Source organism: Chrysemys picta, chromosome 24 (assembly GCF_011386835.1).
Source record: "Chrysemys picta bellii isolate R12L10 chromosome 24, ASM1138683v2, whole genome shotgun sequence".
NCBI lineage: Eukaryota > Metazoa > Chordata > Testudines > Emydidae > Chrysemys > Chrysemys picta.
The window spans coordinates 15639549-15764614 of record NC_088814.1 but is presented as its reverse complement, the minus strand read 5'-3'; the positions used below and the strand labels follow the sequence as shown (position 1 = coordinate 15764614).

The window sequence follows — 125066 nt, the reverse complement described above, 5'->3', positions numbered from 1 at the left end:
TTAACCCTTCTCCTGCATGGCTTCCAGTGGGTCTCAGCCAGTCTTGCGTTCCTTTCCCTCCGGGCTCTGCCCTGCTCCGTCCACTTGTCTCCGCTCCTTGGTTAACTCCAGTCCTGCGCTGAGCTGTGTACAGGTAGAGCTGCGTGCCTGCACAGCCCTGGTGTCAGTGGGCCCGTGGGGGGGCAGGTGTCTATCTGTCTGGTGCGGAATCACAGTCTTAGCCTGACAGCAGTGATCGCTCTAAGTTCAGGGACTCAGTGAGCATCCCCAAGGGTGCTATCACATGATGGAGTCAGTTTCTCCATCTTTCCCACCCCAGCCACCACTCAGCTCTTTGCCCCATGCACAGAACTAATAGCCAGAGGCCTGAAGGGAGTTGCGGTCTCAGGAGCAATGCACAGGGCAGAAGCCAGGCTCTTGAAAGGAAGGATGGCTGCGTGGTTCGGCACTAGCCTGGGTCTCAAAAGACCTGGGTTCAGTTTTTGCTCTGCCACAGACTCCCTGCATGACCTTGGGCAGACAGCGTCTCTCTGCCTTACAATAGGGACAGTAGCACTGCACTAGCTCCCAAGTCTATGGCAGTGGGAGCAGGAGAAGTATCTTAGCTAGCTGCGTGTGGCAGCCCAGCGGCTGTGAGGATGCTGTGCCATCCTTGGTAGCTGCTGGCTGGTAGCCCACCTGCCCTCTCTCCCTACAGGCAGGGACGAGGAGGACAGGAAAAGGAGCCCACTCCTTGGCCCCAGAGCCCCCTGATTGCTGGGAGGGTGGTGGGGGCCTCTGCTGATCATCGTTTCCCTCCGTTCCCGATTTTCGTTCCGCTGGCCCAGTGACTAGCTCCAGCGCCGCCTGCCGCTGTTCCACTTCCCGGCTGAGCAAAGCCAGGTGCGACGCTCTGATGGTGTCTGTCTCGTGAATACTGTATCTGATCAGTTCCAAAGTGTCGGGAATGTTCTAGGCACCAGGGGGCAAAACCCTATTGATTTTGATGCATATCCAAAAATGGGGGGCCCGTGAAGCCCCCGGCGTCTGATTAGTAGACCAAGCAGCTTCACTGTAAATCAAAGACTGGTTGATGGCAGCCATTAACCCCTTCATCTCCGCTCTGCCGTGCCTCCCAGTAGAGTTAAAATATTGACACCCTGAATGACTCCGGGCTTATCTCCATATGGAGTTATTCAGGAACCGCTATTCCTGACCCTGCAGAGTGCCCCTGGAATGGGAGGGGAGAATGGCCTGGCACACAGACCCCCTGGCATTGGGAAAACGGGTGACGCACAGCCCCTGGCATGCGGGGAGAACAGAGGATCCTGCTATGGGGGGGAAGGAGGGATGGGAGGTACCCGGAGCCTCTGAAATGGGGGGAACACAGAGCCGCCGCTGTGGCGGTCGGGCGGAGGTGCAGGGAGTCCCTGGTGGCATGCAAGGGGCGTGTGGAGGGATGCCAGGAGCCCTGGTGAGGGCAGTGAGTTTGGCTACAGCAGCTGGGAAGTGTTTACATTCTAGTTTTTTATCCTGGCTGGTGAGCTTAGTTCTTCAGCTAGAAAGTGCCGGTACGTTTTCCAGGCCCTGATGTTATGTTGCTGGTTGTTCTTTGTTAATTCTGCATTCCCGTGATGGGCAGCGTAACCCTCAGATACACGTACGGTGTCCGACTCTGCGAGGTGCTGAGTGTCTGGGGCTCCTGCGGCAGACGGGGGAGCTGAGGGCAGCTCGTAGTTCACAGAACTAGGCCCTGAAGATGTGGCCCCTCAGGACCTCAGACAGGACTGTGACTTGTAACAAAATCTCTTTGTGCAGGTCTTGCCCAGTGCAGTAATAGCCAGTTTGTGAGTCTGACACCCGAAGAAATGCTCTGTGGTCTGGGGTCTGCAAACCAACTGGCCCATGAGCTCGGCAGGGGCCTCTCTGGTCTGGGTGCGGTTCTGGGGCTGGAGGGTGGAGGGCTGCTGACTGAGTGTGCGGCCAAGGTGCCTCTTCTCCCCATTTGCTGCAAAACATCCCCCTTCTGGCTTCCTCCAGGGTCTCCTGCTGCTCGCTCTGGACCTGTGCTTCTCGAATTCTGGCACCTGGCCCGCCTAGCAGTGCTATGTGATTGGTTATATTGTGTCTTAGCTTCCGAAGGCAGGTCAGTTGCCAGGGGCTGGGCTGGCTGGTTCCACAGGGACAGTAAAGCCTTTCAAGAGGAGCCATTGGACATGTCACCTGACTTGTGAGGAGCAAAAGACTGCTTGTTCTCCCCTCGCCTGATGTGAAGGGCCCTACCAAATTCACGGTCATTATGATCAACTTCACGGTCCTCGGATTTTGAAAATCATTAATTTCATGATTTCAGATATTTAAATCTGAATTTTGAGAGTGTTGTAACTGTAGGAGTCCTGACCCAAAAGGGGTTGGGGGGTTGGGGGTCACAAGGTTACTGTAAGAGGGTCATGGTATTGCCACCCTTATTTCTGTGCTGCGAGCGGCGGCTGCTGGCCGGGAGCCCAGCTCTGAAGGCAGAGCCGCCACCAGCAGCGCAGAAGTAAGGATGGCATGGGATGGTATTGCCACCCTTACTTCCGCGCTGCTGCCTTCACAGCTGTGCCCTCGGCCAGCAGCCACCACTCTCCAGCCTCCCAGCTCTGAAGGCAGCAGCGCAGAAGTAAGGGTGGTATGGGATGGTATTGCCACCCTTATTTCTGTGCTGCTGCTGGCAGGGCACTGCCTTCAGAACTGGGCACCCAGTTAGCAGCCGCCGCTCTCTGGCCACCCAGTTCTCAAGGCAGCACAGAAGTAAGGGTGGCAATACCCCCCCCCCCCCCCCCCACACACACACACACAATATCCTTGCGACCCTCCCCGTGACCTCCTTTTGGGTCAGGACCCCCACTTTGAGAAACGCTGGTCTGCCCTGTGAAATCTGTATAGTACAGGGTAAAAGCACGCAAAAGAACAGATTTCATGGTCCGTGACACATTTTTCATGGCCATGAATTTGGTAGGGCCCATCTCATGTGCCTCCTGTAGCCCTCATGTTCAAGGTCCCTTTGGTAGAACGTCCTCCCGTCCCAGGAGTGCTAACCTCCTGTCTGGCCTCCCTGACTGCCCTGCCCGCTGCTCAGCTCCCGGGGCGTCGGGATGTTTTGGGGAAGGGCTAGTTACTGCAGAAAGGTCTGACTCTCGAATTGGCTACTCCATTCACTGCCCCTTACCTCCGACCCTGCCTAGTCAGTGTTACACGTGCTCTGCACAGGGCGGGACATCTTTCCTTCTCGTCTACATTTTGCCCTTTGTGTTTTGTTCAGATCCTGCAGGTTAGTCCCTGTGGTTTTGAGGAGCAGCTGAGGGTTAATGTGGTTTTCAGGTGCAGTTGCTGAAGGTTGTGGGTTCGAGTCTCGCGCAATCTCGCTGAAAGGCCAGCTCCAGTTTACCCAGCTGTAAAATGGGCACCTGATCCTTCAGGTCAGGGCACTCAAAGGCCCTCGGACGTGATGCTGGCCACTCCCTTGGGTACTGTTGGCTATGAAACTGAGGTGCTTTAGCCACATCAGCCCGATGAGCCATTGGCTTGGCGAGCTCTGAGGTTTAAGGAGGGGTGTGGTGATTGGCTTTAGTTACCAGCATTTCCTGTGCCACTTGTCTCCCGGGCACCTACTGATTGCTCTGTGCCTGGGTGGGGATGTCTCTGAACCCTGCACAGACGCTGTGCCGCTGGTGTGGATGTACCAATACAGAGTTTGAGCCGGCTCCATTAACTTCCCCAAATTGGTAAGCTAAAGCAAGAAGAACAGAAAATTCCCTGTGTGATGGGGCAGTTCACAGATTGTCTCCGCTAAGTTAGCGTATGTTTCGGGCTCTGAACCCCAACCCCCGCCAGTACAGAGGTGCTCCTCGGGGGCCACGTCGATTGTACGGCCCAGGAGCGAGCATGGCAGAGCCGCGGGCAGAACATCCCCAGGAGAGGCAGCTCCCAGAGGAGTCTAGATGAATCCAGAGTCTGAGCAGACTCAGGAAACGCCGTCATACCGTCCTCTTTGCTGACGCTTTCCCCTCGTAACTGGAACAATGTTCCCAGCATCAGCCATTCCCAGCCCCGTACCCCACGGAGCACTTCCCTTTCCCAGAGAGGGAGGGGCGCCCCAGCCTCTTGGCCCCAGGGGCTCCCTCTCGCCAGTCTGGGTTAGGCAGAAGGTGCTCCGATCCTGCAGCACTGGGCAGCGGTACCAGTATTTTTAACCTTCCTTTATTGGAGGCTTTATCCGAGAGGTGCTGTCGCTAAGAAATGGGCTTGAAACTAGCCCATGAAATGCTCTCTTGGCTGCATTCCTTGTTTGCGGATTATTCAGGCTCCCGGAGCAGGTGTGATGCATCTTCGGGTCTGACTTAGAACAGGGAGCCCTTTATTCTCTCTCTAGAGCTGCACAGACTGCATAAATGTCCTCAGGAGAAGCTCCAATGATGTTTACTTTGTTCCCTAGTGGCTTAAGTCCAGTGGATGACAGTGGAGCCAAAAAGAAGAAAAAGAAACAGAAACGGAAGAAAGAGAAAGGAGAACAACTTGATCCGGCTCAGGATCAGCCCGTAAAGGTAAACTGTCCCCTGACCATCGGGCTGGTGGCTCGCTCCCCCAGATGAGAGCCTGCCCTTTGGAGAGAGAATATATCCCGCGTGTGTGCGTCTCGCCAGCGTGACTCATGGGTGGGGAAGGAGGCTACCGATGCCGAGACTTGCCCTTGGCATTCTGTTACTCAGAGCTCTAAGATGTAGGGCCCTCTCCGAGCCTGGATCCATGTGCCAGAACTCCCACTGATGCTAGCAGATGTTTGTGGACAGATCTAGGCCTGGACACGACCCTTTGCTAGGAAATCCAAGCTAGCGCCGGTGCTGTAGTAAGCATGCCCAGACTGGCGCTTGTGGCAAGTCAGCTGCCGCCTTGCTGTGAGGTGGCCGGGAGAAGCTCGCTGCTCTCTGCGCCAGCCAGACCCTTCCACTGCCTGCCAGTGTCCCTCCCTTGCCTGCACTGGAGACAGGGCCAGTATTTTCTGCTTTTTGGAGAACATCTGATCCTGATTTGCTCAATTCCGGGGGCTTCAAACTGTCTGCACCCCAAAGCAGTGAACTCCAGTCCCACAATCAAATTAAACTGCAGCAAGGGAGGTCTAGGTTGGACATTAGGAAAAAGTTCCTAACTGTCAGAGTGGTGAAGCACTGGAATAAATTGCCTAGGGAGGTGGTGGAATCTCCAGCATTGGAGATTTTTAAGAGCAGGTTGGACAAACACCTGTCAGGGAGGGTCTAGATAATCCTTAGTCCTGCCTTGAGTGCAGGGGACTGGCCTAGAGACCTCTCGAGGTCCCTTCCAGTTCTGTGATTCTATTATTCTAATCCTTTGGGCTCCCCCAGGGACTGTGGGTAACGCTGGGTGCGTGGCGTGTGGGGGGGGGTGCGGGTGACGAGGGTGCTGCTGGCTATGAGGCAGTAGGACTGGCTACTGCTGGCTGGGCTGCTCTCTCCCTCCTCTGTGCTCTGCTCCAGCTACTGGGGAAGCAGCAGGGACTGTGTGCTTAAGGCAGCTGACTCCTCGCCACCTTTAAGCAGCGCTTCTCAGCAGCAGCACTGGATGGGGGGGTAGGTGGCGCGGAAGGGGGAGAAACTGCCCTAAGAGACACTGTGGCCCAGTGTGTGGGGCACTGGACCGGGACTCTGTTCCCGGCTCTGTCACTGACTGTGGGCAAGTAACAGCCCCTCTGGGGTCCTTTGGGCTTTGGTCGGTAAATTCCTGTTCTGTGTGTGGCCAGCTCTGAGCGCAGTGGGCTCCTGATCTCAGTGGGAGCCTCTGGGCACTATCCTAATACAAATGCTGCATCACTAGAGAGGAGGGGGGGGGGGGCTGGGCAGGGCAAGATGCGGAGAGAGAGGACCATGCTGCTGCGCTCATTTCCCTTGGCTCTAATGGCCAGGGTGTTTTGCTGCTGTTTGCATCACCTAGCAGCTCGGCTGGCGGCTGCGATTCCCAGTTTGCAAAGCCCTGGCTTAATATGAGGTGAAAGATGGGGCCAAAGCGGCTCTCCCCATGACAGCCGAGTGTTGGTGTGTGTCTGCTGGCCCCTCTTCTAGCCCAAAGGGAGGCCTGGAGGATGGCTCACTTCCCTTGTCCTGCTGGCCCCTGGGCTCCCCTGCTTGCACTTTACAATTTCTTAATACAGACGTGCCTTGGACGCCGCTAACATCCTGGAGCTGGGGGTGCATGTTGATGTCATTCCACAGAGCAGGACTGGCAATGATCTCCTTTGTGCTCCCTGCACCTCCCCACCCGCAAGCTCCGCCCTCAGTCAAATGCCCGGAGCAAGTCCAGGCACAGGTGGCAGGACCTGCCTTGTCTGTTTTAGACTCAAGCTCCAGGAGCTGACGGAGTCTGGGAGCGTGGCTCACTGGTCTGTCGTCTTGTGTCCCTTTCTCTGCTACTCAGGTGAAACTGCCAGCCGAGAGGATCCAGGAGATTCAGAAAGCCATTGAATTGTTCTCTGTAGGTCAGGGACCTGCCAAGACCATGGAGGAGGCCAGCAAGCGCAGCTACCAGTTCTGGGACACACAGCCAGTACCCAAACTAGGTATGTACCTTATGGGCATCCTTCCTATGCTTGTGTGTCCTGGATCCCTTCACCCCGACTGTGGCTGTGTCACTGTGTCCTGGGTGGTGGTAAACCCCAAACTTCTGCATCCGGAGTCTGCCTAGCCCAGCCTTGCCTGAAGCAGGTTTTTGGTTGGTCAATATTTATCATTCTCTTTGTATCTTGATACTCGTCTGTCCCTCATCACTATAAATGGATTCTATCCTCCCAGCACCCAGGTGAGAGAGGGAAACCTTATCCGTGTCTTACAGATGGGAGAAACTGAGCCGCGGGGAGACTAAAGGACTGGCCCAAGGTCACACTGGGAGTCCATGGCAGAGTCAGGAATTGAACCCACGTGTTCTGAGTCCCATTCTAGTGCCTGATCCACTAGACTGTTTCCTTCCATTGTTTTTCCACTATTGTCATGGTGCAAATAGGTGACTAAGACTTGTGCCAGGGCCAGTCCATTATCATAACTGACTTGTAAGGCTCTCTGTCAAGATTCTCTTTCTGGACCCATCGCCTTAGTATTTGGGCTGGCCTAGATGGGTTTCCTTCATTTTGTTATTCTTCCATAATAATACCACCACCCAGCACATCCCAAGCACAGTAAGGCTGTCAGGGATATCCAATATTTGAAACATAAATTGCCAAGATCCCAAAGACCCCACTTAAGTTGGTATAAGTTTGCAGTTGAAAATAATATTTTTAAAGTCAGAGCCATAACATTTGCTCATATTTGTTTTGTCAGTGGAAACTGCTGGTTCCGAGTTCCTTTAGCAGTTAAACCAACCCTGACTTTGAGCAGTTTTGCCAAGTTCCAGGGAAGATTGCTGAGATCTCCACAGGTCATATTCAAGTCTCTCTTAATTTAACTTATTTCAAATCCCCTCTTCTCCTATTCAAGTACTTGAATAAGGAAGTATTATTTACCCCTTCATATCACAATGAACCAGGGGTCACCCAACAAAATTAATAGTCAGCAGGTTTAAAACAAACAAAAGGAAGAATCTTTTCCTATAACAGACAGTCAACCTGTGGAACTCATTGCCAGGGGATGTTCTAAAGGCCAAAAGTATAACTGGGTTCAAAAAAGAATTAGACAAGTTCCTGGAGGACAGGCCTATCACTGGCTGTTAGCCAAGATGGTCAGGGACACAACCCCCTGCTCTGGGTGTCCCTAGACCTCTGGCTGCCAGAGGCTGGGAGAGGACGACAGGGGATGGATCACTCAGTAAACTCCCCTGTTCTGTTCACTCCCGTGAAGCTTCTGGCACCAGCCACTGTCAGAAGACAGGACACTGGGCTAGAAGGACCATTACAACTGGGGGAATCAGTGATGGGAGCAGGACTCAGGGCGTGTCTGTCTGTCTGTAAATCCCTTGCCCGGAAAGGGGCTCTGCTGAGCCTGAGCCAGCTCACGCTGCTGAGCGACAGGTCTGCAGTGCTGCTCTTGGAGAGCCTGGGTAGGTCCAGGCCTGTGGCCCCTGTCGTTTAGAAGATGAGCTGTAGTGGGACTAGTCACCACATGCCAGTACTCTGGATGAGCGAGTGTCTGCACCTCCCGGAGTCGTGCTTCCTGGCCTCTGTGCTGATCGCTTGGACTAGCTGGGTGTCCAGCTGCAGTGTTTGCAGGCGCTGCAAGTTTTGCTGGCCGGGTTAAGGAGTCTTGCTAGAAAGTTACGAATAGAGCAGCACTTTGGGCCTATGAAAGTGCCGGGATCTCCAAGCGCTTTGTACGTACTCGTTAATCGGCTTCCCTGTTCGACAGCGGGGACACTGAGACCCAGACTTTGCACCAGCGTCACAGCAATGCTGGCAGAGCTGGTAATCAAATCCAGGATTCCTGACGCCCACTAGTCTGCTCTCAATCTCTCGACGTAAGGGAAAAGCGGTAAATCTCCTCAGCAGGGGCGGGATCGTGACAAGAAGTCTGATCTGCTCATAGTTCAGCTGGCCAAGCTGGCCTGGCCATTATCTCTGGAGTTGTTCTTTGGAAAAGCATCAGCTTCCCCTGGTAAGACTTGTGCTGCCCCTGTTCGGAGGGGGATTTCTGGGTCACTTGCGCACTAGCAACTGTCTGAGACTTGGGGAGTGTGCACTGAAGTGATGCTGTCCAGTAATAAGCCGTTCCTCTGTCCTGGCCAGAAAGCTCAGCTGATGAATGGTTTTGAAAGGAAGAGAAGCTCTTTGATGTAGAGAGCCGTGTCTCTGGAAGGACTTTGCGTCCTAGAGGAATCGGAGCAGATCTCTGCAGAAACTCCCCTGGTGTCTGTGTGATTGCATTGCTTCTTCTTTCTGCGTCTGGCAACTCCCACCCTAGTCCAAACGGAGCTGAGAAGAGCTTTAAATCACAATGGCCAAACTGTTCGTTTTCTTAAGTAACCCGGGGTTTGTTCCTCCTTGTGGTGACTGGGAAATTGGCTCTTTTCAGCAACTCCTTTGAAGAAGCCTCTGTCTGATCCCCCTTGCCGCCCATGTCCTGTCTGGCTAGCTCTGTATCCATTTGTCAGCACTGGCACCGTACCAGTGTATCTGGCTTCCTGGAAGGGCTGTTCTGTGGAAGGGCATGAGCTCCCAGGTAGTCTGGCACCAGACTCGGTCCTTGTTCTGTTGTCTGGATGGTTACTGTAACATACCAGTGTGCTGTAGGTGTCATGGGGGTGGGAATCAGAACCTGTAGCGTGTGAGGATCCCAAAGGGCTTTGTAACCGTCAGTTAAGCATCACAAACCCCTGTAGAGCAGAAGGTGTTGTCTCCATTTCACGGATGGGAAACAAGACACAGAATGATCAGGGGCCTTGTCCAGAGACCAGATCAGTGGTAGGGTTGGCACCAGAGCTCAGGACTGACTGAAACGCCCCCACCCCCGGCTCTCAATGCTACACCATGCTGTCTCCCCTGGTGTTTGGTGAAAGGACAGTATCCAGCACGCAGCACGACCTGTCCGATGCTGCTTCGAATCTGGTAAACAAAAGTAGTCTGGGTTTGAGGGGCCAGATTTTCTCGTGCTCCGCATCCATTGAGAGCGATGGGAGCTGCTCCAGGTGAGCACTCTGGCCCTGAGGTGCTGGGGTAATTAATGCTCTGTGTTCTTGTTTGGATCTTAAATTCACCTCTCCATTGCCTGGATTTGTTTTAATCTTTGTCTTCATGCCTCCCATAAAAAAAAAAAAAAAGTGTTGTACTTTCTTTTCAGTGGCACTTAATTAGCACTTCCTGGGCTTTGCTAACCTCCCAGTATGGCTGGTGCCCAAATCGAGATCTCTTGGCTTGATAAAGTGCTTTAGGAGTCACAATAGTTAAACAAAAGTAGCCTTGTTAATTTCAACTGCATTTAAAGCACAGTGGATGGGAAATGCTGACGTTTGCCAAATGGCAAAGGCTGGAGCTGGCAGGGAGAAACGCTCCTTTGGAAGCTTCCAGGAGGGTATTGCAGACAACGGGGGAGTTTCGGGAAAAGGCTGGCTGGTAGGCCAAGGACTATGATGGTGCAAATCCATGAAGAGAAAAATCTGCTGTTTGTGGCCTCCAGCTAATACCATCTCGGGCTGTGACTTTGAGATGTGACCCGCTAAGGAGGTTGGGTTTTGTCAGTAATGAAGTGGGAAACTGAGGAAGAACCAGCATCTGCAGGGAGCAGTTAATGATTCCATAGAGGCACCCTTCCCTCGAGTATGAAATAAACCAGTACCAGAGACCAGCAGGCGGCTGGTGTGGAAGTGTCACCTTCTAAGTGAGGCATAAAGCCAGTGCCTGTCCACTTCTTAGCCCTGGGCCCAGTCAGAGTCCAACTCTGCTCCCCTAAACCTGCCCTGCAGTTTCAATGGAATGAGCTATTCAGTTCCTCAGATCCATGGCGTAGTGTTGCTGTGTACTGTTAAACAGCTGTTGTGCTCCACCTGGGAGCTGGCTGCCTCAGTAATGGGGGAATGATCCCTGTATATACAGCTGTGAAACGTGTTGGGACCCCTTGGGGTGCAAGGTGCTCTCAGAATGTCAGAGCGTGTTATTAAAACGCAGGTGGCTCCCAGAGGCCGAGGGACCGTTTGATTGTTCCTGTCTCTTTCCCAGGAGAAGTGGTGAACACTCATGGGCCGGTGGAACCAGACAAAGACAATATCCGGCAGGAGCCTTACACCTTGCCCCCAGGCTTCACCTGGGATGCCCTGGACTTGGGGGACCGAGGCGTGGTAAGAAGGGCCAAGGCAGGACAAGCTGGTTGGGAGGGGTCTCTAATGTAGAGTCCCTGCTGTGGGCCCCGAGCACCGAGCTGCTGGAGTTATTCATGGAGCTGTAGAATTCATCCTCTGTCCTGTTTCCCCAGCTCCCCGGCTCGGGCTAGCAATTGGGCTGCTCTCTCCTTAAGGCGAGACGGGCCTCTGCCCTTTTTTAGCTTCAGTGTCATCAGTGCCCCTACCAGACCAAGCCTGCTGTGTTCCGAGCTCCTGGCGGGAGATGGAAATTCCCACACATCTCTGGAGCTCAGGGGTGGGCGACCCAACAGGCCACTTCCTAGGAATCTAACCCTGTCTCCTGGAGATGAAGTGAGCCTGACAGAGGAACATAGCAGGAGTGTCTGTTCCCCCCACTCCAGGGCCAAGGTTGCACCCACAGCTGAGCTGAGAGCTAAGAGGTTTCTGCTGTATCGAGAAGAGGGCACGTGGCAGCAATGGGCACAGGTGGCCAAGGACCGCTCCCGCAGCAGCGATAACTGGTCCAGTCACTGTTGCACTGAGTTACTCCTGGGGGAATTCTGCGCCAAAACATAAAAAATTTTGCACCAAAAAAATTAAAAATTCTGCACACAATACTTTAAAATTCCGCAAAATTCTGCATATTTTTTGTCAAAATAACACAATATAATCAGGCCAGTGTCAATTATTTTGGTAATTTATTTCAAAATAGCTGTCAGCAGGTATGTCTGTGATAACACAGACCAAAAAAAATGCTGGTAATTTTTTTTAATAAATAGATTTCTTACTAGGCATATGAATACAGAACTTTGAGTAATTCATTTAAATGACGACACAGAACTGTATTTCCTGCACCTGTCAGAAGCAGTGCGAAGGCTTGGGGGAGTCAGGGGTAACGGAGGAGCTGAGGGAGAGGGAAGAAGCCTAGAGTGAATCTGGAGGGTTGTTGGGGTCGGGTGGGAGAAGTATGGAACAGGTGTTTTTCTGGGGGGGGTTGTAAGGGAGTTGGGGAGCCTCCCCCATGCAGACCCTGGCTGGCCCCAAGCCTCTCCCATTCAGTCAGGCACATCCGCCCCTTCCCTGCAGCCCCCATCCCCAGGCTCAGTGCTGTCACCCTACTAGCTCCTGAGTCCCCCCCACTAGCCATTCTGAACCCCAGTCTGTGACCCCCAGCAGCCCTGTGTGCACCACTCTGTCCTAGCCTGGCTCCGCGGGCAGGTTATGAACTTCTGCTCTTGGCGCATCCGCAGGAATGGGGAATGGCTGCTTAGGGAGAGGAAAGGGGGAGTTTGAGGGACATGCTCCATGGTAGTCAGACAGCAGCTGGTCCGGCGGAGCACCAGCATTAGCTTGGCCTTTTTAAAGGTGTCCCTTCCCCACAGCAAATGGGATTTCTCCTTGTCGCTGCTGCTGTCCAGTCAGGGGGCCCGGCTGAGGGGGGCTGTTACTGACTAGCTGGCTTTGCCTCCTCAGCCGACTGATCTCTCTCTTAGCTAAAAGAGCTGTACACGCTCCTGAACGAGAACTACGTGGAAGACGATGACAACATGTTCCGGTTTGATTACTCACCTGAGTTCCTTCTGTGGTAAGTAGCAGGCTCTTCCCAACCTCGTGAGCATGGGGCTGGGGGCCCAGCAAACCTGGCTCTCCTGGGCTGGTGCTGCAGCTGTCTATCAATTCTCTTGCCTCCTTCCCCACTGCCATCCCCATCCCTCCACATGCACAGTGGTGGGGGAAGGTTGGTATCTCTGGTGTGCAACCCCAGGTATCCTGCAGGAGAGATTCGGACACATGACTCTTCCTGCCCTCAACTCCTCTGAGCCTTGGGAGGGCAGAGCACCCCAGCTCTGAGCTTGTCCCCGACCCTGACTGTGCTGTTCCCTTGGAAGGGGGCTGGAGCACCATTAGCTCAGTAGCTCCCCGACTGGGCCTGTCCCCCGCTGCCCTGGAACTGCAGTATGAAGACAGATGACCAGATTGTGCCAACAATATAAACTTGCTATTAATTGGCTGATAAGGCCAAGATGGCATTTCTGTAGATGGCATCTCCTGTCTTGGGCTTCAGAGGGCTTTTACAATGCCAGTGAATGTAGCCTCATCCCCGTGCCATGGGTAAATGTTAGCCATGGTCACAGAGGAGGGCAGGTTGTCGCATGCCTGGTCCCCTGCTGGATTCCCGTTCTGGGATGCCACCTGAAGTATTGGGATTTCACTCAGCCCGCCTGCTCCACTAGCCTGGGCTCCCGCTCCTGTTTTGCTGAGTCAGGCTGTCCGGCAGCACACCCACAGGTAGGGACGCACCAGCTGTAGAATCACGCCGAGGCTGCAAACAGCTCTCTGTGGGAAGGCTCAGCAAGGAAATTGCCCAGCGCTCAAGTGCAGCTTCCCTCTGGAAAGTACACCCAAGCTGCTAATGTCTTGCGCTGTAGAGAAAGATCTGCACAGTGCGAGCTCATAACAATTCGCCGTCTCCCTCAGTGTGAAGAGAGAGACACAACTTCTCTCCCCCCGTTATAAATTGCAGAAACTGGGTTGTGTTATTAACAAGAAAAAAGTTATTAACTATAAAAAGTAAATTTGAAGTGGTTATAAGAGTTAGCAAACAGAACAAAGCAGATTACTAAGCAAATAAAACAAAACACGCCAACTAAGTTTGATTCTCTAAAGAAACGGGTTACAAAATGTAATTTCTCCCCCTAAATGTTGACTTGGGCAGGATGCAGAGTTTCTGTAGCTTAGATTTCCAGTTATTTCTCTTTACAGACTAGACTCCTCTGTCTCAGACTGGCCTCAGCCCTTGCCTTTCCCTCAGCTTAGTTCTTCTGTCTTGTAAGGTACTTTTAGCAGTCTCACTTCTTGGGTGGGAAGGGAGAGTGCTGATGGCCTTGCCTCCCAGCCATAAATAGAATGTACATAAGGCCGGAAGCCTTTGTTTCCAGTGGGAAAGTACCATGTGGTATCTTGCACCAGGTGATGATATCACCTGACCTTGTAGTGTCAATGCAGCATTCCAGTAAACTTCTCGGGCAGGGGAGAGATTAGCATTTTCAAAGTTCTAGTGTTCTCCTTAATGGCTTATCCAGGCTGATTGCTTACTGTCCGCTGGGCGTTCCCCAAGTGTGTACACAGTTCTAATTGTTACATAGTCAGTATTTTTAACTTCAGATACAGAAATAATATCTGGATACAATGTAGATAATCACATTCTGTAAATTATAGCCTTTCCAATGATCTCTTACAAGACCCATCTGCATAAAATGTATCTTAGGCCATATTCCTATCATAACAATATTTCTATGAAGAATATGGAGTGTCATGCCACACCAGGATCCTCTTCTCAGGAGTTCCAACAAATCCTCAGGCTCTGTGAAATCTCTTCTGATAGGGAACGGTATGCACGGTCACGTTCTGGCCTGGCAAGATACCAGTGGTGCCTTCAGCGTTGTACGTCTTGGTCACCTGTGAATGATGGTTATTCTAACCCATTCCCTACCCGATAACGCTTGCATGCTGTGTGGCACAGCCAGGTGAAGGAAAGGCCTTGCTGTGAATTAACGAAGGGTGATTAGACAGAACTATATTGTCCACCCTGACCACAGCAGCTGAAATCACGGGCCCTTCCTGCTGGGCTGGGGCTGGCCATCTCTGTCGTTTGCTGTGGTTGTGTTTGCCATGTGATTATCTCCTTGTTCAGCACTGCAGGCACATTATCCACCTTGTCCGGGGCCCCAGTTCCTTCACCCTCTTCCAGTCACTTATTGCATCTACTTCAGACTGTTGATGTCCCCTTGCCGGTCCTGCAGACCGCTTGCACAGAGCCCTGTACCTCTGCTACTCTTTCTAGAATCTGTATCCCTTTTTCATGGGAATGCTTGGAATGGGCCCCCCTCCTCCTGCAGATGTCCCTGCCTTGGCCTCCTGCTTCTTGTAGGTGGCACACCTCCTTCACCTGAACAATTGCCTGGTGTCTGTGCTCCTCAGGCCAGGGACCAGCTCTTGCTAAGAGGCAGTTAAAGCACCTGGGACTGTGTCAGTGTGATATAAATAACCCATGGAAGCCACCCAGCATTCATAAGCTCTTGCTCACTGAGTAGCCCTGGAAGGAAGCCACTCGTTAGTGATTCTTAGATTTCAAGGCCATAAGGGACTGTCATGATCGTTCAGTCTAACCCCCTGTGTAGTACAGGCCAGAGAACCTCACCGGGGATTCCTGCAGCCAGCCCACAGCCTGCTTGTTACTGTAGGCTGGTGGCACGGTGGGGTCTCTTGGGCCATAGCTAATACGGCTTTAAACCGGAGTCTTTGTGCTAAGCTCTTGTTCCACTCCAGAAAACAGCAATAACACTAATGAACTCCACATCAGAGGGCTGCCAGGTTGTGAAGTAGTTGGAAATCCTGGGGTGAAAGGCGCTCTATATGTTCAATTGATTAATTAGTTAATTATTGCTAATTAACCTGTATACCATTCCCATGGTTGTGAAGAACCCCTAGTGTTTTACAAGTGGTGTATCACAGTAGCTGTGCACAGCGATAACCCATACAGCTGTGTACAGTACAGTGTGATTGATAACTCGTACAGCTGTAACCCTGCAGCTGCACACGGTATAGTGTGATAACCCTACAGCCATGCACAGCGATATCCCATACAGCTGTGCACAGTACAGTGTGATAACCTGTACAGATGTGCACAGTACAGTGTGATATCCCGTACAGCCGTGCACAGCGATATCCCGTACAGCCGTGCACAGTACAGTGTGATATCCCGTACAGCCGTGCACAGCGATAACCCTACAGCTGTGCACAGTACAGTGTGATATCCCGTACAGCCGTGCACAGCGATATCCCATACAGCTGTGTACAGTACAGTGTGATTGATAACTCGTACAACTGTAACCCTGCAGCTGCGCATGGTATAGTGTGATAACCCTACAGCCATGCACAGCGATATCCCGTACAGCCATGCACAGCGATATCCCATACAGCTGTGCACAGTACAGTGTGATAACCTGTACAGATGTGCACAGTACAGTGTGATAACCTGTACAGATGTGCACAGTACAGTGTGATATCCCGTACAGCCGTGCACAGCGATATCCCATACAGATGTGCACAGTACAGTGTGATAACCTGTACAGATGTGCACAGTACAGTGTGATATCCCGTACAGCCGTGCACAGCGATAACCCTACAGCTGTGCACAGTACAGTGTGATATCCCTGCAGCTGTGCACGGTATAGTGTGATAATCCTACAGCCGTGCACAGCGATAACCCGTACAGATGTGCACAGTACAGTGTGATATCCCGTACAGCCGTGCACAGCGATATCCCATACAGCCGTGCACAGTACAGTGTGATATCCTGTACAGCCGTGCACAGTACAGTGTGATATCCCGTACAGCCGTGCACGGCGATATCCCGTACAGCCGTGCACAGTACAGTGTGATATCCCGTACAGCCGTGCACAGCGATATCCCATACAGATGTGCACAGTACAGTGTGATAACCTGTACAGATGTGCACAGTACAGTGTGATATCCCGTACAGCCGTGCACAGCGATAACCCTACAGCTGTGCACAGTACAGTGTGATATCCCTGCAGCTGTGCACGGTATAGTGTGATAATCCTACAGCCGTGCACAGCGATAACCCGTACAGATGTGCACAGTACAGTGTGATATCCCGTACAGCCGTGCACAGCGATATCCCATACAGCCATGCACAGTACAGTGTGATATCCTGTACAGCCGTGCACAGTACAGTGTGATATCCCGTACAGCCGTGCACGGCGATATCCCGTACAGCCGTGCACAGTACAGTGTGATATCCCGTACAGCCGTGCACAGTACAGTGTGATATCCCGTACAGCCGTGCACGGCGATATCCCGTACAGCCGTGCACAGTACAGTGTGATATCCCGTACAGCCGTGCACAGTACAGTGTGATATCCCGTACAGCCGTGCACAGCGATATCCCGTACAGCCGTGCACAGTAATAGCTCTGCCTCCTGGCTGCTATGCCTGTGTCGTCTCCCTGCCCTGGATCGGGACACTGCTCTCCTCGAGTTCACGGCTAGTCAGCTGTGAGACGGCAGTTGGTTCCCCCCAGGGTGTCTGTCTCTCCCAGCCCGAGGGGCTCAGTGCCATGGCAGGGGCTCTGATGTGCTGCTGGGTGCTGTGGTGGGGGTGTCTGGGGGCGGGGGCTCACCCTTCGCACAAACAGCCGTAAAATATGAATTCTCTTCACAAGTGAGTCGGGCCGAGAACTCTGCGCTGGGGTCTCTGCTGGGCTCCTGTTCGGCCTCGCTGCTCTCCTTGAGAACAGGCCCTCAGTGAGCACGGTGCTAGGCCAGCACTGAGCACTGGCGAGACCCTGACTCTCAGCTCTCCTAGGGTGAGCGTGGGTTGCCCATGGCACGGAGGGAATCTCTGGTTCAAACGGAGCCCAGCTAGTCGTGCTCTCTGCTCTCCACCTCTCAGACTTCTCTTGGGTGGCCCATGTGAAGCAAACCCACATCTCCATGAGGGCCCTGGGCGAAACGTATCCCTGTCCCAGAAATGCACCTGGGCTTTGTCCCCGGGGCTGGATGGTTCTGTGGGAAGTCCCAGGATTGCCTGGCCCACGGAGGCTGAACTCGCTGGGCTCCCTCTGGGCCAAGGCTGAAGCACAGCCCTTGGGCCCATGCTGCCCAAGGACAGGGCTGCACACTCCACACTGGTCCCTGGTGCCCGCACTAGAGTCTGCCAGGGCCAGTTGAAGAGAAAAGCGGGTGCTTGGGGCCTCTGGTGCAGGAATGTGCCAGGACTAACCAAGGCTTGTCCATTCTCCAGGGCTTTGCGTCCCCCCGGCTGGCTGCCCCAGTGGCACTGCGGGGTCCGAGTCATCTCTAGCAAGAAGTTGGTTGGATTCATCAGTGCGATTCCAGCCACGATCCACATCTACGATTCGTAAGTGCCTTTCTGTTCGGCTCGATCTCAACTCTTCCCCACTGTGGGGTCGGATGCTCCTGGGCTGGGTCCGAGGCGTCTCGGCCGCATTGATCCTTGCGGGGGCCAGCCTGGTGTGCACCACTCTGGCTCTAGGAGTGCCCCGTGATTCGCAGGGAAAGGGGGTTAGTTAAGGTGGGCAGCTCTTGTAAGAGGAAGTCTCGCATACGAGAACCTCAGACACTAGCTTTGTTAGTGCTTAACGAGGCCAGCGTACAGCTCTGGCTGTAGGAAAGGGACATCGTGTGGAAATTCTCCAGAGCGCGTTGTTCCTTGGACAACTGTTGTGTTGTCCCTGTTGTGCTCAGAGTAAAGTTCTCAAAAGCGCCTAAGCAACTTGGGATCCTGCGCCCCCGTCCGTGGGCAGGCGCCATGGATAATGAGACCTTCTGACTTCCCTACGCCGGTGTGGATGGGCCACCCAACCGGTGTGACTTACCGAACACTGGTAGCGGAGGGCTCCCGTCCGAGAGGCCAGGCAGCAATGCTGTCGAATTGCTTCGCTGTGTAGATAGATGAGTGAGGCACGGAGTGGGTTGGGGGATTAACTGGTGACAGGCAGTGACCTGGAATGGGCAAGTGGGGAAAGCTCCCGCTCCCCTGGCCTGGCTTCTTATGCTAGGGATGTCCCATCTCCCTTCTGCAGAGCATCTGCCCCCTCCCTCCCCAGGTGAGGCCATGTTCTGAGCCTGGGGAATTGGAGTAACCCTGCCAAGACAACTCTGACTCTCCCCTGGGCTTGTTCTCTGTCCTCTCAAGAGAGAAGAAGATGGTGGAGATAAACTTCCTGTGCGTCCACAAGAAGCTGCGCTCTAAACGGGTGGCCCCAGTTCTGATCCGGGAGATCACCCGGCGGGTTCACCTGGAGGGGATTTTTCAGGCTGTTTACACTGCAGGGGTAGTGTTGCCGAAACCCGTCGGCACTTGTAGGTAAGTGACGCTCCAAGGAGTGCAGACTTGGCCCTTAACAGACCTCTCTTCCCATGGCTTGTTAGCAGAGCACTCGGATTTACCCACGATCCCACTGGGCCGAGCGGTTCCTCCTAGCAGTGTCCTTCAGGGAGTCGGCTGGACAGCTCGTTGTCTCCTCAGGGTGAGCTACTGGCTCTTGGAAGCCATGAAGCAACACCGTATCGAGGACTCCTCCAGCAGGTGCACCCCACGTTGCCCTGGCTTTTCTCCCTGGGAGCCGTTGGGTGTGAGTTTACCATAGCCCCAGGCATGGACCACGGCTCCAGGGTCTAGGCGCTGCACCGACGCACAACAACAGACAGTCCCTGCCCCCAAAGACTTTATAATCCAAGTTTAAAACAGGAAACAGCAGGTGGATAGAGACAGAGGGGAGCCCAAGGAAACAATGCGACAGGATTGGCCCACGTGATGGGCAGTGGTCTCCGCACCCTAGCTGTCGTCAGGTTTCTGTAGGCATCACAGCAAAGGAGGGCTTTGAAGGTGGGTGATGAGTTAGTTTGGGGATGTTTACAAGGAGCTCCTCCCAAGCATGACGGGCAGCATGGGAGAATTGCAAAGGGACTTGTTTGAAAATTTAGCAAGCGGGCAATGGAGGCTGGGGTGCTGGGCCAATCAGAGGCAAGTGTTGACAGCAGCAAATGGGACGATAGGTGGGGTGGGGCCGGGCCGCGGAGGGCTTGATTGATGTGATGGAGAGGTTTCTGCCTTGCTAATTAGCCTGATGTCTTGTGCCACCTTCTGGCACTTAAAAGACTCGCATGCTCTTTCCAGCCTTCTCCTCCATCGCGAGCGTCCTGCACGTGTGACCTAGACTTGTGTTTCTGCAGATACTGGCATCGGTCCCTGAATCCTCGGAAACTGATTGAAGTCAAGTTTTCCCACCTGAGCAGGAACATGACAATGCAACGCACCATGAAGCTCTACCGGCTGCCGGAGGTGTGTGCTTGTGTCTGTGGTAGCTGCTGCCTCTCTCGGTTACCTGCCGAGCGCAAACCGCTCGCTCCTGAGCTGGCCGTGGAGGGAGGTGAATTGCTGAGGCTCAGACATCCAAGCTGGTTCTGAGTTCCTCCCTGTTGTGGTCAGTGTAGCAGCCAGGTCCCGAGAGCCACCGCTAGCTGCCTAGCACGGAGCTCATGCTGCCTGCGTCCCTGCGCTTCTCTTTGCACGTGTGCAGCTGTGGGCCATGAGTTCTCGCAAACGCAGACCCTGCCTGTCGGGGAAGCTGAGCGCCCGGGCTTGGCAGCGATTGCAGAGGGATTTGGTTTAACAATAAGAGGCCGAGCCAACCTGTGTTGTAATCCCCTGAGGTGTGCTGGGGTGGCCGCTGCCCGAGTGCAGTGACAGCCGGGAACATGGCAGTGCCTGCCTGGCTTTGCTGCTCCCTCCGGCGAGTCTGAGTCGCTGCTTCCTACTCCAGAGCCAGCCCAGCTCGCGGGGGAGCCAGCAGCCGGCCGGCCGCACTCCTAAGCAGCTGCTGATTAAAGAATGTTCATCCTTCTTTAAGGAGTATTTAGGATGCCGGTCACCATAGCAACTAATCACTTATTTGCCACAGAAACTGAAAACCAGCCCTGGGTCTGGCTAGACACTGCTGCTCCATGGGGCAGGAATGGGCTCAGACTGGAAACAACCCAGGCCCCCTGCTCTGGGCTGGCCAGGCCAGGCGCAGCGAATTCCATTGTGCGCTGGAGGCCCAAGGGATGCAGGCTGAGCGTGTGGCCCCCACAGTTCAGAGAACCCCCCTTTTGGACGTATAAACGGAGCACGGTGCTCTGGAAGTCACTCAGGCCAGCGCAAGGAGCTGCTGCTTCCTTGGGGGATCCCAGAGCACTTGGTGAACTCATAAATGAGCTGTACCCTGGCATCTGCCTCCTTGATCCCTGGGCTCAATTGTGCCACTGTGACGAGCGGGGGCAGGGCCCTGATTTTGCCTCTTATCCAAAAGCTGGCACCTCTGGTACACTTTGGCACCATGGTAGGGTTTGGGCTCAGTACCAAGCCAGGGAAGCTGCCACTTACTGGGTCACCAGCCCCATTTCCTGCAGCACCTACGTATTTCTTAGCAGTCTCTTGCCCAGCCTGGTCCACTTAGCATGTGTACAGGAATGGGACCAGAGCAGGGGCACCATGGCTGTAAGCCTGGCATGAATCTGGAGCTCTGGCCACACCATGCGTTATTGTAGGTCATGGGTGGCTGGAAGCCTCTTTGCATGTGACAGACCCCAAAGCGTGGGATTCTGGGACCCCGGACAGGTGGTCTTGGCAGCTTTCTGCAGGGCGTCGGTTAAAGGAAGTCAGGTGGGCAGGGGTCTGAGGATGGGCCGAGGTGTGGGGGGCCTGAGCAGAAAAGAGCAGTGTGGGGATGCCCTGTAGCCAGCTGCTGTGGGCGGGTCCCTCTGTTAATAAGCATTAGCAATCCTGGCCCTTTGGGTACTGAAAAAATCTGCTCGAGCCAAGATGCTCTCGAGCCGGCCCGGACAATTTCTTTCCCTCTCTCCAGACTCCGAAGACGTCCAGCCTGCGGGCAATGGAGCACAAAGACATCGCTGTCGTGCACAAGCTTCTGACCGAGTACCTGAAGCAGTTCCACCTGACCCCAGTCATGAGTCGTGAGGAGGTGGAGCACTGGTTCTTCCCTCAGGAGAATATCATTGACACCTTCGTGGTGGAGGTGAGCCGGCAGGGCCGAGAGACTAATGTCACCTGGGCCCCAGTCCCTTTGGAAGGCACAGCTGGTTCTCCGCCTGCTGAGCGTCAGTCACCTCCTCCCTGGCTCAGACGGGGGTCGCTGACCCAGTGCCTGCGTTGGGCTTCACGGGACAGGCCTCAAGGGGCAGTAGAGGCTGGGTTATTGCAAGTGTCGCTGTGCCGCCTTGGCACCAGCCTCAGCGCTGCCCTGAGGCATTGGCCTTGCCCTGTGCCGAGCCTGCGGGCAAGGCAGCCAGCTTGTGGTGTGGCCCTGAACGGCCTCAGATGGTTCTTGCTTATGGCTCTGTCCTGTCTCGGCCTGGCTCAGGCCGTACCCACGCTGCTGCCATTTGCTTTCAGAGCCCCACCGGCGAGGTGACGGACTTCCTGAGCTTCTACACGCTGCCCTCCACCATCATGAACCACCCCACTCACAAGAGCCTGAAAGCCGCGTACTCCTTCTACAACGTTCATACCAAGACTCCCCTCCTCGACCTCATGAGCGACGCCCTCATCCTCGCAAAGTCGGTAAGCAGGCGTGGAGCCCCTTTGCCCCGGGAGCACCAGGGCTCGGCAGAGGCTTGAGACTGACTGTAGCCACCTCCTCACCAGCTGCATGGTGGCCCTTGAGATCTGGGGGGCCTCAGACGTGGGCCCCACCCACCTTTAAAAGAAAGCGTGAATGATGAACCCTTGTTGTTTTATGGCTGTGAGGAGCGTGTGCTTTGCCCATCCTGGTCTCCCAGAGCAGCCCTGGCCTGACAGCCACGGAGCCCGAACCCCTGTATTTATCCAGAGAACAGCTATAGCAGGGGGAGCAGGTTTCTCTCAATGGCCCCCATCCCCTAGAGGGGGGGAGTCAATCCAGGGCCTCTCCACTGGGGCGATCGGCTAAAGGCCACGTGGCAGGTTGTGGGAGGCTTTCGGGGGGGCGGTGCCTGGGGGCGGAGGAGGGCAGCACAGCTGGAGAGACTGGCCCTGATGACCTCTCCCCTGTCGCCCGTGCAGAAGGGGTTTGATGTGTTCAATGCACTGGATCTCATGGAAAACAAAACCTTCCTGGAGAAGCTGAAGTTTGGGATTGGGGACGGGAATCTGCAGTATTATCTTTACAATTGGAAATGCCCCAGCATGGGGGCAGAGAAGGTAAGTGCCTCACTCAGCACAGGGGTCGCCCTGGTGGGGGCTGGCCGGGGGGGCTATGCGGGTAGGTTATCTCGTTTGGCCGCTGAAATGGTTTCTTCAAAGATCTCTCGTGGGACACAGGTCAGTGCGGTACTGAGTCAGATCACCAGCCACTGAGCTCCTGGCAACAGCCAACGTGCGAAGCGTCAGCAGAACAGCGGTAATGCGCTTGTCACGGGGAATGCCGGGGACGCCTTCCTGAGCCCAGCCTGGTCGGCTCCTGCAGCCTTTGTACCGCTGGGAATTAGCGCCTGGACATACCACAGGCTTTGCTGTTTGCCTGTGTGGGGAGGGTTTCCTTGGGCTGAATCGCTGCCCTGCTCCATGGGCCAGGCAACTAGAAGCACTACCCCAAAAGCTCTTTAAAAGCCATCCGTCTGGCAGCCTCCACCAAGCCCTGGCAGCGGCCGGCTACAACACCTGTGTCTTAGCTAAGCCACCTTTCTATCCCCTTGGAGCACAGACTGAGGTAGGAGCCCCTGGGCCTTAACGGTTTGGCTACTGACTCCCCTGTCACCGTAGGGAAACCGAGGCAGGGCAGTGGTGCCCTGCCCATCTGTAAAATGGAGCTAGGACACAAGGTTGGGGAAAGTTGGTGTTGGAAAGCGCTTTGCAGATGCAGAGCGCTCCATGAGCATGAGGGCTGAGCCCCTGCCTAGCCATCGGGAGCCTTAGGAATGAGGCAGCGTCTGGCAGAAGGTTTGTCCTGTGCAGGGCTGTGTGCGGGAATGGGCGGGATCCACAGACACACTGGACCTGTGAGTGCCGCACGTCAGCCTTTTCTCGGGTCTTTAAAACAAGTCAAGTGGCGAAACAGACGAATGACTGATCTCGTGGTGTCTGCTGGACAGGGCCCGTGTAAGGAACACGCTTGTTTGAGAGAATCCAGCACGTGTCCTGGGCTTCCCCTCTCCCAGCTAGGAGTGTTCGAGCCCCCTACAGCTTGGGCAATGGGACCCGGGGGTCTTTGCCTCTGTACGAGCAGGTGTTTTGTCCTGGAGGCCTTGACCACAGCTTCCCTTCCCTTCGTGCTGGCTTGCCCATTTGTCCACCACTTCCGCACCCCAGAGGTGGCAGCATTTCAGTGCATGCACCTAGCTTGTAAATTGCCTTGGGATGGAAGTTGCACTAAAATGATAAAATATTCTTGTTACATAGCGCTGCATGTGTGCTCTGGGCTGGGCAGGAGATACGGGAGCCAGGCTGGCTGGTCCAAAGCACTGGAGTGTCTGCTGCCGGTCTTTGGCAGTGGCCAGTCTCTGTTGTGGGTTTGCATTGCTGCTTGTGGCAGGGGGGGGGAATGCCTATGGCAGTTGGGATTCTAACCTAATCCGGCCGTGGCATTCAGCTTGACGCCCTTTGCAGCCATGAATTCCACAGCAGTTACCTGGGTGCCGCGCCCTGGCACACAGAACCAGATCGGGCTTTTCTCGCTTGCTGAGAATTAGCCGTTCCAAAGCAGCCAGTCGGTCACTAATCGGTCACTGCGTGCTCCGCTTGGAGCGGGTGGCACTGGGGGAGCTGTGCTGCTGCTCTTACCCAGGAAGGCGCTGAGTACAAACCCCCGGGGCCTGAGCTCCTGGGCAGCGCTGGCCCTTCCCCAGCACCTCCCGTCAGCGAATCTGAGCACTTCCCAAACCAGAAATGACCCATCACACAACAGCTGGCACCAGGGAACCCCCGAGAGTGGCTGGCTCCTTCGAAAGGGGATCCCCATGCACAAAACTGGCTTCTAAACTAAAAGGCACTAACTTAGCCAGGGGAAAACCTGACCATAAATACAAATCACCCCCAAATGCCCGAATCCTGCACTGGCAGGGACCTCTCCAGTGCGCACTGGGGAAGTCCGTATCACCCCCGTCTTACAGCTGAGTCTCCCAAGGCACAGGGGTAAGTATCTGCCCCAAGACACGCAAGAACAAGTGGCAGAGCAGGGGCTAGGCCCACGGGTCTTGACTCCTATCCCTATACTCTTACCCCCGGACCACTGCTGTGAACAGAGGGGGCTCTTTCTCCAACACCTTCCGGCCTTTGCCACGGGTTCCCTTGGGGCTGTGACGCGTTGTTGGTCTGTTAGAGGCCGCGGCCGGACTCCGACATTGCTCAGATTGCCTTTGCGTTCCGGCAGCCCTGGGGAGCGCTGGAGAACGTGTGCCAGGTGTCCAGAGCTGGGGTCTGAAACAGAGAAGATCTGTCACGTTAACACTTCCTAACCTGTTTCCCATTGGCTCTCTCAGGTTGGACTGGTGTTGCAGTAACCAATCCCCAGAGAGGAGCGGCGCCGTCTCTGAGAAGTTGGGCCAGGAACCGAAAGTTGCTGTTGGGGTTTCCGTGGAAGCAAGACCCTCCTGCAGAGGAGCTGGGACTGAACCATCCCCTGATTTTAACGATTGTGTCACAGGATGCCAGCTGCTACACCCTGGGCAGTGGCATTGGTCTCCTTTGTTTCAATTAATTGCATCCTCGTACAGACGTGATCAAGGGAATGTAACTGCTGCAAACTAGCTCGTGATTGGCAAATACTGGAGTTAACGGGTGAATAATAAAAGTCTATATTATATACATTTTAAATAGCTTTCCTCTTGCAGCCTGACCCAGCTGACCACTTCCCCAGCTCGGCATGTTGCCTTTTCTCAGCAAGAAGCTGCTTGCTGCCCTGGCCTCTGCAGGGCTGGGTTCAAATCCCATCATGGGTCACAAGCGTGGATGAGTTTGGTGGCTTCACCACCACCCAGGAAACGGCTGATCAGCACATGCATGCTAGAGACTGGGCCAAGAACAGTGGGGCAGGGTGGGGGGCGCTGCTCTGGGATGTCTGGAGGGCCCAGGACTGAGGCTTGATGGAGGAGTTGCCTGGCTGTCTCCAGGGTTCTCCCCTCATTTTCCTGAGCTCCAGATTCATTAACAATGTGATGCGGCAGGATGGGCGTCCATCTGCGTCCTGGACCCTGCGGGTGGCGAAAGCCAAGGGCTGGAGAAGTCACTTCCTGCTGGAAGGCCCAACCATTGAGAGGAGCTGCCATGAGACTGCTTTACCGGCTAGCCCCAACGGTGCTTGCTTCTTCCCAGCCTAGCCCGTGCCTGGATTGCCCTGCCGGCCTGCCAGGAAGTTAATCGCTATTCACAGCTAAGGGCTATCTGTGTCTGATCAAGGCAGACCTGGGCTTCAGCCTCTCCCGCACCTTTGAGACATGGCCCCTCCCTGCTGGGTTCAATGAGCTGAACCGACCCTCGCTATGCTCTGGAGAAGCAGCTGTTCATGAAGTGCCCCAGGGAACCAGCTTTCGGACTCGCGTTGGTACAAATCCGTAACCATAGCACTAAGTAAACTGGATGCAGTCACCCAAACGCCTCTCTGTCCCCGGCAGCCCATGGCCACGTAGCTGCAGTAACCACGCCGGCCAGGCCAGAATCCGTTCTCCAACCCCATCGCTCTGGGAAGCAGGGGTCTAGTGCACCTTGGCTTGGCTATCTTGGCGGTTCTGGGGTTACCCATTGTTACACCTTTCGGGGGCTCTGAACCATGACAGTCCCTTCCATGCTCATTTTTCTCCATGCCTTTTGATTCATGTCTCTCTATAAATCCATGGTACACCCACATCTTGAATCCTGCGTGCAGATGTGCTCGCCCCATCTCAAAAAAAGATATATTGAAATTGGAATAGGTTCAGAAAAGGGCAACAAAAATGATTAGGGGTATGAAACGGCTTCTGTATGAGGAGAGATTAATAAGACTGGGACTTTTCAGCTTGGAAAAGAGATGACTAAGGGGGGATATGATAGAGGTCTATAAAATCATGATTGGTGTGGAGAAAGCAAATAAGGAAGTGTTATTTACTCCTCATAACACAAGAACCAGGGTCACCAAATGAAATTAACAGGCAGCAGATTTAAAATAAACAAAAAGAAGTATTTTTTCACACAACACACAGTCAAACTGTGGAACTCCTTGCTAGAGGATGTTGTTAAGGCCAAGACTATAACAGGGTTCAAAAAAGAACTAGATAAATTCATGGAGGATAGGTCCATCAATGGCTATTAGCCAGGATGGGCAGGGATGGTTCCCTAGCCTCTGTTTGCCAGAGTCTGGGAATGGGCGACAGGGGATGGATCACTTGATGATTCCCTGTTTTGTTCATTCCCTCTGGGGCACCTGGCATTGGCCACTGTCAGAAGACAGGATACTGAGCTAGATGGACTTTGGTCTGACCCAGTCTGGCCGTTCTTATGTTCTGGTTTCTAAAGTGGCCCGTGCAATGATTGGAACATCCCAAATGACTGTTTCCCCCATTGTCTGTGGAAGAGCATCCCCTCTTGTAGATTTTTATCCTGGGAAACCACCCCACAGCCCCTCCTTCACCAGGCTCGCATTGTCTTCGTTTAATGGCACTCTCACTGCCCCGGCAGGGGAATGGACCATGAGAACAATCTGTGAAGGGTGTGGGGAGGGGATTTGCCGTCACTGGACTTTTTGAAGCTTGAGAGTGGACGTTTTGCTCTAGTTCAGTCAGTTCAGGAAAGTCCTGTGGCCGGTGTATACAGGGGTCAGATTAGATGATCACAGTGGTCCCTTAGGGCCTTGTAATTATAATCCCAGACCAGGCCACCCCTTCTCTGCTGCTGTTGGCAAAAGCGGTTTCTAATTGTGTCACGAGCCTCGGTGGGGGAAGTGTTTCTGCGTGTACAATGAGAGAAGTGTGTAAGCTCCCACAAGGAAATCTACACAGACCTCGGAGGGCGCTTCCTACAGGGAACCAGCCCAAGGCTGCTTGGAAGTTTCTGGCCCAGCTTGGCACACAGTCCGGCAGTTGGTGGAGGAGACCCCATAGTGGGCAAGTCTTGAGGCTTAGTGACCCATTGGTTTTTCACATCCTTGTTGCAGTACAATGCCCAGCCAGTGCCATGGGACTACCACAGAAACAAACTGACAGGAGCAAAGGCCTCAGCAGGTTCCTGATGTACAGGCCAATGCGTGCATGAAAACCCTCAAGCCAAGGCACCCACTGGCCACTCTGCAAGGCAGGGAGAGAGCCCCGTACTGCTCACCAAGCCAGAGGAACCACCAGCAATGTGCTCTGATGGGAAGGTCCTGCTCCGGTCTCTGTAGTGGGCATATTCCTATTCATAAGGCCTGCACTGCTGAGTCGGTGCGACAGGATAGGGAAGGGCATGTCCCCATTTCAAGCAGGAAAACCCAGCGGCAGTGAGCCTTTTCCCTGCATCCTGCTCCAGGCAGGGCGGGGAGTATTTGCTTTGGTTGGCCTGGATGTCACCGGGCCGTGGGGCTGCAACATCAGCTCCACCCAACCAATGGCTGCGCCCAGAACTTTGTGGCCTGCGATCTTTCTGCATCTGATCCCGGGGAGTGAGTGCGGGAATTGTGCCAACCTGATCAGAGCAGAACGGCCGATCGTCCTGTGTCACATGCACGTATCTTAACCCCGCGTCGGCATAGCTAGGAGCCGGAGCACCCGATGCAGAAGGACCCTGAGTTTGAGCTATCCCACCGAGTCTGCTACTGGACAGACTGGATGGGGTTGAAGATCATGCGTAGCCCAGTGCAGACCATCCAGAAGGTTTCTGTGGAGACGGCTGGATTCCTGCTGTGCAGAGCCGAGGGCAGTGCGGTTCGTGCTCACTAGAACCCCATTGGGCTGGACTACGAGTATCCAGCCACACTCTGCCACTGGGGACAATGTTCTGCCTAAACAGCCTCCAACGCAGCGCTGCCCGATGAGACGCTGACGGGTGCTTCGCATCGAACGTCGGCTGGCAGGAAAACAGCCAGCGCGTGGCTGGTGGGCTGGAGCAGGAAATGATCCTCCACTGGAGGGCAGGAAGATCGGGTGGGGCTTGCTGGCTGGATTTCCGTGGGGAATTGCATTAGAGCATTACCAGCACGTGCCAAGGACTCTTTCAGTCTCAGCCACCGCTCGCTTTGTCTGTGCCTTCTACGTCCCATTGGAAACCTCACTTCCTAGAACGGCATCTCATGGCCGGCCCCGCAGCGTGCACCGCGCTGAGAGCGTCCTAGGGAAGAGCCAGGAGACACAGTGGTTGGATCTTCCCATCACTTGACAAGTCCCATCTAGCCAAAGAGAGAAACTGGTGTGTCTGGGAGGGGCCTGGCTTTGCGACCTGGGAGCAGGGAGGGAACCACTCACCATGTCTCTCACTGGGCCCTGGGTTTAATAATTCCTTAGACTCTTCTTTTATTGACCCCTCCAGGGCTTGACTTGTCATTCGCATTGAGGGTGGGGCCCCAGTGTGGCTGACAGTTGAAAAGCACAGGGTTTTATTTGTGCTCTTTAGATAGGGCCAGTGCAGGACGTCCTCAGCATTGGTTTGAAATCCAGCTGTGGCCAGCTCCTGTCAAGTGGTCTGGGGCCTGTGGATTCTGGTCACTCCTGCTGAGATGGTTTGCGGCTGCCTTGGCCAGAAGGAGATTTAAACTTCTCCCCCAAAAACGTTTCCAAAGCACCCTGTATGGCTGGCTCTCTGGCAGGGCGTTGTCAGGCTCTGCCCCGGCTCTGCTCCTGACATAATAGCTGCCTGGCACATCTTGATGGACAGAAGTGACACCCCCCATTGCATGGCGCCTCCCCACCCCCCAGCCCTGCTGTTTCCCGGGGAGGGGCTGTGGCTTCTGCAGTTTCCCTGCTGCTCCTGCAATGAGAACAGGGGTCTCAGGCGTGGGCCCAGAGTCTCTGCTACCAGAACCTGCTGGGGAGGCTGTAGGACAGCCGTCTCGGAATGCAATGCCAGCTGCTTGCAGTAGGGGGTGCAGCTGCCTCGTAACGTCTGAAAAGCACTGCTGCAGGAACGGGTCATGGGATTTCCTAACCAAAGCTGCGTCCACGGAACAACCCAGCTCTCCAGCAGAGGGCAGTCAAAGCCACAGGCAGTCAGCATACATGTGGTGTTCTTCGAGAGCTTGCTCATATCGATTCCAATGAGGTGTGCGTGCCGTGTGCACAGTCGCCGGAAGGTTTTTCCCTAGCAGTACCCGTCGGGTCGGCGGTGGAGCCCCCTGGAGTCGCGCTTTCAGGGCACCGCATCTAGGGCCTTGCCGACCTGCTGCCTCTCCAGTTCCTTCTTACCGCCAGTGACGGTCGTTGGAACGCTCCCTCTCTCGTTTGTCGAGTGATCCCCTAGTAGCTTTCGCTTAAAATTTCTTGTAAATAGTTTAGACGTTTGTTATAGTTGTAGTTTAGACAGAAAAGTTTTAGTGGTTATTGGGCTTCTCCCCATTTTTGCCTTTCCCTTCCCTGGGGCCGGGCCATGTGTGGGGGTCTGCCAAAAACCGATGCCCAAAGGCCACCCACACACAGCCTGTCTTAAGTGCCGGGTGAGTCCCACCAAACAGACAGGTGCAAGATTTGCAGGAGATTTTGTCCCTAAAAACGAAAGGGGCCATAGATGAAAGCTCCCGTTGATGGAGGCAGCCCTGCGTCCGCAATCAGAGTCAAGCCCCAGGGATCCGGCACCGGGCTCCTCCGTGGCAGTCTGCAGCTCAGCGGCTTCAATTAGGGAGGCACAGTAAGAAGCACAGAAAGACTGACAGGGGGCGCTCCCCCTCTCGAGCACCGGAGCGTGAGGCAGCTAAGGGAGTGCGACCCGTGCCGGGTCACTCCTCTCCAGCGGTGCGACAAGCAGCACCGTCTACTACGGGCCCACAAGCGGGCCTGTCAAGTCTGGCGCCGGTGGAAGAGGGACAGGAGGAGGACCTGGACCTTCCTTCTACCCCAGAGACTTTCGAGCCGGCCCAGGACCTTATAACCCTGACGGACCTGCATTCGCCAGTGCCCACTTCTTAAGGTTTGTAGTCGGGGGTACTCACTACCAATTTGCAGTCCTCCCGTTCGGCCTATCATCAGCACCTCGGGTGTTCAACAAATGTATGTCAGTCGTGGCCGCCTTCCTGCGGAAAAGACATGTCCTAACCCTAACCCTAACCCTTACCTCGATGACTGGCTAGTGAACGGCTGGTCCAGGACACAAGTGGGTCAACAGGTCACTGGATAAGATCCACCTTCGACTCTTTGGGCCTTCTCCTAAACACTCAAAAGTCAACAGCCCCCCCTAATCAGAGAATAGAGTTCACGGGGGCGGTGCTAGACACGAGACAGGCCAGAGCATTTCTACCTCAGTCCCGCTTTCAGTCCATACATGACCTCAGACAGATGGCAAGGAGTTGCTTGAAACTCCTCGGACGCATGGCGTTGTGCACATACGTGGTCCCAACACGCAAGGCTCAGAGTCAGATCTCTCCAGGCTTGGCTGGGATCTGTGTACCAGCCGAGCAAACACAGCCTAGACAAGGTAGTCACACTTCCACTGAGGGTTCTTGAGTCTCTTCAGTGGTGGCTTGACCCTCGCATGGTGTGTATAGGGGTCGCATTTTCCAAACCGCGCCCCTCGTTATGTTGGTCACCGACGCATTGAAATGGGGTGGGGGGGCTCACCGCGGAGAGCACAGAACTCAAGGCCTCTGGTCACCAGGGGACCTGTTGCTGCACATCGTCAGGGAGCTAAGGGCGGTTCGTCTGGCGTCAGACTTTTCAGCCTCATCTGGAGGGCAAATGCATATCGGTCCTAATTGGCAACACGACAGCGACGTTTTACATCAACAAACAAGGTGGAGCGCGCTCCTCTCCCCTATGTCAGGAAGCCCTCCAGCTCTGGGAGTTCTGTATAACGCACTCGATCCTTCTGGGTGCTTCCTACCTGCCCGGATATCCGAACAAGCTAGCAGACCATCTCAGCACATCTTTTTACAGCCACCAATAGTCCATTCGCCCGGACATAATAAACAACATCTTCCAATGGTGGGGATTTCCCCAAGTCGACTTGTTTACCATAAGGAGCAACCAGAAGTACCTTCAATTCTGCTCCTTCCTGAGCCACAGCCCGGGCTCTCTGGCAGATGTTTCTTCTTCCATGGAGGGACCAGCTCTTCTACTCATTCCCTCCCACCCCACTCATCTACAAGGTCCTCAAGATCTGGAGCAACAGGGCCTCAGTTATCCTGGTGGTGCCAGCTTGGCCCCGCCAACATTGGTACATCATGTTGCAGTGGAGACGCCAATCACCCTTCCGTTAGTTCCAGATCTCATCACTCAACATCACGGGCGGCTCCAGCACCCCAATCTCAAATCTCTCCACCTCATGGCTTGGAAGCTGTGTGACTAAATCCTCTAGAACTCACATGTTCAGACCCTGTTAGAGAACTCCTTCTTGGTAGTAAAAAGCCTTCAATCAGGGCTATTTATTTCGCCAAGTGGAAGCGATTCTCATTTTGGTGTTCGTAGAGCCATATCCCTCCGACTCAGTCTTCAATTCCCTTTATCTTGGAATACCTGCTTAAGCTGAAATAGCAGGGTCTCGCATTCGTCTGTAAAGGTTCACCTGGCTGTCATCTCGGCTTTTCATCCAGGAGAGGCTGACCACTCCATCTTCGCTAACCCAATGGTACGGCATTTTCTTAAAGGACTAGACAGATCCAACGGCCAACCCTGGCCTGAAACCTTAACCTGGTGCTCTCAAGGCTGATGGGACCTCTATTCGAGCCCTTAGCAACATGCTCCCTACTCTATCTATCATATAAAGTGGCTTTCCTGGTCACAATAACCTCAATCAGGAGGATGTCTGAGCTAAAGGCCCTCACATCTGACCCTCCTTGTACCACCTTTTACAAGGACAAGGTGCAGCTCTGACCACACCCAGCATTCCTCCCGAAGGTGGTCTCCAACTTCCACGCCAACCAAGACACGTTCCTTCCGGTCTTTTTCCCAAAGCTTCATGCCAACAGCTGCGAGCAGAGGCTCCACTCCCTGGACGTTCGCCTTGGCTTTTTATATTGAATGGACAAAACGGTTCCGCAAGTCGAACCAGCGGTTTGTGGGGGACAGGATGATGGGTGTCCTCCCAGAAGAATATCCTCCTGGATCACATCCTGTGTCCGGGTATGCTATGACCTTGCCAAGGTTCCTGCCCCTGCTCTGACAGCGCACTCTATGAGCTCTTCTGGTCCACGTCCCGATTCAGGAGAGCTGTGGAGTGGCAACGTGGTCGTCCGTGCACACGTTCACTTCCCATTACGCCATCACCCAGCACACCAAGGACGCTGCAGCATTCAGCAGAGCTGTGCTTCAATCAGCAAGTCCATGAACTCTGACTCTGCTTGCTAGGTCACCTAATTGGAATCGACATGAGCAAGCACTCGAAGAAGAAGAAACGGTCACTCGCCTTCTCAGAACTGTTCTTCAAGATGTGTTGCTCATGCCCCTTCCAAACCCAGCCGCCTTCCCCTCCATCAGAGTAATCCGGGAAGAAGGAACTGGAGAGGCGGCGGGTTGGCAGGGCCCTATATACAGCACCATGAAGGCACGACTCCAGGGGGCTCCACAGCCGACCCGATGGGTTCTGCTAGGGGAAAAACCTTCCAGCAACTGCACATGGCACACACCCCTAATTGGAATGGACGTGAGCAACACATCTCTGACAGTAACCATTGCTTTCTGCAGGCGCTGACACACCAGCTCATGCACACTCTCGTCTGTACTGAGCATGCTCTGGTCTGGATACCTCCCCTGCCCTGGTAATCCACCTGCTGCACCTCATCATTCACCTACAGCAGCTACAGCTCCAGGGCACAGATTGTCCATCTGTCTGTGCGACGCAGTGGGTAGGCCGCGAAGTGCTATTGTCACCCAACTGTCAGCACTTCCCAAGCATAAGAGGGAGGTCTAGATCCTAGCTACAGCCCAGGACGATTACTGACAGCAAACAGGGGAGGGGTCCCGGGGGCAAGGGTGAGTGTAAACCCGCACCCCCTGGCCAGGGCAGCCCTAAAGCTGGGGGGAGGATGGAGGATTTTTCCACAGAAAAATTTGACTTTTCAGCAAAAAATAAAAATCTGAACTATTTAGACTCAGAGCTGCCGCTGCAGCACCACCTGGGCCTGGTAGTTCGGTGCCTCAATCGTTCATTAACCAGGCTCCCTGGTCAGACTACATCCCCCAGGGTGCTCCAGTGTCCTAGAGCTGTGGTGCATTCTGGGAGATGTAGTGCAGCTGGTGAAGGAAGCCCATAGAGGAGACGGGAGGCAGCTGAACTACCCCATCCCCGAGGCACTGTAGAGACCTAACAATAGAACTGGGGGTTGAATGACTTTTTTTTTTTTAAACAGAAGCTGGAAGAGGCAGGTACTTTTCATGAAAAATTGAGTTTAGGCAAAACCCCACTTCTCGCCAGTTTCAGTGTCCGTCTGCCCTCGAGGGCCAGTCCCGGTCGTGCAGCTCGCAGATTTCCCCCCCCCCCGACAGCTGTTACCCCGTGGACAGAGGCATAACGAGCCCCACGAGGGGACGGGGCAGTGGCTCTGCTCAGGCCCTGGCAAGTGGACGGCAGCCTCTTGCTGCTACGCAATTGCTGCTGTGACCTTTGCTTGTATAATGAGTTTTAACCATTAAACGGAGCAGGCTCCACCGTTTTCTAAACCGCTATGAGCTCCCCCAGCCCCCGGCTCGGGCTCCAGCCCCCGGCTCGGGCTCCAACTCCCAGCCCCTGGTAGCTGTTGCTCAGGTACGGCTGTAGGTGGAGGAGGGGCTTTGCCGAGCACAGGCTCAGCAGCTGGCGGTGGGCAGGGCAGGGAGGCAGAGACAGCAGGCGCCGCAGGAGGGGTCTGGTAAAATAAACTTTATTAATCGCTTTACAATATATTCTACAGCTTGGAACAGGCCCTTGGCTCTGGGCCCCACCTTACAAACTCCCCCCGGGCGGCTGTGCTCACGCCTCAGGCCCCGCAGCCAGCCCCAAGCACCAGGCTCAGCTCACAGCATGGAGAGGCCACTGAAGGGTTAACTGGAAAGTGTCTGTCCCCTGACCCCCACCCCCCTATCAGTGTCGGTAGGCGTGTGTGCCGGGTGATGCATGGGGAAGCAGGCCCTGTGCAGCTCAACGCCAGCACTAGCTAGAACAGCTATGCCCCCCACCTACCCGCCTGCTTTACAACTGCCCCTGCCATGGGGCTGCGCTAACGTGGTCCCAGCCAGTACAAGTCCCTTCCTCTGGCCTGGTTCCGACAGCGCCCTGGGTACGGGGTGCAGCCCGCGGCCCCGGTGAGGAGGTGGGTGCAGAGGCTGGAGTCCTGGAGGGATTTAGCCCTACTCTAGGGGGATGGGAACCAAACCGGTCTCTGCAGCAGCACAGCTAGGCCCTGGGCACGACAGCTGAGGCCCCACCTCCTGCTGCAGCCCAGCCCCCAGGCGTAGGTCGGGCTGGGCTGGGCTGGGCCGGGCCTCCACACACCCAGCTGAGGAGGTTAACGTTGAACCGGTTCCTCGAGGGTTCTGCCACAGCCGCCCAGGTGCTGATCTCCCCGCTCGCTCGCTGATCCTCATCCTCTCACATCTTCTTGGATTTAATGTGCACGAAGAGAGTGGCTGGCGCCAGGGATGCCCCGTCCCTGGAGAGCAGGTGGATGTGACGATACCCTGGGAACAGGGAGGGAGCAGGTGAGGCCGGGAAGCAACCAGCCCCTGGCCCTTTGGACCCACAGCCATCAGTTGGAGCAAAGCTTTGTGCAGCATCTTTTCCCCAAACGCTCTTTGCAGTCCGCTAAGGAATCTGGTTATCTGCTGCTGAAATGCAGCCACCTCTGGGGTGAAGCAAGGCACAGCCACAGTGCCCGTTGAGAGTAGGAAGGAATGCTGGTGCCCAGGCTGGCACTGGAGGGCAGGGGTGTGGGCGGGCTCCCCTCCCAGCGATGCAAAGAAGAGCAGAGTGCCAGCCAGCACGGGCTGGGGAAAGGCAGGTCGGGTCCCCCTCCTCGGCCTGAAGGAGGGTGGCTAGCCCCACAGGAAGCCAGCCAGCACCCCCTGCTCTGGAGAGGGGACTGTGTGGGCCATAGCACCAGGCCTGCAGCAGGAGTTGCTCAGGCTCTGGGTCGGTGGGACTGATGCCAAAGGGAGAGTCCTGCTCAGCTGCGGGGTCCCCCCCATTTCTCTAGGCATCCCCTGAACCTGCTTTCATGGCCCCTTGCTGCAGCTCCCACACCCCAGTGCACGGGCCTCTTGCCAGTGCTGCCGCTGGGTTGGCAGAACGGGCACCACTGCGCTCTCTGCCCCGGGGGGGGGGGGGGGCAGGCAGCCCCTGCCAGGCACCCACCTTCCCTCAGGCTGGTGAAGGGCAGGGTGAACTGCCCCACGAAGTCATTGCAGGAGGTGGTGTCGTAATCTTCCACCACGAAGCGCACCAGGGCCAGCTCCGGCACCTGCAGCTGGAAGCTCAGAGTCTCCTCCCAGCGTGGATTGAAGCCTGCAGGGGTGGGGAAGGGATGGGGTCACAGACTGGGGCCAGCTGCCCCGTGGGGCAGGCAGGTGTCGCTCACATGCTGGCACAAGCTGTGCGCGGTCACATGCCCCGTGCTAACAGGCTGCTCCCTGGGCTCCAGCAGCAGCAGGGCCCCACTTCGCGCTCCGGGGGCCTCAAGTTCGGTCGCTGCAGGCGCCTTCCAGGGGAGCGGCCAGGCCAGGCTCCGGCTCCTGGAGTCTCCCTGCCCACCAGCTGCTTCCAAGAGAGCTGCAGGGACCCCCCCCATTGATAATTACAATAACCCTGGGGGGTGGGGGGAAGAGGGTGATTCACGCCCGAAGCAGGAGGATTTCCAGCCCTTCTGGCTGCTCTTCTCAGATAAAGGTCCAGGCCGCTCTGGAATCCTGCCTGTCTTGTGGCAGGGAGTCCCACAGGCTAACCTGGAATGATTGTCATTTCTCAGGGGCATGATCTGCAGCTCATTAACCTGCCTGTTACAGGGGGATCCCTTCAATGGGACAAGTTCCTACCTCGGGGGAGTGGGAGGTCGCAGGCCCCCTGGCCCAGGCTTTAAATGATTGCTGGGCTCCCAGGGACAGACCAAATTGTGCAATGGGATTGCTGCATTAACCCCGCATGTGCTGGGCTCAGGGTGATGTGGCTGGTGTTGGGTCCTGCCCTGTAGCTGTGGCCCCAAATAATTTCTGCTCCCATCCCCCTGCTCAATCATTGATTTAACAGCCTGAAATCCTTGCTGTCCTCAGGGCAGGTAGCGCTTCGCCCACCCACTGCCCCTGCCTTGACCTAGAGATGCCCCCCAGGCAGTAGGGGAAGGCCCCAGCACTAAGAAACAGCCACCTCTGGGGAGAAACACAGCAGCTGACTAGCAGGCCTCCTCCCCAGCAGGGCAGGGCAGGGCAGGAGGGGAGGGGTTTTCTCTTGCTCACCCTGCAGGGGGCGCTGTGGACTCCAGCACTATCAGGGGAGGGGAGCCCGGGGTCGTCAGCACGCTCTAGCGCTCACCCATTCTGCTTCAGGGAGTCGTTCTGCCAGCCGGGCTGACCCAGGAGAGGCCAAGGGCCCCGACTCCCCTCCTGCCCAGCTCCTTGGGGTACTGACGAGCAGAGAACAGCGCCCCCTGCTGAGCCACGGCACCGCTGCCTGCCACTCTCCGGCTGTCCCTGCAGGTCTCCCAGCCAGGGCGGACCAGGTCTCCTCTGCTAAGCTTGGCCGGACCCCACCAGGATCACATGGTCCCACGGGCTGGGGCCCACTCACCGTTGTTGAGCTTGTACTCGGTCTGTTTACTGCTGCAGTCGGCTCGCACGCCATGGATCTCCACGCGCACGAAGGGGTCCACGATGGAGCTCTTCTTGTTGTTCAGCTTGGGGAGCTGCTGGGCCGTGATCACCTGCGGGGGGAGGCGGGTTTAGAGCGGGGGGGGGATGGGCCCCTCACTTGATGCACCATCACCCTCCCTGGGGAAGCTGGAACAGGGGCCCCAGCAAAGCTGGCCTAGGCGTGGGGGATGGGAACAGGCTGAGCAGTGCCCGGGCCTCCGGCACTGGCAGCTCTGAGCCTGCTGGGACCACAGTCCCTCCCCCGGCACACGCTCCTCGCACACCCACCAGCCATGTGACACGGGCACTTACACACCCCTGCTGCACACGCACCCGGCACAGCCCCTGCAGACACCCGCCCACGCATGCCCCACCCCTGCACCTTGACCAGCAGCAGGGTGGCTCTGGGGCCGGGCCCTCGCCCACTCTCGGGGTCGAAGGAGGCCTGGCGGCTCCGCAGGAAGCTGGGCTTCAGCACGTAGCCGCAGCGCCCGTTCACCAGGAACCGCCCGTGGTTCAGATCCATCTCCCAGCCGGGGGTCTGGAAGTTGAGAGCCACTTGGAAAGGAAACACAGAGAGCAGGCGGGTTTATACAGGCAGGGTCCGGGGGAGCTGTGAACACGGGTGGGGGCTGGTGGTGCCAGGGCAGGGTCCAGGGGAGCCATGTACATGGGCGGGGGGCTGGCGGTGCCAGGGCAGGGTCCAGGGGAGCCATGTACATGGGCGGGGGGCTGGTGGTGCCAGGGGAGGGGGATCCAGCATATATGGGTGGGGGCTGGTGGTGCCAGGGGAGGGGGAGCCAGCATATATGGGTGTGGGCTGGTGGTGCCAGGGGAGGGTCCAGGGGAGCCATGTACACGGGTGGGGGCTGGAGGTGCTGGGGAGGGGGAGGGGAAGGGGGAGCCGACATACTGGCCTGGAGCCAGGAGGCCATTCTGGGCCCAGAGGTTTCCCTCGGGGCCCCCTGCCCGCCCGTCACTGCTCACAGGGGCTGTGTGACCCGCCCCGTGCGAGAGCTCCAGTCACCCCGCGTGGGATGAGCACAGCCTGTCGCCGCGTGGCCTTTGGGGGGCGGCTGCTGCGGCTCACGGCAGGGCCCATGTCGGTGCCCCAGGCCTAGCAGCTCTCCCGTGAGTCCCCTTGGGCTGGAGGGCTGGATCTGCGCCCACAGGACGGGAGGGTGACATGGAGCAGAGCCCTTGTCCTGGATTGCAGACAGTCACGGGGCCATGCCCTGGCTAGGCCCTCAGGGACACTGGCCAGGAAGGTTCCATGAGAACCAGCAGGTGGCACCCTTCCCTTAACACCCATCCCAACTCCTTCCCGTGAGGGGCTGTGCCTGGTGCCCCATTCAGCCCCCTCCCCAGTAACCCTCACTATGGCCTTTTCGGGTCCCTCCCCTCTCTGCACAGCACAAAGGAGGCCAGTATCATTATTCCCGTGCTACAGATGGGGAAACTGAGGCATGGGGGGGGCTTCTCACCTAGCTGGCAGCCGGCGTTCCACATCTCCTGGGGGTTGTAGTTTGAAGAGTTCATCTTCAGCCCCAAGGGGTAGATGCGGCTCAGGTGCCGGGCGTTGTACCGGACCAGGCCGTTCCCTGCAGCAGGGGAAAGCAGCTGCCTGTTAGCGGGGCTGAGAGTGCGGGTCAGCTCCTCCCTGGACTACCAGAGCCAGGCAGAGTGAGCCCGTATCGCCCAGCTGGGGCTGCTGGCCAGGTCAAGAGACCAGTGATCTTGGGAGCCCAACAGAAGACACCTGAGATTGTGCAGCTGCGAGCAGGAGCTCCTTGGGGCAGGGATCGTCTGGGCCCTGTGTCTGTACAGCACCTGACACAGATGCCCTTAACAATCAGGCGGCCAGTTTTCAGGAAATGCTGAGCCCGAGCCCTCCGGCCCTTTTGGAACATCTCGGCTGCTAGCTGCAGTGCTGGGCCAGGCCAGTGCCCCGGACGGGTCTCTGCAGGGTCCCCTCCCCTTCCCCAGCACAGCTCAGAGCAGAGGGATGAAAAGCATCCAGGGAAGAGGAGAGCTCCCCACTACTGCAGCAGGTCAGCTCCGTGCTCAGACCGCAGGAAGCCTGCTGGGTCCATGGGTCCCAGGCCTGCCTGACCCCAGCTCACTGCAACCAGATCCGGTCTAACCCAGCTCCCTCCGATCTAGTGTCTGAGCTCCTATTTCAGCTCAGTGCAATCCACCCCATCTAATGCACTGGATCCCAGTCTGACCCAGGCCAGCCTGCCCCACGGAGCCCAGTCTGACCCAGGGCAGAACACCACGAGGATCCAGGCCAGCCCAGTGCGACCCAGTGCGACCCAGTGCAGCCCAGCCTGCCTGCCCCTCCCCCAACCTTACCTGACTCCTTGATGAGCTTCCTGGCCTTCCTCTCGCTGAAGGAGGACATCTGCCCGGGCTGCTGGCTCCTGAGGGCCTGCTCCAGGCTCTGGAAGGGGACGGCCTGGCAGTACACCACCAGGTCGGAGAGCTCCTGGGAGAGCTGCGCGGCGTCCTTCGCCTGCCGGGAGCACACACAGCGATGGGGTCGCTGCTGCAGCCGCTCTCCCCAGGACGTCCCGCCAGCAGCCCTCAGCTGGGACCTTTCAGCACCTCGGGGGCTTAGCTGAGCCCCCGACTGTGTCCTGCTGGTGCTACGCCCCCCACCCAACATCCCGCTGCAGGTGCTGGGCACCCAACTCCCCTCAGCGTCCACGTGAGCGCAGGGAGCTGAGCACCTCCCAGGCCAGGGCCCTCCGAGAGAAACCCCAGTGAGCACCGAGAGTGGCCCTCGTGCCAGGCGACGGGGCCCAGGGACCCATGGCAGCAGCGGGCAGAGGACTGGGGCCCGCTAGGGGTGAGTCTCCTGGGGGAGGGGGAGGCAGGAGGGGCTCAGCTAGGAGTCGGCAGCCCTCAGTCCTGAGAGACGCCAGCTCAGGCCTGGCCATGGGGCCAGCCACCCGGCCAGGACAGCAACAGAGCACCGGCCCTAAGACGCGCCAACCCCACCCCAACCTGGGCCCAGGGGGCAGCCCCGTTCAGACATGCAGTGCGGTGCAAGAGGGGACGGGGTCAGTCCTACTGTCCCACCCAGAGACCTGCCGGGAGCACTCACCTGGGGCGGCCTGATCTCCTGCAGCGAATGGGACGACTGGAAGAGAACAGAAAGTGTCGTTTCAGGAGTGGGGGGAGTAGAAAGCAGCAGTCTCCGGCCCTGCCCGAGGCAGTGGGATGGGAATACTGCACGCTTTGCCGCTGCCCTCACAGCCACGGGTCGCCGGCCCTGGGATTCCCTCCACCAGCTCCTGGCCCGGCCGAGTCCACAGCCCCCGGCCAACAACTGCCCCGGCTCCATGAGCTCCCTTCTCCCCAGCCAGCCTGCACCGCAGCCCCCACCTTTACAGACCCTCCCCAGACAGCAGCCAGGCCACCCACCCCTGCGGTGCACCGCGCTCAGCAACCCGGCCCAGCAGTGGGACAGGGAGCAACAGACTCCAGATGAACCAGCAGGAGGGTGTGGCCTGGCCAGGCCATTAACCCCCCGAACCGGAAAACCCCATGGCACCTTTCATGGCCCTACGTGCTAGCACCTGGGGTTTCTGTCTGAGCCGAAGACAGCAGCACAGCGCCCCCTGGCACTCGCCCAAGGCATTGTGCCAGCGGGGGCTCTGCGGGAAAAGCCCCATCTACCACCACTTCCTGGGAACGTAGATTCAGCCCCAAGCCACAGGAACAAAGGTGAGTAACCGGCATTGCTCCCTGCAGACAGCAGATCCTACAATCAGTAGGGAAAGCAGCCGCCTCTCCCTGCAGGGAGCGGGAGCTTATTCCGTCGCGCCTACGAGGGCTTTCCAAAGCCCAGGAAGTTGGATCCTGCGCCAGCCCAGGTGATTGACGCCCTGCGACAGGTCGGGGAGTAAGACTGGGACAGGAGGCTATTCCAGAGCAGTTGTACATGCACAGAGCTGGCCGGAAGGGACTGATCTGGGACAGGGCAGCCGGGCAGCCCCCGAGGCTCAGAACAGTTCACAGCCACTCCGGCTCGTCTGTCCTGAGGAGAGCCAGTCGGGAAGTTTCCCCCAGAATGAATTTCCAACAGAAAATCCCCTTTCCACAAAATGGAAATTTTCCATAGGAAAAATGTCCATTTTGCCCACCCCTCAAATCCGCCCCCCTCAGCAAAATAGCAATGCGGCTCTGCACTGCCCGCCACATGGCGTCTCCATTTCACCTTCTCCCTGCAGAAAATGAAATTGACAAGAGCCATCCAGGCGAGCTGGCAGAGGCTGTGCGCCCAGTTCTCTGCCTGTCCAGCAGCCGGGGGGGGGGGGGGGGGGAAGGTGGGGAAGCCGAGGTCTGGTCTACACTACACTCCTCACTCCTGCTGGCACAGCTGTGTCGGCTAGAGGTGTGAGAAAACCACCCCACAACTGACACCGCTATGCCTGCAAAACCCGCAGTGGAGACGCAGCCCTGGTCTGCACAGCGAGCGTCATCCATGGAGGTGGTGTTACTGCCCGGGCAGAACTCCTCCCTCCCTCTGTCTGCACGAGGGGCCTAGGCCTGCCCAGTCTCTGTAGTGGAGATGTGGTCTGAGAACGGGGCAGCCCCTGGTCAGCGCCTGTCAATTTCACTTTCTGCCAGCAGGGCACCAGCGCAATTGACAAGAGCCAGCCAGGCAGCTGAAACCTTCCTGCGGTTCTCCTGAAAGGGAATTTTCTGGAAATCCGGCCATGGGGCAGGGGCAGCTACACACAGGGCAGCTTTCTTGGGAGTAGGTGGGTGAGGGAGAGGGAGAGAGATCCCCACCGAGAGGCAGCGAACGTGGTGTCTATCTCAACACTGAGGCCGGGGAGAAGGCAGCGAACTGGCTGCAAGCCCCCCTGTACCCTTTTCATGGTGGCTTTGAGATCTCAGGGGTGCTGCCAGCCCGTCCCAGGGGGCTGTCGCCCCCCAGGTTCCAGCTGAGCTGGGGTCACGCACCAAAGCTTTGGCTTCAGTGCCGCACCCGATCTCTCTGTGCCCTGCGGACGGATGGCGGGTGCCTGCCTGGTGCAGCAGCACAATCCGCAACACTTGGGGGCCAGCCCCGAGTTCTGGGACCCCGCAGTCCCACCAGGGGCTGGTCCACGTTACCCCCTTACCCTCCTGCGCTCTCTCCGCAGCACCCTCTCCTCTTCCTCCTCCTCCTCCTCCTCCTCGGGGTTGTCGGAGAGGAAGCTCATGTTTTCGGGGTCACACACCAGGTCTGGCAGCTTCTTCCCTTTCACCAGGATCTTCCCTTTCAGTTGCTGCAGGAGAAGACAGCCCATGTCAGAGCTCTGCCCCCTGCCCAATGCCTTCCCTTCCCAGGGCTGGCTGCCCCACCGTGCGGTCCAAGGAGCCCAGGGGGCAGGGGATGGAGGAAGGCAGCGCCCAGGGATGTCCATGTAATGAAAGAGTGTTACCTCTGGTGACGGGAGCTCCTTGGGGACCTGCCCATCCAGCGTCTGGGTCAGCAGCATGTCCCCCAAGATGGCCTTCATGTGCCGAACCATGGTCACCTGCTGCTCCGGCCCACAGTGATTCTCCAGGGACAGGATCACGGGGTACGAGGAGTGCTGGGGAGATGGAGTGGGGGTTAGGGACAGTGCCGCATGGGACTGGGCCCCGCCCCCTTCCAGGCAGGCCAGCCTAGGCAGGACACCGCAACAGGGTCCACAGACTGACACCAGCCCCCTGCTATGAGCTAAGCGTGGGATCCCACGGGCCGAGCTCTGGCCCTACTGATGTCAGGGGCAAAACTCCCACTCGTGTGGGTGGGAGCAGGGTTCAGCTCCACGGCTGGTGGTAACCAGGCAGCTGCGGACGGAGGGGCAAGAAGCACATTGGTGCAAACTCCAGTCCCCTCCTGCTGCGGCAGAGCTGGGCCCTGTGCCCTCCGCCAGCCCGCCACGGCGCTCACCTTGAAGGCGTAGTCCCGGATGATCTCGATGACGTCCCTGAAGAGGATCTTGGAGGTCAGGGTGTGGCCATGGTAGATGATGGGCTCCCCGTTGGAGCCCTCCCAGCAGTCCAGCTCCACGCAGCGGCAGCCCTCCATGAACGCCCTGACGGGGATGGCACAGTTCAGCCAGGGCTGGCACAGCAAACTGCCACCTCGTGTCCTTAGGACGAGTCCAGAGACTCCAGCGCAGCTGGGCCCTGAGCCTCCCCAGGCAGCCCTGGCCTGGCCCCTGCCCTGTGGTCATGATGCTCTCCCAGAGAATGGCTCCCCCCCGAGTTTGGCTGTTAACGCTGAGCTAGTGAGGGGCCTGATCCTCCATCGACATCCTGCTTTACCCTGCCGGGAGCCTGGTGTAGGACACAGCTCGGAGCAGTCTGAGTAGGGCCTGGATATGGCGAGGTGCTTTGCAAACAGGTCCTGTATGACAGGCTCCAAGTGGGCAGCGGAAAGGCAAAGCACTGGGAGGGTGGGCTTGGCTTGCTTAAGGCTAAGGGGAGATGGAACTGGGCAAGGAGTTTTAGAAGCCTATGGGAGGTTCAGAGCTATTCTGCTGACTCACCCTGCCTGCCAGATCAGGTGGGTCTCATTTAGCTCCAGTTCAGCACGGGACAGCTAGAGGAAGGGCCTGCCAGGAAAAAGAGCTAGCTCAGGAGGGAGCACAGCCCTGCTTCAGGGATTTGTCTTAGGGGTAAGAACAAAGGCAAACCCTGGCACGGGGAGGGTAGAACTTGTAGCACAGTGTGGGGCTTAGCCATTGCCAGAAAGTGAGAGTGGGGTCTCACTGGAGCATGTCAGGGGGGAGGGATAGCTCAGTGGTTTGAGCATTGGCCTGCTAAACCCAGGGTTGTGAGTTCAATCCTTGAGGGGGCCACTTAGGGAACTGGGGTAAAAATCTGTCTGGGGATTGGTCCTGCTTTGAGCAGGGGGTTGGACTAGATGACCTCCTGAGGTCCCTTCCAACCCTGATATTCTATGAGGTGCAGGTGGAGGGGGAGAGAGAAAGAGAGAGATACAGTTACCCTGTGGAACTCACTGCTGCAGGATGTTAGTGGAGTAAATCACTTTGTGCCAAACCCTCATCTCCAAATACCAGGGCTGGTGCAGGAGGGACACAGGGAGCCCTCCCCATTGTGCCCAAAATCAACCAGCAGCTGCTCCTGCAGCCTCAGGGTTACAGTTCCCTCTGCCCCTGTTGCACTGCTCCCCTCCACTGGGGGTTTGACAGGCGGATATCCACCCCGGAGTCACCTGCAGGGGGAGCCCCACAGAGCTGTGCTCTCTGACAAGCCTCCTATTATGCTGCATTCAGGACACAGGCCCCATAGACACCAACATCAATGGAAAAAAAGAATCTGCAGCAAGCAGCACTTGCTGGGATAAAAGTGACAAGACCTCTTAGCCCTCATGCTTCAGGGCACAGGCTGATCCCTGGCTGGGGTCAGGCAGGAATTCCTGCAGATGAATATTGTCAGACAGTCAGAGACGTATCCCTTCTGGGGAAGCGCCCAGCATGGCTGTTGGCCACCAGTGCTGCTCTGCTTCAGCAGGACCAGGCCTATGCTCTAGTCTAGGCCACCTCTCTGCCATGGCAAAGATGACCCCCATGCTGGCACACCTCCCTCCAGATGGGTCTCGATACCCCCCGACCCTGCCAGTTCCCCATGTTCTGCCCGGCCCCCTTACCTGATGTAGGCTTCTGTGCTGCTGGCCCCCCCGATCTGATTGTCGGTCAGGTAGGTGTTGTGGGAGGTGGAGATGAAGTAATGGCAGAGGGGCTGGCTCATGTCCTGGTAGACGTTGGCGTGCTCCTGGTTCAGGATGTCACCAGCCGCAGACAGCAGGTACATCATGAACCCATCCAGCATCATGCGGTCATGCTGCTTGGCTGCAGGGACCACATTTCCAGGGGCTCTTTAAAGGCTCCACCCCAGATTTTGGGTCTAGTGTCCGCACAGGGCAACGTGTCCATGCCGGGAATTTCAGGCTGTCGAAGCCTCTCACCCCAATTTGGAACCCTCAGGGGTTAGAGCCTGGGAGTCCTGATTCGACCCTGGCTGGGACAGGGATTCTGGGCGCTAAAGTAGGGGCTGGGGTGGCAGGAATCCCAGGCCCTGTGCCCAGCTCCATGAGGGGGTGTGTCTGTACCAGCCAGAGCTTGGCACTAGGACCTGGGTTCTCTCTGGCTCTGCTGCAGTCTCACTGTGCGGCCTTGGACATGTCCCCTCACCCACTCTGTGCCTCAGTTTGCCCAGCTGTATCGCATTCCCCGCTCGCGCACACTCTGGCGCCATGTCCCTCCCATGGGGCGTAGACTAGGAAGCAGTGAAAAGTGCTGGGGTTGAGATCAGGTACAGGCTGGGGGGTGATTTCTGTCAGCCGTGCATTCGCTGAGAGCTCTGTCATGGGGCCTCAATTTGTCCAGCTGTCTATGCGTTTCTAATGTCCGGATCAGCATCTACCCCAAGGAGGCACAGCCCCAGAGTCCTCTGCCCCAGCCATGGCTGGTGTCTGGATCTCGAGTTAGCAGCAATGGAGCCACTGGAGAGTTTTACAAATCTAGGCTGAGATTGCCTAACGCTGCTGCCGTGCCAGCTCCCCGAGGCAGCCCCCAGGCCCTTCACCACCCCCGCCTCAGGCCACTTGGTTTCCTTTTCCTTATTGCTCATCAGCCGTCCTAGACACAATTGTTTACCAATCGCCCTGGGCAGGGTCAGACGCAGCCTGAGTTAGCCCAGCTGGCGAGGGTGGAGTCCGGGGGCATTCAGGGGTCAGGACAGGAAGTGAGGCACCCTGTGCCAGCGGGGAGCACACTCGGTCTGAGAGGAACAGGAAAGATGCGAGAGACACAATCAGGGAATGCTGGAGTGGGGCTTCTGGGATTGCTTCAGCTACGATTAGCATAACGAAGCGCTGCCAAACCACATGCAAAACCTCAGCAGAGTTCCCTTACCCGCGGATGTGGCTCCGCTGACCACAGTGGAATTACCCCTGATTTGCCCCCCCCCCCCGGTAAACTACAGCACAGTTGGGCCACTGGAATCTCCCTCAGTTCTAGCCCTATTGCGTGACTGGCCCCAGCTGTGTCATGGGCTGCAGCAAAACCCTGGGTCTAAACTCCCCTGGGCTCAGAGGAGGTTCAGATGTGGGTCTACAGCCCCAGTGCAACCGTGCTCATAACATGGGAAATCCAGAGAAAATCCCAGCGCAGTCAGTCCCTGAGCGCCGCACCACGGCAAACCAACAGCGGAGAGGGCAAGGGCAGGCTAGGGCGCAGTGTGCATTGGTGCAGAGGGACTGGAATCTCAAGGCCTCAGATATGCTGGAGCTTGTCCCACAACAAAGATCTTTTCTCCGGCTCTCCGGTTCTATGAGCGCTTTTGCAGGGGCTGGGATGCAAAATATGGAGGTTCGGATCCGAACCTCCTCGGAGACCAGGGATGTGTATTGCTGCAGCCCTGTTTACACAGCCACAGAGTTCGGGCAAGTTAGCTAGTAGTCGGGTAAAGCTGGCTGCAAAACGTGCATGGCTGAGACCGCGCAGACAAGGCCGAGAAGGGGCAGTGTTACCCCAAGGGTTCCCAGCCTCTGCCTGGCAGCATAGAACGGCTCCCAGCCCGGAAAGTCCAGCTGCCTCCGGGCCCGATCTCAGCCCCCGCAGTCTGGATCGTCCATGGGCGCTCCTGCCCGCCCAGCCCACGACAGCTCCTCACAGTCACAGAGGCACAGAGGTAAAGCCAGAGGGGCCACCAGGGCAGGGGCCACCAAGCCCTCCCAGCCCCCACACACTGAAACGAGACCAACGTCAATGAACTAGTGTGTGCCACAGGCCGAGACCGGGAGCTGAGGGCACCAGGCAATGGTGCAATGGCAGGGGAATGATGAAGTGAGACACACCCGGATAATCCTGCCAGTGACCCCCCCATGCTGCAGGGGCAGGCGAACCCCCCCGCAGGACCCCACTTACACTTCCTCACTGTGATCGCACAGCACGGCCCTCCAGGCTCTCCGAGCCGCACTGGACCCAGACGGGCTCCCAGGAGGAGGCCTGGCGGAGTTCAGGGGTGTTCGCACAGGGCTGGCGCCTGGCCCTGTCTAGCTGAACCAGCCGTTCCAGACAGAGGGGCCAGGCGGAGCCGACCCAGCCCTGAGGTTCGGGGTGTCCTGGGCCAAGGCAGGGCTGCTTTGGGCCACTCAGTACCAGAGAGAGAAGAACTCACGCCCGAGGCTGCGAAGCAGGGACCAGGGGTGTTCTGATGCTGCGGGGTGATCCTGGCGCCGGTGCTGCAGCCTACGACCCGCTGCACCTGGGAGGGGGCTCCCCTGCGGCCCCACACCTGCTAGACCAGTTAGACCCCACAACCATCTCCGGCCAGTTCCAGCCAGTTCAGGGAGGGGCTGCCAGGCTGGGCTCTGGGGATGCCTTCTGGGGCAGGCCCTGCTCCCCACCATCGCACTGGCTTTCTGCCCATTGCACCGGCCTCTGCTCCTGACCCTGCTGCTCCATCCCTCACCGTTCCCCTTCAATCCAGGCCTGATTTCTGCCCCCACTTGCCCCAGCTCGGGTTAGCCCATCACACCCACGGGGCAGGCCAGCCAGGTTGTATAGCACCTTTGACGGGATTAACCCTCACCACCCCCCTGACAGGTGGGGAAACTGAGGCACAGAGCGAGGCCCTGACTCGTCCAAGGTCTTGCAGCGAGTCAGTGGCAGAGCCAGGGACAGAACCCAGAAGTCCGACTGCCCGTTCCCCTGTTGTAACCACCAGAGCTTCCCCCCAGGACACGGGAAAGAACCAGGTGTCCTGATGCCCAGCCCGCTGCTATAACCACTAGACCACGGCTCCGTCTGTCGGGGCTGCAGAACGGAGCTAAGCAGCTGCCCCCGGAGGCAGAAGAACCTGCAGACACTGACATTCGGGTGTGCACAGAAAACCGACGTTTGTTAATCAGGAGCGGCAATGGGGTTTGGACCCGCCCTGAGACCCGGGAGCGGCTCCACCGTGCGCCATCAGGAGTCCCCGTGTCGCACAGCTGGGAACCCCCATGGAAACCCGCCCTGCCAAGGCTCTTCCCTCTGTGAGCTGAGTTTGTCAATTCTCAGCCCAGCTTCTACTGGGCCATGCAGAACCAACCGCCACGGCGCAGGGTACCAGGCCCAAGGACTGAAAGGCCACAGAGACTGTATCCGCCTCTCCTTCCTGGATGGCTCTTTGCAGGGTCGGACGAGGCACAACGGCCCCCGAGGGAGCCCTGCAGCGGAACAGGGGCTAGAGCACCAAGCTCTGACCGCTGGGGCTCGCGGGGGGACCTACCTTTCTCGCTGAGCTCATAGGTCTGGATGATCCGGTGGGCGTGCGCCAGGTCGGCCGCCTCGCCCTGGTCCTGCAGGAAGGCCCCCAGCTCCTTGGCCGACAGCACAAAGTCCTGCCCCGAGTAGCGGTGGAACAGCTCCTCCAGCTCGGGCCGCTTCATCAGCAGGGTGCAGAACTCCTCGATCTCGTGCTCCTCCAGCCGGTCGTTGCTGGACTTGTCGCACTCCTGGGGGACGGGAAGCCCAGGCTCAGATGCAGCGAACAGCCCCTGCAGCCCTTGTGCCGTGACCTGGGCTCAGAGCGGGGCCGCTGGAGCCCCACGTGCCCTGCCCGAGGGAAAGGGGCTGGGGCCTGGACCGGACACAACCACACCGCTGGGTGCTGGGAGAGGAGCCTGGCGGGTCTAGGGCACTTGCAGCCTGATGTCCTTACAGCCACGCAGCCCTGGGAGGCAGGGCAGCGCCCCCCTTCCCCCCGGCTCAGAGGGGGAACTGAGGCACCGAGAGGCTACATGCCTGCGCAAGGCACACAGGGAGTCTGTGGCAGAGCAGGGCCTCGAACCCAGGTGCCCTAGGCCAGTGCCCTAATCACCAGCCCATCCTTCCTCCGCCTGGTTGCCAGGTGCCCACATCGCTAGAGAGTCAGCCAGGGCCAGAGTCTGAACTGCCCTCCACCCTCGGGGCACCTCACAGGCTGGAGCAGGGCTGGGGGGGGGGGGCATCTGCCCTCCTGCTGCCAGGGCATCCCTGCTGTGCAGATCCACAGGCCTTCGGGCCCCTGGACAGCCACTCAGGTACCTTCCCCTCCCCCCCCCGGGGGCTGATCCGATGCCCCCCAGCTCTTCTACTGACTCAACCGGCACTGGCCCAAGCCCCAGTTCCCCCCCCCAGGGGAGCAGCCCAGCGCCCGCAGCAGGGAGGGGGTCTGTCAGGCCGCTGGGTACTAGAGAGGGAAGGGGCCCAAGATCCTATTGACAGCGACGTGCCCAGGGCAGCAGCACAACAGGCCCTGCTGGGACCATGGGAGCTGCAGGTCAGGACCGAGCGGCACCGGCAGAGCCCCGGACTGGAGCAGCAGAGGGTGCTGGGGTCAGGCAGGGCTGAGGGGCACTGGCAGAGCTGGGCAGGGTCTCAGGGCCGGAGGAGCCGGGGGGCTGCAAGGCCCCGCTGAGGGGCACAGGCAGAGCCGGGCAGGGTCTCAGGACCGGAAGAGCCGGGGGCTGCAAGGCCCCGCTGAGGGGCACTGGCAGAGCCGGGCAGGGTCTCAGGACCGGAAGAGCCAGGGGGGCTGCAAGGCCCCGCTGAGGGGCACTGCCAGAGCCGGGCAGGGTCTCAGGGCCGGAAGAGCCGGGGGGCTGCAAGGCCCCGCTGAGGGGCACTGGCAGAGCCGGGCAGGGTCTCAGGGCCGGAAGAGCCGGGGGGCTGCAAGGCCCCGCTGAGGGGCACTGGCAGAGCCGGGCAGGGTCTCAGGGCCGGAAGAGCCGGGGGGCTGCAAGGCCCCGCTGAGGGGCACTGGCAGAGCCGGGCAGGGTCTCAGGGCCGGAAGAGCCGGGGGGCTGCAAGGCCCCGCTGAGGGGCACTGGCAGAGCCGGGCAGGGTCTCAGGGCCGGAAGAGCCGGGGGGCTGCAAGGCCCCGCTGAGGGGCACTGCCGGAGCTGGGCAGGGTCTCAGGACCGGAAGAGCCGGGGGCTGCAGTGAAGTGCAGCAGCAGAGCTGTATGAGGATGTTGCCCACGCCCTGCCCACGCCTCTGTAACCAGAGCTACCCGTCTGCCTGTACAAACACCACACAAGGGCCACCTAATCTGGGGAGGGGCACAGCACAGAGCAGCCTGCCAGCCGTGCCCTGTTTAGCTCCTGGGACTGGCATTTCCACAGCAGCTAGGAGTGCCGGAGCTGGGTGGGGGCAGGCGGGGTCTTTGCTGCCTGGCTGTTCAGTTCTGGAGCGAGTTCTGTGCAGCTGCACGGAGGGCCGGGCTGGGGGGTGTATCAATAACCTCACAGGTGGTGGTAGATGAGAACTCGCCAGGAACTCCCGCCACCCCAGAAATGCGGGCGAGTCCGCGGCCCAGTCTAACCTGCCTGCTGGCTGTCAGAACTGGCCTGACACCAGGTGCCGCATCCTAGGACAGCCTCAGGAGTTTCCTAGGAAGAAGCCTGATCTGATGGTCAGAGCTGGGGAGCCAGGATGCCTGGGTTCTCCTCCTGCCCAGGAGGAGAGAAGCTCCATGCTCAAAGCAGGGGTATTACAATGTCCTACAGCTGCGGGAACTTGGAGGAAGTGACTGACCCAAGGTCATGCAGTGAGTCAGTGGCAGAGCAGGGAACAGAGCCCAGGGCTGTATCTGCACGGAGCCCCTTGCACACCCCGTCCACCAGCCCTGCAAAGTCGGCTCCGTCCGTGCTGGCGCTCGTACCAAGCAGGCGGGTTTACAGCCTGGCACTCGGCGACCTTTGGGCAGAGCGCTCAGCCCTTGCAGCTCTCCTGGCCCTCGCCCACTGGGGCTGGGCTCCAGCTGCTGCGTTTGGAGCCGGGCTCGGATTTCGGGGCACCCAAGTGCATGGGTGGAAGTTCCTCTCTGCTCTAGTGCCTAACCCACCATGCTGTGCCCAGGCAAGCCCTGCGGGGAAGGGGCGCTGCCGCACCTCTCCCAAGAGCAGCACTGAAGCCTGGAGGCTGCACAAGTCACCCTGGGGAACCTGCCCTGCTAGTCCGTGCAGAGCGGCCCAGAGCCAGCTGCACCCCCAGCCCAGGCTGCTGCGCTTGGGGCCAGCACCAGGTGAGGCGCTAATTTTAGCCGGCCTGCCAGACAGGCTTTGGCATCAAGCACACACCCCTGCAGGCAGCAGCAGCCCGCCCGCCCAGCGGGACGGCAGGCCCCAAACACAGTGCGGGGGTGCAGCAAGGGGACCCAGGAGGGACCCTCTGCAAAGTGGGGACGTGATACTGACCCTCCCTTGGTAAATCCCCCGGAGAGCTCCAGATGGATGGGGCTCTGCAAGTGCAAAGCAAGGGGCCCTGGCCATCGGCCCAAGGACAGACCACCCCAGGGTGCTGCGGCCAGTGGTGGAAATTCCCCGCTCCTGCCGCTTGTTTCCACAGGCCCCGCCGCGCTAAAGCAGCTGCTCTCAGCTGATGAACAGGTGGCTCCATGAGAAGCAGGGGGGTGCTGAGCGAGAACATGGAGATGGGGGGGGCCACGCTCCAGCCCTCTGACCCAGGTCTTAAGACGCTTCTTGCCATTGCCCCCCGGTGTCCAGGCCCCGCTGTGCTCAGGCTGTCTTCGCCAGCAGAAACGTGGTGGGGCTGGGCTGGGGGCTCAGGGCAGGCTCTGGCCTGGAGGGGAAGGGTGGATGTGTGGCCACGGTGCTGGACGAGGACACAGGAGACTGGCGCTCAGTTCCTGGCTCTGCCACGGACTCAGTGGCATGACCTTGGCCAAGTCACACAGGCCTGAAGTTTCCCATGAGCTTGGCAGGTTCTGAGCCCTTGTAACTCTGCCGCCCCCCCCCCCCCCCATCAGCCTGGGCCTTTCCCCAGCCGTACAGTGGAGAGGGAGACTCCTCCCCCCCACCTGGTCTATGCTGAACACTGCTTCAGGGACCGACCGGGGGGTTCTCCCGTCAGCGGAGAGACCCGTCTCCCGAGAGGCTCCTCCCAGCAACATAGTGCCATCTACCCCAGGGCCTAGCTCAGTTCAACTGCGTCACTGGGGGGGGGATTTTCCAACCAGGCCCCAGACTGTGAGCTCCCCTTTGGAGCAGGGTCTGTCTCTCTCTGGGTCCGTGCAGCACCTGACACAACAAGGCCTGATCTTCAATGCCACAGCACATCTAGGTCCTGGGTTCAAATCTGCATCAGCTCAGTGGTTCCCATGTGCAGGCTGTCTTCTGGCCTCTGTGAGAGACGAGGTTGGTGGGTCCCTAGTGGACAAGTGTGCGGAATATCACAGCTTGGCAAACTCTCAGCAGAGGCCAGGGACTGACTGTGCCATAGAGAGGGACGTGCCCCCTGCGGAGCACCAGCTGGTCAGGGCGGGGGTGCCGCTAGGCCTGTGCCCCCAGTGATGCTGATCTCCAGCACTGCTGGGAATGTTATTTCTAACGGAGTTTAGTGCTGATGAAAGCAAGTGGCTGCTGTGGGTGGGTGCCTGAGAACTGCTGGGGGTGACTCTGGATTCAGACCCCCCACCTTCTCCCAAGCTGCGACAAGCTCCGCAGAGCAAGCTGTGATTCACTTCACAAACAGCATCTCGCTGGCTGTGTGACCAGTGCCCAGCCAGCAGGCCATGAAATTAAGTGACTTCGTCCTGCGAGACTCATCCAGGGTACGTCTCCACTGCAATGAAACACCGTGACTCAGGCTATGGGGCTGTTTAACTACAGTGTAGACACTTGGGCTTGGGTTGGAGCCCAGGCTCTGGGACCGGACGAGGGGCGACTGTAGGCCATCTGTGGCCACTGCTGACCTCACAGCTCTGATGCCCTGGCCAGATGCCAGACTGGGGAATTCCAAATTCCCCCAACGCTCTGTTGGAGACAGGATTCTCCTTCACTTGCTGTCCTAAACTTGGGCCGTGTATGCAGACTGTTGCCATGTTCCACCCCAGAGGTGGCTGCACTATGGTGGTCGGACTTAGTTCTCCCACATGTATTGCAGGATCAAACCTGGCCCTGGTGCAGCTGGTGACAGGTAAAAGGAGGGCTCCTGGCCCCGTTTGTCAGTACACGGACTGCGCTGCCACCTCCCCTGGGTAATAAACAGCCAACTGGACTGTAGATCCCAGCCCTGGCCACACACACGCACAGCTGCAGGCTGGAGCTTCCCGGCCTGAATCTCAGGAGCGGGTGTCGGGGTGAGTGGTGGCCCCGGCGGCAGGTCTAGGCCTTGAGGCCCCTCCCTCCTCCTTGGCTTTGTTTGTGATTCCAAGGAACAGGCTCCGTTCCTGGACGCTGCCCTGCCCACGCCCCGATCCCTCTCTCTTGACTTCTGGTTGCTCCTGAGCTCCTAATGGGACCCAGCTGTTCCTGGTGCTGCAGCCGTAGGTGGGGCTGGGAATGTGACCGTTGGAACAAGCTGCTCTATTCCATCCAGGCCTGTAGGGCCCACAGGCTGGCTGGGGTGGGGGGAAGCAGGGGAGGGCCCTGGCCCTGCAGCCTGTGATGAAGACACTCATGGGTGCACCAAGTCTGACTGTTCTCTGCCAGTGGGATCAGAGGCTCTGCCTCACTTGGCTTGGCTGGACTCAGACCTTGCTGTGGTGCTGGGCAAGCGTCCCCGTGTCCGACCCAGAGACCTCGATCCCAGACACTGACACTAGATCAGCAGCGGCCCCTCCCCCAGCCGGGTCAGAACTCTGCAGCCTGGGCCCATGCAGCCCTTGTCACATAGGGTCCTATGGGTGAGAGGCACAGGCTGGTGCCATCGCCTCTGTGATGCCCTCCCCAGGGCCAACCTTACAGGGGGGCACCGTGGTCAAGAGGCAAGGAGCGGGGTGGGCCTGGGGTGTGAGGCCATGGAAGGGAACTCAGGGCAATGGCGGGGAGGCAGCAGGACCCAGGGGTGATGGGGGGGAGAGGCAGTGGGGACCAGGGAGGACAGATGCGGAGCCCGGGGAGGCAGTGAGGGCCAGGGGTGATGGAGGGATGGGGGTTGGAGGAAGCAGCTGGGGCCAGGGACAGTGGAGGGATGGGTGGGGGGCAGGGCCAGGGCGATGGAGGGATTGGATGAATGGACTAGATTGCGGGCTAGATTGTTGGGCTCAATGGATAGTGATCAACGGCTCCATGTCTAGTTGGCAGCTGGTATCAAGCGGAGTGCCCCAAGGGTCGGTCCTGGGGCCGGTTTTGTTCAACATTTTCATTAATGATCTGGATGATGGGATGGGTTGCACCCTCAGCAAGTTCGCAGACACTAAGCTGGGGGGAGAGGTAGATATGCTAGAGGGTAGGGATAGGGTCCAGAGGGACCTAGACAAATTGGAGGATTGGGCCAAAAGAAATCTGATGAGGTTCAAAGACAAGTGCAGAGTCCCGCACTTAGGACGGAAGAATCCCATGGACTGCTACAGACTAGGGACCGAGTGGCTAAGCAGCAGTTCTGCAGAAAAGGACCTGGGGATTACAGTGGACGAGAAGCTGGATATGAGTCAGCAGTGTGCCCTTGTTGCCAAGAAGGCTAACGGCATTTTGGGCTGCATTAGTAGGAGCATTGCCAGGAGATCAAGGGATGTGATCATTCCCTTAAAGGGGCAAAAAACAAGGGAGATGTCATGCTAGGAGTCTACTACAGGCCACCTAACCAGGGGGAAGAGGTGGATGAGGCTTTTTTCAAGCAACTAACAAAATCATCCAAAGCCCAAGATTTGGTGGTGATGGGGGACTTCAACTATCCGGATATATGTTGGGAAAATAACACAGCGGGGCACAGACTATCCAACAAATTCTTGGACTGCATTGGAGACAATTTTTTATTTCAGAAGGTTGAAAAAGCTACTAGGGGGGAAGCTGTTCTAGACTTGATTTTAACAAATAGGGAGGAACTCGTTGAGAATGTGAAAGTAGAAGGCAGCCTGGGTGAAAGTGATCATGAAATCATAGAGTTTGCAATTCTAACGAAGGGTAGAAGGGAGAACAGCAAAATAGAGACAATGGATTTCAGGAAGGCAGATTTTGGGAAGCTCAGAGAGCTGATAGGTAAGGTCCCATGGGAATCAAGACTGAGGGGAAAAACAACTGAGGAGAGTTGGCAGTTTTTCAAAGGGACACTATTAAGGGCCCAAAAGCAAGCTATTCCGCTGGTTAGGAAAGATAGAAAATGTGGCAAAAGACCACCTTGGCTTAACCATGAGATCTTGCACGATCTAAAAAATAAAAAGGAGTCATATAAAAAATGGAAACTAGGACAGATTACAAAGGAGGAATATAGGCAAACAACACAGGAATGCAGGGGCAAGATTAGAAAGGCAAAGGCCCAAAATGAGCTCAAACTAGCTACAGGAATAAAAGGAAACAAGAAGACTTTTTATCAATACATTAGAAGCAAGAGGAAGACCAAAGACAGGGTAGGCCAACTGCTTAGTGAAGAGGGAGAAACAGTAACAGGAAACTTGGAAATGGCAGAGATGCTTAATGACTTCTTTGTTTCGGTCTTCACCGAGAAGTCTGAAGCAATGCCTAACATAGTGAATGCTAATGGGAAGGGGGTAGGTTTAGCGGATAAAATAAAAAAAGAACAAGTTAAAAATCACTTAGAAAAGTTAGATGCCTGCAAGTCACCCGGGCCTGATGAAATGCATCCTAGAATACTCAAGGAGCTAATAGAGGAGGTATCTGAGCCTCTAGCTATTATCTTTGGAAAGTCATGGGAGACGGGAGAGATTCCAGAAGACTGGAAAAGGGCAAATATAGTGCCCATCTATAAAAAGGGAAATAAAAACAACCCAGGTAACTACAGACCAGTTAGTTTAACTTCTGTGCCAGGGAAGATAATGGAGCAAGTAATTAAGGAAATCATCTGCAAACACTTGGAAGGTGGTAAGGTGATAGGGAACAGCCAGCATGGATTTGTGAAGAACAAATCATGTCAAACCAATCTGATAGCTTTCTTTGATAGAATAACGAGCCTTGTGGATAAGGGTGAAGCGGTGGATGTGGTATACCTAGACTTTAGTAAGGCATTTGATACGGTCTCGCATGATATTCTTATCGATAAACTAGGCAAATACAAATTAGATGGGGCTACTATAAGGTGGGTGCATAACTGGCTGGATAACCGTACTCAGAGAGTTGTTATTAATGGTTCCCAATCCTGCTGGAAAGGCGTAACGAGTGGGGTTCCGCAGGGGTCTGTTTTGGGACCGGCTCTGTTCAATATCTTCATCAACGACTTAGATATTGGCATAGAAAGTACGCTTATTAAGTTTGCGGATGATACCAAACTGGGAGGGATTGCAACTACTTTGGAGGACAGGGTCATAATTCAAAATGATCTGGACAAATTGGAGAAATGGTCTGAGTTAAACAGGATGAAGTTTAACAAAGACAAATGCAAAGTGCTCCACTTAGGAAGGAAAAATCAATTTCACACATACAGAATGGGAAAAGACTGTCTAGGAAGGAGTACGGCAGAAAGGGATCTAGGGGTTATAGTGGACCACAAGCTAAATATGAGTCAACAGTGTGATGCTGTTGCAAAAAAAGCAAATATGATTCTGGGATGCATTAACAGGTGTGTTGTGAGCAAGACACGAGAAGTCATTCTTCCGCTCTACTCTGCTCTGGTTAGGCCTCAGCTGGAGTATTGTGTCCAGTTCTGGGCGCCGCATTTTAAAAAAGATGTGGAGAAATTGGAAAGGGTCCAAAGAAGAGCAACAAGAATGATTAAAGGTCTTGAGAACATGACCTATGAAGGAAGGCTGAAAGAACTGGGTTTGTTTAGTTTGGAGAAGAGAAGACTGAGAGGGGACATGATAGCAGTTTACAGGTATCTAAAAGGGTGTCATGAGGAGGAGGGAGAGAACTTGTTCACCTTAGCCTCTAAGGATAGAACCAGAAACAATGGGTTTAAACTGCAGCAAGGGAGGTCTAGGTTGGACATTAGGAAAAAGTTCCTAACTGTCAGGGTGGTTAAACACTGGAATAAATTGCCTAGGGAGGTTGTGGAATCTCCGTCTCTGGAGATATTTAAGAGTAGGTTAGATAAATGTCTATCAGGGATGGTCTAGACAGTATTTGGTCCTGCCATGCGGGCAGGGGACTGGACTCGATGACCTCTCGAGGTCCCTTCCAGTCCTATAATCTATGATTCTATGATTCCCCTCTATTCGACGTTGGTGAGGCCACATCTGGAGTATCGCGTCCAGTTTTGGGCCCCACACTACAGAAGGGATGCGAACAAATTGGAGAGTCCAGCAGAGGGCACAGAAAATGATTAGGTGGCTGGGGCACATGACTTATGAGGAGAGGCTGAGGGAACTGGGATTGTTTAGTCTCCAGAAGAGAAGAATGAGGGGGGATTTGATAGCAGCCTTCAACTACCTGAAAGAGGTTCCAAAGAGGATGGATCTAGACTGTTCTCAGTGGTAGCAGATGACAGAACAAGGAGTAATGGTCTCAAGTTGCAGTGGGGGAGGGTTAGGTTGGATATTAGGAAAAGCTTTTTCTCTAGGATGGTGGTGAAGCGCTGGAATGGGTTCCCTAGGGAGGTGGTGGAATCTCCTTCCTTAGAGGTTTTTAGGGTCAGGCTTGACAAAGCCCTGGCTGGGATGATTTAGTTGGGAATTGGTCCTGCTTTGAGCAGGGGGTTGGACTAGATGACCTCCTGAGGTCCCTTCCAACCCTGATATTCTATGATTCTATGATGGGTGGGGGGCCAGGGCAGGCAGTGGGGGCCAGGGGCGATGGAGGGATGATTGGGGGCGGGGGAGGCAGTGGGGGCCAGGGGCGATGGAGGGGGCAGGGGAGGCAGTGGGCGGCCGGGGTGACGGAGGGTGGGTGGGGCCGGGGGAGACAGGGGGGACCAGGCCAATGGAGGGAGGGTGGGGGGCCAGGATGCCAAATAACAAGTTCGCCAGGGCCCCATTTCTCCTGAGGCCGGCTCTGCCCCTCCCACCGGGGAGACGGCTCCCTGGGGGCACGGTAGCGGGTAGAGCACCAGGGGCACAGCGGCGGGGGGTGGGGTGGTACCTGGAAGAGCTGGTAGGCGTAGATGTCGTTCATGTCGATATTGATCATCTTCAGCATGTCCTTGATCTCCTTGAAGGACATCTTGTTGTCCTTGTTCTTGTCGGCTCGGTGCAGGATGTCATGGATCCAGATGCAGGAGATGTAAGGAAAGAACGGGGGGGGGACAGACTCCCGGTGCCCCCTCCCCCTCTAGGCCAGGCCTGCCTGGGGCTGTAATGAACTGGGAGGTGTGATGAATTCACTCCAGTCTTTGCACGCAGTGGAACTGAGGTCGGCTCTAAGGGCCTGACCCAAAGACCCTGCAGCCAGTGAAAATGACAAGGGCTTTGAGCAGAGACCTGGCTTCCTGCTGTGCCCCCAGCAGCTGTCCCACTCCCAGCGCCCCCGGGCAGTCCCAGCCCCCGGGCAGCTGCCTGATGGTGGCGCTAGATCATCCAGTCATTTCACACACAGCTGTTGCCCTAGTGCAACTTGTACAAAACCTACAGCCGCTAGGCAGTGGAGGGTTTTCCTGGCTATCGGCAGGAGCCCTCCGTGCCAGGGCTCAGGGTTTGCACAAGGGGCCCTGTCCTCACTCCATTGACGCATGAGGGGCAGAGAGGGGATGTGCCCTACACCAGGGCATGGCACAGCCAGGAACAGATTCCAGCCCCTGCCTCACCCGGCTGCTTCCTGGTGCATCACTAGGGCTTTGAGAGCCCCAGGTGGGCAGGGCTATGTGGGGAGAAAGCATCAGCCTGAGGCTGGGGGACAGGAGGTCTAGTCCCAGCTCTGCCAGGCCGCCTCTCCAGCCCACCTGGCAGATGAATGAGAGTCCCGCTGCATGCTTGGCCCAGCAAGGTGTGTGGGGCAGGGCTGGAGGGTCACCATGCGCCCTGCCCTGTGTGCTTAGCCCAGCCATGTTTGCACTCCAGGAGGTGTGGCCAGGGCAGGGCTGGGCCCCATTGTAGGGTCAGTTACGGTCTGGGAGCCTAGGCACTCAGGGCCATTGACAGCGGTGTAACCCTGCTGGCCTGGGTCAGGCCTGGTTTGTGTGGGGTACGTGCAAGGAGACAGACCCCGGGCAGCGGACCCGTCTCCTAACAGCAGGCTGGAACCCCAGACCTCAGCCACCCCTCCCCATCATCCATCGCGACTGTGCCCAGCCCCATGCGCGGGGACAGGGGGCGGAGACCCTGCCGGTCAAGGGAAAGGATATTGATCAAGCTTCTCCCGCTGGCTCATGGCTTCCACCTTGGCCATCAGCTTTTTCAGCCCCCGTGCCCACCTCTTCGCCTCCTCCTCACTCCGGGCAGCCAGGTCCAGGTTCTTCCGCCGGCCCTTGAAGACTATGGTGAGGCACCACGTCTCCGGGAAGCAGCGGCCGTGCTTGCGGAGGCCCTCGGACTGGCAGCCCTCCCGCACGGCTTCCATGTGCGTGATGGAGACTGCAGGAGACAAGGCACAGCAACGGAGACGCGGTCAGAGTCCTGTGCTGTGCCCTGGGCCACTCGCGTCTGGGCTTTGGTCTCTCGTCCCCACCTCCCTCTAGCCTGTGAGAGCCGGCCTACGGCCAGCGGGGCCCAGCCACCGACCGGGCCCAAGAGAGCAGCACATTTCAGGTGATCAATGAAATGTGCTGCTAGGGAACCCACCAGCCCCCACTCCGTGACTATGCTCAGAGGGCTAGAAGGGAGGGGAAGGGATCCCCCAACATATGCACCAATGAATATCCCTCGCCCCATTATCTTGGGCTTGTCCCATATGTTCTGCTCCCTCCCTAAACCGCAGCCAAGAATGTCCCTTCCCCCATTCCTCTCCTGCCCAGCAACTCTGCCCCGTTCCCTGGTCCCTAGCGGGGAACTCAAACCAACTCCTGCTTGAGGGTCTGAAATGCTCAGCTACGTTGATGGAGATTTTCCATCTCTGCCAGCTTAGGCCTCCTGGGCCCAAACCAACAACCCCCATCCAGCCCTGCAGGCCCTGGGGAAAGCTTGGCTCCACCGTTTTCATTACCCCCAACTGGGCCTGGCCACTGGGGTCCCACCTGGCCTGGGGGACTTGTTCCTGTAGGGCTGCCAGCACCAAGCGCGGGAGAGTTCAGAGAGCCAGCACACTCCTGACCCTGATCTGTGTCTCCAGCTCGTCCTTCAGGGCAGCTCTGCGCAGGCGCCTGCCTCTGGAGCCAGGGGAAATCTGGACCGCAGCCTGGCACTGCCCAAAGGCTGGTAAAACCAGAGCCAGGATTGCAGCAGAGCTCAGGTTTCCAAGGGTCCAGCCCCCATCCCAGGGGCAGACGGTCAAAGCAGCGCAGCTCCTAGCATGCCGAGCCCTTGGAAAGGGCAACCCTGGGCCAACGTGGGCTTCCGCAGCACGCCCCAGCAGGTCAGCTCCGAGACCTGGGGAACCTCACCCGCAGCAGCACCAGCCAGCTCGGCCAGTCTTGCCCCTGATCTGCAGCATCTGCAGCGGCGTGTTCCCCTGCCCTCTCAGGGCACTTGGGAACTGGAGCTGGGACGGAGCCCTGCTGGCTGGCCCTGAGCTAGCGCTACACGGTGGCGCTGAGGTGGCGCGAGCGGCAGGAGGCGTTAGCCATCCCGAGTACATCCCTAGGGCCTTGTACAGGCGCGGACCAGGCATTAGCCCCTCCTGCCGCTTATATCACCACAGCTGCACAGCGTGGTCACCGTGCTGGCTCACTCGGACCTAGCACCGCTGTCTCCTGGCGTGGGGACTCCCCCCACACTCCAGGGCAGACCTACCTTTACCTACGCAGCAAACTCAGAGCCACGGGCAGCACGTTCCCAAGGGCTCGGGGCCATGACCAGGGCTCTCAGGAGAGCTGGGTGCACGCTGGGAGCGGAGCTCTTTGGAGAACATGGCCCCAGCCCTCATTGCTCTGCCAGGGCCCGTGTTCAGTACATTCCAGGAGCAGGGGCCTTAAGAGCCATCCGCCAGGCTGCCCTTCTCCAGAGACAGCTGAGACCAAGGACGTAACCCTATCTGCTGGGATGCCATCTTATGGGGATCTTGCAAACTCTCCTCCTCCCACCGCTCTCAGCGGACTCTCTAGAGATGATGCTGTGAGGTGCTGAGCGCCCTCCGCTCCCCAGGACTTTGCAGGATCAGGCAGCCAGATTTTCACAAGCCCTCGGCCTGCTGGGTGCTGAGCTCTTGTGAAGTTTTGGCCCGGCTAGTGGGTGCTGACACACGACAATCTGACCTCAGGAGCTCGGTCAGGAGTGTCTGACTTCACCCAGTGCTCATGTGCAGAGATGGGAGGAGCAGCTGCAGGCGGAGTGTGATGGGCAGCTGAGCCAGGGTCTGGATCCTATTCCTGGCTCTCGTTAGCATTTTATTTAATCAGTAATGGATCTGGCCTATTGGCTGTGTTTGTTCTGGGTGTTTTAATACCAGAAGGGCATAGGTAACATCGGGGGAATTCCGCAAAACAAAGATCTGAGGAGCTAGAGAGACACTTAACAGACCCAAGTCAGCCTGCAAACGCGTCTCTGGCCGTTTCACTTTGGGCACCTGGGACAGGCCCACGGGACCCCTGGGGCCAGTGCTGTGAGTGAAGCACCCACAGTCATGCTGCAGGACTGGGCCCCCCGCATGACCAAGCAAGGATGGAAAGACGTGTCAGAGCCACCTGCATGTATGTGAAGGGTATGGGGGAGAGAGGGGTTATTTAGAGGGGCCCTGGGAATAACAGACCTGTGGCCATCACCTGCTGCAAGTGAGCAGAGGAGATTGAATCCATCTCCAGAGAAAGCAGCTTCTAGCAGTGAGCTCGCAGGCTGGGGAAGGGAGGGAGCCCAGTTGTTGTGACGCTGAGCTAGGAGGTCAGGTTTGCAAGGACTCAGCACCCAATATGACCCCCACGCACTGAGTTCTTCGGAAAATGGAGCCCCAGGTGAACAAAACAGCATGGGAAGTTCTGCAGGGACGGGCCTGGCCCTGGGAGCAGGGAACTGGCTAAGCGGCAGTTCTGCAGAAAAGGACCTGGGGATTACAGTGGACGAGAAGCTGGATACGCGTCAGCAGTGTGCCCTTGTTGCCAAGAAGGCTAACGGCATTTTGGGCTACATTAGTAGGAGCACTGCCAGCAGATCGAGGGAAGTGATTATTCCCCTCTATTCGGCACTGGTAAGGCCACATCTGGAGTATTGCATCCAGTTTTGTCCCCCCCAGAGAAAGGATGTAGACAAATTGGAGAGAGTCCAGTGGAGGGCAATGAAAATGATTAGGGGGCTGGGGCACATGACTTATGAGGAGAGGCTGAGGGAACTGGGATTGTTTAGTCTGCAGAAGAGAAGAGTGAGGGGGGATTTGATAGCAGCCTTCAACTACCTGAAGGGGGGTTCCAAAGAGATTGGAGCTCGGCTGTTCTTGGTGGCAAATGACAGAACGAGGAGTAATGGCCTCAAGTTGCAGTGGGGGAGGTCTAGGTTGGATATTAGGAAACACTATTTCACTAGGAGGGTGGTGAAGCACTGGAATGGGTTCCCTAGGGAGGTGGTGGAATCTCCTTCCTTAGAGGTTTTTAAGGCCCGGCTTGACAAAGCCCTGGCTGGGATGATTTAGTTGGTGTTGGGCCTGCTTTGAGCAGGGGGTTGGACTAGATGACCTCCTGAGGTCTCCTCCAACCCTAATCTTCTATGATTCTATGACATGGGTATATTTTAATCTCTAATTTATGTCGTTCTAATCCCAGACCAGACAGAGCCCATGTGAGCGTAGGATTTGCTGTCTCCAACGGCGATACTGACAGCAGTTGCTGTAGTGAAGCATCAGAGCAGTGTCTAGGGTCGCCGTGTCCAGGATCGAGGACGGGGTGTCTCTGTTCACCCAGAAATCAAACCCAATGCTGTCGATGGGGGAGCGGGAGGGGTGTCTGAGCAGAGCGATGGGACTTTGTGGCTGGGAGGTAAAGGATGAAAATGCACCTTGGCAAACCTGTTAACTGTGTCTGCTGTCCTGCCCGGGCACAGAAACAGGAGCATGGAGCTGAGAACCTGCTCGGCTCATGCAGCTGGATGTTACAGGGTTCCAGGCTTGGGCCAGCTGAGTTCTGTGCTTGGGTGGGTGAATCTAGATTCCAGGTTCTGTGCTGGGGTTCTAGGCTGTGTTGGCTGGAGTTTATGTTCTAGTTTCTGGCCTCGTGTTCTAGGTTATGTGCTCTACATTATGTATTGGGCAGAGCGTTGTGTTGTAGAATTTGCATGGGTTGGGTTCTAGGTCAGTGGGTGGGAGGGGTTCTCGGTTCTGTGTTGGACGTGGGTTGGGTTCTAGGTTCTGAACTGGGATCTGGGTTTCTTGTTTCCAGGAGCATTTGAGTCTCGGCCACTGGGACTTACAGATCTGCTTGGAGCGAGCCCGTTTAAAGCAGCGCTCAGACAAGATGGTCAAGCCGTCCTCCTGCAAGCGGTAGAACCGCTCCTTCTTCCGTCTGCGTGACTTGATCTTCCAGAGAAAGGAGCCCTTCAGCATCACCTTGATGTCCTCATCATCTGTCAGGCCTGCAAGGAGCAAAGGGGAAGAACCCATCAAGCCCCCCAAAGCCACCTCTTCTGCAGTAAGTCTAATAACTCGGCTGCCAGTGCCATGTCACTCTGCCCGCCCAGTGCCTGAGGTTTGCCAGCTGACCCGGGCCCTGCGAGAAAGGAGTGTGAGGGGCATCTGTCCGCTGCACAGTCAGCGTTCTGTCCTGCCTTGCAGGGAACCTCTGCCCCAAACCAACGAACACAACAAACACCAGCTGAAAGGCATGGGCAGAATCCACTCTAGAACGTGGGGCCTCCCGTTCCATCCAACCCAGGTGCCTACAGCTTGAGTTCCCGGAAATTCTCCTCTCACTGCAGTAGAGGTCGTACACCCACAGCTGCACTCGCTCGTACACGTACACACACACACACACACACACACACACACACACCTCACTGTAAGGGTCCTGGTAATATTCTTGCAGGAGAAACATGAATCGGGGCTGGGCCGTGGCAGGCAAGTCAAGGAGAAGTGGCTGTAACAGCTCTTTGCCCTTCGATAGCGCCTTTCAGACCAGGGCCTCGCTGCACTTCATAAACAGTAAGGATTTTAGTCTCACACCACCCCTGTGAGGTAGGTCCCCATGTTATCCATGGGGAAACTGAGGCCCAGAGGGGCGGTGACTTACCCAAGGCAGCCAGCAGGTCAATGACAGAGCCAGAAACAGAACCCAGGCATCCTGACTTCCAGCCCCCATTGCTACAACTACTAGACCCTGCTCCCCTCCCAGAACCAAGAATGGAGCCTGGGAGTCCAGATCCCCAGTCTTTCGGCTCTAACCCTCACTCCCTTCCCAGAGCTGGAAATGGAACCCAGGTGTCCTGATTCCTAGGACCCTGCTCTAACCTTAGACCACACTCCCTCCCTTAAATACCTTGGGCCAAATTCACTGACGACTGAGGCCTTGTGAACATGAGCGTGTTGCAGCAGAAGCAGGGCCTCAGGGGAGGATTGAAACCAGTGCAGAGCTCAGGGTGCACACTCACTGCGGTATGAAAGAGCCTCTTCCGGTGCAGCGGGAGTCAGCTGGGAAGAGGTTTAAGTTAAACCGACACAAGCGTCTCTTAAACTGAAATAAGCGGGTCCACACACAGGTGAGCTGCCCAGGAGCTATCTGCTAGACTGAAGGACTTGCCTGGCCTCCATCACCACAGGGTCTGAGCCCCTCAGAGCTTTAAGGTATTTATCCTCACACACCCCAGTGAGGTCAGGCAGTGCTAGGACCCCCATTGTACAGATGGGGAAGGGAGACACAGAGAGGTTAAGGAACTTGCCCAAGGTTACGCAGTCAGTCTGTGGCAGAGCTGGGAATTGAGTCCCCGGCTAATGGCCTAGCCACAGGGCCATCCTTCCTCTCACCTAAGCTGCTGCAACTTTCCCATGCAGCCAATGCCGAAGGGGCTGCATCGCAACTGAAATCAGTGGAATTTCACCACTTACACCTGTGGCCAGGTCCACTTCCTTTCTCTACAGGGGTCTCAAACTTCTTTGCACCACAACCCCCTTCTGACAACAGTAATTGCTACACAACCCCAGGACGGGGGAACCAAAGCCTGAGCCCTGCCACCACAGGCAGGGGGGCCAGGGCCAAAGCCAGAGTCCCAAAGGGGTGGGGGGGCAAAGCTGAATCCCAAGGGCTTCATCCCCAGGCCTGTAACCTGAGTCCCATCCCCCCACTCAGGGCTGAAGCCCTTGAGCTTTGGCCCCGGGCAGTGGAGCTCGGGCTTCAGCCCTAGGCCCCAGCAAGGCTAGTGCCAGCCCTTGGCGACCCCATTAAAACGGAGTCAGGACCCCCAGTTTGAGAACCGCCGCTCTGCAATATCTTTGCCTGCAAAGGTTAGTCCAGGCATGTTCCTCCCCCGCCCGCTCCTTACAGGAGTATTTCAGTTCCCCACTGGCTCTGGAGAGAAGGGGGCCGGGGTGAATCCTCTGCTGGGCCGTGGGGCAGGCGTGATTCCCTCAGCGCTGGCTTGCAAGCAGCCCTGCTCCGCTCTGCAGCGCGGGCTCCTTCTTTGCAGGGTCCCCAGGGAGCCCACCCAGGAATCACACAGAGCTCTGGGGGAAGTTACATGCACCCTCCCCTGCAATTCCCAGCAGACAACAGGATCCTTCATCTGGCTCTTATGGCAAAGGGCCTCATGAGGGTGATCTTGGGCCCCACCCACACTGGGTTGGTGACCAGCCATTGGTGGAGCCGATGAGTGGCAGGGAACTTCGCAGCCTGCCCTTCCATAAAAGGCTGGTTGTTCTGCACCACTGGCCTGCGGCCGGGGAGCGCTGGTCATCTTGTTGGGATCCAGGAAGTGGGCGGGCAGGGATGCCAACTGTCTAATCACACAAACCCAAACACCCTTGCCATGCCTCCTGCCCCGCCCCTTCCCTGAGGCCCCGCCTCACTCACTCCATCCCCCACCCCTCCACTTTCAGTGGGCTGGGGCAGAGTGTTGGGGTGCGGGCTCTGGGCTGGGGAGTTTGGAGTGTGGGAGGGGGCTCTGGGCTGAGCCTGGGGCAGGGGGTATGGGATTTGGGCTCCGGGCTGGGGTGCGGGCTCTGGGAGGGAGTTAGGGTGCAGGAGGGGGCTCAGGACTAGGGCTCAGGATTGGGGTGTGGGAAGGGGTGAGGGGTGCAGGCTCTGGGACGGAGTTAGGGTGCAGGAGGGGCTCAGGACTAGGGCTCAGGATTGGGGTGTGGGAAGGGGTGAGGGGTGCAGGCTCTGGGACGGAGTTAGGGTGCAGGAGGGGCTCAGGACTAGGGCTCAGGATTGGGGTGTGGGAAGGGGTGAAGGGTGCAGGCTCTGGGACGGAGTTAGGGTGCAGGAGGGGGCTCAGGACTAGGGCAGGGGATTGGGGTGTGGAAGGGGGTTTGGGTTGCTGGCTCCAGGAGGGGGCTCAGGACTGGGGCAGGGGGTTGGGGTGTGTGGGGGGGTGAGGAGTGCGGGCTCCAGCGTGGCGGCGCTTGCCTCGTGAGGGGCCAGGGGGCTCTGCGCGCTGGCCCTGCCCGCAGGCACTGCCCCTGCAGCTCCCATTGGCCGCAACTGCCCCCCCCCCAGGGGCCACAGGGATGTGCCAGCCGCTTCCCAGAGCGGCACAGGGCCAAGGCAGGCAGGGAGCCTGCCTTAGCCCTGCTGTGCCACCGGACTTTTAGGGCCTAAAATCTCCCGGACTGGCTTCAGTAGCCTCTGGGAGATAGACCCCGATTCTGGGAGACTCTTGGCGAAACCAAGAGGGTTGGCAACCCTAGTGGTGGGTATCATAGGCTGAGGGAGGCTGTGCCTGGCATGGCCCGGCCCATGCTCTGCCCCCAGGCTCCTCCTGCCACTCCTGGCATTCTGCCCTGGTGCGGGCGGGCAGGGCTGTGACTGTCTGTCCTTCTGTGGGGACTCAGGGTGGGTGATGCTCGGGCCGCACTGCCCACCCGGCCCTGTGGCCACACCACCTGGCACACCGGGGCCGTGGTGAGGGTGCTCTGGGCTCCTGTGGGGGAGGGGTGGTAGAACAGGAGGGGGAGGGGCAGGGTCTTGGGAAGAAGGGGAGGGGCCAAGGGTTAGCCTCCCCCCAACGGCCAGTTCACCGGCCACCCATGGCACTGGCTTGATTCCAGCCCCCACAGCTTTGACATGGGCCCAGCTCGGCTTCAGCCCGAGGGGGGAACCTTTCTATACGGAACGAGCCAAGAGCAGCATCACCAGAGTGGATCCCAGTGGCCAGCACCAGATGCTACAGAGGAAGGTGCAAGAGCCACATAGTAGCAGCTGTCGGATAATCTGCCCCCCCCCACCCCCGTAGGTCTCATCCTGGTCTCTAATAGAGACTGGCTTAAGCTCTGAGGCAGGAGGGTTAATATCCCTGCTAGCACGAATTAGGATAACTCGGGATTTTCTGATATCCACGGAAATGTCCAACCCTTTTTTGAATCTCGCGAGGTTCCTGGCGTCAGGGGTTTCGGTGGCAGTGAGTTCCACGGGCTAATGAACTGTGGTGTGGAAGTGTGTCCCTCGGTCAGTGTTAATTGGATTGTGTCCGAACCCGTCTCCAACAGAGCTTTGTGCCCTGCCAGGCAGCCCAGGAGTGCAGGGAGGCCGCAGTTAAGCCAAGCACGGGCATTGGCCAGGATGCTCTGGGTTGTGACGTTATGTAAAGGCATCTGAAGAATGACCAAAGGGGCAATGGGAGGAGGGTGGATTGATTTCGGACCCCAGCTGGCGATCAGCATGGAGCATGCCACACTGCATTGCCAGGGGAGATTATCCGAGATCACGGTGTGCCAAGTGCAGCCTGAGAGGCCATCGTAACAATGCTTAGGGCAGCATTCCCGTCTGGGCGGGCGCTCGCGGGAAGAGCTTGGGAGGGGGAAGGGAACGCTGTACATTTGTTTTGGCCCTGTGTGTGGGCAGATGTCAGGCCACAGCCACACCCTGAGAGAGTTTGTCTCCTGCGCAGCCTACAGCCCACATCCCGCTCTTAGACCTTCCCAGGTCTCCGGGGGGAAGTTCCCACTGTACATTGTACCGTGTGAGGAAAACACCCAGAGTCCTCTGTCTTCAGCTCCAGCAGCCCAGATTCTCCCGGCTTCAAATACACCTGTGCAGGGCGGGAGCGATGACCGGCCCCACTGGGCCCGACTATTCAGGGATTCCTAGATGTAACGCCACAAGGGAGCATTGCAATCTTCCCGCCTGAGCTCCTGCCTGCCCCAGGCGTTCCTGCCCCCAGCCCAGAACTTCTGGGGGAGCGGATGCACATCATTTAGAAAGAGACGCCCTATCTTGACTGCAAGTGGCTGAGATCCCATCACATCCCAAGGCTGAAAGGGCTGAGTCAAGAAAAATGCTGCTGCATGGACCTTGCTGCACCGTGCCAGACTCGGACAGTTCCCAGGACACAGGTCACTGGGCAACACAGGTGGGGCGTTGGCTGCATGACCCAGGGGCCAGTGCTCAAACCTGGCCGTCAGGAGACGCGGGTTCCACTCTCGGCTCTGGCAATGGCTTGTCTGATCACCTAGGCCACGTGTCCTGTCGGACACCGTAAAGCCCCCCCAGATGGGCTCCCAAAAACGGAGACACTTGAAAGCAGAGACCTTTGAAAATTGCAGCCTTAACCACTTCTGTTCCCCACCCCCCTTCCTACGTGCTGGGCGCTCTCTGGACACAAAGAGCCCAGGGTAAGAGCTCATGCCGCACCCCTTGGTCTCCTTGGCATCATGCAGTTTACAATCACGGTGCCATTCAACTCAAGCCCGTCTTGTGCAAATATCAATTTTGCAAGCAAAGCACGGCGTGAACTGACAGCTGTAAATACAATGCGGGCTGGGCTTCGGCTGTAACTATCCTGCCTGACGACCAATCCACTCCCTGGAGAGCAGCCACTACTCAACTACAGCCAACAAACCATCAGCCTCCCGCAAACCACAGCGAGGGATGCGCACTTCTGAGCACTTTGCCTTGAACCTTTCCCTCTCCTTGACAGTCCAATGCCAACCTGCAATCTGCCTGGGAGGGGTCTCCATAAAAGGGTCACATGTTCTCAGCACTATCTCAGGGAAGGTTCGAATGGGAGCTAATAACATAGAACTACGTAAGCAGCGTGGTACGTTAGCAGGCTGGGGGAGTGGGGCTAGGACGCCTGGGTTCTATTCCTGTGTCTGTCACCGAGGGCGCTCGGGCACGTCTCCCAGGGCTCCACACCCACAGTTGAGGGCCAGATTTTCACCCAGCGCTTTTCAGTTACCCCCAGGACATCCATGCTATGGGCAGATGACCGTGGCTTCCCTAGGGGGCGGCAAGGCTGTTTGAGAAGCACTTGGACACCCACCGCTGCAGGATGCCAGTGACGTTCAACGCGCTGTCACTGTGGAGCATGTCATTGCTATGGACTTGCAGAACATCCTCCATCCCAATACCAGGCCTAGGTCCCGCCCAGTGGAAAACAGCAGGGCCTAAGCCTCTGTGCGATACTGACATTGAGGCCAAAGACTCCGAGGTGAGTGTATCTGATGCTACCACGCACACAGCAGGCGAGACAACCGCTGGCTCTGAGTGGATTTTCCAAAGGAGGGTGTTGTACAGTAAATGAGACATAATCACAACAAGTAAATCAAATTACAGGCTGTGTCGAAGCCCCCCAGAGCAGCAGGGGATGCAAAATCATCCAGCTATAATCTGATCTGAAACTCATCACCAGGCAATGGCCTGTTTTAGGACCTAAACTCAGCCAGGGATTTATTCTGACCTACTAAATGTTCCAGGCACACAGGCATGGAGCTAGAGAGGGGCTAGTTTTCAGCCCCACATTTCATTCTCGGATACATTTTTAAAGGGTTACAAGATTTTATTTGGGGGGAGGGAGAGTTTTGTCTGGGATCGGCAAAGTATCCAAGTTGGGCAGAGAATTTCACTGGAATTTGGGCACCAAACGCCCTCAGGCTCCTATGAGATTCCCAGTCTTAAACCTTCCCCGTGGAACGCGACCCAGCTCTCTGCCAGCAGGGGAAGAAGGAAGTGAAACTGACTAGAAACACTGCCAGCCTGGCCAGCCTAGTTTCCCTGTCTATGCTGGGTGAAAGGCAAGACATGAACAAGCCACATTCATGGTGAGAAGTAAGCCAGGTTCTGCAGTTCCTCCCAGCTGCGGTCGCCTGGTGCTGCAAGCAGCACTGGGCCAGGAAGTGCTTTGGAACAGATGATTTTTCTCTGGCCGGTGGGTTTGATTCTCCTTTGACGCAGGCCTAGAGGGGGAGTCGCTGCACTGAGCCAATGGAGTTACCCGGGGGTAAAACGGGGGGAAGGGAGAGGAGTACCAGGCCCAGTGTCTCAAACTCCTCAAACGACGTGGAAATTCAAGGGCCATGGAAAATCCATCCACTGGCTTGTCAGGGAAGTCGCCAGAAATGGGATGTAAACTCGCTTTCCATCGCCTCTTGTACGTGATTTCTCCCTCATGGAATGGAAACATGAAGAAATCTCCCCTCGGGCCCAGATTACAGAGTCACTTTTCCCGTGCCAAGGTTCCGAAGCCTTTTGCTGAACGAGTGCACTGCTCAGAAAGGCCCAGGCACACGGCTACCCCCAGCCCCGCCCCCGGGACTCCCTGCCTCGCCCAGCGCACGCCGCAAGGCCCACGCTGCTGGACACCAGAATGAAAGCAAGAGTGAGACTGACTCACTCTGACCCTGCTCCCACTCCAGTGGAAACACTTCCATTCACTCGCAGGGCTCAGGCTCCCAGTGGGGAAAGGTCAGAGTCCGGATTACCGGCCTTGGCAAATGCTTGGGCTGACTGACGGCAGGAACAGAGAAGAAACAGGGAAGACGCAGCGCAAACGCCTTCCGTTCCTGACCCCGTAGAGTCCTGCTTCAAGCAACCCACTAGACACATCCACTGGACGCAGCTTGAAGACCCCCGGTGCCGTCCAGTGGTGGCAGAACGGAGGTCAGGAGCGTAAGGGCCTCATCCAGCTCCCCTGGAAGCCAGGGGAAAGTCTCCTGTTGATTTCAGTGGAAACTGGGTCAGGCTCTGTGAGCTCCACCGCATGCCCCACACCCGTCTTCTATCCTTGGTCTCTTACAGTGGCTTTGGGGGGCAGTCCCTGCTCCCCTCCCAGCCCACGAAAACCCCTCCGCTCTCTATTTCCAGAGCAGGGAAAGCACCTTCTGGAGTTTACTCCGCGATCGCAGTTCCTAGATTCAGCCCTGGAGGTTTGAGCTCTCTTTGCCTCTGGCTGACTAGAGCGTTGAGCCTGCCTTCTGTCCCTGGCCAGTATTGTGTGTTCCACCTTGATTCGCATCTGGCCAACAGCGTGGCCCCAGCTCCTGTTTGTGTCTCTCCCGTGTTACCTTCAGGCCCTCCTCCTCGGTTGCACTTTGCAGAGCCGTGCACTAAAGCAGGGCTCCACCCCGTGCTTTCAGAGCATGCTAAGGAGCTTGACAAGGTTTTAAACCATTGCAAGAATCAGGTTGGAAACTCACCGGCCAGGCGTAATTCCCAGCTTTGCTTCCCAGCCAGGCCCAGCCTGACCCCCATACTCGGCACGGAGATAGCTCTGTCACAGGGACTCCAAAGCACTTTACAAACACAAGTTAACTGGGAGGCAGGTCATTATTATCCCCAGTTCCTAGATGGGGAAACTGAGGCAAAGAGTGGTGCAGTGACTTGCACAAGGTCCCACAGAGAGGCAGGGGCAGAGCCAGGAATAGAACCCAGGCGTCCTGAGTGATATTCAGGCTTGTGCTTCACTACGTCGCTCTCTCCCCTTCGCTGCAAATGCAGAAAGCTCCAGACCTCATGGACACTTATGAAAGAACTTTCATGCCAGCTCCTTCCCCCGCAAGTGGGTGTGGCTTGTGGCGCTAGCACAGACAGGGGCTGCCGCATTCGGCACTAATGTGCAAGCCCGGGTCTAGAACTGCCAGAGGCTGCAAACGCCATCCCAGCCATGCCCACAGGGCCCAGGCAGCACCACAGCCCCTTGCACCCAGTGACACAGGGCAGATCACTTTACTCTTTTGGCCCCCCTTCGCCCATCTGCAAAACAGGAACAATCTCCAGCTCCCGGCCACCCCTGAACCTTCACTCCTGTGTGACTCGCCTGTCTGCAGTGCCTGAAACCCTCCGTGGAAAGGGGCTAGCCAAGGGCAAGGCCTACAGTCTTTGAAGGGTTAATTTAGGAGGCCAGCTCCCGCCCAGCACTCAGACACTCCCGTGTTGTGAGAGCCCCCATGGCTATCCCTGTCCCTCCCTCTAGCACAGACTCACCACCCATGGCACGTCCAGGCCATCCCCCCCGTGCTCCTCCCGCGCTGGGCAGTTGGCGCTCCCGCACAGAGCGGGCTCTGTCCTGCCCGTGCTGCCTGGCAAACCAAGAGCAGCAGGGTTTGGCCACTGGCTCTCCCAGGGCACTGCCCCAGAGGGGGCAGGGAGGCCGGTCCATGCGGCTAGGTCTGCTGCAGGGGACTGGCCAGGCTTGTGCCTCTGGACACATGGGCTCTGAGCTCCCTGCTTTCGCTGTCCTCTCCTCCCCTGACACCGTCACTCTCACTGGCTAAAAACACTCAGCACCTCCTGGCTAAACACTGGCCCGTGTTGATCCTGCACATTCCTCCGGCTCCCTCCTGCCTTCCCAGCCTTCAGCTCTGCTCTCCCCCGCCCCGCCAGCAGCCCGTTTGCTCTCTGCCTTCAAGGGGATGTTACTGGGCCAGCGTGGGGGGGGGGGGCTTACGTAAGGGCCCCCCTCTGATCCAGATTGTTCCTGGCAGCTCTGGCTCAGCCCTGCTCAGTATTCTCAAGGGCAGTTTTATCCCCTTGGGAACAGATGCAAAAAAATTCAGTGAGGAAGAAATAGCAACACGGCCAGGGCCCTCCCGCGCCCAGTGAAGGATGGCAACATCTACCGCCAAGTGCCTGCACCTGATTCCAGCCCAGAGCTTCCTGCCTTCAGCCTGTGCAATGGAAAAGGCTCCACGTCCCCCTGTGGCTGCCGCTGCTGCTCCCCCACTTGCACCATGTGGGGGGATCCACTGCCCCATCCCCAAGCCCTGCTCTCCTTCCTCTGCAATAAATCTCAGCATTTCCTTGGGCGGGGCGGGGCTTAGATACAGAGCATTTTGGAGGAGTTTAGTGATGGGTCCAGCAGGCCACAGGGATTGGAAGCCAGCCCATTCCTCCAGCCGCTCTGGCTCCAGGCTCCCCAGGGTTCAGGTGGTGACAGATGTGGAGCTGCTGTTCTGAACACTGCCAGACCTGCTATGTGAGAATACTGCTGTGTCCCAGCTCGCTATAAACGGCTCCCCAGATAAGGGCATCTGGGTGTACCCTGAAACACAATGGAGCAGCTGTTAGCTTCAGGGTGACCCTGTATCTTGTCTCTGCAACCTTGTTTTGCAATGCTGAGTCTGCAAACGCGTCCTGCAAACCTGGGGACACTTGAGACAGGAGGACTGAGTAGGGTGACCAGATGTCCCAATTTTATAGGGACAGTCCCAATTTTTAGGCTCCTATTACCCCCCAGCCCCGTCCCAATTTTTCCCACTTGCTGTCTGGTCACCCTAGGACAGAGAGAGACAGGGTCTGTGGGGGAGTCTAAAGGAACTGGCCTTCCCAGAACCAGCCAATAGTAAGTGTCAGGGGAAGCAGGCAGGCGCACAGCCTGAGTTAGTGTTTTTAAGGCGTTTTCTCTGAAATAAGAGATACTTTGCTATGAGCAGCTGCTGATTCCCACCCTCACTCCTCTGGAGGAAACAGAGCTGCAGGGTCGGACCCGCTGAGGTGATCACACCCAGGGGCTGCGGCCAGCACCTGGCCTGAGAGCAGGAGGAACACGGGATCCGTCCCAGACAGAGGCGATGGCCAGGGACCTGAGACCCAGAGGGGCGCACTGGAGAGCCCCACAGGGGCCAGCGATGCGGGCCGCCTGGTAACAGGTGTTGTGCAGCCGGGGAGCTTGGCAGCGCTGTAACGGTGCAGCGTGCCCGGTACAGACGCACCCTGCGTAACAGGCCTGGCACGGTGCTGGTGGAGCTGCGTGGGAGCATCAAACCCTAGGACAGAGAGAGACGGACTCGCCGGCTTCAGACAGCAAGGGCCAGGGCAGCAAAACACTGAGCACCCCAGACGCACGGAGGCGCCTACAGGGGGTTTGAAGGCGAGTTCGGTGACTAACTTTTGCAACCCCCACCAGGCAGTTCCTCGCCCCTGTGTAACCCTGGCTCTTAATGTGGAGCTGTGCCCAAGCCCTTCTAGCCAATCAGAAAGCAACTGACAAGGACTCCCCTTAGCAGCCCAGTGTGTGACCGTTAACCCTTTCACTCCTGGACTGAACTGTAATACTGTGCAAAGCAAGTATCTAACACCAGCCCAGTGAAGAGGTTGTGGGTAGACTCTGGGACTGGGAGCTGGCACTCCTGAGTGTTAATTCTGACTGCCATCAGCTTGCCTTGGGCAAATCATTTCTCTGCTCTGTGCCTCGGTTTCCCCATAGCACTCTGTACTCAAAGCAGCACCCTGGAACCCCCATAGTCACCCCTGTCATATAATTACCATATATTTCATACACAGCATGCCCTGTAAGCTATCCTAGGAAAGGTCATGATCTGTTGAAACCCATTGTTCTGTCCAAATATGTATATCCTTGGTGCGTATGAAGTTATGAGATTGTGCCGTATGGTTGTTACAGAAATCTGTGGTACTTTGAGAGTCCTCCACTGTCAGTTCCCAGTGACAACAAAGGAGGGTGTGAAATGACCATTCATCAGCAGGGGAGTTGTAAACAAGGGATTTAAGATGCTGTAAGAAAGCGGCACAAGCATCACACCAGAGAGGAATTGCTCAACTCTGTGACTCCTTTTAACATCATCCCTCCCTCCCGTTTTACACCACACGCAGACTCACAGTCACCCACCAGCTCACACACAGGCCAGGTTCCCCTCCGGGTTCTCCCAGACTCGTCCCTTTTTTGAGGGAGCTGTCCCAGGAAACCCAGAAGGGTGCTCCGTGCGTGCTGCCACCTGTCCAGTTTTATGGGCTCCAGATCATCCCAGAGGTCCTGGGTTTTGTACCTCAGAGGTGGCAGCCCATTCCCCTTGGCCTGGCACCTTGTAGGCGAGGTGCTGCCCTGGCAGGGCCAAGCAGAGAATTCTCAGCTAGCGATTCCTTATTCAAAGGCCTCGCACAGCCACAAAACAATCCAGCAACCAGCCTGCTGGCCTGCAAGTTGGGACACCTGGGCTCCATTCCCAGCCTTGCCACTGACCTGCCGTGTGACCTCTGTCATGACACTTCACCCTCTCCCCCACTCTATCTGTGTTGTCAGTGGAGCAGGGCCCATCTTTCTGGATGTGCATGGGTGCTGCCTGGCGGGGCCATGCTGGGCGTTACTGCAGTAACAATACGGTGTCAGGCCAGAGTGGCTCAGGCAGGGAGGCAGGTGGCTTCTGATCTCACATCACAACCCAAGCCATAAACTCACTCCTCGTTTTCAAGCTCTCTGCCACGAGGAGCTGCCCAGGAAAAAGATCCCAAATGGAATTGTCCACAACCAGCCCATCAGGTCAGTCTTTCCTTCTCTTCCCTGGGCCCGGGCCTCGTGTGAGTTGGAGGCATCGCTGGGAGCCTCTGAGTAATGCAGGAAATGGAGGTGAGTCACTGGGCCTGCTGTCCAAACTGTTTCTCTTGCTGAGAATGGCAGTTTAGATTAGGCAGAAAAATTGTGTTGGCTGGTCTGTCCCTGGCCATAAATTGTTCTATATTCCAGGTGGGGAAGGGGAACGAAGCCAGGCAGATGGGAGCAGAGAAACCTCTGCAGAGGTTACGTGAGGTCACAGGGCATCAGAAGGTAACACCAGGGTTAAGACTGTGAAACGCACAAAGCCAGTTCAGGTCTTTGCTCGGGACCCTGGGGCCTTGGTCACAGTGGGCCCCTCTAGACACACAACTCTCCTGATTGCTGGCAGGCGCAGCGCAAGCACACCCTGGGCTCAGCCGCACGAAGACTTTTCCAGCTGTTCTCCAAAAACGAAGTCGATTATTGACCCTTCATTCTTGCGTTTCCTGTTTTCTGTGAAACTAGATTCCCGCAACATTTTAAAGGGACACTCAGTGTAAGGACACCACAGTCACTTTCTTTGCCTCTGTTCCTAACATCAGAGATTAATCTTTTTTTAAAAGATCTAGTTAACTTTCTGCTGGTTTAGACGTGTGTTTGCCCCTCCCCTGCCGCCTTGCACTCCCCTGATCTGAGACAATGGAAATCCACAACGTCAATTTCCATGTTGTTTACGGTCCGTTACTGCTTTTCATGTCAAATGGATGGTCCTGGGCCTCGGGAAACCTGGCTCAGTCACTGACGTGCTGTGTCACCCTGGCTGAGTCACTTAATCTACCCTGTGCCTTAGTTCCTCTTCTGTACAATGGGGATAAGATTTCCCTAGCTCATAGAGGGGTCGTGCGGCTAACCCCACAAATAGCCGTGAGGCTCAGACACGCTGCTGCTGAGTGCCAGATCAGTATACAGATAGCAAGTCTCAGCTGCACCGCGGAAGCATGGCCAAGTGGTTATGGCACTCGGGGGGATGTTGGAAACCAGACTTCAATTCCCCACTCTGCCACAGGCTTCCTGGGTGACCTTGGGCAAGTCTCCTCACCTCCCCGTGGCTCATTTCCCTCCTGCACAACAGGGATAAGAGCACTGTGCTGCCCCCCGGGGGCTGTGGGGAAGACATTAAAAACCGTGACGTGCTAGGATAGTGCAGTGATGGGGCCAGAGAGGTGCCTGCGATACCGAACTGGCTCAGAGGGCCATGATGTACCACATCTGCAGGCAAACGTGGATTTCTTTCTTTAAAATGTCTTACCATGGAAAGTAAAAACAATTATAAATCACAGGAATCCCCTGGGCGAGTCTCGTGGCCTGTTGCCTTCTGCCTGTCTTGTCTATTCAGAGTGTCCGGGCCTCAGCCTGGCTCTCACTCGGTGTCTGTGCAGCACCGGCACCACCAGGCAGAAAGGGCTCGGCCCACAGTCAGGGTCCGTTCCCACAGGGGCCCATGCTGAGCGCTCTGGGGGATCCATCCCTCTGGGTCTCATGCTGGGCAGCTCAAACCGGAGGCACCAAAAGCCAGCAGCTGCTTACGAGAGGGCAGGACTTGGTGGCTTGCGCAAGGGCCCCTCGCGAGCCTGCCCCAGAGCCATCTCAGCAGGCAGTGCCTAGGAGGCTCTGCGGGGTTGGACTCGACCCCGGCTCTGTGCCACTCCCCGGCAGCCATGGTCGGGCTGTCTGCATTGCTACCTCGACCCACGGAGAGGCACTCCGCAGGCTGGAGCACTTCCAAAGGCTGGCCTGACAGCTTCCCCGGGCCCCGCTTGCTCCTGGCGCCCGAGTTAAGCCCAGGAGTGTCGGTGCAGCGAGGACTCGCCCCCAGCCAGCCGCAGTGAGGGACCTGCATCTCAGCGGGCTTGGACTTCAGCACGTGAACTCTCACTCTAGACACGGACACTGGCTTTGCCCCCTGAGCCCTGGCTGCATTCCTGCCCCCTGGCATTGGTCCTGGGATCCTGACCTACCACTCTGAGACGCCAGCCCCAGCTCTAAGCCCTGACCTAGGCACCGGCCTGCCCACCCTCGCCCTGGTTGTGACAGTGCCCCTCGTAAGGGACGGTGTCTTGGCAGTCAGGCCTAGCGGTCCCAGCTGGGCTGGCACCCACAAGGCAGGACAGGCAGCAAGCACCAAGAGCCAGGGTTAGGCGGGGGGTAGAGGCAGAGATCAGAGGTAGTCTCCAGGTTGGACTCAGGCTCGAAGTCGGGCTTGGGTGGAAGACTGGCAATCAGCCAACAGCCTGGGCCACCCTCCAGGATTAAATACTGAGCATGGGCCAATCAGAAGGCTGCAGGGACCTGCCAATCTAGAACCTCTGGGCATCACTTCCTGCAGCGCCTAAAAATCTTCACAGCGCTCCTTAGACTCCACTGGCCCTTGCCATACAGCCCAAAGCTTTGGATGTTCGCATCACCTGCTCCAACCCAGCACGGGTCTGTCCTGCCCCCCTCCCGCCCCCCATGTACAAACTGCCGCGCACCCCTCAAATTCCCTCCTCAGAACTGCCCCCAGCTAGGGTGACCAGATGTCCCGATTTTATAGGGACGGTCCCGATTTTTGGGTCTTTTTCTTATATAGGCTCCTATTACCCCCCACCCCCGTCCCGATTTTTCACACTTGCTGTCTGGTCACCTTACCCCCAGCCAAGCCTGCAGCCCCTGGACTCAGAGTTAACATGACACTGCACATTCTCCTCCACATAACGGGAAGTGACAGCTCTATTATAATAACTCAGTCATTAGGATCATCTCATAAATAGGCCTCGTTAGGCTTTAATGAACCCTGCTGCATCCTGTAGAGTGTCTCTTTCAATTAGCTCTTTGGGTGTGATGTGACGGGCACGTGCCCATGGCCCCTGCCTGGGCGTACGCGAGTTACATAAGAGGCTGTTTTTAGCCCCGTGTTACAGCACATCTTTGGCCCTGGGCATTCTGGAGAGGCCGGGCCCCCGAGGGGTAATGACACCAGGATCTCTGCTCAGCTCAGGCATGATCGGCATTGTTGGTATGTGCCCAAGCTGGCCTGGCACTCCGGGCTCATCACTCCATGGGGAGTTCTCCTCCCCACAGGCCGGGTGGGAAGGATTTGGGGGCTGGTCTGTGCTTTGCCAGTGTCTCCTGTTGGAGGGAATGTCTATTAACCCCTTCCTGACTGGTGTTGTGCATTCCTCCTCGGGCACCCCATGGCAGCATGTGCCAGTCTCCCATCTCTGCAGACCAGCTACACAGAGCTCAGCAACGGGAGTGTTTAGCCCCCTCGGACCTGGCACCCTGGTAGGTGCAGCAGCTGCTTAGCACAGGAGTGGTTCTGATCCTGGCTGTCGCCCACATCCCTAAGCAGGGGTCGTGTTCCCTGCATCCCCCTGGGGACTGGGAGCTGAATGCCCGGACGGGTGTAAAACGCTACGAGGCTCTCGGCCGAGAAGCGCTACAAAGAGGCAAAGTGTTCCAGCTAGTGCATCCCTCTCGTGTGAACAGCTCCCCAGCCCCTCTGGTGCCCCCAGGGACGCTGAGCCAAGCTCCCCACAGGGCTGGTGTGGTCGAGCGGCTGAGGAAGGGTGCTTGGAGCTGGTCGAGGGTTCCTGTCAGGGCAATGACCGTGCCATGCTGCCATGGGGATTGGTTTGAGCTGCCCTTGTTTCGACTGTTCGAGCTGAATGAGCCCAGTGCCCAGATCCGTTAGCACGGTGGTTCTCAAAGCCGGGCTGTCGCTTGTTCAGTGAAAGCCCCTGGCGGGCCGGGCCGGTTTGTTTACCTGCCACGTCCACAGGTTCGGCTGATCGTGGCTCCCACTGGCCTTGGTTCGCCACTCCAGCACATCTCTGGGTCCGCGCCACTTCCCACAGCCCCCATTGGCCTGGAGCGGCGAACTGCGGCCAGTGCGAGCCACAATCGGCCGAACTTGCGGACGCGGCAGGTAAACAAACTGGCCCGGCCCGGCCCGCCAGGGGCTTTCCCTGACCAAGCGGCGGACCGGCTGTGAGAACCACTAAAACAACAAGGAGTCCGGTGGCACCTTAAAGACTAACAGATTTATTTGGGCATAAGCTTTTGTGAGTAAAAACCTCACTTCTTCGGATGCATCCAAAGAAGTGAGGTTTTTACTCACGAAAGCTTATGCCCAAATAAATCTGTTAGTCTTTAAAGTGCCACCAGACTCCTTGTTGTTTTTGTAGATACAGACTAACACGGCTACCCCCTGATACTTGACACCATGTGAGAACCACTGCGTTAGTGGACACAGGCACAGAAGCAAACTCCCTAGTATGCCAGGGCAGAGCCCGTCCTGCCAGGCAGTCCATGCCAGGCGGGTTAGGCAGGTTAGGAAAGACTGCGATTAACCCCGGAGCTGTGACATTCCTCCCCAGCCATCCCTGACCCTCCCAAGGGGAGGAATTCCTCCCTCACTACGGCACTGCTCCGCTCAGTGTGTCCATCCACGCCTGGGGTAGTGCGCTGGGCTGGACCCTTCCCTGGCACAGCCCCCGGGCAGTCACCACAGACTTCAGCCCAAAGCGCCCTCCACGTCTGCCCCTCGCTCCTCCAGCACACGGCAGGCTGCATCCCCTGTGCCTGCTTCAGCCCTCCCACGAGACTTGCTCACAGCTGTCAACAGATGTTAGAGCTCCAGCAAGCACAGCACCACACCACCCCACACCCGGACACCGGGGGGCTGAGAGCCACTGAACCAAACTGTAAACCCTGCATATGATGGAAACCAAATCAGGCTGGGGGGTGCGGCAGCCCCCAGCACCCCTAGGTCCAGCACCTCTGATGGACACACGTATATATGCACAGACACATGGACACACACATGCACGGACCACATGGACACATGCACAGATGGACACACACACACATACGTATATATGCACACAAACACAGACTCGTGGACACACACACACACAGACTCGTGGACACACATGTACGGACACACACACACACGTATATCTGCACATGCATACTAACATACACAGACTCATGGACACACAGACTCATAGATGCACGTCTATATGCACAGACAGACTCACACATACACACACGTGAGCGCATTAACACAAGTTCAGGCTCTAGGGCGAAGCATTCCCAATGCGAGCTGCCTGTGTGCTAATGTGCAGAGCATTCACCCTTCCAAACAGCCGCGGCTGGGTGCTGACTGCATCCTGCCCAGAACAATATTTCTCTTGCCAAATGACTTCCCGGGGCCTGAGCCGAAGGCTGGCCTGCCGCACACCCCGTTGCTGTTCCCAGACACGCCTCACAGAGGTCACCCCGGGTGCAAGCCAGGGCTGCCTTTGGCTTCTCTGGGGAACAAACATGCAGCAGGGAGGGGGGAGGGGGTCTAATCCTGTGAGAGGGATGCTGCAGAGCCTCCCAGCACCCTCCCCTCCTCCAGACTTTGGAGAGAGGGTCTCTGAGGGCTGGGCGAGGCACAAGAATTCCAGCTCACAAAAGCCGTTGCGGTTCCAACATTTGTTTTCATTCTGCATTGCACTGAAATCGAGACCTTGCAGAAAGCCGAGCGAGCCCACCCCGGCGTAGCCACGCCTCAGCGCTCTGCTCTGCCTGGTTCAGGGCAAGGACTCGCACTCAGTCGCCCCCGGCGCAGGGGAGGGACCGACCACCAGGCGAGCAGCTGCTACGGGGCACGCTCTGGCTTTCGCTCACTCTCTCCTTTCTGCAAAAAGGTTTGGTTTCATTTTCCGACAAATAAACGTATCCTAGAAAATCTCCCAACCTGCTCCAGTTCTCAGCCCTGGCAGGGATAGGAGCTAGAAGCACATCTTGGCTTTGAGAACCAGTAACCCACAGTCTGGCCTGACCCACCTGCCTCCATCTGAGGTTGTTGATCACAAGGATCACTGATTATTTCATTTTGAAAAGAAAGGACATCCCATGACCCCTTAGATACAACTGGGTACCTACGGGAATGCCAGCCAGACGCACTGGTTCCAGGGCAGCACTTGGGCCATGGAGACTTTGAATGAGACCACTGGGAGGAAGCATGGCCCCTTTGAAATCAGCATCTTGCCTGAATACATACCAGAGAATTTACCGCAAAGCACTCTCACTTCACTAAAATGCACCCACCTCTGGGGTGGAAAGCAGCAGATGTTGAATGGCACAGCATAACAGTTTGCAGCAGCATGGGAGAAATAGAAAGTAATACCCAGCTGAGACTGCAGAGGGAACTTAAAGAGGGTGAGGGCAGTTACCCAGGTCGGGATTTGGCTAGGACATTAGGTTCCCAGAGACGCCCGTCTGGGGGAATCGGGAGTGAAAATGCATGGGCTTTGCAGTTGGCTGGAAGGAGATGTGATCAGGTACACGCACTGCAGCAGCCGGGCCTGCGGGGGCTACTGGCACACGGAGCCATAGGGTAAGTTGGGGCGAGCTCAGTGGTATGTCCCATTTGACAAAGCGCTCTCCCAGCTGTGCAGCACAGATTGGGGGCATGGTGCCAGCTAAGGCAATGCCACCCACACACTCGCCCCTCCACACCCTGCAGCACCACAGCCGTCCCACCCAAGTACTAGCCTGACCCTGCTTAGCCCCTGAGAGGATGACCTCCACCCCACCCCAAACCCTACTCCTGGCATTGCTTTGGGTGATGCTGATACAGGACTGGCACGTCCAGCAGTGATCTCAATCCAGATTGCGGCTGGCTCGGAGGAGACACAAAGCCCTCAGCAGCCCCTCCCCTCACGGAGAGCTGGTACCCAGCCCGTTCAGGCAAGCACTCACCTTGCAGGGGCGCAGACACACCGGCCATCCCGTATCACTGCTTCTTTGCTAGCACCGATAGCCCAGGTGCCAAGGGGAATGGGGGATGGGCAGAAGGGGAACCCTGTATCCAGGATTGCAGACAAAATCCTGTTCCACTGAGTCCCTGGGACGCCCTGATGTGTCCCAGCGAGCCTGGCCCACGCAGCAGGCCGGGGAGCCCTCCCTGGCTCGGTCTGGCTCCCTGGGCAGGGCAGGGTGCTGCTGCAGACAGCCTGTTGGCAGGTCGGGCCCCACGTGCTGACATGCAGCAGCCCTATCTGTTGAGCCTTGTTCTGATGAGCTCGTCGGTCCGCAGGCAGGCAGAGGCAATGGGACTCGGAGTCCAGGAGCAGCCCGGTCAGCAGCTCATGGCAAGAGGGGAGCTCAGACGCTAGTGCCTGGCCCCTTACCGACCCCGCCGCACCCACACAGCTGTGCTGGGCCTACCGCCTGCCACGCAGCCCTCTGCCCACCCGGCCCCTCGCAGCCCTGGCCGCCACGTGCGCACACTAGCCCTGGCCTATCAGAGGGTGGCAGCTCACGGCATTTAACTGCAGATCCAGAGTCAGATTGCAGTGACTTCGGAGTAAGTGCAGTGACCCCAGACTGACCCCAATTAAAGCGCATCAGACTCCAGCCAGTGGCCAGAAAGCAGCCGCTGTTGCAATGGCCCCGTCCTGCTCCGTCTCCGCTCCCTGTGCCCCCGGCACAGCCACACACACGCCACAGGAACTACAGAGAAGTCTCCTGCTTCACATCAGAGCGCTCCGCTTGGCCTGGTGCAGGCCAGACAGTCCACGAGATTACATAGATTTGGGGCCAGGTTCTCCACTGCCCGGCACCGTGTGTCACCATTTACAGCAGTGCAAAGTAAGCGTGTAATGCTGCTAAGCGGGAAAGGGAGCGATTTGCACCCTTTGCACTGGTGTGAATGACTGCAGGAGGTGCAGGGCGATGGCCAGGCAGGCCCTGCAAGCTAAAGACCTGGACTCCCTTCACTCACTGTTAGTGTCCTTGTTTCAGGCTCACTAGATCTGCACTGTCCTCTCCCCTCCCCCACGTGCAGGGTCCTCCGCCTTTCGCCTTCCACACCCCTGCCTGTGCAGCCCAGACCCACCCAGCATCCCCCTCCCAACAGCAACCTGGCAAGGGCCCCCTGGGCGTGACCAGGGGCCTCATCCAAGGAACATGAAAAAGGAACTTTTCTCTATGAAACCTCAGCTTGGAGGGCAACGGTGAAAATGGCAAACTGGTTCCTGCCTGAGATCTCTGGGGCTGGGACACAAGCAGCTGGGGGGGGGAAGGGGGGGCAGGGAGGAGAGAAAATAGAAGCAATTTGCCAAGTCTTAGCTTTATGCCAAGTGGTTAGGTGGCTGCATTGCAAATCCCCAACAAGGAGACAGTTCTGGGGGCAGCCTGAGCAGGAATGGGCCACGGTCCATCTATCTCTGTTTCCACCTCCCCCCCACATCACTTGCTGTCGGATGCCTGAGGGGGTCCCTTAGCTTGGAGTGGGCAGGGGCGCTCGCCCTGGCTGTGTCTGCTCTGTGCCCCTGGAAGTGTCAATCCAGCACCAGTCACCGGAGCGAAATTCTCTCTCACACACGTGTAAGAGCATTTCTGCTTCCCATCCCTCGAAGCCCCCCAGGGCAGCCCTTGTGGAGTCCCTGCCCCACTGCTGGGCTGGGGGAAAGCAGAGGATGGTGGGAGAAAAACCGGGCAAACCGTGCACATCCAAAGGCAGATTTATCCAGCCCAGGCCCCTTTGTGGGGCAGGGGGTTACGTCCCTTTTGCTGTACAGCTCCAGGGGACACATAGCAAACTCATTCAGATGAGCCACTGGGGGATTATTTCTGGCCCTCCCCTCACCCTTGCTCCATTCCTGCTGTCAGGTGAGGTGTGCCCTGCACGCCACGGGAAACTGAACTGAACGCTCCTTGCTGGGCTGGCGGAAGCTCCGGTTCCCCAGGAGACAGGAGGGTTTTCACCTGACCTGACTCCATCAGATGCTGCCTTCCCCCCAGGGATAACCCTTTCCCTGCCCCAGGGGTAACAATGTCTGGGCTCCAGCACAGAGCCCCTGGGCTCGCTCACTCATGGTTCCACACACTGGTCACTAACACAGTCCTGGGATCCCCTTATCCCCCAGGAACAGCTCCAGCCCAGCACCGATAGCTCAGGACCCAAAGCCAGGTCAGGCTCCCGGCCAGCACACATGCGCTGAGCGCGCTGTAGCAGGACAAATCGCTCTCTGATGGCCTCAGAGGCACTCAGCCAGAAAGCAAGCTAGCCCAGGGATGTGTAACTTACAGGTGTCTGGGCCTGAAGGCTTCCAGGAGTCTCATCAAATTGAAAAGGGCACCTGAGCTCTCTCAATCTGAGGGCCAGACCCACCGAGGTACCTGGGCCCTGCAGCGCTGGGCACTGTAACAGCCACCATAGGTGCCCTGCCTCATGGAGTCCCCAGCCCCAAGCTGGGTGCCCAGGCTCCCCATTCGATGCATGGGGAGAGTCCCGGATCCGCAGGAGCCAGCCCGCTGTCTCCAAAGCAGGAGTGAAATGTGGAGCAAAGGGGCAGGGCTCAGCGCCCAGCTCCCCGAAGGTCTGGGGGCCTCGACTGACAGGCTGGAATCCCTCCACTTGGGAGCCTGAAGTGTGAACCCTCTTCTGGGCCAGGTCAGCAGCTGAGATAGCCCAGGCCTGGCTTGGGAAGTGAGCCCGTCACCCAGGGGTCAACGCACTCACCCGGAGGTGGCAGGTCCCTGCTAGGTCAGCCCGGCTGTGTGGCTGCAGCACAGACGAGCCTGTAACTGACTAGCTAGTCCTTGGAGCAGTGCCCTGACCCCCAGCTGACCGAGTCAGTCTCCCTGGCCCAGGAACAAAGGGAAAAGGCTCCAACAGGAGAAAGCCAGCCCCACCCAAACCAGCCTGGTGGCTGGGGCTCTCTGCTGGGCTGCGGGAGACCCGGGTTCACATCCCTGCGGCTGATCAGGCAGAGCCACGACTTGAATCTGGGTGTCCCACCCGGCCAGCAGGACACACACAAATTCCCAGCCTGCTCGCCCGCCGTTGTCCTTTGTCAGGCGCCCCGAGTGCACGGACGGGCTCGGGCCCGGTGGCGAACGCCTGGCTTGAGAACCCGGGCGGCTCATTAGCTGTGGGGCCAGCAGATACTTGGGTGCCTGTGGGGTTCGCTGGCAGCCGAGGGGCAGTTTTGAGAATGTCAGTGGGGACCAAAAGGTGGAGTGAGGTGTCTAACTCCGTGTGTGCTCTGGTCCTGCCTGGCGTACACACCCCCCCGCAGTGCCAGGCCTTGGTCAGCGGTTGTGCTTTTCCCTGGAGGAAAGCGTCATGTTGCCTAACATTTCTCCCATGGCAACTAGCACCTTAACCCCTTCACTGCTGCACTTGAGTCAGCCATGGTGAATGCAATGCTAGCGTGTGAGAACCTATCTCAAGAAGTTTTAATACACTTGCAAACCGGATTACAGAGTACATCTCATCGAGCCGGCGCGTACGCTCTGAAGAACTGGGATGTGTTTACGCAGGTTATTTGAGTGGGCACTGGCTAAAGTTAGTGAAACGTTATGCCCCCATGTAGACAAGCCCTTGCCCTCGAGGTACGTAAGTACGGTATTATCCTCACCTACAGGAGTCTTGTGACTGATGCACAGGACTGGGAGTCAGGAGACGTGGGTTTTAGTTCTGGCTCTGCCACTGGCTCCTTAGGCAAGTCATTTCCCCTCTCTGTGCCTCACTTTCCCCACCTGAAAAATGGGAATAATAGTACTCTCCTGCCTCTCAAGGGGGTTGTGATGCTTAACTCACTCACGCTTGTGAAATGCTTTGAGATCTCAGATTACGGCAGCCATAGCACTGAGGATTATTTTACAGATGGGTAAACTGAGGCACAGAGAGGTTAGTGACTTGCCCAGGGTCACACTTGGTTGTAACCAGAACCCAGGAGCTGGGCGTAATAAGTGCTACTACTTAGCTCTTACACATCTCCCCACACTGCAGACAATCCAGGGAAAGAATCACTATCCCCACTTTTCAGATGAGGAAATGGAGTCCCAGGGAGAGGAAGCAACTTTCCCAAGGTGTCAGCGCAGGAACAGAGCCCAGGACTGAGTGTCTTCTGCTCTAACACTAGCCCACACACTCTTTCTAGCCCAGCCACATCAATCACAAAGTCAAAACCCAACCTCAAGGCCAGAGGTAAAGCTATAGAGTGACCCCCCGGAACAAAGAGCTGTGGATACCGGGACCAGTTCACGTCACGAAAGCACTTGCTATCCCCAGGGGATGGGGTGGAATGATACTGGACAGTCAGCTCCGTGCGTACAGCACGGGGCCCTATGGCCTCTCTAGGCCCCCCGACTAGAGCCTTGTGGTGCTACAAATGATGCCATCACAAATCAGCTGCAGACTGGGGGCCTGCCTGGAAGAGGTTTTAATCAAACATTGGGCTCAGTGGGGGAAGAGTGACTGGGGGAAACTCTCTGGCCTGTGGTCTACAGGAGGTCGGACTGAGTGATCTAATCATCCCTTCTGGCCTTAAGCTCTCTGAATCTATGATATGCCCCTTTGCTCCAAGGCTTGCGCTGTATGGTTCAGTACGAGTTCCTGGCCACATTCACGCCAGCTCGGGGTCTCTGGCCATCTCACTTGCATTCCAAACTCCTGTTCCCAGAGTCAAATCTTGAGTTTAAAAGAAGTCGCCCCAGCAGAAATGCCGCATTCAGGCTTTGGGGTTTAGTTATTAATTTAGCACTGGTGAGAAGGGCCAGGTGGAGCAGCCTGCCCGCCCTGGCAAATGCCACACTCGCCTCGAGTGATGCCTTCAGGGGTAACAGGGAGACGGCAGATTTCCAAACAGCCCTACATGCTGGGGGCACTGTGGGTGCTGAGCTGTGAGAACCAGGCACCGTGGGGGGCTGCTGAGCATGTAGAAATCCAGCACAGAGGCTGCAGGACCCACGCAGGCCTTGGCGTCGCAGCTCTGGCTGCCGGCACGGGGCTCCTTCACAACCAGCTGCGACGCGGGAACGGGACGGAGACCCACCAAACTCATTGTCTACTGGCCACTGAGCAGTGGTCACTATTATGCTGGGTTAGTTGTGAAAGCAGCCTAGAGGCCTCGTATTGCACCACCACCCCTGGGCCAGTCAGTCCCCCGGACACTTGACTTTTGGATCGCGAACAACTGTGGATTTTATTGCACAAAAAATTTACTGCAACAAAATGGGCATTAACCCCTTAGTTGCTGCAGCCTCTTTGCTCCCCCATGTTCCTGGGGCATCCCCAACGAACAGTGGCCACACGTACCCAAGACCTGGGGCAGGGCTGGACATGGGGCCTGTTGTCAAGTGGATTGAGTGGGAATCAGCAGCACCCATGGATGGCAATGGGAGACTCCAGCAGGTCTTTTGCCCTGGAAGAAGGGAGCCCCTGGCCACAGCCCAGGCAGGTCCCCACAGTCAGGTCCTCAGTGCGGGTTGGAAGCGAAGACGGGGCAGCTCTATGGAAGGGAACGCTGCCCAGCTGGGAGTGTGGACCCGGCCTGCATCTGCCAGGCACCACAGGCCCCCACCAGAGCCCAGCTCCAGCCGTGCCAGAGCCCCCATCCTGGGGCAGCCCTTGCCCACCCGAAGTGCTCTCAGCACCCACTGCCCCCCCCTGCAGCTTGCAGCCCCCCAGCCCATGAATCCAGCTGGGAGCAGGGTCTGTTTCATCCTTAACCTGCCCTCCTGGCCAGTTCTGGAGGGGGGCTCAGCTCCGGCTGAGGGCCATGGGGGGGGGGGGGGATGTTCCACAGACATGGGAGGGGGGATTACAATAAAGCCAAGTGTCCAGCCCACAGGCAGCTATTAACCCCTCACCCCAGTCCTACCCCGGAGGGAAGCCCTGCCCTCTGTGTCTTGGCCCAGGTTCCTGGGGGGCAGCCAATCATCTGCACCTTTGCCTGGAGCCCTGGGGGCTGCCCCCCACCTGTCTGCGCCTTGGCCCGGAGCCCTGGGGGCTGCCCCCCACCTGTCTGCGCCTTGGCCCGGAGCCCTGGGGGCTGCCCCCGACCTGTCTGCGCCTTGGCCCGGAGCCCTGGGGGCTGCCCCCGACCTGTCTGCGCCTTGGCCCGGAGCCCTGGGGGCTGCCCCCGACCTGTCTGCGCCTTGGCCCGGAGCCCTGGGGGCTGCCCCCGACCTGTCTGCGCCTTGGCCCGGAGCCCTGGGGGCTGCCCCCGACCTGTCTGCGCCTTGGCCCGGAGCCCTGGGGGCTGCCCCCGACCTGTCTGCGCCTTGGCCCGGAGCCCTGGGGGCTGCCCCCGACCTGTCTGCGCCTTGGCCCGGAGCCCTGGGGGCTGCCCCCGACCTGTCTGCGCCTTGGCCCGGAGCCCTGGGGGCTGCCCCCGACCTGTCTGCGCCTTGGCCCGGAGCCCTGGGGGCTGCCCCCCACCTGTCTGCGCCTTGGCCCAGAGCCCTGGGGGCTGCCCCCCCACCTGTCTGCGCCTTGGCCCGGAGCCCTGGGGGCTGCCCCCACCTGTCTGCGCCTTGGCCCGGAGCCCTGGGGGCTGCTTCACCCCACCCCCAGGTCGGTGCCTTGGCCCGGGGAAGGCTCCCGGCAGCAGCACAGGGCCAGAGGCCGGTTCTGTAACCGGACCCCCAACAGCAGCGTCCCAGCTCCCCCCGCCGGACCCCGCGCAGCCCTCGCCGAGCCAGCCGGGCCGGGGGGAGACGAGCAGGAGCCGCGCCCAGCAGCGAACTCCTGCCCCGGACCCCAGGGGCTGTGACCCGCCCGGCTGGGGCAGGAGTCGGGCCCGGCTCGGGGGCACAGCGTGGGGCGCATCCCCGGGCGAGCCCCAGCGCCCATCCTCGCGGCTTCGGGCCCGCGGGCCGAACACTCCCGTCCCGCACTTCGGGGAAGTTCCGATCCGGATGCCTTGGCGCGAGCCTGGCCCGAGCTGTATCCGAGACACCCCCGCCCCCAAGTGTTCGCCTTGCCCAGGGTCCGGGGGGCTGCCGGGCTGCGGGGTGTCTGGGCAGGATCGGGCCCGGGCCGGGCGGACGGGGCGGGGGGCCCCGGGCACTCACCCATTTTCTTTAAGGCTCTGTCCGGGCGCCTGGTGCCGCCGCCGCCGTCCTGCGGGGGCTGCTCCGGCCGGGATTTCTTCCTCCAGCCGCAGATCATGGTGTCCGGGCCAGGCCGAGCCCCGGGGCCACCCCGCCCGCCGCGGGCTCCCTGCGCGGAGCGAGCCGCCTGCGCGCGGGTCTCAGAGCCGCGGAGCCAGCGCCCGTCCCAGCCGGCGCGGGGAGGCGCAGGGAAGGAGTCACATTTCAGGGCACGGAGAGCGATTATGAACCGCGTGGGGCTGGAGAGCTCCGCCCACGGGCTGCGCCGCCCCGGGCCACCGCACCAGCGGGAGCGCCTGTTTGCTGCGGGGGGGGGGCAGAGGGGCACAGCCTAGCAGGGCCGCCCGGGGCGGGGGGGCAAGTGGGGCGATTTGACCCGGGCCCCGCAGGGGCCCCCACGAGAGTTTTTCGGGGCCCCTGGAGCGGAGTCCTTCATTCGCTCCGGGGTCCCCGGAAAACTCTCGCGGGGACCGGGCCCCCGGAGCTTCTTTCGCTCCGGTTCTTCGACGGCAGTTCGGCGGCGGGGGGGTCCCTCCGTCCCGGGACCCGCCGCCGAAGTGCCCTGAAGACCCGCGGCGGGGGGTCCTTCCGCCCCGGGACCCGCCGCCGAAGACCCCAGGCCCCCGAATCCTCTGGGCAACCCTGCAGCCCAGCACCCCTGGGGCAACACCTCCCAAACTGGGTCTGTGAGCCCGGAGCGGCAGGAGACGGGCACTGCCCCAGGGCAGGAGAAGGGCTCTGTGAGCCTGTAGTGGCAGGAGACGGGCACTGCCCGAGGGCAGGAGATGGGCTCTGTGAGCCTGGACCGGCAGGAGACGGGCACTGCCCGAGGGCAGGAGAAGGGCTTTGTGATCCCGGAGCGGCAGGAGACGGGCACTGCCCGAGGGCAGGAGATGGGCTCTGTGAGCCTGTAGTGGCAGGAGACGGGCACTGCCCCAGGGCAGGAGATGGGCTCTGTGAGTCTGTAGTGGCAGGAGACGGGCACTGCCCCAGGGCAGGAGATGGGCTCTGTGAGCCTGCAGTGGCAGGAGACGGGCACTGCCCCAGGGCAGGAGACGGGCACTCTGAGTCTGTAGTGGCAGGAGACGGGCACTGCCCCAGGGCAGGAGACGGGCACTGCCCCAGGGCAGGAGAAGGGCTCTGTGAGTCTGTAGTGGCAGGAGACGGGCACTGCCCCAGGGCAGGAGATGGGCTCTGTGAGCCCGGAGCGGCAGGAGACGGGCACTGCCTGAGGGCAGGAGATGGGCTCTGTGAGTCTGTAGTGGCAGGAGACGGGCACTGCCCCAGGGCAGGAGAAGGGCTCTGTGAGCCTGTAGTGGCAGGAGACGGGCACTGCCCCAGGGCAGGAGACGGGCGCGGTCCAGCATGAGAGGCACTGAGGTGGCCCTGCCCAGTCTGGTCACCGCCTGGCCTTAGCAGACACATTCTAGGCCTGGCCCATCAGCGTGAAGGGCCCAGGGATCACTGGCCAATCACCTCCTGCCTCTGGGACCTCTGGCAGCGGTGCCCACGTTCTCCCCTCCCAGGGAATGCCCAGCAACAGGCTGGGCCTGGGGGCGTCTCCCACCCCTCCCAGGGTGGGCCTGAGGAGTTTTCTTGCCCAGGGTAGGGGACATTTTAGGTGCCCACCAAACAGCTGAGCAAAAACAACACCACAAAACAAAACCACAACCCAGTAGTTGTCATTCAGGGCAACCACCCTGATCGCCTGCCCCTCCGGCTGGCCCTGTCCTACCAGCGCCAGCGCCAGCGCCCTCCCCTGCCAATCTGCTTCAGGTGGTGGAACTTTCCACGGACCCCAGGCCCCAGGACAAGCACAGGCTGGCAGGCTGAGTGTTCCCAGTGGGGCTGGAGCCAGGCTCGGGGACCCACCCCCCTCATCAGGTGTCAGAGCCCCGGCTCCAGTCCAAGCAGGAATATCTACGCTGCTATTTTTAGCCCGGTGAGCCCAAGTCAGTTGACCTGGCTCTGAGACTCACTGCCCTGGGAGGTTTGCAGTGGAGATGTGCCCTGGACACACACCCACCACGGGGCCTGGGATCTGAAAGTGCTGCAGCAGGAATTGTTCCCAGCAATGACTAGGGTTCCCCCCCACCCCGTATTCTCCAGGCCTCAGTTGGCCAGTGTCCTCTGTGCAGCATGGCTCACACTTGCTTTTACTGTACTGACTTTGCTAGTGCTTTTTATGGAGCCTGTTTGAAAATTAGGCAAATACCCAGATGAGTTGATGCACCCCTTGGCAGACCTCTGCTACCCCCATGGGCAGGAGCGCCGCCAGCTTTTTTGGCGCCCTAGGTCCCGCCCCCGAAATGCCGCCCCCGACAGAGGCAGCGGAAGGTCCCGCCCCCGAAATACCGACGACTACCAGGGAGGCCGAAGATCCAGCCACCACAGTCGCCGCCCCCCAAATGTTAGCACCCTAGGTGACCGCCTGGGTCGCCTAATGGGTTGTGCCGGCCCTGCCCATGGGTACGTGTATCCCTGGTTGAGAACCACTGCTGTAGGCCATACTTACAGGATGGGCGTCTCCATCTTGGGAAGCAGGGACTCTGAAAAAGATTTGGGGTTGGTGGTGGGTAATCAGCTGAACGTGAGCTCCCAGGACAATGCTGTGGCCAAAAGAGCTAATGCGATCCTGGGAGGCATAAACAGGGGGATCTCAAGTTGGGGGAGAAAAATTATTTGACCTCTCGATTTGGCAGTGGGGCGACTGCTGCTGGAATCCTGTGTCCAGTTCTGGTGCCCACAGCTCCAGAAGGATGCTGCTACATTGGAGAGGGCTCAGAGAAGAACCATGAGAATGATTAAAGGATTAGTAAAAATGCCTTACGGTGACAGACTCTACAAACTTAGCGAAGAGGTTAAGAGGAGACTTGGTCACAGTCTAGAGGTATCTACAGGGGAACAAATATTGAATAATGGGCTCTTCACTCTAGCAGAGAAAGTATAACAGGATCCAATGGCCGGAAGTGGAAACTAGCCAAATTCAGACGGGAAATAAGGAGTCAATGTTTGACAGGGAGGGTAATTCACCACTGGAGCCATTTCTCAAGGGTTGTGGTGGAGTCACCGTCACTGGCAGTTTTTGAATCCAGGCTGGCTGTTTTTCTAGACACTCTGCTCGAGGGGTTGTTGGGGGCAGGTCTCTGGCCCGTGCTCTACAGGGGGTCAGAGCAGATGGTCGCAATGGTCCCTTCTGGCCTTGGAAGCTCTGAAATGATGAAGGGCTGATCTTAGCTCCCTGGGCTTCGGCAGCTGCTCTAGTCTCTAGACAGCTTAGCTGGACTGAGCCCAGCCTCCGGCCCTGCCTCCCTGCTCCCCGGGAAGAACAGCGCAGGGCGCATGCACCGTAACCTTGTGGGGAGAGCAGGAGGAGTGCCTGGCGGCGGGGGGGGTGGGGGGGCGCTGGGAGGCAGGAAATAAAACTCTCTCCATTTGGATGCAACAAACCCACAGAATTCTATGGTAACTTGGAAAAATGCCAAATCGCACAGGCCTCGGGGGGAGATGACGGGGCCGTTCTCCCTTCGCCAAACCAGTGGCTGCGGCTTGCTGCACACTCACATGCACCACTTACGCTGGGCTCCGATTTTCAAAGTGATCATCAGAACAGTGATAGCTAGAAAGTGAATGTTCTTAAAGACCAAGCCAGGGCACACCCCACTGCTGTGCCCACAGAGTTCACAGGGCCCCGTTTAAACCTCCCCAGGAGTCACACCGAGGGGGGGGAGTGTCCAGAACTGAACCCTGGAGTCCTGATGCCTAGGCCCTGCGCTAAGCACTGTGCTGCAAGACCGAACAAAACAAAGATTTAACGGCATGGTATAATTCCGTTAACTCAGTGCAAACACAGTCACAAGTCAAACTGGAACAGGGACAGCGAAGGGCTACTAGGGTGAACCGAGGAACGGAAAACCTGTCTTATGAAAGGAGACTCAAAGAGCTTGGCTTGTTCAGCCTAACCAAACAAAGGCTGAGGAGAGATCTGATCGCTCTCTGTAAATATATCAGCGGGATAAATACCAGGGAGGGAGAGGAATTATTTAAGCTCAGTACCAATGTGGACACAAGAACAAATGGATATAAACTGGCCATCAGGAAGTTTAGACTTGAAATTAGACGAAGATTTCTAACCATCAGAGGAGTGAAGTTCTGGAACAGCCTCCCAAGGGGAGTAGTGGGGGCAAAAGACATATCTGGCTACAAGACTACGCTTGATAAGTTTATGGAGGGGATGGTATGATGGGATAGCCTCATTTTGGCAATTAATTGATCTTTGACTATTAGCAGGTAAATATTCCCAATGGCCTGCAATGGGATGTTAGAGGGGGTGGGATCTGAGTTACTACAGAGATTTCTTTCCTGGGTGCTGGCTGGTGAGTCTTGCCCACATGCTCAGGGTTTAGCTGATCGCCATATTTGGGGTTGGGAAGGAATTTTCCTCCAGGGCAGATTGGCAGAGGCCCTGGGGGTTTTTCGCCTTCCTCTGCAGCGTGGGGCATGGGCAGGGCCGGTGCTACCATTAAGGCAAACTAGGCGGTTGCCTAGGGCGCCAAGATTTGGGGGCACCAAAAAGCAGTGCCCCCAATTTTTTTTACAGTGTTCCTGGGCTGGGCTGCCAGCGGCGCGCTGACACGTGCGGCTCAGACTCCCCCTCCCAGCGCAGCAGCCGCTGTATGCAATTCTTGTCATTGCTGGTGGGGGCGGCGTGCTCGGGGAAGGGGCGTAGCAGAGGTGAGCTGGGGTGGGGAGCCCTGCGGCAGCTCCCCCCACCCCCGCGGCAGCTCCCCACCCCCCCCCGGCCCAGGGAGCCGTGCGGCACCTCCCCACCCCAGCTCATCTCTGCTATGCCCCCTCCCCGAGCACACGGTCACTGCTCCACTTCTCCCACCTCCCAGGCTTGCGGCGCCAATCAGCTGTTTGGCGCCGCAAGCCTGGGAGGGGAGGAGAATTAGAGCGGGGGCGGCGTGCTCGGGGAGGAGGCGGAGCAAAGGTGAGCTGGGGTGGGGAGCTGCCGCACTGCTCCCTGGGGGAGGGGGAGAAGTTGCCGCGGGGGGGCGCCTCAGGGTGGGGGGGGGGCGGGGAGCTGCCGCAGGGCTGGGGCGGGGGCACAAGGTGAAAGTTTGCCTAGGGTGCAAAACTTCCTTGCACCAGCCCTGGACACGGGTCACTTGCTGAAGGATTCTCGGCACCTTGAAGTCTTTAAACCATGATTTGAGGACTTTAGTGGCTCAGACATAGGTTAGGGGTTTGTTACAGGAGTGGATGGGTGAGATTCTGTGGCCTGCGTTGTGCAGGAGGTCAGACTAGATGATCATAATGGTCCCTTCTGACCTTAAAGTCTACGAGTCCATGAGTCTAAGACTCTAAGTCTCTGGCTCCCAGAGGCTGCTCACTAGAGTGACCAGACAGCAAGTGTGAAAAATCAGGACAGGGGGGTGGAGGGTAATAGGAGCCTATATAAGAAAAAGACCCAAAAATCGGGACTGTCCCTATAAAATCGGGACATCTGGTCACCCTACTGCTCACTGACCTAGTCTCATTTATTCCCCAGATATCACTGGTCTACAATTTTTGAGAAGTCGTCTGCTTCAGAGATAAAATGTGCTATTTATTATGTATTTTAATGTGCTGAATTCAAATATGACAATTAAAACAACTGATTGGCTACTGTTTCTAAGATATTTAAGTTTTTACATTTTATGTCTATGTATATTGTGTAGATAGTAGAGTTTAATCATAAATTGTAAACCTAGGTCTTTTCATGTGTTTATGGTTGCTTTACATGATATTTCACCTGTCCTGTTTATGTAACACTTTAAAAATCAGCAAAAGGGTTATATAAATAAAATTTATTATGAAACAAAAGGCAAAAAACTATTATGTACATAGTTTAGTCCTATTCAATGTCTACTCAGCGCTTCTTGGCTTGTCTCTTGTATTCATTAAATGGAGCATCTCTTGTCACTGTCCAGCAATAGTCTGCAAGCATTGATGGGCTCCATTTCCCCTGATAGCGTTTCTCCATTGTTGCAATGTCCTGGTGAAATCGCTCGCCATGCTCGTCGCTCACTGCTCCGCAGTTCGGTGGGAAAAAATCTAGATGAGAGTGCAAAAAATGTATCTTTAGTGACATGTTGAACCAAGGCTTTTGTATGCCTTGAGGAGATTTTCCACCAACAACCTGTAGTTGTCTGCCTTGTTGTTTCCGAGAAAATTTATTGCCACTAACTGGAAGGCTTTCCATGCCGTCTTTTCCTCGCCACGCAGTGCATGGTCAAATGCATCATCTCAAAGAAGTTCAAGAATCTGAGGACCAACAAAGACACCTTCCTTTATCTTAGCTTCACTTAACCTTGGAAATTTTCCACGGAGGTACTTGAAAGCTGCTTGTGTTTTGTCAATGGCCTTGACAAAGTTCTTCATCAGACCCAGCTTGATGTGTAAGGATGGTAACAAAATCTTCCTTGATTCAACAAGTGGTGGATGCCGAACACTTTTCCTCCCAGGCTCCAATGACTGTCGGAGTGGCCAGTCTTTCTTGATGTAGTGGGAATCTCTTGCACGACTATCCCATTCGCAGAGAAAACAGCAGTACTTTGTGTATCCAGTCTGCAGACCAAGCAAGAGAACAACAACCTCCAAATCGCCACAAAGCTGCCACTGATGTTGGTCATAGTTTATGCACCTCAAAAGTTGTTTCATGTTGTCATAGGTTTCCTTCATATGGACTGCATGACCAACTGGAATTGATGGCAAAACATTGCCATTATGCAGTAAAACAGCTTTAAGACTCGTCTTCGATGAAGCAATGAACAGTCTCCACTCATCTGGATCGTGAACGATGTTGAGGGCTGCCATCACACCATCGATGTTGTTGCAGGCTACAAGATCACCTTCCATGAAGAAGAATGGGACAAGATGCTTTTGACGGTCACGGAACGTGGAAACCCTAACATCACCTGCCAGGAGATTCCACTGCTGTAGTCTGGAGCCCAATAGCTCTGCCTTACTCTTGAGTAGTTCCAAATCCCTGACAAGGTCATTCAGTTCACCTTGTGTTATGAGGTGTGGTTCAGAGGAGGAGGATGGGAGAAAATGTGGGTCCTGTGACATTGATGGATCAGGACCAGAAGTTTCATCCTCTTCCTTTTCGTCGTCTGACTCAAGTAAGAATGATTCTGGTGCATCAGGAACCGGCAGTCCTTCTCCGTGGGGTACTGGGCGTATAGCTGATGGAATGTTTGGATAATGCACAATCCACTTTTTCTTCTTTGACACACCTTTCCCAACTGGAGGCACCATGCAGAAGTAACAATTGCTGGTATGATCTGTTGGCTCTCTCCAAATCATTGGCACTGCAAAAGGTATAGATTTCCTTTTCCTGTTCAACCACTGGCGAAGATTTGTTGCACAAGTGTTGCAGCATATGTGTGGGGCCCACCTCTTGTCCTGATCTCCAATTTTGCAGCCAAAATAAAGGTGATAGGCTTTCTTAACCATGGTGGTTATACTGCGCTTTTGTGATGCAAAAGTCACTTCACCACAAACATAGCAGAAGTTATCTGCACTGTTCACACAAGTACGAGGCATCTCTGCTCACTTTGGCTAAACAGAAGTGTGTCCCTTTGCAAAATCAAACACTGACAAATAAGAGAGCACGACACTGTATGATTTCTAGAGCTGATATAGGGCAATTTGTTCAGCAGAGTGATGTAAGCTTCGTTATGATTGCATCATCCATGACTTCTAGGAATAACATGATGCAATTCATATCATGTATGACGCAATACCAGCTTCAGATTGCATCATTCATTGTTTTGCCTAAAAAGCAAGTACTGTCCAAACCCAGTCATAGATTTATTCATAGATCCAGTCAAAGATGCATTTTAGTCATTTCTGGTTTAAATTGAGATCCCTTCCCTTTATAACTCACTTATCCTCCGCCATTCCCAAGTCAAGGGTCGTATATACTGACCCAATAGCATATCTTGAAAACTAGAGCCAATCAACAATTTTAAGCATCATTTTCGTTCTCAGTGACCCAGAATTAGTAAAGTTTGACTACATTTATTTCAGAAGCATTTTGGCGGTAGAGCAGTGTATTCAGATCTTTGCCTGCCTGCTACAAGAAGCCTTTATCTCAATCTCCTTGGCTACAGCCTCTGCTCCAGGCTCAGAAACAACATCCCTGACTCTGCTCATTTCCACGTGGGGCTGGGAACACAGGGATTTCTGCCCCAGATCAGCTGGGTGTGATGCCGTGTTCCCAGCGAGCATACAGTCAGTGCTCGGGCTGATAGCTTTGTTAATTGTTGGCACAGGGAGTGAAAAGCAAGGCAAGGAGAGGCCCTGGTAACTGGGAAGGGCTGAATGCCCACGGACACAAGGGAGGCCGTCTGGCCGTGCAGCTAGGTGTGCCCAGACATGCCCAGGCAGGTATGTCACACCTGTGTCTGATGGCGTGGGGTCTCGGAGCACTAGCCGGTTAGCAGGAGAACTGGGAGATGTTTGCATGAGAAGCATTTTTAGAGTTATGCAATATCGGGTCCAAAACTATTGGAGGTGAAACACGTCACCTGCGGTGGGGTGGGTCTCAGAGCTGACTCAGTCCACACTGAGAACAAGTGACATCCGCGTCCTCCGCCCCAACCCAGCCATGGGTGTACAGCCCGGACCAGCCACAGGTACGAGCACCGACCGAGACCTCCAAGGAAAGGTCGCTGCGCAGGAGCTGAAGTTAATGAAATGCCCTAACTTGGAAAAGAGGCACAAGCCTGGGACCGTATCTGAGAATTAAAAGGGGCACAAGATGGGCTCCATTAAGGGGCAGATACTCTGCCGGGTGAATCCCAGCTGCCTGGCCTGGACACGTGCCATAGGGACAGCCCAGGGGTTAGAATACCAAGGACAGGCTCTAGATCGCATGTTCCTCTTTTCCCTATAACCCGTTTCCAAATCCTTTGACTTGCCTTTATCTGAACCTTCAATTCAAGCTTTGTGAAATAAACTTCACTTTAGTTTTACCGCCAAGACGTCCAGGTACCTTGTGCTACAGAGAGGGGAAGCCAAGCCCCTGGGGAGTCCTGCTTCTACGGATCGATGTGCACTGCGGGGGTCCAGAAGACGGGCCTGGGCACTCGAGCGGAACAAAGTGGGCTGTGTGTGCCTTGCTGGCCTGCGGAGGGGCCGAGTGGGGCCTGCAGTCAGTGCCTTTGGGAGTACGTCCGTCCCCCCCCAGTGGGCACAGGCAAGGCTGCTCTGGCTGTGAGCAGGTGGGAGTAAGTCCCCACAGACACCTCAGTTAATGCTGAGAAGTGTCACAGCAGGGCACTGGCAGGAGACTCCAGAGACGTGGGTTCTACTCCTGTCCCGCTGTGTGACTGTGGGCAAGTCACTGCACCTCTGTGTCTCTTCCCCCACTGTGCCTGCCTCGGCCATGTACACTGTGAGCCAGTGGGGCAGCCCGGCCTGTCCCGCCTGGGTCTGGGCAGCGTCCAGCGCAGTGGGACCCTGGATGGGCGCTAGAGTGATGCTAAGCAATGCAGGAGAAATGGTGATTTTCAACAGTTCAGCACTCAGCCCCATGGAACCAGCAGGAGGCACTTCGCCCCCCAGGCGTCCGCCCAGCCCAATGCCAAGCGCCCATTGCAACCCACAGAGGCATTAGAGCGTCGTCATAAAAGACCTTTGCAATGGGAAGTGTTGCAACCTGAAAAGCGGGTTGCTGCCAGCTCCGAGTCTGCACCCCCGATGGGCCTGATGCTAGCGTACAGCTAGACAGGGTTAGCCGGAGTGAGTTAACAGCAGCCGTTAGACCAGGCCCAGGACACCCTACAGTGAGAGGAACTGGGGAGGGGCTGTAACAAGGCGCCCTGGCAGGGGCAGCTCTATGTATTTTGCTGCCCCAAGCACAGCAGTTAGGCAGCCTTCGGCGGCATGCCTGCGGGAGGTCCGCCGGTCCCGCGCCTTCGGGGGACCCGCCGCCGAATTGCCGCCGAAGCCGTGGGACCAGCGGATCTCCCGCAGGCACGCCTCCGAAGGCTGCCTGACTGCCGCCCTCACGGCGACCGGTAGGCTGCCCCCCGCGGCTTGCCGCCCCAGGCACGTGCTTGGTGCGCTGGTGCCTGGAGCTGCCCCTGCACCCTGGCATGGGAAATGCAGGCTGCAGAGGTGGGTTAGATTGTGCAGCCTTCCAGGGGAAGCTGTTAGACCCCTGGCTGGACCCTTGTGCAGTGCCTCCTGGAGCCCAGGGGAAGGGCTGCTCCAGGGGCCAGAGCTGCCCCATGTGTAATCCAGAGCAGCCCTGGGGCTCTGAGTTACTGCAGCCTCCCCTGGGTTGCCCCCCCCCTCCGCACACACACGCACCTTCTGCCCCAACGGGCTCCTGCTCCCCAGCTCCTGGCTGGCTGTTGCAATTCCTGGCTTTTGCCAGACACTGCCGTGGTGCACGGGGCTGAGGCAGGCAGGACCCCCAGCTCCTGGGACATTTGAGCAAATCACTAGACGGTCACTGTGGAACAGATCTGCCTTGGCAAGGACAGTGGCTGGACCTAACACAGCTTCCCCATCCATGCCAGGGGGGCCTGACTCAGCCCCATGGGGAATGGCGCGGGCTGAGCAATCCCGGGCGGCTGGCGGAAGGCTTGTGTCCAGGAACACAGCCAACGGCTGAGGAGCACACGGGAATCCCACGACACACAGGAACCAGCACAAGGGAGCCACCTTCCCAAGGCACAGGCCAGCCCCAATCACCCGCTTTGCTGGCACCTCCCTCGCCGTTTTAAATGCACCTGCCCTTTAATTTCATTGTTTCGAGATGGGGTGACTAGCAGCTTAGCGGCCCAAACAGAGGGGAGCTCAGCTGCAGAGCCAACAGCTGCTCTGCGTGGGGCTGCTGCGGTACCAACCCCTCTCGCTCAAACAGCAGGAGCCAGGCCGCACCGTCACAAGACTGGATTAAAAATCCAGAGAATTCAAACCCAGGCACTGCGGGGTTCTGCTGATCTGCCTGCTGGGGTCTGTGCCTGCGGGGCTCTCTGAACCCCTTTGAGACTCCCACGCGATCACAGGACTTTGGCTGCTCTGAGCCTGCCTGAATCCTTATTATCGTCTGCTTCCAGCCCTAGCAGACACCGGGGCCAAAATGAGGAATGCTGGAGTTCCTGACGCTGCATCGGGGCAGGGGCTCAGAGCCAGCACCTGGAGGGGCATTTGGAGAGGGTCCTGATTACCGCAGACTTGATCCCCCCTTAGACAGCCTAGAGGTCAAAGGTCACTCATGAAGCAGTGCTGCTGCCAACCGTGACCATCCCCTCCCCAGCCGGTGAGCTCAGGGCTGGAGCTGGACTGGGGAACCTCCAGCCCTCTGGAATTCCACCCCTGTCAGGGTGGGGGGAGCCCCCTCTGATTGGCTGCCTTCTCCTCAGCACCCCCCTCCTGAGGAAGAGCAGCCAATCAGAGCCGTCACAGGAAGCAGCACCTGGGAGCAGAAAGGCACCATCAGGCAGCCAGGGAGCTCCTGCTGTGGGCCCAGAGCACCTGCTGTATAGCTCTGGGAGCGCCCAGCAGGGCGGGTGGGTGTGGGGGAGGGACGTGTCCAACAGTCAAGACAAACCAAAACCACAACAGCATCTTTTAAAAAAAATCTCCTGATTTTCTAGGGTCTGACCGTGACTGTTGAACCCTTGGGGCTGGTGACGGCGTTGCTGGGAGGAGACAAACGGGGACACCTGCGAAACAGCAGCATTGCTGTGAGTGTGAGAGGTGAGGGCTTGGCCTGTGCACTGCAGCTGAGCCCGAGTGCCTCTCCGTGGGGCGGGCAGGGGCGCAGGTCCTGCTGGGAGCCACCACGACTCGCTCTGCCGCCAATCGGGGGCGGGGGGCAGGAGAGTGCACGCGCGTGAGTGAACAGCTGGCAGGCGATGGGCTCCCTAGCGGTCAGTGCCTTTGTCACACGTTGCTGCGTGCCCACGTGCGACCGCAGCCCCGTGTCACTGCGTGCCCACGTGCGACCGCAGCCCCGTGTCACTGCGTGCCCCCCAAGAACAGATGGGAGACACAGAGGACAAGGCTCAGGTGGAGGAGGGTGCAGCTACCCCCGTGGACCCCAGCCTTCCCATACTACCTGGTAGCACGCTGGGTGCACTGTGACCTGGACACAGGGGCTAACGGCTTGGCCCTATGCACTGTTGTCCCAGGCATGGCTCATGCGGAAGGACTGTGTCCTAGGACAGGCAGGTGGGAGAGACCCTTCATACCCTCGCCTCAGTGCTGTAACTAGACCCAGCTCCCAGGGGCGCTCCCCTGCCCAGCACAGTGTGTGCCTTTGTTCTCCCATCAGGGCTGCTCCCCACGCAGACTGGCACCGGGAGAACCAAAGGTGCCAGTTAACCCAACGGGGGAATCTCATGGCCATAGAGACAGGGAGGCCTCCTCCAGGGTCACCACCTCGGAGACCCACCCCCCACCTCAGCCCCCTAGCACCTCCCAGGAGCCCCTGCCACCCTCACCCTGCTTCTTACCCCTCCTGCCGTCGAACCTCACGTCCACCTCAGCCCCTAGCGCCTCCCAGGAGCCCCTGCCACCCTCACCCTGCTTCTTACCCCTCCTGCCGTCGAACCTCACGTCCACCTCAGCCCCTAGCGCCTCCCAGGAGCCCCTGCCACCCTCACCCTGCTTCTTACCCCTCCTGCCGTCGAACCTCACATCCACCTCAGCCCCTAGCGCCTCCCAGGAGCCCCTGCCACCCTCACCCTGCTTCTTACCCCTCCTGCCGTCGAACCTCACATCCACCTTGGCCCCCAGCCCCCAGAGGAGCTACCAGGGGTTCAGGTGCACAGAGTGGGACCTGGGTGCTGGCCACACCCCCGTGTGAGATGTGCGGGGGTTACCGGATGGCTGCACAGCCACGCAGCTAACAGGGAACGTTGGTCCCAACGTGTTAAATCTTTCCACTGGGAGCCAGCAAGACAATACAAAAGCCAACCAGGCTGTGTGAAACCCAGCTCCTCATCCGGACACGCCATGTCCACGGACGTTGATCACGGAGAGCGTGGGAGCTGCCCGAAGGTTTTCACGGGGGGAGGAGGGGATGGGTTTAAATGTTAATAACTGATGTAATTATATCACCAGTGTTTTCTCCTTTCGTTATTCTAAGGGGTACTGAAAAGTACTAACTAGAAGCGTACGTGTTCTGACAATACAAACTTGTTTGTTTTTCCCTTTAAAAAGCTCAGGAATAAATGCTGCTCTGAAGTTAGCCACTGGATGCCCCAGTTATCTCAGGTCCCACCTCCCGCAGGTCCCCACGGCTAGGAACATTCGGCTGGGTCGGAAGTTCAATATAGACAGATGTGGTTAGAACTTTTATGGTTGTGTAACCCAGGCCTGCTCAGTGCGGCGCTCTGTCCCCCTCTAGTGGCACCTCGCCCAGCCACAGATTAATGGGCCCGGCTAAGACTCACGCGGCTTTTAGCTCATGCAGAGGCTCATACACTGAGCTTCAGAGGTCCCAGATTCGATCCCGCCCGCCGACAGACCCCAGAGTTACCACTGCACCCAACAAGTGTATCTCATCCCTTGGCTTGCAAAACGACTTGCCCTTTAAAGAGCCAGAACAACGGACTGAAGGGAAGTAGAGTGGGCCAGTGTCTGATGAACTGACCTATTGGAAGAAAGATGGGCCCAACGGGATGAACGGATTAAACTTGTATCGAATCACCGTGAATCCCTCGGGACGGTCTGACCTACCGCGTCTCCACGCTGCCGAAGTCCCTTTCTTACCTTGTGTACAGGGGGCTTGGCTGGCAGTTGTTTTTCACACCCACCATCTCGGAGGTGACAATTGAAGCAATCGGCTTTGTGCTCGTTTCCGGCTGTAGCTATCGGCCAGGCAGCAGCAACGCAGGCCAGATTCAGTCTCTCAGGGGCCCTTCCTAGCCTGCACCTAGACCCTTGTCCACCCCCAGGCTTTAGGAACTTCACATCTAAAGCCCCTGCGCACTGTCCAGGGAATTCCTTCCCTCCTCCCAGGCACACGGGCCCCCTTGCCTCCCCCTACAGGGGACGGTGGACGGTGTATGGGGAATAAAATGATTAAACCAGAAAGCGACAGAGAGGTAGCAACCTCTTGATCCTGGTCATTGCATCCACCGGCTACACTCCCCTCCCACAAACCCACTCAGGCTCAGTGGGACTGAAATGCGCCCCAGGACGGAGGCTTCCTCAGCCAAGCAGACCTGTGGCTGCTCTGACCCGCAGCCATTCAAGTCACACAGGTAGCCTTGCAACTGCCACTGCCAGGTGCCAGGCAGGTGTGTGCGTGTGCCAGCCCCATGCAGGGCGGAAAACCCAGAGCAAGGCAGGAGTCCCAAACAGAGACCTCACATGCTCCACGGACCTCACTAGTCCTGCTTGTTGCAGCTGAATTCCCTAGCCAAGCAGAGCCCAGGGTGACCCACTTTCCCCACAGCCAGAGCCAGAGTCCAGTCACAAGACAGGCGTCAAGAGGCAGCTGGGTGAGGATACCTGCAGCTCAGAGGCAGGAGACAAACTGGAGGTCGGGAATCACAAGTCAGATGCCGGGGTGAAGCCGAGTCAGGATGCCAGGAAATCAAGCTGGGGAGAGTCTTCCTGTCCCTGCTGCTGGCTTCGGTAGGGCCAGCGGGCCGATCCGCCAACACAGCCTCAACCTGCGACTGGGCTTTGAGAGTCCCAGGTAGGCTACTGCCAGCAGGCTGCCAGGTGGAGGAGCATGGCCTGGATCCGAGGTCCATGGCTTAGGACAGCCAGGCTGTACCTTCCTCAGCGTCTCTCCGTTCTCTTCCAGGCACTGCATCAGAGCACGTCACGGACTCCAGCCGAACATCAAGCGGAGCTGCACTCCGGCAGAGCGGTCATTCCTGTAAACTAAGCCTGCCAGAATTAGCGTGGTTTCCTTTCTCCTGACCGTAGCATCTCGACATCTGTTGAGGCGAGAAGACAGTAAATGACGTTTTATATTTATTTCTTTACAAGCAGAAGGAGCAAGACTTAAAACGAGCCTGATTCGGGATCTGCTGTGCCTGTAATTTCACAGCAGGATTATCAGAGACTGCAGTGGCATAGAGAGGTGAAGTTGCAGAAAACCTCAATGCTTCTAAAAAACACCGGGGGAAATCCTGGGTTCCTTTACTACTGAAAAGTTAATATAACTATAGCCAATGTGAAGGGGGAGGGGGGATCTTGCATTTTTTGGTACAGATGATGCCTGAGAGAATTCAGCTGGTCCGGGAAAGCCTAAAACACCTGCAGACTTCAAACATAAAATACAAACTGAACTCCAGCCCAAGACAGAAATTCCCTGCACTCTTGGCCAATGCAGCGGGCGTCTGTCAGCAGGGGACTGGAACTTGAAAGCAAAAGGAAAGGAAAAAGGAAAGCCAAAATTGTGCCTGAAGGGGGAACGAGTTCCACATTCTGCAAACCTCACCCAGTGCCGTTTGGGATGCAGCCAAAGGCAGAGGCAGAAGGGCAGCACTTCGACAACACTGGAATTAAACCCAAGGTTAACTGGAGTGAATCGAGCACGCAGCGCAGCCGGCCAGTCAGGGAAGGGAATGGGGCTGGGGCTGGATCTGAGGTGATTCCAAGGTTACCATTAACGGTCCAGTGTTGTCTGCAGATCAGTGGCCTTTGCCTAGAATAGAGGCTGTATTTGCCTCATTGGCTGGTGGGAAGCTCTTCTGCCAGGCTGACCTCACCCAGGACTATCTGCAAATGGGACACGGACACACACACACACACACACACACACACACACACACACTTTCTTCACCATAACAGGCCATTGTTTGGAGCAGGGGCCACACCTGCTATTTGGCAATGAGCCATGGACTGGGTATCACGGGGCATTCCTGGCTCTCCATGTTAACCGGACAGTGACTAGTTATGGGAACTAGAGAGAGCGCACGTGAACACTTGCTAAAGGTACATGGGAGCCTGGCTGAGTGTGGGCTCAGAGCAACAAGGAGAAAGGGGAATTTTTCAGAGACTCAGGTGTTGTGACCAGACCATTGACAAAGGCAGTTTCCATAAATCACAAGAGAAAGCTGAAGCTGTCCTTAAGGCCCCAAGGCCAAGCTGTCTACCAATTCCATTCCTTCCTGCTCACTCAGGGTCACGGGCTTTTATTGAACATGGCAAACACAACTTTTCCAGCAAAAAATGCAGATTTGGCAACAGTGACATTTCACGAATTTGTGTCGGTTTCACCACATTGTTCATTTAGTAAAAAACAGACAAAAAATTCCAAATAAATCGAAACATTTCATTTTGACATTTTGGGGATGAAGAGTTTAATCAGAAAAATGTGAATGACAATTGGGAACTGTTTAAGAACACTTTACTATGTAAGCAGAGTCAGGATGAGTTCTACCCCGACATCTGGTGGTGAATTGTGGCGAGTGTGGAAAAGAACTTCAGGGGCTGATCTTGTTTGCATAGGCACACCCACCCCGCCTAGCATGAGCCCAGGGCAGCCCAAAATGGTCACTTTGGCTGCTGTGTGATCCCCAGTTTCTCTGTTATCGGGGCAGGAGGAATAAAGTGTTGTTACCCTGATTATGTGAATCAAGGACAGTGAAACTGTTTTATGACAGAGGGTCTCACCATCAACTAAGTAGCACTCGCTAGACAAGGGACATGGGTTCCAAAACTCAGTGAATTGAGAGAGGATGGGGACAGATTTAAAAGTTTATTAGATAATATTTGAAAAATAAATGATACAGAAAATTTGAAGTGTCAGTTATTGGTCATTGGGGGTAACATACAGCGTATAAGGGGATGTTAGTATTTTGGTGTTGGGCAGTACACATAATATATACAGACTGCAATGTCCCCAATGGGGGGGGGTAAATGGTGGGCGGGACCAAGATACAGCCAACAAGCGGTGAGGGTCCATCACTCATACAGAAAGTAGAGACACTCATGGCTATAAGTATGTGGGCTAGGTAATGGGGATGGGGTGACCCTCACGTGGTGGGATTCAGTTAGGTTCGGTGGGTTCAGGGCTCAGGGGATAAAGTCCAGCAGGGGGGGTTTATAGGTCTCTTCCCCCTTGTGGGTGCATGAGGTCTCCCCGGTTCACTCCCGGTATTGGCGGTGGCCGGTGATGTGCTCTGTATAGATGTCCCGAGACCAACGAATAGTGTCCGAGACCATTAGGCGTCTCATGAGCCGCGCGTAATGACGGCCCACCCCACAGGTCCTCAGCACGCGTTCGTTACATGGGTCCCAGGCACCCAGGGTTTGTACCTGATGGTATAGGCACCCTTTGAGGGCCTGAAACACCAATTCCTCTCTCCACTGTTGAATAGCAGAGAGAATTTTGATTCTATTGAGAGTCTAGTTACAGGCTGCTATGCAGAATTCACTTTGGGCCAATGGTGCACCAGCACTAGGGCTCCCCTACTACAAGCTGAAGTCACTAAAGAGCTAAAGTTACTAAGAGCTGAGTGCTGTGTTAACTAGTGGGGGAGCCTGAAGCTATATTGCTAAGCAGCTGGTGGAGCAGGTTGTGGGACAGCTGGTGGAGTGGCTGGCAGAGTGGAGCAGTTTGTGGGACGGCTGGTGGAGCGGTGCGGAGCTGAGCAGTTTGCGGGGACGGCTGGAGGAGCTGGTAGAGCGGAGCAGTTCGTGGGGCAGCAGGAACAGCTCACGGGACAGCTGGTGGAGTGGCTCAGCTCGTGGTGAAGGCTGCAGCAGAACCCCACAGAGAGGCGGGCAGTTGGCCTCGGACCACGTAAGGTGCCCCTTAACACCCTGCGTGCCCCCTTTCTCTCCCCCCCATTTCCACCCAGGCTGGGGGAGGGGGGGGGTAAAACCCTGCAGATAAACTTTGGAACTCTGGGGCTGCACTGACCAGGGGCAGAGACTTTTGGGACTTTGGTTCTTGAATCCAGCAACCCAAAAATCACCCAAAGGGAAAGGACACGGCCCAATTTGCTGGGGTGGGTCTTTTGCTCAGGGTTTGTGTTATGAATCCTGTTTGTGGTATTTTTCCAATTTACTGCTGATGTCCTTTACCTCATGTTATTAAACATTTTCTGCTACACTAAGGCCTGGTCCACACTAACCCCCCACTTCGGACTAAGGTACGCAAATTCAGCTACGTTAATAACGTAGCTGAATTCGAAGTACCTTAGTCCGAACTTACCGCGGGTCCAGATGCGGCAGGAAGGCTCCCCCGTCGATGCCGCGTACTCCTCTCGGCGAGCTGGAGTACCGGCGTCGACGACGAGCACTTCCGGGATCGATCCCAAAACATCGATTGCCTGCCGCCGGACCCTCCGGTAAGTGAAGACGTACCCGCAGACTCCGTGCTTGCGAGAGGGGAAGTATTGCCTCTTAGAGGCACCCAGGGGGTGGTCTGTAATTGTCCCAGGTCACTGGGTGGGGACTCAAGCCGGTTTTGCATTGCGTTATTGAAACAGAACCCCTAGATACTGAATCCGGCCCTTGTTGCTGCCAACTCAGATAGGCAGAAGGGTTACATTAGATGCCCAAAAAGGCACAACCCCACCATTGAGAAAGAAGGCCGTAGGGGTTAAAAAACCAACCTGGCTTAGAGGTGAAGTGAAGGTGAAGTGAAGTTGACAGTAATGAATATAACTCAGAAGCTAGGAATTGGAGAAAATTGATAAGGGAAGCAAAGGGACTATTGCCAACCGGGCTGTGGGTGGTCAGGTCTAGTGGTGAAGGCAAGAGTTTGGCCTACTGGTAAGAGTTGGGTCCAGGATGGGTGGAGTCCAGGAAATGAGAAAAGGGTCAGTACTGGAAGAGCAGAAGCCAAGCACCAGAGCTGGGGTGAGTAAACCAGAGTCATAAGCCAGAGGCGGAGCCAGGAATCAGGACAGATGCCAAATGTCAGAACCGGAGGGTCAACCAGAGTCGTAAGCCAGAGGCAGAGCTGGGAAGTGAAACCAGAAGTCTGGAGCCGGAGGGAAGCAGGGGGCTGGAGCAGAGACTGGAACAAGGGCAAATGCAGCTGCAGGCATGGCATGCTTTGAGCAGCCACGGATCTGCGGTGGGGGACAGGCTTATGAGCAGGACTGCTGAACCAGCAGCCTGCCAGGGGCTGTGGCCGCTCAGAGTGCTAAGGCAGGGCAGCTGGGCTCCTTAGTTGCCTTGCAGCATAGTCAGTCAGGGAACAGGCCAACAACTAGTCCTAGCTGGTCTGATCCCTGACAGGGCCACAAGGAGAAATCTATGGCCAGCAGAGTTAAGGAAACTATGAGGAGTTTTTTAAGTATATTAGAACTAAATGAATCCTGACAAAGATATCGATCCATTACTAGATGGAAAGCGTAGAATTAGCAATCATAATGCAGAAAAGGCTATATATACATTTTCTGTGTTCTGTATTTTGGAAAAAACAGATGATGTAGTTATATCATATGATAACACTCTCTCCGTTCCATCAGTATCTAAGGAGGATGTTAAACAGTGGCTACTAAAGTTAAACATTTTTAAATCAGCAGGCGCAGATAACTTGTATCCAAGAGTTTTAAAAGAGCTGGCTGAGAAGTTGGCTGTATTGTTAATGTTGCATTTCTATAAATCCTGAACACTGGGAAAGTTCCAGAAAATGGTAAGAAAGCTAATGTTGTGTCAGTATTTAAAAAGGGTAAATGAGAAGCCCTGGGTAATTAACAGCCCTAGGCCTGTTAGTCTGACATCAATCCCAGGAAAGACAATGGAGTAGTTGATACGAGACTCAATTAATAAAGAATTAAAGGAGGGTGATGTAATTAGTGCCAATCAACATGGGTTTATGGAAAAAAGATCCTACCAAACTAACTTGATAACTTTTTTTGATGAAAAGCAACAGAGGGTCCTGTGGCACCTTTAAGACTAACAGAATTCTGTTAGTCTTAAAGGTGCCACAGGACCCTCAGTCTGAATCTGTAAAAAGCAACAGAGGGTCCTGTGGCACCTTTAAGACTAACAGAATTCTGTTAGTCTTAAAGGTGCCACAGGACCCTCTGTTGCTTTTTACAGATTCAGACTAACATGGCTACCGCTCTGATACTTTTTTTTGATGAGATTACCAGTTTGGCTGATAAAAGTAATAGTGTTGATGTAATATACTTAGACTTGTGTAAGTGATTTGACTTGATACTGCATGACATTTTGATTAAAAAACTAGAATGATATAAAATTAACATGGCCCCCATTTAATGGATTAAAAGTTAGCTAACTGACAGGTCTCAAAATGTAACATCAGCAAATGGGCGTGTTTCTACGGGGGTTTGGCAGGGATCAGTTCTTGCCCCTATGCTGTTTAGCATTTTAATGAATGACCTAGAAGAGAACATAAAATCATCTCTGATAAATTTGCAGCTGACACAAGAATTGGGGAAGAGGTGAATAAGGAAAAGGACAGGTCACTTGTACGCAGTGATCTGGATCGCTTGGTAAGCTGGGCGCAAGCAAACAGTATATGCGGTCATAGGGCTATGTAAATGTCTAGCAAAGAATGCAGACCATACTTGCAGGATGGGGGCTTCTGCCCTGGGAAGCAGTGACTCTGAAAAAGATTTGGGGATTGTGGGATTTTGAACAGTGCGACGCTGTGGCCAAAAGCGTTAGCACAATCTTTGGCTCCATAAACAAGGGAATCTTGAGGAGGAGTAGAGGGATGATGTTACCTCTGTATTTGGCACTTGTTGACGAAGGGGTGTTGCCAATTGTTTGACTACATTCGTGGTTTGCTCTTAAAAATGTTCAAGAGAGCAAATAACTGCACTTAGTTAAATGTATTGTCTAAAGACAAACAGTGAACGAGGAAAAGGAGAGATACAGACCATCCTTCTGGGAAGCAAATTCTGGCAGCATGTTCTCCTTACGCAGAAGGCGTGTGTGACGGGATGCACTCGCCCCACAGCGGACGGCGAAGGGTTAACCCTACATTGTGGGCTGAGGAAACCACGCCCCTTCCACTCTACTGGGCATGCTCCAAGTGCACCAGTATAAAAGGGAGCAGCTCAGCGCAGTTCATAGAATATCAGGATTGGAAAGGACCTCAGGAGGTCGTCTAGTCCAACCCCCCTGCTCAAAGCAGGACCAACCCCAACTAAATCATCCTGACCTTCAAAACCTCTAAGGAAGGAGATTCCACCACCTCCCTAGGGAACCCTTTCCAGTGCTTCACCACCCACCTAGTGAAAAAGTTTTTCCAAATAGCCAACCTAAACCTCCCTCTCTGCAACTTGAGACCATTACTCCTTGCTCTGTCATCTGCTACCACTGAGAACAGTCTAGATCCATCCTCCTTGGAACCCCCTTTCAGGTAGTTGAAAGCAGCTATCAAATCCCCCTTCATTCTTCTCTTCCGCAGACCAAACAATCCCAGTTCCCTCAGCCTCTCTCATAAGTCATGTGCTCCAGCCCCCTAATCATTTTTGTTGCCCTCCTCTGGACTCTTTCCAATTTTTCCACATCCTTCTTGTAGTCTGGGGCCCAAAACTGGACACAGTACTCCAGATGAGGCCTCACCAATGTTGAATAGAGGGGAATGATCACGTCCCTTGATCTGCTGGCAATGCCCCTACTTATACAGCCCAAAATGCCGTTGGCCTTCTTGGCAACAAGGGCACACTGTCGACTCATATCCAGCTTCTTGTCCACTGTAACCCCTAGGTCCTTTTCTGCAGAACTGCTGCCTGGCCACTCGTTCTGTAGCAGTGCATGGGATTCTTCCATCTCAAGTGCAGGACTCTGCACTTTGTCCTCGTTGAACCTCATCAGATTTCTTTTGGCCCGATCCTCTAATTTGTCTAGGTCCCTCTGTATCCTATTCCTACCCTCCAGCATATCTACCACTCCTCCCAGTTTAGTGTCATCTGCAAACTTGCTGAGAGTGCAGTCCACGCCATCCTCCAGATCATTAATGAAGATATTGAACAAAACCGGCCCCAGGACAGACCCTTGGGGCACTCCGCTTGAAACCGGCTGCCAACTAGACATGAAGCCACTGATCACTACCCGTTGAGCCCGACGATCTAGCCAGCTTTCTATCCACCTTGTAGTTCATTCATCCAGCCCATACTTCTTTAACTAGCTGGCAAGAATACTGTGGGAGACCATATCAAAAGCTTTGTTTAAAGTCAAGGAATAATATGTCTTCTGCTTTCCCCTCATCCACAGAGCCAGTTATCTCATCACAGAAAGCAATTAGGTTAGGCAGGCATGACTTGCCCTTGGTGAATCCATGCTGACTGTTCCTGATCACTTTCCTCTCCTCCAAGTGCTTCAGGATTGATTCATTGAGGACCTGCTCCATGATTTTTCCAGGGACTGAGGTGAGGCTGACTGGCCTGTAGTTCCCCGGATCCTCCTTCTTCCCTTTTTTAAAGATGGGCACTACATTAGCCTTTTTCCAGTCATCCGGACCTCCCCCGATCGCCATGGATTTTCAAAGATAATGGCCAATGGCTCTGCAATCACATCCGCCAACTCCTTTAGCACCCTCGGATGCAGCGCATCCAGCCCCATGGACTTGTGCTCGTCCAGCTTTTCTAAATAGTCCTGAACCACTTCTTTCTCCACAGAGGGCTGGTCACCTTCTCCCCATGCTGTGCTGCCCAGTGCAGCAGTCTGGGAGCTGACCTTATTCATGAAGACAGAGGCAAAAAAATCATTGAGCACATTAGCTTTTTCCACATCCTCTGTCACTAGGTTGCCTCCCACATTCAGTGAGGGGCCCACACTTTCCTTGACTTTCTTCTTGTTGCTAACATACCTGAAGAAACCCTTCTTGTTACTCTTAACATCTCTTGCTAGCTGCAACTCCAAGTGTGATTTGGCCTTCCTGATTTCACTCCTGCACGCCTGAGCAATATTTTTATACTCCTCCCTGGTCATTTGTCCAGTCTTCCACTTCTTGTAAGCTTCTTTTTTGTGTTTAAGATCAGCAAGGATTTCAGTGTTAAGCCAAGCTGGTCGCCTGCCATATTTACTATTCTTTCTACACATCGGGATGGTTTGTTCCTGCAACCTCAATAAGGATTCTTTAAAATACAGCCAGCTCTCCTGGACTCCTTTCCCCCTCAGGTTATTCTCCCAGGGGATCCTGCCCATCAGTTCCCTGAGGGAGTCAAAGTCTGCTTTTCTGAAGTCCAGGATCCATATTCTGCTGCTCTCCTTTCTTCCTTGTGTCAGGATCCTGAGCTCGACCATCTCATGGTCACTGTCTCCCAGGTTCCCATCCACTTTTGCTTCCCCTACTAATTCTTCCCGGTTTGTGAGCAGCAGGTCTAGAAGAGCTCAGCCCCTAGTTGGTTCCTCCAGCACTTGCACCAGGAAATTGTCTCCTACATTTTCCAAAAACTTCCTGGATTGTCTGTGCACCGCTGTATTGCTCTCCCAGCAGATATCAGGGTGATTAAAGGCTCCCATGACAACCAGGGCCTGTGATCTGTTAGTTGCCAGAAGAAAGCCTCGGTGACCTCTTCCTCCTGGTCTGGTGGTCTATAGCAGACTCCCACCACAACATCACCCTTGTTGCTCACACTTCTAAACTTAATCCAGAGACTTTCAGGTTTTTCTGCAGTTTCATACCGGAGCTCTGAGCAGTCATACTCCTCTCTTACATACAATGCAACTCCCCCACCTTTTCTGCCCTGCCTGTCCTTTCTGAACAGTTTATATCCATCCATGACAGTACTCCAGTCATGTGAGTTATCCCACCAAGTCTCTGTTATTCCAATCACATCATAGTTCCTTGACTATGCCAGGACTTCCAGTTCTCCCTGCTTGTTTCCCAGGCTTCTTGCATTTGTGTATAGACACTTATGATAACTCGCTGATCGTCCTGCTTTCTCAGTTTGAGGCAGGAGTCCTCCCCCTTGCACTCTCTTGCTCGTGCTTCCTCCTGGTATCCCATTTCCCCACTTACCTCCGTGCTTTGGTCTCCTTCCCCTGGTGAACCTAGTTTAAATCCCTCCTCACTAGGTTAGCCAGCCTGCTTGCGAAGATGCTCTTCCCTCTCGTCGTTAGGTGGAGCCCGTCTCTGCCTAGCACTCCTCCTTCTTGGAACACCATCCCATGGTCGAAGAATCCAAAGCCTTCTCTCCGACACCACCTGCGTAGCCATTCGTTGACTTCCACGATTCGGTCTCTACCCAGGCCTTTTCCCTACACAGGGAGGATGGACGAGAACACCACTTGCACCTCAAACTCCTTTATCCTTCTTCCCAGAGCCACGTAGTCTGCAGTGATCCGCTCAAGGTCATTCTTGGCAGTATCATTGGTGACCATGTGGAAAAGCAGGAAGGGGTAGCGATCCGAGGGCTTGATGAGTCTCGGCAGTCTCTCCATCACATCGTGAATCCTAGCTCCTGGCAAGCAGCATACTTCTCGGTTTTCCTGGTCGGGATGGCAGATAGATGACTCAGTCCCCCTGAGGAGGGAGTCCCAACCACCACCACCCACCTCCTTCTCTTGGGAGCGGTGGTTGTGGAACCCCCATCCCTAGGACAGCGCATCTCATGCCTTCCAATTGGTGGAGTCTCCTTCTGCTCCCTTCCCTCAGATGTATGATCTATTCCACCCTCCGCATTAGTACCTGTGGAGAGAACATTAAAATGGTTGTTCACCTGTATCTGCATTGCTGGTACATGGACACTCCTCTGTCTTCTTCTGGAGGTCACATGCTGCCAAATTTCTTCACCGTCCTTCTATCCCCGCTGCGGAACCTGCTCTGATTCTTCAGAACGTTGTGCCTGTAGAAGCACATTCTGACGTCTGTCCAGGAAATCTTCATTTTCCCTTATGCAATGCAGGGTTGATACTTGTCAGTTGCGGCTGACTGCTGGGGAAGAAGGATGTACGTCGCTGGCTCCAGCCAAGGATCAGCCTAAGCCCAAAGCCTGAGGCTGTGGGAGCCGGAGACTCCATAACCCAGGCAGATGCCGAGGTACCCACAGAGACCCTGCTGAGTCCGGAGCTGTTGGGGACAGTGCAGACCAGGGAACCCCGAGAGAGCAGAGAAACCCAGACCGCAGCAGCGGGAACTATGCTGGGAAGCAGCCCAGGGGAATTAGATAGTGGCCTGGTTAGTGAACCAGAATTTTGAGTCGGCGTCTTTTGGTCAGAACCCACCCCCTTCTGACTCAGTGGCACACGCCCCTGTCACTCCCAGGGCCCTGAGCTGGGGTCTGGTGGAGAGGGAGGGCCCGGACCCCCCTACCTGGGCCACCACCCTCCTTTTTTGTGTGTGGCAGCCCCCTTCCCGACTTAAGGCATAGGCTATGTATGCCCCAACCCCTATATCCTAAGAGATGGGGCACACTCGCCCCACACTGGACGGGGTCTCCCCCAACCCTGTCACAGTGTGCTTCAGAAATCTGTATTTCAGCTAGTGGAATTTATAGGACAGTTTTACAAGTTACAAAACTCTTTACATGTCACTTAAAGTTTTACCCCACAGTTTGTGCCAGCTTTGTCCTTGGTACCTCCTTGTACTTTCCACATCTTGTTTTGAATATTACATTCCAAGTGCCGAAGAGCCGTGTAGTATTCCTGCAAGTGACTTGGTACAAAGTCTTCATACATCTTTGCTTCGACAAGTTTCCTGTTTTCTAATGCCAAAGCTAACATCAGCTCTGCAAAGTGCTGTGGGATGCCCCAATTGTGGGACAAGAACAAAGCACTCAGTTAACATAACTTCCTAACACCCATATATATATATTATATTAATACCATGTGCATAATACCTACTAATATGGTGTGTACTCTGCCTAACGTATATGTATTGGCTCATACACTGGTGTGAGCACTGCTGGAATATTGTGCCCAATTCTCGTCTGCACAATTCAAGAAGGATGTTGATAAATTGGAGAGGGTTCAGAGAAGAGTTACGAGAATAATTAAAGGATTAGAAAACCTGCTTTATAGCGACAGACTTAACAAGTTCACTCTCTTTAGCTTAACAAAGAGAATCATAGAATCATAGGACTGGAAGGGCCTCGAGAGGTCACCTAGTCCAATCGCCTGCACTCATGGCAGGACTAAGTATTATCTAGACCAGAGGATCTCAGACTGTGGTCTGCGGACTACCAGTGGTCCGTGAGCTCCATTCAGGTGGTCTGTGGATAGTTCCCTCTAAGGTGCGTGCCTGGGCGGACACACATGAGAGAATGAAGGGCCACCCACCTAATTAGTGGAGCATGCAGACCTGGCTCCACTAATTAGGTGCCTGGACCCTGGAGAAGATGCACAGGTGAAGTGGTGCCTTGGGGGGAATAGGGGGTAGTGGGGTGAGAAAAGGGGTTGGGAGGAATTTGGGATGTGGAGGGCTGTGGTGGCCAGAGAAAGAGATGACTTTCCCCAGCACCAGGGCTACAGCTGCCGGGGAGAGACCCCGCCTCCTTCCTAGCCTCAGCTCAGTGGCTACTGTGGCAGGGGAGAGACCTCCCTCCTTCCCAACCCCAGCTCGGGGGCTGCCGTGGTGGGGGAGAGAGGGAGAGACCCCCCACTCCTTCCCAGCTCCAGCTCAGGGGCTGCCACAGCGCGGGAGAGAGGGCACATCCATCACATTAGAAAGGTAAGACTACTGATATTAAAATAGGAGTTGTGTGCTTTTATTTGTAGAACAAAAAAACGTTAATAGTTATTTATATATATATAAATATGTAAAGTGCTTTGGATAAAAGCGCTATATATATATATATATATATATAGCGCTTTTATCCAAAGCACTTTACATATTTATATATATATAAATAACTATTAACGTTTTTTTATATATATATATAGCGCTTTTATCCAAAGCACTTTACAATAGTTAGCAAATGGTACAAACAACATTTGGAAAGATTATTAAGTGGTCCGCCAAGACCCTCTGCAAGTTTCAAGTGGTCTGCAAAAAAAAAAAAAAAAAAGTTTGAGAACCACTGATCTAGACCACCCCTGACAGGTATCTGTCCAACTTGCTCTTAAAAATCTCCAATGAGGGCGACTCCACAACCTCCCCAGGCAATTTATTCCGGTGCTTAACCACCCTGACAGTTAGGAAGTTTATCCTAATGTCCAACCTAAACCGCCCTTGCTGCAATTTAAGCCCATTGCTTCTTGTCCTGTCCTCAGCGGTTAAGAAAAACAATTTTCCTTCCTCCTCGTAACAATCTTTTATGTACTTGAAAATTGTTATCATGTCCCCCTCTGTCTTCTCTTCTCCAGACTAAACAAACCCAATTTTTCCAATCTTCCCTTATAGGTCATGTTTTCTAGACCTTTAATCATTCTTGTTGCTCTTCTCTGGACTCTCTCCAATTTGTCCACATCCTTCCTGAAATGTGGTGCCCAGAACTGGACGCAATATTCCAGTTGAGGCCTAATCAGCGCGGAGTAGAGCAGAAGAATGACTTCTCGTGTCTTGCTTACAACACTCCTGCTAATACAGCCCAGAATCATGTTTGCTTTTTTTGCAACAGCATCACACTGTTGACTCATATTTAGCTTGTGATCCACTATCAGAATTATTTTAACTACAAAAAATTAAAAAGGCTCAAAATCAAAACAAAACGTTTTGTTCGACCTGAAACTAATTGTTTTCGATGTTTCAGAACTGCCAACAAGCCGAAAGCGCAGTTATTCACCCAGCTCCCGCGGCAAGACTGTGTCATCCCCTGAGTGAACATGGGGTTAGTCCCCACCCTGCACCGAGGCTCATGCTGAGACCAAGAAGCTCTTTGCAACGGAGAGTCTTTATGCACTACAGTGCATCTTCCCCGGCAGCTTTAGCTTGAGGCACCTCCTCCCGTGGAACAGAGGCAGTAATTTCACAGGTGATGGAAGATCACACTGACAGGCCCGTTGCCTTTGCTTCAACATCTCTCGCTCTGCAGGATGGAGCTATGCACAAATGGATCGACAAGCTATACATTTAGTCTGCAGACTTCAATTTTCACCAGTCTTTGTCTAGAAACAATTTCATCTGCTCACAGCTCAACCGCTAGGTTCACTTTTTAACCCAAGGAATGGCAATGGCTGCAGCACGGCTCAGAGCTGGGTGATGCCCTGTGCGCTGACCATTCACGAGATTGAAAGTACCAGCCGACCTACGAATGCTGATTGCTAGTAACGCCTGCCATTGGACGTGGGTTGCCAACTTCATAATCCCTGAAAACTGAACACCCCTACCCCACCCCTTCCTCCGAGGCCCTGCCCCTGCTCCGCCTCGTCCTCCGAGGCCCCACTCCCTGCCCCACCTGTCCCATCCCCCCCAACCCCCGGCACTCGCTCTCCACTTCCACCCCCATTGCTCGCTCCCCCTTTTCCAGGATTCACAGAGCCGGGCTGGGAGGAGCTGATGCAGAGCCTGCCCAGTTGGGGCACAGTGCGGCACAGCAGGGATCAGTCCCCAGAGCAGACGCTGGGTTGGGGAAATCAGGGCACAGTGGGATGAAGGGGGCTCCCTGGAGCGAGGGGCTAGGGAGGGGAAATCCTGGCACAGCGGAGCAGGGGAAGATCCCTGGAGCGAGGGGCTGGGGGAAGTAGGCGGGAGGTGCAGACATGTTACTCCCCCCACAATGGCGTGAGTTCAGGATCCCGACACAAGGAAGAAGGGAGAGCAGCAGAATATGGATCCTGGACTTCAGAAAAGCAGACTTTGACTCCCTCAGGGAACTGATGGGCAGGATCCCCTGGGAGAATAACATGAGGGGGAAAGGAGTCCAGGAGAGCTGGCTGTATTTTAAAGAATCCTTATTGAGGTTGCAGGAACAAACCATCCCGATGTGTAGAAAGAATAGGAAATATGGCAGGCGACCAGCTTGGCTTAGCAGTGAAATCCTTGCTGATCTTAAATGCAAAAAAGAAGCTTACAAGAAGTGGAAGATTGGACAAATGACCATGGAGGAGTATAAAAATATTGCTCAGGCATGCAGGAGTGAAATCAGGAAGGCCAAATCACACTTGGAGTTGCAGTTAGCAAGAGATGTTAAGAGCAACAAGAAGGGTTTCTTCAGGTATGTTAGCAACAAGAAGAAGGTCAAGGAGAGTGTGGGCCCCTTACTGAATGGGGGAGAGTAGAGGAGCGGACTCACCCCTGCGGCGCCTCCTGCTGGTTGTCTCCGGGAATTAGCTCATTTTAGCGCTGGAGCGCCCCCTGCAGGCCGGTGATCCACCTGTCCTCTGGCCTCCGAGTCCCTCCCGGACCCCGGTGCCCTTGTATCTGGGGTGCTGCCCCCTGGCAGTACACCTCTCAGTACTAGGGTCTCCCCTCCCCGAGGAACCCCCACCCACTACCCCTACCTCACCTCAGAATAAGGCCATTGCCAGTCACCAACTAGCCCCTGCGCCCTGGGGCAGACTGCAGTATAAGCCACTCATCACAGGCAAGGCTGGGTTTGGACCGAGCCCTGGGTTGCCCTCTGCAACCCCCAGTACCCCTTGGCCTTCTACTAGGCCGCAGCCTGGGGCTTTCCAAGCTGGAGCTCCCCAGCTCCTCAGCCTTTCCCCAGCCCTGCTCCACTCAGGTACCCTGTGTCTAGCTCCCTGCAGCCAGGCCCTTCTCTCTCTAAGAGCAGAGAGAGAACTATTTGGGCTCCTGGCTCCCAGCCTTCTTATACAGGCCAGCTGGGGCCTGATTAGGGCATGGCCCAGCTGTGGCTACTTCCCCAGTCAGCCCAGTAGCTTTTCCCTTTGCCCCAGCCCTCTGCCAGGGCTGTTTTAAACCCTTCCCGGCAGGAGCGGGGAACCACCCCACTACAGGGAGGCAAGCTAGTGACAGAGGATGTGGAAAAAGCTAATGTACTCAATGCTTTTTTTGCCTCTGTCTTCATGAACAAGGTCAGCTCCCAGACTGCTGCACTGGGCAGCACAGCATGGGGAGGAGCTGACCAGCCCTCTGTGGAGAAAGAAGTGGTTCGGGACTATTTAGAAAAGCTGGACGAGCACAAGTGCCATGGGGCCGGATGCGCTGCATCCGAGGGTGCTAAAGGAGTTGGCGGATGTGATTGCAGAGCTTAGAAAACTCATGGCGATCGAGGGAGGTCCCGGATGACTGGAAAAAGGCTAATGTAGTGCCCATCTTTAAAAAAGGGAAGAAGGAGGATCCGGGGAACTACAGGCCAGTCAGCCTCACCTCAGTCCCTGGAAAAATCATGGAGCAGGTCCTCAAGGAATCAATTCTGAAGCACTTAGAGGAGAGGAAAGTGATCAGGAACAGTCAGCATGAATTCACAAAGGGCAAGTCATGCCTGACTAATTAATTGCCTTCTATGAGGAGATAACTGGCTCTGTGGATGAGGGGAAAGCAGTGGATGTGTTATTCCTTGACTTTAGCAAAGCTTTTGATACGATCTCCTACAGTATTCTTGCCAGCAAGTTAAAGAAGTATGGGCTGGATGAATGGACTATAAGGTGGATAGAAAGCTGGCTAGATCGTCGGGCTCAACGGGTAGTGATCAATGGCTCCATGTCTAGTTGGCAGCCGGTATCAAACGGAGTGCCCCAAGGGTCTGTCCTGGGGCCGGTTTTGTTCAATATCTTCATTAATGATCTGGAGGATGGCGTGGACTGCACCCTCAGCAAGTTTGCAGATAACACTAAACTGGGAGGAGTGGTAGATACGCTGGAGGGTAGGGATAGGATACAGAGGGACCTAGACAAATTAGAGGATTGGGCCAAATGAAACTGGATGAGGTTCAACAAGGACAAGTGCAGAGTCCTGCACTTAGGACGGAAGAATCCCATGCACTGCTACAGACTAGGGACCGAATGGCGAGGCAGCAGTTCTGCAGAAAAGGACCTAGGAGTTACAGTGGACGGGAAGCTGGATATGAGTCAACAGTGTGCTCTTGTTGCCAAGAAGGCCAACGGCATTTTGGGCTGTATAAGTAGGGGCAATGCCAGCAGATCGAGGGACGTGATCGTTCCCCTGTATTTGACATTGGTGAGGCCTCATCTGGAGTACTGTGTCCAGTTTTGGGCCCCAGACTACAAGAAGGATGTGGAAAAATTGGAGAGAGTCCAGCGGAGGGCAACAAAAATGATTAGGGGGCTGGAGCACATGACTTATGAGGAGAGGCTGAGGGAACTGGGATTGTTTGGTCTGCAGAAGAGAAGAATGAGGGGGGATTTGATGCCTATATACAAATGCGAGAAGTATGGGTAATAAGCAGGAAGAACTGGAAGTGCTAATAAATAAATACAACTATGACATTGTTGGCATCACTGAAACTTGGTGGGATAATACACATGATTGGAATGTTGGTGTGGATGGGTACAGCTTGCTCAGGAAGGATAGACAGGGGAAAAAGGGAGGAGGTGTTGCCTTATATATTAAAAATGTACACACTTGGACTGAGGTGGAGATGGACATAGGAGACGGAAGTGTTGAGAGTCTCTGGGTTAGGCTAAAAGGGGTAAAAACAAGGGAGATGTCATGCTAGGCGTCTACTGCAGGCCACCTAACCAGGGGGAAGAGGTGGATGAGGCTTTTTTTAAACAACTAACAATATCATCCAAAGCCCAGGATCTGGTGGTGATGGGGGACTTCAGCTATCCAGATATATGTTGGGAAAATAATACAGCGGGGCACAGACTATCCAATAAGTTCTTGGACTGCATTGCAGACAACTTTTTATTTCAGAAGGTTGAAAAAACTACTGGGGGGAAGCTGTTCTAGACTTGATTTTAACAAATAGGGAGGAACTCGTTGAGAATTTGAAAGTAGAAGGCAGCTTGGGTGAAAGTGATCATGAAATCATAGAGTTCACAATTCTAAGGAAGGGTAGAAGGGAGAACAGCAAAATAGAGACAATGGATTTCAGGAAGGCAGATTTTGGTAAGCTCAGAGAGCTGATAGGTAAGGTCCCATGGGAATCAAGACTGAGGGGAAAAGTAACTGAGGAGAGTTGGCAGTTTTTCAAAGGGACATTAGTAAGGGCCCAAAAACAAGCTATTCTGCTGGGTAGGAAAGATAGAAAATGTGGCAAATGACCACCTTGGCTTAACCACGCGATCTTGCATGATCTAAAAAATAAAAAGGAGTCATATAAAAAATGGAAACTAGGACAGATTACAAAGGATGAATATAGGCAAACAACACAGGAATGCAGAGGCAAGATTAGAAAGGCAAAGGCACAAAATGAGCTCAAACTAGCTACAGAAATAAAGGGAAACAAGAAGACTTTTTATCATTACATTAGAAGCAAGAGGAAGACCGAGGACAGGGTAGGCCCACTGCTCAGTGAGGAGGGAGAAACAGTAACAGGAAACTTGGAAATGGCAGAGATGCTTAATGACTTCTTTGTTTCGGTCTTCATGGAGAAGTCTGAAGGAATGCCTAACATAGTGAATGCTAATGGGAAGCGGGTAGGTTTGGAAGATAAAATAAAAAAAGAACAAGTTAAAAATCAGTTAGAAAAGTTAGATGCCTGCAAGTCACCAGGGCCTGATGAAATGCATCCTAGAATACTCAAGGAGCTAATAGAGGAGGTATCTGAGCCTCCAGCTATTATCTTTGGAAAATCATGGGAGACAGGAGAGATTCCAGAAGACTGGAAAAGGGCAAACATAGTACCCATCTATAATAAGGGAAATAAAAACATCCCAGGAAACTACAGACCAGTTGGTTTTATTTCTGTGCCAGGGAAGATAATGGAGCAAGTAATTAAGGAAATCATCTGCAAACACTTGGAAGGTGGTAAGGTGATAGGGAATAGCCAGCATGGATTTGTAAAGAACAAATCATGTCAAACCAATCTGATAGCTTTCTTTGATAGGATAACGAGTCTTATGGATAAGGGAGAAGCGGTGGATGTGGTATACCTAGACTTTAGTAAGGCATTTGATACAGTCTCGCATGATATTCTTATCAACAAACTAGGCAAATACAATTTAGATGGGGTTACTATAAGGTGGGTGCATAACTGGCTGGATAACCGTACTCAGAGAGTAGTTATTAATGGTTCCCAATCCTGCTGGAAAGGTATAATGATTGGGGTTCCGCAGGGGTCTGTTTTGGGACCGGCTCTGTTCAATATCTTCATTAACGACTTAGATATTGGCATAGGAAGTACGCTTATTAAGTTTGCAGATGATACCAAACTGGGAGGGATTGCAACTGCTTTGGAGGATAGGGTCATAATTCAAAATGATCTGGACAAATTGGAGAAATGGTCTGAGGTAAACAAGATAAAGTTTAACAAAGACAAATGCAAAGTGCTCCACTTAGGAAGGAACAATCAGTTTCACACATACAGAATGGGAAGAGACTGTCTAGGAAGGAGTACGGCAGAAAGGGATCTAGGGGTTATAGTGGACCACAAGCTAAATATGAGTCAACAGTGTGATGCTGTTGCAAAAAAAGCAAACATGATTCTGGGATGCATTAACAGGTGTGTTGTGAGCAAGACATGAGAAGTCATTCTTCCGCTCTACTCTGCGCTGGTTAGGCCTCAGCTGGAGTATTGTGTCCAGTTCTGGGCACCGCATTTCAAGACAGATGTGGAGAAATTGGAGAGGGTCCAGAGAAGAGCAACAAGAATGATTAAAGGTCTTGAGAACATGACCTATGAAGGAAGGCTGAAAGAATTGGGTTTGTTTAGTTTGGAAAAGAGAAGACTGAGAGGGGACATGATAGCAGTTTTCAGGTATCTAAAAGGAGGAGGGAGAAAACTTGTTCACCTTAGCCTCTAAGGATAGAACAAGAAGCAATGGGCTTAAACTGCAGCAAAGGAGGTTTAGGTTGGACATTAGGAAAAAGTTCCTAACTGTCAGGGTGGTTAAACACTGGAATAAATTGCCTAGGGAGGTTGTGGAATCTCCATCTCTGGAGATATTGAAGAGTAGGTTAGATAAATGTCTATCCGGGATGGTCTAGACAGTATTTGGTCCTGCCATGAGAGCAGGGGACTGGACTCAATGACCTCTTGAGGTCCCTTCCAGCCCTAGAATCTATGAATCACAGTGACCATGTGTGGCCAGTAACTATACACTTCATACTTAAATATCTGAGCCATCTTACCCAGAGTCACACAGCTTAGAGGCATTGGCGCAGGGACTGGATTTTCTTGCATATTCTGAACAGTGCTGAGCACACAGAGGGTGCCCAGTGAATAATGCAAATCATAACAATAATCGTCGACTTTATGGACTCTGTGAATGCAGTTTCTGTTCTTTGTTCTGGAACTGGCCTGGATACAGCTGCAGCCCTAAGAATTTGAGGCATAAACACATCTGATACTTATATGACACTTTCTCATGCCTTCCTCTTCTCAACTCAGAACAAAAAAATGACTGAACAAAATGGTTTTCAGATAAAAAAGTAAAATTGCACACAGCCATTGCTGTACAACCCAACGTGGGGCAGAACCTGCCACCCCTTGGGAGTTAGGTGAGCACCTCTCATTCTCCATTGGAAAGAGTCCACCGGAGGGCAACAAAAATGATTAGGGGGCTGGAGCACATGACTTATCATAGAATATCAGGGTTGGAAGGCACCTCAGGAGGTCATCTAGTCCAACCCCCTGCTCAAAGCAGGACCAATTCCCAACTAAATCATCCCAGCCAGGACTTTGTCAAGCCTGACTTATGAGGAGAGGCTGAGGGAACTGGGATTGTTTAGAATGAGGGGGGATTTGATAGCTGCTTTCAACTACCTGAAAGGGGGTTCCAAAGAGGATGGATCTAGACTGTTGTCAGTGGTACCAGATGACAGAACAAGGAGCAATGGTCTCAAGTTGCAGTGGGGGAGATTTAGGTTGGATATTAGGAAAAACTTTTTCATTAGGAAGGTGATGAAGCACTGGAATGGGTTACCTAGGGAGGTGGTGGAATCTCCTTCCTTAGAGGTTTTTAAGGCCCGGCTTGACAAAGCCCTGGCTGGGATGATTTAGTTGGAGATTGGTCCTGCTTTGAGCAGGGGGGTGGACTAGATACCTCCTGAGGTCCCTTCCAACGCTGATATTTTATGATTCTATGAAATGCAGTTAGCTGTGATGCTGGCCCTGGTGCACCACTGGCTATGAACCGGAGGTGTCTCACTGGGCCGTGCAATGAGCCACTGGCTCGGGGAGCTTCGACACTCCACTTGGGGCTGGTTTAACGACCACAGACTGTTCTACGTAGTCCTTAATGGCTCAAAAGTGACATTCACCATTGCAGCCCCAGGCAGTGTCACACTCATCTCTGGCTCCTTGTACTGCCCTTGTGGAGCTCTGCTCTTGCCAGCATCTCTTCTCCCCAGGGGCAACACTCCTAGCCTTCTAGCTGGAGCTCCAGCTCCCTGGAACCGGGTCTTCTGGCCCCCTCTACTCT

The 125066-nt window shown here is 55.9% G+C and overlaps 2 protein-coding genes across 6 annotated transcripts; one reads left to right on the top strand and one right to left on the bottom strand.

Annotated features, from left to right (window-relative positions):
* The first annotated feature begins 4397 nt into the window (after positions 1-4397).
* On the top strand, positions 4398-25181 carry LOC135977364 (glycylpeptide N-tetradecanoyltransferase 1). Its single transcript, XM_065577918.1, has 11 exons — positions 4398-4565; positions 6448-6589; positions 10667-10785; positions 12282-12373; positions 17617-17733; positions 18532-18702; positions 19572-19680; positions 21245-21415; positions 21793-21960; positions 22441-22578; positions 24855-25181. Exons 1-11 carry the CDS (start codon positions 4413-4415, stop codon positions 24873-24875), a joined length of 1401 nt encoding a protein of 466 aa, XP_065433990.1. The 5' UTR covers positions 4398-4412; the 3' UTR covers positions 24876-25181.
* Positions 25182-34302: 9121 nt separating this feature from the next.
* LOC135977363 (1-phosphatidylinositol 4,5-bisphosphate phosphodiesterase delta-3-like) lies at positions 34303-89981 on the bottom strand. 5 transcript variants are annotated; one of them, XM_065577913.1, is made up of 16 exons: positions 89718-89981; positions 63591-63752; positions 59450-59678; positions 58252-58381; positions 48567-48792; positions 44938-45139; positions 43213-43357; positions 42716-42868; positions 42413-42559; positions 40385-40419; positions 39630-39793; positions 38759-38875; positions 37657-37832; positions 37213-37345; positions 35788-35937; positions 34303-35114 (listed from the first exon to the last, which is right to left on the bottom strand). In XM_065577913.1, exons 1-16 carry the CDS (start codon positions 89812-89814, stop codon positions 35026-35028), a joined length of 2355 nt encoding a protein of 784 aa, XP_065433985.1. In that variant the 5' UTR covers positions 89815-89981; the 3' UTR covers positions 34303-35025. The 5 variants fall into 5 exon arrangements, 4 of the variants coding, with proteins under 4 accessions (XP_065433985.1, XP_065433986.1, XP_065433988.1 ...); XM_065577914.1 differs by having other exon boundaries at positions 39630-39789; positions 40384-40419; positions 89718-89980; XM_065577916.1 differs by lacking the exon at positions 89718-89981 and adding an exon at positions 82608-83033.
* Between the last annotated feature and the right edge of the window lie 35085 nt (positions 89982-125066).

Bases quoted from the DNA above. Each gene is read 5' to 3' on its own strand.
- LOC135977364 (XM_065577918.1), top strand. From the start codon at position 4,413: ATGTCCTCAGGAGAAGCTCCAATGATGTTTACTTTGTTCCCTAGTGGC. The intron at 6,590-10,666 runs GTATGTACCTTA...TCTCTTTCCCAG, and splicing joins ACAGCCAGTACCCAAACTAG to GAGAAGTGGTGAACACTCAT. The intron at 21,416-21,792 runs GTGAGCCGGCAG...ATTTGCTTTCAG, and splicing joins TTGACACCTTCGTGGTGGAG to AGCCCCACCGGCGAGGTGAC.
- LOC135977363 (XM_065577913.1), bottom strand. From the start codon at position 89,814: ATGATCTGCGGCTGGAGGAAGAAATCCCGGCCGGAGCAGCCCCCGCAG. The intron at 48,793-58,251 runs GTACCACCCCAC...CCCGTCCCCCAG, and splicing joins ACGCCTACCAGCTCTTCCAG to GAGTGCGACAAGTCCAGCAA. The intron at 37,346-37,656 runs GTGCAGGGGTGG...CTCCCCCCGCAG, and splicing joins CCACCCTGCTGCTGGTCAAG to GTGATCACGGCCCAGCAGCT.